The 125,893-nt window shown below is 40.0% G+C and overlaps 2 protein-coding genes and 3 pseudogenes across 2 annotated transcripts; 4 read left to right on the top strand and 1 right to left on the bottom strand.

Annotated features, from left to right (window-relative positions):
* Positions 1-23,849: 23,849 nt before the first annotated feature.
* On the top strand, positions 23,850-28,949 carry LOC131217125 (receptor-like protein kinase). Its single transcript, XM_058211896.1, has 2 exons — positions 23,850-26,935; positions 28,386-28,949. Exons 1-2 carry the CDS (start codon positions 23,983-23,985, stop codon positions 28,733-28,735), a joined length of 3,303 nt encoding a protein of 1,100 aa, XP_058067879.1. The 5' UTR covers positions 23,850-23,982; the 3' UTR covers positions 28,736-28,949.
* A 1,393-nt stretch (positions 28,950-30,342) lies between these two features.
* Positions 30,343-39,816, bottom strand: LOC131217637 (glutamate receptor 2.8-like; annotated as a pseudogene).
* Positions 39,817-57,620: 17,804 nt separating this feature from the next.
* On the top strand, positions 57,621-103,817 carry LOC131217636 (glutamate receptor 2.7-like). The gene is made up of 5 exons (XM_058212575.1): positions 57,621-57,899; positions 98,580-99,919; positions 100,949-101,261; positions 101,614-102,020; positions 103,167-103,817. The coding sequence occupies exons 1-5, from the start codon at positions 57,641-57,643 to the stop codon at positions 103,815-103,817; spliced, it is 2,970 nt and encodes a 989-aa protein (XP_058068558.1). The 5' UTR covers positions 57,621-57,640.
* A 3,823-nt stretch (positions 103,818-107,640) lies between these two features.
* Positions 107,641-116,073, top strand: LOC131217635 (glutamate receptor 2.8-like; annotated as a pseudogene).
* An 8,369-nt stretch (positions 116,074-124,442) lies between these two features.
* The window catches only part of LOC131217634 (glutamate receptor 2.8-like), an 8,492-nt pseudogene continuing 7,041 nt past the window's right edge, over positions 124,443-125,893 (top strand).

Genomic DNA, 125,893 nt, shown 5'->3' with positions numbered 1-125,893 from the left:
TTCAGCTAGGGCCCCATTGTCACATTTTGAGGCGCAGATGTGGCTGTGCAGGTAGCATTCCTCATCCATCCATCCATCCATACATTCCATCTTTTGAGCACAGAATTGATTATGATGTTTAACCTCCAGGCTCGTCATGAATATAAAGCAGAAACGTTGGAAATTTTGCTGCTGTGCTTTTTCGTATGTAGAACTTGTCTTACAGGTGAGGAATCGGGATGTTCGGCGAATGGATCTTGAAGAGGCCAGGCCCCACTGCTTTAAATTTCAGTCACTTCCATTTAATTTATCCGACAGGTGGGGAGGATGAAAGGGATTTTACTAAAATCTTCAACTAAGCTCTCTTTTCTCCAGTCCAACTAATGTGTAAATAGATTTTGCCTCCTTCCCATCTGTCAAAAAATGCATAAGGATTTGCAATTTCATTTTCTTCCTGTCACCAAAATCGAGTGTGATCAGGCAACTTTGGCACAGCGTTCTAACGTACCATTCTGTGCAATATGCCTGACTGGAAACCATGTTTTTGTTTTGTTTTGTTTTTTTTTCCTCCCTCTGATTTTTTTTAAAAAAAATGTATTGCTGATGTGTAGCAGTAGATTGGGGTGAGCATGGATGATACATTGTATGTGTCATCATCTCAAAGATGCTGATTCATTCACCTCCAATTTCAAGATATCAATCTGATACATGAGCTAGTAGAATTTTAGTTTTTCATTTCATTTTATTATTTATTTTTTAGAAAACTAATTTCTGTAGTCAATTCGTATGAATTATTCTTCTTAGTGGTAGAGGATAAGTGTTCATGTGATCCGGTATGTGAATTCTTCACACCTTTTTAGGTACAAATTCCTATGTGGGGCCCAAATGGGCCCACCTATGATCAATAAGGGCTGTTGGGTAGGAGGGTCCCACTAAATTGCACGACCTGAAGGCAACCATGATTAGGTAAATAACAGCCGCACGGTTAAGTGTGTTCAAGATGGAGGGCAAGATTAAAAGTGGCCTCACTGTTTATTTTGTGGGTTCCCAATTGAATGGCGGTGATCATCATATGAGGGTCATGTTCAAATCATATCATGCTGAATCTTGGCTTTTGATTAGGATGTAAGCTGACAACTTATACAGTTATTTATAGTTATTTCACTATATATATATATATATATATATATATATATATATATATATGGGGAAAAGGTAATATGCGCTCGACCTCACGAGTCCGTCCCATGAGGTAGAGCTGTGTGGGCCCCACTGTGATGCGTTTTGAACATCTACCCCATCAGTCAGATGCACCATTCCATCGTGGGCCTAGGTCTCAAAAATCAAGTCAATCTGTGACTTGTGTGAGCCACACCACATACAGAAGTGGAGAGGGGCCGTGCACCATTAAAACATTCATAATCATTTTTTGGGCCCACTGAGATGTGGTTTGCAAATCCAGCCCATCCATTATGTGTGTCCCACTTGGATGAGGGTTCAGACCAAGTTTCAGATGCATGCAAATTTCAGGTCGGCCCCACCAAGTTCTTTTATAGGTTTTAACGGTGTCTTCACATGATTTTAGATGGTATGGCCCACCTGAGTTCCGTATACGGCTGATTTTTGGGATATCCCGTAATTTAAAGGGGACCCATCAAATGCACGGTGTTGATGGTCGACATGCATCACGGTGGGGCCCACACAGCTTGACCTTATGGCAGGTTATCGTGAGGTCGAGTGCATAGTACCTTTTCTCTCATACACACACACACACACATACATAAGAGGATTGCCACTTGAACATGGGAATTTTCTTGGTAGGCTTCAATTTTGATGTTGAGGCACTTGGGCTCCTGATGGGGCCCATCATGCTGTATGGATTCTTAATTAAGTGGGCCAGCTGATGTGGCGTTTTGGGGGCTAACATTTCTTTCTAGTGGCATACGATTTGAACATAGGTTTCAGTATTTTCTTGCTGGGTTCTGTTTTTGATGTGTGGCGCATCGGCTCCTGATGAGCTCCACGGTTTGTAACGGTTCTTCAGTAAGTGGGCCAGCTGATGTGGCATCTTGGAACTAACATGCTGCCTAAAGATTGCAAAGTTATAGTGGTTTTCACCATCAAGTGGCAGATTTACAACGTTTAATCGTTGATTTTTTGAACGGGGCCCAATAGGTTATTGATCCTTGACATGTTCCTGCATGACCACTGCTGATGAATGTGGACCGGTTTTCAGTTTCAGCTGCTAATTGCAGGACATTGGTTTGATCTAAGGATCACTGGTTTGGACCGCTCTCACATGGAACGGTTTTCAGTTTCGGATGGTTAAGGTCATGTTGTTGAGTCGGATTATAAATGGTTTGGATTGCTTTCACACGGGAGCACTTGGCAAGGCACTGATTCAAGCTGAGGCCTTTTATTTTTAGCCCTTCTCACCATATACAAAATAATTGGACGGTCAAACGTATCTGACGAGTCCTCCACATCGAGTCTACATGTCTGGACTATTAGTGGATAAGCTGTATTTTAGCTCAGGGTATCTACATCGTCAGAGGCCACATGATGAATGGCTGGGATCTTCCACACTCGTTACGTATACGTAAAGTGCATGCCCCACATTCATGGGGACATGGGCCTCAAATCAGACAGTCATAACGGACAGACTGATCAGGTTATTTTTGAGGTAAGGATCCGCCACGTGGACCCCGCCCGGTAAAGATTTTTATTTCTATTTTTTTTTTCTTGGGAAGCACAACCAGTGAAGAATGCAATTTTCATCACCAGCGAGAGAAAAATAGGGTGTGGATCCTTGACTGTGGGGTCCACAGTGATGTATATGATTTACATCCATGCCGTCCATACGTTTTTACAGTTCATTTTAGAGTATGATCCAAAAAAATGAAGCAGATCCAAATCTCAGGTGGACCACACCACAGGAAACAGTGGCGATTGACCATTAAAAACTTTTTGTGAGCCACAAGAGTTTTGGATTAAGCTGGTATTCGTGTAGTCCATTTATCCAGGTCTTTGTGACCTTACCAACAGGTTGGACGTAAAATAAACATTCGGGTGGGCCCCCAAGATGATTTTAATGGTGCATATTCAATCACCACTGTTTCCTGTAGTGTGATCCACTTAAGATTTGTATCTGCTTCATTTTTGTTACCATGTCCTTAAAATGAGTTGTAAAAACGGATGGACAGCGTGGATTTAAGAAACATACTACGGTGGGCTCCACATGAAAGTGATGGTACTCTGGCAGACTGATGACGAGTATTCATTCCGTACATGTGCGGTGCACGTAACACAATCCAACTGTCCCAGCCGTTGTTTCAACGTATAGACCCGCCATCAGTTGGAATGGACAATCTAACTGTCTTAAACTGTCCCATAGGTTATGATGCTTCCGGTTGAGGTGCATATATGCCACGTGTACAGAGGCTATTTGCAAGAGCATTGACTGTCTGACTCTATCAGGGACGCGGATTTCCTGCCAAAGCCTTCCCCATAAAGTAAGTCCCTGCCCAAGGATGCGGGGTGGGGTCCACTGAGATGTTTGTTGAGAAATACACCTGTCAACCCGTTTTTCAAACTCATCTTAAGACATGAAACTAAAAATGTTTTGTACCAGTTATATATATATATATATATTGTTTTCACTGCATCCTAGTAGGATTGGCCTTATAAACAATTTGGATGACATATAAACCTTGAGGTGGAGCTCAGGAAGGTTTCAACGGTAGGAATTTCTTTTCCCAAATATCCCTCTCGTGTAACTCACTTGAGTTATGGACTATTTTTTTTTTTTTTTTTGGTTAAATATTTTAAAATAAGCTCTAAAAATGGATGAACATGGTAGATTTCTTAGGCCTCACCCAGCATACTTGTGCAGGAACTCACTGCCAAAGGCTTCCTCAGGAAATCAGCGTCCTTTTGAATCTACATGCCGGCATCGTATTTTAAAAGATTTTCATTAACATACCAAATTAATTAGGCATTTTTCATTATAGAACTTTCTGTTAGATTTTCTTAATGCAGGCTACATAGCTTTGTTCATGTAAATAATAAAAATGCCTTCTTGAATTGACTAATCAGTAGAAGCTCTATGGGGTCACTGTGGATGTATGTGTCTTATAGATGCTGTCTATCCATTTTTTCACCTCATTTTAGGGCATGAGGTCAAAATTGAAGCATATCCAAATCTCAAGTGGACCACACCACAGGAAACATAGGAGATAATGGCATCCACAGTTGAAACCTTACTAGGATCCGCTTTGATGTCTATTTTTCATCCAACCGGTTCATAATGTATAAATACATGAATGAAAGGGAAAACACAAATATCAGCTTGATACAAAACTCCTGTGGCCCTCGGAAGTTTTCAACGATGTGTTCAATTCACATTGTTTCCTGAGGTGTAGCCCACTTGAGCTTTGGATATGCTTCAAATTTTGAATCATCCCCTAAAGTGATATGTTAAAATGGATGGACAGCTTGGATAAGACACATACAATACATGGTCCCCACAGAGTTTACTGAGTACGCAATCCACTTCCATATATGAGAAGCTCTTTTGTCTAAAAGGGAACATGGGAATTGTTCTCTTCCGTGGGATGAAAGTGGGGCGCTACTGAACATGTGATCTGAGCCATTCATTAGGAAACGTCTAATATGAGCATGCCTTAAGATAAAATGTTAAGAGGGGCCATTCGTCAAGCAATTCAAGCTGCTTTTTTTATTATAGATATTTGGACTGGTCTAATGGTCCGTTCGGCACTAACTCGTACACATTTTCAATTGAAAGGACCATATATTATTTGCTAGGATCTTTCTATCTTGGAGATTTTTCGGGACCCTAGTGACGGATTGCATCGTAACAAGGGGCTGGGATAGCTCAATGTTGGGTCCACTTGTGCTAGCAGAAAATCAAATATATTATCTATCTTGGGCGCATGTGCAAAGGTGGGTCCTCTACAAGCCACCAAATGTGCCGAGTGCTTCTTGGGTAACAAATCCAAACCGTCCATCAGCGGTTCCATTTTACAAATTTTGATGTCAGAAACTGAATGTTGGGCCAGTCCTCTCATTTAGTGGGCTATAGGGTTGGAAGCAATGGACAACTTGATCTTGGCTTGGTAGTCTACGTGGTGTTGGTCTGAAATTTAGTCATGTGGTACATGTGTGAGATTTGCAGAAGTGATAGAACCGATTTATGGTCCGATTCAAATTGAACATTACTGACCCTGGTGTCAAGATAGAACGGTGCTTGGTCGAACGGTAGGAAGACCAACCGTCTATTTTGCCAATTATTGAGTGTGCTAATAAGACGATTTATGAAAGTTGGTGCTCTTCCTCCAATGAGTTTTTTTTTTTTTGTTCGAAGGTGCAACAATTGTATAGTCAAATGGAAATCGAAGATGGAGGTGGAAAAGTGAAACTCACCACTACAACAGGATCATTGACAAGGCTGAGAGCAGCGGGGTGTTCAATTGAACAATGTATTGATGAGTAAGGTGTGGGTAATATCAAAGTTATAGGTTGCTGTTGTCCTAGCATATGAGCGTAGGTGGACGGTTCCTAAGACTACAATATTTCTTTAGATGTGGCACGCAAGTGCAAATGGAAGAGAATTACAACTACAGGTTACGACTAAGTTGATCCGATTTAGAGCGGGGACGGATTGAGCTAATCCTAGTAATTAAGGATTCCATGTTGGTGAGCATGGAAGATGATAAGTAACCTAGAGGATTGGATAAGCAACGTTGCGTTAGATTGATTGATTGTTTTGATATGCTGTTGGGTTTTGCATTAATGCTGGGATCCTTTGCTTCAAACTCTCATTTGCTATTTATAATCTCTTGAATGATGTTGTGAGAATAACCAATGCTTACGGGACAACTCTGCATATTGTTTGCTAGCTGTAAAGTGGCGGTTGCCATTACTTTATCATGCCTTGTTGTTGTCAAACGCATCCTCATCACAATGATAAGCCATCAAATGTGCTTGGATGTTGACGTAGCTCTAACGGTTACTGTTTCTTATCCAGAGAATACCCAAGCGCTACGACTCCTTGAGGATTTGCCCATTAATGAATTGTCTTCTGTATATTTGGCATACGTTGTGAAAATATTGCACTTGATACGTGGTTGCTTTTACGTAGTTAATTTGATGTTGTTGGATGGTGGAACCCAATTGCTGAAAAACTTGGATCTTTCCCTATGTACCGCTTAGTGAACAACTTTGATCACTGCAAATTATGGGGCCCATAGGTACAAAGAATCTGGGGATACTCGAATATAAATAGGTTGAGGAAATCGATTGGTATTGGGACACAAATGTCAAAATAATAAGGTTCTTTAAAAAAAAAAAAAAAACTCCCATTTTAAGACAGAGAACATTTTAGGGTTTAGGGTTTAGGGTTTGGGGACCCATGTTTAGAAGAGAAAAAGCTTCGATATTATATTGGAGTATCCTGAATGATACATGGGCACATGTAAATTGCCTCAGTGGCACAAAGCTAGGTTGAAATAAACTATATAGATTATATTTCTCATTTTAGATGTGTTGCGAGCAAAATATTACACTCATTTGATTATATCACTATTGAATTAGGGGTCAGTTGTTGGACGGTAAGAAAATAAAAATGATTCAATAGGCCTCTTTGAACAAACAAGTATTTATGAACCAAAGGTTAGGATTGTTCCACCAAATATTTGATTTTGAGACTGCGACTCAACGACTGGCATCGTGGGTTCCACAACTTAGTTTGTTTATCTTGAGTTAACATGTGCCACATGTGCAAGTCCTAAGTTCCTACGTATCAAGTGTCTTACACAACCTGAGTACCAGACTACTTAATTTAGAATGTTTTCATAGGGTTCCACTATGTTATGCATAAGGTCTAGTGACTTAGATGATGCCATGTGGTAGCGAAATCTCAATAAGAGATGGACAAAAGATTTATTTGGCTGCCCTGACAGTCAAAGAAAATCAAAATCCTTAAAGTCATGAGTAACAAAAAAAGGGCAAGCCTAATTGGCTACAACAATAATACATATGTCCCGTATCTCACTCACGTGGTAAAGCCAGCTAATCAGCATAATGGCCCCATGACCCAAGTTGGGTTTTGACCAAAACACAATTGCAGCAAATGACGCATTCGGTCAATGTCCTTTGGCATTGCGTAGATGTATTATGGCGAAAAATGCTTGAGGAGCAAAGTAACAATTACGTCAAGTTGATCAAGTTTCATGGTATATTGTTTACGTTCGCATGGCGAAATGAATAGCTATCACCAACATATGACATCTCGAGAGAGTCTCTAGTCCATATAACAGAAGAAAGACGTGCGTGCAACCAATGGTTGACCTATGACAAATGATTAGCAAACATAGCATTGTTTGATAGGCCACGACTATTATAAGGCCTAGATACTGATTTTCATACATGAGGAATGGCTACGAAGATCTCCCTCCTGCAACCACCTCAAAGCTTTATAAATAGGAGGAAGATCAAAGAGCTCTGGGCCTAGCCAACTTAACACAAATCAAATGAAATCTACAACTCATTGTTGCTTTTCTTTTTATTTTACCTTAACATAACTTATCTTAAACTGGGCAACTCGTATATGCTGCTATGCTGGACCGATTTTAGCATATGAGTAGTGTAATCTTATTTGTCTATATTGTTATACTGAACAGACATATATTAGTAGTAGCGTAATTCTCTTCCATCTACGTAAGTGTTGAATTGCAAGGAAGACTTTTTTCTTTTTCTTCTTAGTATTGTAATTTGCTTCATCTATGTCCAAGTCATTGTTTGATGAAGGCTTAGATTTAATGCCTCGTCATCTACCAAATAGATGTTGAATCACCGAATGATAACATTGAATGTATTTAGTTTTATTCAATTTAATACAATTGGGTTCTTTTTGCTCTCACATTGCATAAATTGAGTTATTTCTGCTATCATGGTGAGAAAATATCATTTTGGTTGAAAGGTAAAACGAACTAATTAGAAAGGCGAACTCTAACTTTCACAAATCACCTGATTTCATTTACAGGTGGCTGAATAGACAACCAAACTGCCTCGATTCTTGGTCAAAGACGAATACTCACAGTCTCTCTATTTATCTCTGTGCTAAGGGTCATAAGCATTCAGCTCAGATTGAATTCTAAAAGGCTCTAATATGCCTGACACTATACATATGTACTAGCAACTGAATTTTGAACCAAACGACCACACAAATATAAATTGTGGACACACACAACTCCATACATGTGTGATCATTTCTCGAGGATCTAAACTATTTATATCATGGGCCTAACCATGGACGGGAAATTCAAAAAAAAATAAAAAATCTTGCAATTAGGTGTATTTTAGCCCACAAGAAGATTTCAATGGTGGGCGTTCACCATCCTCATTTCCTTTCCTGTAGTGTGGTCCAACTGAGGATTTTATTTGCCTTTTTTTGGGCTCATGCCCTAAAATGATTTGGCAAATTGGATAGATGGTGTGGATTAAACACATAAATCATAGTGGGGCTCATGGTTCACCATATGTAATACATGACTAGGATAAAGGCTCCACATTTTTGTCATTTTAAGAAAAATCATGCTTTAAACTGTGGACAATAAAACTAACAAAATGAACCTGCTTGACAATAACTCAACTGAAACAAGTACTAAAACGTAAATACCAAATTAATAAGGTACTATTCTATAAAATTCTCTTATTATTATTTTGACCGGCTTGGTACGGTGAAAAACTCTTCTCTAACCGTGATAACTGGATCGGAGTTGTCTACCACACATGTTTTCCGATGACAAACTCTAGCTCTATTTGGCCAACCATGATGTTGTCAGAAGACCGATGTCTTCAATATTCTGCACTGCTCGACCGGACGAAGGACTTGCTCGACCAGTCGAGGGTCCACTCGACCGGTCGAGGCCATCTCGACTTGAAGTCCAACGAGCACAGGTTTTCGGTGTCCGAGCTGCTTGACCTGTTGAGGGTCAGGCTCGACCAGTCGAGGGTGCCATTCGACCAGTTGAGGCCTCGGCTCGATTAGTCGAGGTTATGTAGATCCTGCATGGACTGCGTAAATTTAAGGCGGTTTCCGGACTTTTCCGGACTAGGTGCGTAAGTGGAGTTTTCTAAACTATAAATAGAAGTCCCTAAGGCTATTCTAAAGTATTCTAAGGCTTCCTAAAAGTATTCTAAAGGGTTCTACGGTTATCAAAGGGTGTAGCAAGGATGAGATTCGAGGTTGTTCGAATCGGGTAAGTCTTCTCTTTGTAATTGATGCTTTCATAGTGGAATTCTGTTGCTTTGTGCCGTGATTTTTTTCCCGCAAGGGTTTTCCACGTTAAATCTGTGTGTTCTCTTGTGTGCTTGGTGCCATTGGATTGCTATCTTAGATCTAGATCTTTGTGATTCCGCAGGCCAAAATCCCAACACATGATTTATATTTACATCCACTCCGTCCATCAGTTGCAAACCATTATTTGAACCGTGCATACAAATAATTATTCCAATAAAACACTCTGATAGGCCACACTAATGGGAACAAGGTAAATTTTCCCCTAAAACCTCTTAAATTCACAAGGTGTGGCCCACTTGATTCATGCTGATTTTTATATTTTCACTTCATCTTGATTTAAGGGCTTGATGAAAGATACGTGCCAGGGTAGCCCCATGCGTAAACCTATGGTTGGCATCACATCCACATTGTTATCTGTGGTGTGGCCCACCTGAATTGTAGATCTTGCTGACTGTTCCCCCCCGGTCCTATAATAAAGGACAAAACCTGATGAACAGAGTGGATTTTACACATTACAACATGGTGGGCTCTACAAGCTTGGGTGCTTTGAAACAAGTGTTATGGAGGATTCAGATCCATGATCGCTAACTAGGCGTTTGAAGTTCGAAAAGGTCGCTTTCTGTGGTCGTGTGCATACCAGTTTTGTAGTCTCTCATGCTCATCTCTTTTTTAATGCTTGCATACCAAATCCACTGAGAAGAAACGATAAAAAAAAGACAACAAAGAGGATTGTACCATGCTTTGCTTGAGTAACGCATAATGTATGCACACATGCACAAAGTCATCAACATGGAAAGTATGGGTGCAACTTTGGGCAAGGTCTTTTAAAGATTGAACCTAAGCCCAACCGTTGAGGGTCAAATATTGCATATCAGACCCCAGTTATTACTTGGATTTACCATCATGATACGGTTTAACGGCCTGAAATAATCGTGTTTGTGATGCATGGTGTATTTACAAGCTTGGATCGAAATAGGGTGTTAAAAGATGAGATTTAACACTCAGAATTCACCAAAGCATGGGATGGACTCCAGGGGACCAAGATCGATGCCAGAAATCCGAGAAAATTGAGGAACCGAAGCTCACATGACCCGAAAATCAGCCAGAATGCAAGATCACAGGGTTTCCACCATCCGTTCAGCTCGAAACTTTACACAAGGCCTAAGGACCATAAATTAACCGTACACATTAAATTTCAGTCGTTGAAACCCTGTGAAAATGGCCCAACGGACAGATCAGCCCATAAACCATTGATTTTGGGCCCATCTGTTACTTGGATAGCTTCAAAATTGGTATTGACGGTTTAAATGATATGAAAGAATGGATGGACGGAGAGGATTTCACTAAAACATCAAAATGGACCCTATGATGTAGTGCGTGTACACCATGTACACGAGGACTCACCGTGCACCGAACGGATGAAATAGTCAGCAGGCGCTGACCGACTTCCTCTTCAAAATTTCCAAAAATGCAAACAGCGTTCGAGAGGCATTCACCAGTTGACCATAGTGGGTCCTAATCTTCGTCCAAATGTCAGATCTGAATCGTCCATTGGTCTCCCATCGATCCTCTTATCACTGCCTAGGTGGTAGAATTGCAGAATATCGCGAGGATCTAAATCCAATCGTTCGAACACAATTCGGACGACATTCTAAAAAAACTCAGTGGGCCACATTTAAATCAGTCAAGAACCATTCAAGTCCGAGTTATTTTTCGTCCTTCATCTAATGGATGGCATGGATTTCCCATTAGAATTCTATCATGGGCCCACAGACACTACCGACTCAAATAGCATCCGCGTCCTCTGTTTCTGTCTGCGAAACAGAGGCTGCGGATGATCTCAGTGGGCCATCATCATGGACCAAATGATCAATCCGAGTCGTCCATAATGCAGAGGGGCGCGATCTGGTCAAACCCATGTTGATTTTGTGTACTCATGCATGCACACATACTGGTTTCAACGGTCACAAACGGATAGCCCTGCACCGATTGCAGCGTGATTACTACCTTTGGCCGCGTCAATAACATTCCAAAACCAGCCATCTCCGGTCGAAATGTCAAGGAGAAGCTGGTGAACGGAGTGGATCTCCTGTCTGAACTCAAGAATGGGCCCCACTGGGAAATCTGCGTAAGAAATCTATTTCTGCTGTGCAAGAAAAGGTGCGAAAGCAGAGTCGGTTCGTCCGACTCTAGCCGACCTAAGGAAGACCTATATAACTGAGAGAGAGAGGAAGAAAAGAGGCATCTAGGCATCTTGGGCTGGACGTGAAGAACAGAACGAGGAAGAGGGAGTAGAATTGTTTTTCTTTTTAATTTTTTTTTTATTTTATTTTTGTTTAAGAGATAAACCTAATCATATCTATGTTAGGCTAAGCCTCTTAGCTAGGGCTAAGAGGTGAAGCTTGTAGCGTGATGGGGAGACTTTTAGCTTATGCCTTTTGTTTATACTGAACTCATGTTGATTTTGGTTTAATTAAGGGAATGTTTTTAGTTTTTAATGGTCTGTTGTGACTAAAATTACAATGGGTCTGCGATAGCTTTGAGCATGTTCCTTTCCTTTTTATGTTTATGACGTCAGGAATCCCTGTTGTTCACCATCGTCTCCTGGGCATGGTTAGATGATGGTACCCTTCCTAACCTTCATATCATGTTGTTTGGTTGCTAATTAGTTTAATTCTGTTGTTTACTTTGTCTCCTAGGCATGGTTTGGTGATGGAATCCATTCTAATTCATATACCTTTCATCTCTTGAAAACTATATCAAAGTAAGTTCAGTTTGATTTTCATGGTTACACCCTTCAACTGGATGAAGATGGACTCTAAGTCCAGTTGAGTTCTAGAAGTAGGCATAAGATCTCTCTGATCTCTATAAGTGGATCCTCTGAATCCCTAGTTTCCTTCCTCTGAATTCCTTAAGTTTTAAATTAATATTTCACAATTATTCCTCAATTATATACGATTTAGATTTCATCTTAATCTATTTCTAGTTCTACTTAATTTCAAACTAAATACAGGTTTTAGTCCCTTGGGATTCGACTTCAGTCTCGCCAAGTTTATTACTACATCACAACCCTATACTTGGGAAGTGAACACCAAGCTAATATCAAACTTTGTCAACTTGCCAGACTTGTTTGACACTTTTTTCCTTTAGGAGTTTGGTCATGTGTGGTGTATGAAGGTGTGCCAAATTATGTGGCTCGATTCCAACCGAACAATTTGACCCCAAGTGCCAATATAGGCAAATACGTCGACTTTGTCCGTATATGATTGACATTTGAGGAGATAAGTCGTCTATTTAGCTACTCGCAAATTGTAACAAAGTGATAAGGTGATTATTGAAGGTTGGGGTTCTTCCTCTGAAGGTTGGTTGCAACTTACCTTTCACATGAAATGACTTCTTTACTACTCGGCAATGATTAATCAAAAGGAAAATACTTACAGCCATGAGACACAACTGCAAGAAACATGTCTGAACGAAGAAACGCTTTGTATGGAGAACAGATATAGTCCAACGTAGAAGTGTATACTTGGATTAGAACCAATCAATTACAACTACTCCTAAGATAAAGATAAAGCTATGATAGGAAAAGCTAAATTAAAAGATAATTCGATTGATTTGTTGGATTGGTATGAGACATCTTGCTCTGTTAATTTCCTTTGTTATTTATAGACTCTCTTAGGAAAATAAGAATCATCTCGATAATCCATTTTTTGGCTATTACGGTGACTTTTCAGCATCCCCCTTTAATTACCCGAATGTTTCTTCTTAAACTGACTTCGACTCTTGGATTTCTTGGTGCCCTGTCATCTACTAATGTGCCTTGCCAAATTAGCACTAGTTCATCTTCCGTAAAAATTGCTTCAAATATCTTCGTAGATCCTTCGCATACTATTTCTTTTCTTTGCAATGACATGTATCCTCTTATTATTGGCCATTCTCGGAATGGTTGGAAATAGGGTAAACAAGACCCAACTCTAACCAAACCCGAATTATCAAATCCTCAAACTTAACTCATCTTCGGTTGTATAAATAGGCTATTTTTTTAACTACTTGCATACCATCCATCACTCTCTACCAGAGTATCAAAGCTTTTCTCATAAACTCGGATTATTAAAAATTAAATTAATTATACATGTAATATATAGTATTTAAAAAAAATGTAATATATGGTTTGATCCGATGACTTTCTGCATGTGTGCATACATTATGTCGTAGGATTATTACCATTAAGATAAATTGTAGGAACAAATATCATCTTGATACAAAACTTTTGTCACCCTAGGCGTCCAATCCTATCGTTTCGTGTGGTATGGTCCACATGGGTTCTTGATCTCCATGATTGGTAGAATCCCATCCTACTGTGATCTTCCAATACAGATAGACAAGATGGGTTTGTTATGGACATCTCTATGACCCCGCACAACCCCAGGCACATGCATATCTCTGTGCCATTGTGACAAGTTTTGTATATATGTGATTAGTAGAATCCCGTCCTATTTTGGTCTTTTAAAACAGATGGACGGAATGACTTTGTTACAGACATCTTTGTGGGACCCACATAGTCCCGGGTATAAGTATATCTCTGCGCCTCGTGTTCATAAGGGCACAAAGATATACTTGTGCCTGTGGCTGTGTGTGGCCCATAGAGATCTATGACCCCAATCACAAGGATATACCTGGGCCGTGTAGGGCCCATAGAGGTGTTCGTGACAAATTGATTTCGTTCATATGTTTTGAAAGACCACAATAGGATATGATTCTACATATCAGGTAGATCTAAAACTCGTGTAGGCCATACCACATAAAAAAGTGGGATTGAATGTCGGGATGACAAGTTTTGTATCAGGGTGATATTTGTTCCTTCAGTTTATGGTAATTGTTATTAGATGTCTTAAATTTGTCTATAACTGGGTTTATCGATGACATCAACAGACCACTCGATCCCATTGAGACAGACCACTCGATCTCATCGAGAAAATTTCGATTTATTCGTTTTGCTCGCTGGACTGTTTTTGGGTCCAAATCGATATGATCGAAGGTGGTTTCGATCCCATCGAAGAGCCTTCGATGGCTGTTGATCTTATCGACAGAAGCATGTGGTTTTGCGAAACTGCGGGAATTGTTTCCTATTCTAAAGGCGACACTATATATGGGTGTAATTGTATGATTGGAATTAATTTAAAGGCTTCCTAAGCTTTTCTAAAAAGAGAAAAACATTTTTGGGGCTTGAGGAAGGTGAAAATGAGGGCTTTCGGATTATTGTAAGTGATTACATCACTTGTACTTTTGCTTTCATAGTGATTCGCTATCACTTTGTGTTGTGGTTTTTTTTTTTCATAAGAGTTTTTTCACGTAAAATCGTGTATGCTTTGTTATTTTTTTAATTTATGTTTGCTTAATGGCGTGAGATTCAAATTCGGGGTTTGCTTCTCCGAATTCCTAAAATTAATAACTATACGGTCGTAAGTCAAAGTTGTCATTCAGTAAACTAGTCTCAATTCCGAGACCTCAATGTTACTAGCTTCTTTGTCTGCCGAACATTGATAGCCTTGTATCCAGATCATGGGGCAACCAATCACATATTGTCAATAGGTAATAACAAAAAAATCACATCATTTTGGATGATGAAATACATATACTTATGGACATTTTTTGCATTTAAACCTTTATATTTCCTATTGACAGTCTATTCAATCCGTTTAATCTCACCATAAATATCACCTTAATCCAAAACTTTTACAGCCCTCAAGAAGTTTTTAACATTGGGCGTTCAATCCCGACCATGTGATCCACCTGAGCTTTGCATTTGCCTCAATTTAGACTCATACTATATCATAAAATGATATGGAAAATAAATAAATGGACAACATGGATAAACCAATACATGATAGTGGTCCTCACGGAAACCAAACACAACCAGAACATTGACCACTTACAAGTGCATGGCCCCATCAATTGTATGGGTGTGCAATTCCATTATTATTCCATGGTCCCACAAAGTATGGTATGATTCCTCGAAATACAAAAATAGAAGTTGGGCAGTTTCCATCATCACTCGTGCTTACACGCGACTTTGTAGTCCTCGTTCTCACTGCAGACTTACCAAAACCTTACTTTACTATTTAAATCTCTTAGTCTGCGTTTGGCTTCATGATAAAAATGAATTGCAATATTCAATTCAATGAACAAAAAGCTATCTAGGCGTGATTAGCTCTGGAATTAGAACAGTGGTTGCTATTATCACTTTGTACGATTTAAAAATGGTGGTGATTAATCCTCCTTACATGTGGGACTGAGGTACATCTATCTATACCATCCATATTGTGGGGCACGTTCTGGATGGATCATATATCTAAAATCAAACTGATCAAGCAATCCTAACCGTCTAATTAATATGTAACAAATGAAAGGTTGGAGGTAGCATATAAAGTGGTCCAAACTTGAATAGAAAAATCATACGATAATAATTTCTTCTCTGTGAATATTTTTGGGTATGCTCCATCTACAGTAGGTCTGTGATTTGGACGGTTTGGATTGCGCAACACAGCTTTGATATGTGTATAATTGAAAAGTCACCACCATTTTACAATCAGCATAGATTAGCACTTCGTAGTTAGTGTGAATTCGAACGGTGTTGTCCTCCTAGACAATTTGAATGGATTGCAATTGAGTACAATAGATAGTCCAAACGTACCTTATAATAAAATCTGCTGATGATTGAAATAGTGGACAGGCGTCATCCACCATGTGGGTCCCACCACTACTAAATATCTGTCCTCATCGATTTGCAATCCCCTGCAATAAAAGCATTTAGATACCTGTCTCTCTCACTATTTAAAAGCTAGCATTCACGGATTCACCCATCCCTGAAGTCGAAAGCAGCTGGCCACTTATTCGGTGGGGTCCACCGTAACATGTTCTGGATAAAAATAAAGAAGGCCCATTGAACAGGTGGGGTCGGTACACATGTACCTCGAATATGGACCATTGGATCCGGTGGTTTTCACATGATGAACGGTTCAGATCTTGCACATGTGAATGACCTCTTCCATCTTTCCTCTTGATAGTCGAGGCGAGTATGTTGAATCATACATATCCCATCCACTGTATACATGGCTTGCACCCTGGTCAATCCAAACCGTCCAAATCATGGAGCCCATGTGGGCAGACCGAATAATCCTCACTCTCCGATTTTCCATTTGAATTTGGACGGTTGACCATTTTTCTTTTAAACCGTCCAATGGCTCCTTGTAACGAATCATGAGTGTTGATTTGCATATGTGAAGCACCATATGCTACACGAAATCTGATGGCACGTGTATGGTGATCGAGATGGATTGATGGGTGGTCCCCACCGTGGATGGTCCCTGGGCCAGAAATCGTTCCTTTCCAGCCATTAAAAAAATGGATAGTCGAAAGCAAAAATGTCAACGGTTCACGTTCAATAGGCAGGCATTTGATTCAACGGTTATGATCCGGACACCGCAATTTGGTTATGGCCCTCGGTGAATCCACCTCCTGATTGGTTTACATAACCATAGAAAAGTGGCCCAAAATCGTGTGGTTTACAATTTCCGGTGCTCCCGAGTTTTACTGTCTTTTTTTCTGGAATAAAATATGGAAGCGGATTGCCTGTTACCCCGGGCACATATATATACCTTTGCCTGGCGCTGTGTGGGGCCCACAAAAAAGTCTATGACAAATCCTCACCGTCCATCTTGTTTTGAAAGACTATATGGGAGCGTTTGGCACATGGTATTAAATGAGATTAGGTGGGATGGAATTGCATTTGGTCTCGTGCCAATTTCACCCAACATGTGAAAATTTTGAAAAGCCCGGTTGATGTTAGCAAGTTGTGTAGGTCCCATCATGATGTGTGGGCTATATCCACATAGTCTACCCATCCTTTGGGATCATTTTAGAGCATGGACGAAAAAAATTAGATGGATCCAAAGCTCAAGTAGACCCTACCATAAACACCTTAATCCATAGCTTAAGTGGTAGACTAAGGCCTCGTTTGTTAAATCTGAAGTCTAAAGCCTGAATCTAAAATCTAAACCCTGGATCTGAAATCTGAAGCTTAGATCTGAAATCTGAAGTAAAAAAACTTGTTTAGTAACTATGGCTGAAGTTTGAAAATTAAGTACTGAATTCAAAACAATCTGTTTGTTAAAAAACATCTGAAATGTCTGAAATATGTTAATTTGACACATTTGCCCCTATCTATCTCCTGTTTGGAAATGCTTTACGTTATAAAGAAATTATTTTTTATTAAATGAAAATAAAATTATTCTATTTAATTCAAATAAACTATAAAGTATTTAATAGAAAATTAAAATATCATTATTCATAAAAACAGATAAAAAATTAATGAATTGCATGTATAAGTGTGGCGGCAATTTCTTCTCGTATATTGGACATAATAGTTTGTTCGAAGTTTCCAAATACTCTTTCCACTTCAGGCATATCATTCTCTGATTCGATATTCATCTCTGAAAGAGCATTTTCATCATTGTATTGTTGGAAGAGTGGATCGCAGAAAGATTCTTTTTTAATGTAGTTAGCATGATTTTTATTAAGAGTGATGAAATGATTTTTATTAAGAGAATGAGATCAGTGAGGCAACTTAACATAAGCATCACACTACAAGTTTTCTTCCGTGGGATTGTGAAGTGAGGCCCATTGCTTTGAATTCGAGTGAGATTTTATAACAAATGCACCCTTTGTCTTGCTTAGTTCAAAACCACATTTTCAATGTTCCTTTGTTGGTTGGATTTCAGCTGTATGTCTAGTGGGCCTCATCATGGTTTACCCAACATTCACTGGGAGCCCGGCATGTATCTTGAAAGTAGACTGGTAGCTCTTAAGAAAAAAAAAAAAAACTATTCCCTTGTAAATATGTGGCCTACCAACTCAGGGGACTCGCCTGATGTTTGGGCCAAGTTATTAAGATAGTGGGGCCCACCTGATGCATGGATCAGATGTCCCCGAGGGCATGCCAGGTTGGTATGTAATTGAGCTGCATGTGGACGTACTTCTTTAAACTACATATATTGGTTTGTTTTTAATTATTAAAATCCAAAAATCCAAAGGAGAATGATCACTTGAGTTTGAAGGTATGGTAATTACCATAGGTGGGAGTTGTATGGATCCATCGTTATGATTGAGTGCCGTCCAACCGTTCATTAGATACTCCCCATGTTAGGCCTAGATCCCAAAATCAAACCTGATCCACACAGCTCAAGTGGACCACACCAAAGGAAACCATGGGGGACACTGGGGAGAGGGACATCCACCATAGAATACATCCATATGGAATGCGGGGTCCACCATGTTGTGTATATGCCATCCAACTTATCAGTACAAATGTGTGTTGAGCCACATCAAGTGAATATATTGGTTTTAGCCATGATTGTACATTTTCCCCTGCAGGTGCCCCACCCGAGTTTCGGATCGGGATGATTCGATGTATGATCAATATGAGGGTTTTTAGCAGATGTACAGCTTGGATTCCACATAAACATTACGGGTGGGCCCCACATAGCTGGAATGTTTGTGATCATTACCAAAATCAAATTTTCATGGCTCAAAAAACCTAATTTAGAGATCACAGTCCCCAAAACCTGATTCAAAATGTGTCGTTTGGGTGTGCAATCCACCCCAAAAATTCTATATAGCACAGTTTCACAACATCCCAACATCCAATTTGTTTGGATATGATGGCCATGTATTTGATTATTCCACGTTTTCACTAAATGGGCCATTAATTCTCCTTAAACAATGAACCCATCAAAAAAATAAATAAAATAAAAGTGATCCACAAAAGCAAATTGATCTTGATAGAGGAGTTTTTAAATGAAAAAAAAAAATAATTTCATTGGCACACGGTGCGCACTGAGAGTTAATGCTGGCATTCTCAAAACTTCACTGGCCCCACGAATATTTTAACTGTGGACATTTAATTATAACTTTTTTAGCCCACTTGAGCATTGGATACGGTTCGTCTTTGGCCTCATGTCTTAAAATGAACTCACAAAACGGATGGACGGTGAGGATTTCTCACAAACATCCCAGTGGACCCATCTGCGTTCCCAGCGCAGGAACTCCCGCGAAAGGCTTTCGCAGGAAACCAGCGTCCTGGACGGAAACGGATTGGCTACTCCCCCAGCTACTAGCGCTGGTGGTCGGTGCTCTGTTAGCCCTTCCATGATGTATGTATTTCATCCATTCTGTTCATCCATTTTTACAGATCATTTTAGTGCTTCGCCCCAAAAATTAGAGGGATACAAATCTCAGGTGGACCACAATATAGGAAAACAATAATAATTGGATATGCACCATTAAAATCCTCCTAAGGCCCACTGTACTGTTTATTTTCCATCTAATCTATTCATAAGGTCAAAAATATCTGGATGAAGAAAAAATAAATTTCATATTGATCTGAAACTTCTGTGACCCCAAAAGGGTTTCAATGGTAGACGTTCAATCCCCCGCTGCTTTTTGCAATGTGGTCCACTTTTTTTTTAGATCTGTCTTATTTTTCAGTTCAAGCCTTACGTCGAGCTCGAAAAATGGATGGACGGTTTGGATATAACAAATACCTCGTGATGGGACCCACATAAATGACTTTAATGCACCAGCCAATCTGTCCCAGGCTCCCAGGGACGCGGATTGCATGCGTACTGAGTAACCCAACACGCTAAGCGTACTGAATAAACTCTGTGGGGTCCATCATGATTTACATATTTTATCCACTCCATCCATACATTTTAAAAGATAATTTTAGGGCTCTGTACCAAAAAAAAAGTATATCCAAGTCTCAAGTAGGCCTCACCAAGGGAAACAGTGTGAATTGAAATTATACAGTTGAAAATTTCTTAGGGGTACAAAAGTTTTGGATCAATCTGTTGTTTGTGTTTTCCTTTCATTCATATCTGTGTAATCTTATGAACAGGTTGGATGACAAATAAACTTCACTGTGGGGCCCACAGAGCACTGACCACCAGCTATTTGCTGGTGGCAGGGGAGTAGCCAATCCATTTCCCTTCGAACGCGGATTGCATCCTACCCTGCCCAGACGGTCTGGGCAGAGATCTGTAGGGTCCACCGTCATGTAAGTATTTTATCTAAGCCGTTCATTGTTTTTCTTATATTATTTTAATATATGATATAAAAGATGAAGAAGGTCTACAGCTTTAGTGAGCCACACCAAAGGATACCGCAGTGATAATGACAGCCATTGTTGAAACCTTTCTAAGGGCCACTGTCATGTTTTTCTACCATCCAACCTATTCATTAGGTCATGTAGACGTGGATGAAGTGAAAACACAAATATCAGCTTGATCTGAAACTTCTCCAGCTCTGGAGAAGTTTTTAACGGTGGACGTTCAATCCTCACCTTGTGGTCCAATTAATCATTGGACATGTTTCTTTTATTGGATCACACCTTAAATTATCTGAAAAAATTGATGGACAGTGTGGATCAAACACATAAATCATGGCGGGGCATAAAAAAGTTTCATAGGTTAAAAGTTGATTTTGTATTGTGCAGACAGCTTAAAAGAAAAAATTACCATAGTAATTTGAAAAGGGGTACTTTTGGAAGCAAAAACTTTTTGTTTAATAAAAAATCACGGAGCGCATTCCGTGTTCACCATTAAGCGAGACTCCTATCACGGAAATAATTCAGTGAAAAACCACTTAGCGCTTTCCGTCTTCCATGTTAACAACGTATTAACAAACACCACTAAACATGGAAAATTTTTCCAATTCCGCGTTAAGTGCAAAAATTCGGTGTTAACAAACACGGCCTAAGTGAAAGATACCTCGTCTCAACACGGAGGTCTTGGTATCGATTCCCTGGCAGGGGTGGCCAACATTGTAGCGTGAACTTACGGTGGGTGTACTGACAAGCTAGAAAAAAAAAAAAATGGCCCCACTAGAAAAAGCAGCGGGCATTGAATGCCTACCATAGAAAACTTCTTTGGAGCCACATAAGTTTTGGGTCAAGCTTATATTTGTATTTTCCTTTCATAAGTCTTTTGTGACCTTATGGATAGATTGGATGACAAATAAGCATCACGGTGGTCTCTAGGAAGATTTTAATGATGGGCATCATTATTCCTACTCATTTCTATGTTGTGGTCTACATAAGCTCTAGATCGGTCTCATTTTTAGGCCTATGCTATAAAATGAGGTTACAAAACAGATGAACAGTGTAGATGTGATACATATTTGTTATTCTCAATGATTTCAAATGATAGTTTACATATCTATTCAATGTATAATAAACAAGAGAGTGAATGCCACTATGATACAAACATTACATGGAGTTAAACTTATCTCATGGTAATAGGAGACCTATCATATGTAATAATTATATTTTTTGAATCCCATCTCACCTAATACTTTCTAATATCATGTGCCAAACACCCCCTAATAGGATATGATTATAAAAATAAGGAAGATTTAAAACTTAAATGTGCCACACAAACGAAACAGTGGGAACGGAAATGTCTACCTTGGAACCTTTCCGGAACTGACATGATATTATATGCCATCTAAACCGTTCATAGGTTATTACCATTCAGATAAACTGCAGGCACTTCTGTTACCCACGGACGTGCAATCCCCAGTGTTTCGTGCAGTATTGCCAACGTGAGTTTATTTTCAATAATCATTCCAAATAAGCCTTTATGATATTATAATTTATATATTTGATGTTCTCAGCTGTACTTATACTTTGATGATGGGATGTTACAACAATAACTCCATGCAATTATTATGTGATCACCTCATATAAAAGATCTAACAGCTGAAACTAAAATTCCAAAATTTTAAATTAAATCTTACAAATTCAGGATTTGAATCCCATGCTTCCAAACGAAATCTAAAGCGGCGGTGGATCAACTCTCCACAGAGAGCAACACTACCAGCAGGAATACATCACTCCTCGCATGCACACGTGCCGATCTTGACGTGTCTCGATTTTTATCAGTTGTGAAAATGTTGAATGTGGACACGTAGTTTCTTTCAAAAGTCCACTTTTCATACACGTGTGGCCCGTAGACAGTAGTGGGTCCCACCAGCTAGCTGGCTAGTGTTGGGTCACCTGCCAAACCGCGTCGGAACGGCGTATTCCGTGATATCAGAAACAGGAAAATAACAAAACACGCCACTAGCTGCTTTTCCAATGCGTCCAGACTCCAGACGGGTCAATCAGTCAAACAAAGTCTCTCCGTCCTCCACGGACTCATCTGTTAGTTTTGTACACTTTAAGAAATGGTGATGACTCTTCAAACATTCACACTGGATAGTTTTAAGGACATCTAGACGGTCCAAATATCCTATCAAACTGTGGATTGACTTCAAATAAAATTACATTGAGAAGTAACAATAACCATCTGATTTTTAGTTCTATTTTAGATTAATTATATTTTTACGATATCCAGTAAAGGGATGGTTAATTTACGGATGTACGACATTCATGATACGATTAAAAAATTGGAAGGTCTGGATAGCTTTACATCGGTGCAAAAACATGTGAGGAGATGAGCCACTGCCATTAAAAAAAAAAAGTATAAAACCAACAACGGAATCTACGCCATCCGGCAGTACATAGTTCAGCCGCCACGTCGTATGAACGCATCTCTACAGTCAAAACAGCAGCTATAGCCGGACGCGAATTGTCTGCGTCAGCCTGCCGTGATGTTCCTGCCACTGGAAGCTATGTGGGGCCATCGGTGATGTTTGTGACAAATCCATCCTGTCCACCCGTTTTTACAGATCATGTTAAGATATGGGACCGAAAATTAGGAAGATCCAAAACTCAAATGGTCCGCACGTCGGGAAACCGTGAGGATTGAATGTCCACCGTTGAAATATTCGTAGGCCACGGGAGTTTTATATCAGGCTTTTTTTTTTTTTTTTTTTTTGTTTTTTTTTTCAGTTCATCCCATTAGCAATGATCTTAGGAACATCATGGATGGCATATAAAAATCAGGGTGGACCCAGATAGGTTTCAACGGTAGATGTTTTCCTAGCCATTATTTCCTGTCATCCGGACCAAAAACTGTCTCATTTTTGGGGGAATGATTTAACATGATCCCGAAAAACAGATGGACGGGATGGATTTGTCACAAACGTCACGGTGGGCCCACCTAGCTTCCCAATCTGTGTCCGCGAGAACCCAGCCTGACTGGGTAGATGATACGGTACGGTACAACCCCCAACAAAAGGAATTACGTATAACCCTCTATCCGCAGTACACGTGCAGGGTGATGCAAATCGGAACCGTCCGTTTAGATACCAATACTATCATGCATGATCCATGTTTGAAAATTCATATATATTGAATGAACTCTTGAGCATTCATTGATCCTAGGGATAGGATCATCCAACGGATTCTATATTGAATCGAAGTCAGTGAAAAGCATTTTAAACTAAATGGACGGTCCCGATCGACGCTTGTTTCTCCCACGTGTGCAATGCCGAGATAGATCTACCATATTCCGATTCTACCGAATCTACCATATCCATATCATCTCCCGCCTCTATAAATTTCAACATTCCTCCGTTTCTCGTTTTTCGGTTATAGCTTCTGGTGGTCTGGTCTCCTCATTCCCATCCATCGCCGACGTACTGTAGACTATCTGCTTCTCGTTTCCATTATCCTAGAAAAGATGAGAATTCCATTTCTACACTTCTTCATCTCTCTCCTATACGTCCGTCTCGCCGCATCTCTAACATCCGACGGCAGAGCTCTCTCATCTCTGTCACACAACCTCAAACTCCCTCCGTCCATCGCGTCGTCCTGGAACACATCCCAAACCACTCCCTGTAGCTGGCAAGGCATCCGCTGCAACAGAAACCACAATGTCATCTCAATCATCCTACCAGAATCCAACGTCTCAGGTCGAATCGGGCCCGAGATCGGACGGTTGAGATTCATCAAAGAGATCGATCTCGGCCTCAACGGTCTCTCCGGCTCGCTCCCGCCAGAATTAGGTAATTGCACTCTTCTGGAGTACATCGACCTTTCATCAAACAGATTAAGTGGCGAATTACCAAAAACCCTTGGAAATTTACAGAAATTACTGTTTCTGTCCCTTTTCGACAATGCGTTTGAAGGGGCAATTCCGGAATCTCTGTTCCGGATTCCGTCCTTGGACGAGGTTTATCTCAACGAGAACGGGCTTTCGGGTCCGATCCCGTCGAATGTCGGGAATGCGAGCAGGATCCAATCTCTATGGCTCAACGGCAATGGGTTGTCGGGAAATGTGCCGGATTCCGTCGGCAATTGCAGCCGATTGAAAGAGCTCTATCTTATGCAAAATCGGCTTGTTGGGTCTCTGCCGGAGAGCCTGACCGGCATCAAGACGCTCGGGTTCTTGGATGTTAGTGGGAATTCTCTATCGGGTAGGATTCTGTTTGGGGCAGGTCGCTGCAAGAGTTTGGAACAGCTGGTTCTGTCTTCCAATCGTTTCAATGGCGAAATCCCACCGGGTTTGGGGAATTGTAGCCGTTTGACGGCTTTTGCGGCCAGGAACAATACCCTGACGGGTCCGCTTCCGTCTTCGCTCGGCCTGCTATCTGAGCTCTCAGTTCTATATCTTGATGGTAACTACTTGTCTGGCCCAATCCCGCCAGAGATCGGAAAATGCCGGTCGTTGGTGGAATTGCAGCTGCAAGAGAACCAGATTCAAGGAATGATTCCTGGTGAATTGGCTTCGCTGAGAAATTTGAAGAATCTTATGTTGTTTACGAATCATTTAGAGGGTGAGATTCCGGGTGGGATTTGGAAGATCCAGACACTTGAGAATCTTCTCCTCTATAACAACAATCTCTCAGGGGAGCTGCCGACTGAGATCACAGAGCTCCGGCGGTTGAAAAACATCACTCTCTTCAATAACCGATTTTCGGGAATCATACCACAGGATTTTGGGTTCAATAGTAGTTTAGAAAGAGTGGATTTTACTAACAATGAATTTGTGGGTGAGATCCCGCCAAACATCTGTTTTCGAAAACGGCTGCAGGTTTTGAATTTGGGTTCTAATCTATTCCACGGCAGCATTCCTTCGGATGTTGGAAGCTGTTCGAGTTTGGTAAGGTTGATACTAAGCCATAACAACCTTACCGGGCCGCTCCCTGATTTCTCAGAAAAACCAAATCTCTTGTACTTGGATATCAGTTGGAACAACATCATCGGCCCCATTCCGTCGACCTTGGGGAACTGCAGGAATCTCACTTCGATTAACTTGTCGATGAACAAGCTTACCGGCCTTATACCTCGACAGATAGGAAACCTCACGAATCTACAGGTCTTGAACATGTCCTACAACCGTTTGGAAGGTCCATTGCCAGTGGAGCTTTCACAGTGCAGTAGGCTGTTTTTGCTTGATTTGGGTTTCAATTTCTTGAATGGTTCGATCCCATTGAGTCTAAAATACTTAACAGAACTAGCTCACTTGGTATTACAAGAGAATCGGTTCACCATAGGAATACCGGACTTCTTATCAGGATTCAGTAAGCTGTTGGAACTGCGGCTGGGCCGGAATTTGCTGGGTGGTAGCATCCCTCCATCATTGGGTGAGTTACAGAATCTGGCCATTGCTTTGGATCTCAGTGACAATGGACTGATAGCAGAAGTCCCGCCTGAATTAGGAAAGCTGAATGTGCTACAGAGTTTGGATTTATCGCTTAACAATCTGACAGGACCTCTAACACCATTGGACAGTCTAAATTCGTTGGTCGAAGTGAATGTTTCATATAATCAGTTCACAGGTCCGATACCGGGCCATTTGATGAGGTTTCTTAAATCTTCTCCAAGCTCCTTTTTGGGAAATCCTGGCCTTTGTATCCCATGTTCACTGAGCAACTCAACTTGTACAGGAAAGGGCAGTCTCAGTCCATGCCATCGGAGATCAACTGATCGGGTGGGCCTCGGTACGATTCAGATTGGGATGCTGACTCTTGGATCGTCGTTGTTCTGTACTCTGGTGCTTCTTGCAGTTGGGTACACATTCTTCAAGCGCAGAACAGCAGCAAGGAGTGAGACCTCTTTACATGAAGGATCGTCTTTCCTTCTTAATAAGGTGATGGAAGCCACTGAAAATTTGAATGATAGATATGTGATAGGCAGAGGAGCCCATGGAACCGTTTACAGGGCTTCGTTGAGTCATGAAAAAGTCTATGCCATAAAGAAGCTTGTTTTCATGGGGCACAAGGGAGCAAATGCAAGCATGGTAAGAGAAATCCAGACTGTTGGAGAGATCCGGCACCGGAATCTGGTGAAATTGGAGGAATTCTGGTTGAGAAAGGATTATGGGTTGATTCTGTACAATTACATGGAGAATGGGAGCCTTCACGATGTTCTACACGAGATCAAGCCACCACCGGTTTTGGCGTGGGTTGTGCGGTATAAGATAGCTCTTGGAACCGCACAAGGATTAGCCTATCTTCACTATGATTGTAATCCTGCTATCGTGCACAGAGATATCAAGCCAAAGAACATACTCTTGGACTCGGAGATGGAGCCTCATATCTCGGATTTCGGCATCGCCAAGCTTTTGGATCAGTTTTCTACTTCTTCTCAATCCAATTATGTCATGGGCACTGTTGGGTACATGTCACCAGGTATGAGATTGATGTTTATAGAAGTTTGTATTGTTGCTTATGATGCATTTGGTTGCACCAAATATCATGAAATTTCATGATTAATCAGTCTAATTTGGTGCAAATATCATAAATTTCATGATATTTGGTGCAACCAAATGCACCCTTAGCCACTTCAAATACCTCATCATCATCGTCTCCACATCCATATTTGATCGCATTTTTGTATGATTACCACTGCCTTCTGCTTATTGCGGTTGTATGATGATGATAGTGATTATGATGTGTCTGGGTTTGTTGAGTCAAGTGTTAAGACAGGATCTCAGCATATGTAGAAGCTGGATCTGTACATGTGGGGCCCGGGGTTTGCTGATCCAGACTTTTGATCTGATGACTTCGCGATTGATGGGGCGTGGGTGCCCCAAAATTTTCACAGATTCAAAGTTCCTAAATCTTCGATCTTGGCCTAGTTTCTGTTTATTTGGAACCATCATTTTATAAAGAACTGACCAATGGATTAGGATCTTCCAATCTGGGAGATGTCCATCATGAGGTCCATCTCAACAATGTTCTGGTTCAATAAATCACGGGCTTCATTTGTACATCATCGTGTGCCTCCTTCTGCATGCAGTGTTCTCCAATGGGAATTCCAAGGAACTCTTCGTAACTCAACGCTCACTGGCAAAATGCAGTTGCAAATCTTGGGCTGTGTTTGGATGCTCGATTGAATTGAAGTCGTATTCAATTGATAAGTAGAAATGATGAAACTGTGCCTTTTTCTATTCCATTCATAACGTGGGGCTGACCCCTAAATTTTCTTTAAGATCATTTCAGATCCAACTTGAAATGCATGGAATTGAAATTAGGTGTTTGATCATTATGATGAAATAGAACCATCACTACTTTGGACATTTCTTCTATACCGTATTGGATAATTGCAATTTAGTTTAACCGAGCATCCGAATGCGTTATACAATAATAAGTAAAATCTTTTCTGATTGGGGCAAGCCCCAATGGTACCCGGCAGATGTGGGGCCCAGTGATGTGTTCACGGAATACAACCTGTCCATAAGGTGCACCACCTCTGAAAGCCCCCAAAGCCCCAAAATCAGTCTGATCCAAAATTCAGATGGGCCACAGAACAGGGAACATGCTGGGAGAGAACGTCAACCGTTGATCAGCATGGGGGGTCCACTTTGTTGTGTATATATAATCAAGGCCGTTTGGACCCTTTGACTTAGGTTGGCTATTGTGAAATTCAAGGGTGGGCTTTCCCTTCCAGCTCATTCCCTTTGATGTGGCGCATCTTAGTTTTGGATCATAGGGTTTTCCTGAGGTGTAGCATCTAGTAGATGAGTTGGATTCCTTGAACACGTCAGCTGGCCCCATATCTGTCCAGAACCACTGGAGCACGCCCCTTTCTGATTTGAACTCCTTTTCAACTTCAAAATGTCATGGCTTGCTGCAACAGAGACTGCATTTTCAACCAGGAAGAGCAAGGAATCAGACATCTACAGCTATGGTGTAGTCCTACTTGAACTGCTTACCAGAAAGAAGGCCTTGGATCCTTCCTTTCCAGAGGCAACAGACATAGTTAGCTGGGCCAAATCCACCTGGAACGACGCTGAGGATATCAAAACAATCGTGGACACGGGCCTCAGGTGTCAATTCATTGATTCCGTGGTCATGGAACAAGTAAGCGTTGTTCTTCTATTGGCCTTGAAATGCACTGCAAAGGAGGCGAGTGACAGACCCACAATGCGAGATGTGGTTAAGCAGCTGATAGATGTCAAGGCCTGTGCTGAGCTAATGGAGGGTTAAGAAAGTGAGTTTTTTTTTTTTTTTCGGAAATGCCAATCTGACCATGTTGGCTGATCTCAAATAACTTGGAGATTGCTGTGAAGAAATCTGACCGTCGATGTAAAGAAAAGATCCGTTTGGTGGTATACGCTACTCACAGGTTTATTTCACTCACTGTGGGTGGTGTAATTTTGATATTTCAGTAATACTTATAATACAAATGTGTACTTGTAACGCTTGTTTTAGCATCTATTAATGTGGGGGATCGTGTTTGGAAAAATGGAACAATTGAATTCTGATGAAACAGGATGCAATTACTGTCTTGATACATGTTTCTGTACAGATGGGGCTGACGATTCAGTGATCCAGACCATTGTTCAATCGGGCTTACCATGAATGAGGAATGCCCCAAAAGTCTTCCATTTGATGATCCTAATCCTTGGACCAGTGCTTACAAACAGACGCCTAAGAAAACTTCAGCAATTTCATGGGAAGAAAGGCAAAAGATTGGATAGTTAGGATCTTGTAATGTGGAAGATTTTCAGCCCATTCTGCATTGGCTGTGGGATCCATCAGATCACTCAACCATGGTACATGCTTGCATGGAATGTGTGGACATGAGTAACGGTCTGATGTATCAGGATTTGGGTAGTTCCTCGTGAAAAGGTACCTATCTAATTTCCATGAGTAACAGAGATGTCATGTGAATTGTCCAATAGCTGGTGGGGAGCTGAATTTTTCTCTGTGCAATGTCAAGGCATGCAGAGGTAAGTTGTTGTTAGATTTTACAAGTATTGAAGAAACTCCATGGATTGGATGGGCATACGATCATATTACAACACAACAACCTGAAAAATACACAAGAACCAAGCACTTGCACAGCTAAAACAAGTCCACTTACCATTGTGTGACTGCATCCTTCTATCTTGAAATTCAAGTAGAGGAATGTACATTCACATTACTTTCTGAAAAGAAGTTAAAAGACAAAACACTCGATCCATTTGTAGTTCATGTGAAAGGTGATTGAAGATGGGATGCCTGGCACATGTGCCCACATGCCACACATGTTGGGTCCAGGATATTCATCAGCAGGAGACACCATGATCATGCCCTGGCCCAAAAATCAGGCCAGTCAACTTATAGGTGGGTTACGTAGAAAAAAATTGGATGGTTTGGTAACAAGTGTGGCCATGGGTCTATATTCAACATAAACATGTGGCCCACCTGATTAGTGGACCTTCGTTTTCCAGGCAGTGCATGTTCATGATGGTTCCCACCTGATGAGTGGGTGAGATGCCAAACGTGTGTCCCATGTTGGACGTGTGCTGAAAATCACCTCTTCGATCTCTCACATGAATCGCCTCAGCATCTCTCTTATTTCTGAGGGGGTGGTGCATCTGGATTTAAATTGCTGAGCTCTATAGTTACATCTGTAGAACGTTGCACATCTGGATTTATTAAACTGCTATGCTTTGTATCTAACTCGGCAGATGGTGGTGGGATGCTTGGATTTAAATCGGTAAGCTCTGTAGAGATAACTCTGTCTTCTTCTCTAAGTTCTCATCCATGTAGTTAGACATGCTCAGTGTAGGCTGTGAAGCATTAACATGAGGAGGAGCCTCAAGATCTCAATTGCCTCTCATTGGCTCTTCGCTGGGTGCCGTTTGCCTGAAGGTATGAGCGGACAAGTCCCTCAGGTCAAAGAGTCTAATCAAGGCAAGGAATATTTGCCACAAGGTGTCTCCATAATTGGTGTCTGTCAAGACATGACCACGATCATGTAGGAAGCAAACTGAGAATATCGTAATGGCAATGACTGAAACAGCTCCAATGATGGCAAAGAGGGGCCAAATGCTATCGAGGGAAAGACTGTTGGAAGTGATCTGTGTCTTGTTCTTGCAAAGTGGTTCGACTCCCAAACCATTCTTGCTCCATCAAGGCCATTTTCTCTCCCTCTGTGATGTTTAAGATTGCCTTTGAAATGTTGGAGACTAGAGTGGAACCTTGTGGGAAGGCCTGTAAAAGTGAGAGGAATAAGAAGCAAAGCAGTCAATATTTCCAAAGCTGTGGGAGGGTTAGATCTTGAGGCAACACTCTTGCGAAATGCCTGAGGTAGTCATATGTTTCTTATGAGGAATTATAGGATACATGACCCAAGGCTTTTCATAGTATAGGCAGGTTTTCAATTTTGAAAAGTTGGGCTTATGCTTCAGAAATCCTGACAATTGTTCTATTGCGTCACAATGTAGTGGGCCTTTCCCCAATATCTGCCGGAGCAGAAGTACTAGCCACCAATCTTTGGATTTTCTTCAGTTGAATGGGATTGTTGCTGTTATCTCTTCCAAAACCTATTTGTAGGACACAAATTCAAAAGGTCAGGATTGTCTAATTGAGGAGATTTCTGGGCATGGTCCTCTACAGTTGGATACAGTCGAACACTGTTTGGATAACTGAAGCATGGACCCCACTTGTCAGAATTGGCATAAATTCGATGAAGCCTCAGATCACGTATCCTATAATTCCTCTGTTTCTCATACACTTCAAATAATTTGTCCCATATGTGTTTTTTCTTTGATAACTCTCGGGAGTGGGAAATGAAAATAGAAATCTTCTTCTTCTTCTCACTCTCTCTCTTAATTCTTTTTACTTTTCTGGCACTTGGAAAACTTCAGCTAATGATATAGGGATGAGTAAAACATGTTACAAGAGTTTATTCACCCATTGGAGATAGTTCTTATGATTATTATAATAATAATAATAATAATTATTTTTTTTGTCTCTTTCTTCATGTGATGGATGAACGAACCTCTTTATAGTTTTATTTGTACTTCTATCTGTTTACTGTTTGGAAATCGAGAGCTTAACTTTTATCTGTTTAGTGCATGTGTGCTAATTACTTTCAATTCATAATGTCCTTTTCTGAAATCATATTGCCTTCCTGATTTTTTCAACAATGTATATGTACCGCTACATTGTATTCCTAATTACATATATTAGGTCATTGTATGAAATGTTAATGCATATTTGTGGATTGTACTCGAATTATTATGTGCATTTTTTTCCACTCTTTTACATTTTCCCTCATATATCTTATCCTTCTTTTAGTTCTCTTATTTTCAGATTGTTCAATTAAAGTAAGAAAATAAATATCAGGGGTGTTCCTTGAGTCTTTATGTTACGCATGTTGTTATTTAGGGCTCTATGGATGTGTGGATGCCTTGCCTCATGTCTGCGCCCTTTAACTGGTATACCTCGCCTGTGTCTTCACCTTTCCTAAACATCTGTATCGTACATGCATGATATGCATGAAAATCCTCACATTACAAAGTTTCCAACATTTGATGTTTCTGCTTAGAAATGCGCGTGCGTGTTTGTTTTCCTTCATCTTTTTGTTTGTATTGTTCCTTTTTTTTTTATTTTTCGCTTCTGTTTTTACAGAAGAGGTGGACTTTGGTTCATCAAGGTGTGCCAGTCTTGATTCATTGTCCCTCACTGCCATAGACATGCTAGCATGGTTGCCAAACTCAAATCAGTTGTGTTACCTGAACATGTGCTATGGGTGCCTAGTCTTCAAGTATCCTAAAGTGTTTGGCTTGGCAAACTCCAAAAACCTAGCCCTGCTGGACATAAATAAATAATATTTTTATAAAGCAAATAAAATAGAACAATGAAAACATAAAAAAGAAACCAAAAAAAATATTCACATAATTCCAATAAAATTTAGATACTAGTTATCTTAGCTTACAAGTAATCGATTAACAAAACATAAAAAAATCACGCATAATCATCTCAAGAAACAGTAGTTTGTTGAAAATCACTGGCTCTCTTTAAAAAAAAAAATTGAGAACCTAACAAAAGAACCAAAAAAAAAAAAAGAACAACGAAGATTGTGCCTTATTATTGTTATTTTTTTTAAAGGGAAAAAAGGGCTATGGTACCTGTAATAAAAAAAGAACCATAATCTACAGAGTAAGAAGAAGTCCTGTTGAGTAGTTTCATCAACAACAAGAGAACTCAATTTTGACGACTAGGTGAGAGATCAATGGCTTGACAAAAGAAATTCACATAAAAAAATTGAGTAGGATGAAAGAAAAGCTTTGAAGAGAATTTGTTTGGACACCTCACTTAAAGAGTCCAACATGGCACTTGCTGATGACATTACTAGGATGCTTGGTCTGTGCAGATTCGAAGTGTTGTTGTATCCAGTATTGTCCAAGTGTTCCCAAGTGGCATGTAAAAATCCCGAAAACTACTGAGTGAGGTAATTCTGCAAATCAACCATCTGGTAGTCTCGGCATGTAGTATAAAAACCTAAGTAATCCAACAAAACCTAGTTATGAAAATGGTGAATGTTCCACTCTAGTGAGGGAAAGTGCATTAAATAGAAGGGTAGGATTGTCCAACTAGCATGTCATTTTTTGTATGATTGACCACCCATGGCCGGGCCCCTAGATGAGATGAAAGAGAGGGAGAAACTCACAAAGCCAAATCCACCAGTTTTGTTTGTGGGTCCAACCATGGTGTAGCTGCCATATGTTGCTAGGAAGAGCTTAAGGAAGGGGATCTCATCAAAAATGGCGGAGACACCGCCATTTTCACTCCCTTTTGATAGGGCCTCAGCATACTCCTCAGGACTTCCATAGGCAATGAGCTTGCACTCATCGAATAACTCCCTCAAGAACCCCACAACAAAGGATCCATTTTGGTAGTCCACATAATGCCCGTTCCTTCTGAGCTCATTGATGTCTGTGATAGTCGGTGCAAGGCGTTGGACTGTTAACATTGTTGTCAAGCTCGTTGTATAACTTGATTGTATTATCAACACTACAAACACCCATATGATCACCACAAACCCAGATAAGTTACTAATAATATTCTCTCCTGCAACCAAAAAAAGATCCATTTTTAGAGCATAAGGTGGATATTATTGTGACTAGAAGCTTAGAAGTTTGCTTGTGTTTTTGCTTATGATATTGGATTTATAACGAGTTCCATTTTGGGAATTGGAATACTGTAGAAATGTAATAACCAATTCCCAAAATGGAAAACATGTGTAGGGAAGTAGGAAGTGATGGGTGTAATAGGGGCCATGCTTCTATAACTTGTTGACTCGACTCGAAATTTGGCCGAGTCAACTCGACTCGGCGGGATTTTGAGCCAAGTCATTGAGAAACTCACTTGTGGTACTAAATCAATCCCAACTTAGCGAGTTTTCTAGTTCTTGCTGACTTGGCTGTCATTTTAGTTAAAAAAGTGTTATTGGGGGGTTTTGAACTGAAAGAGCATGAAACTTAACCTGTGCACCACACATTAGTGCTTTGTTTTCAAATGCTATCCTATATTGTAAAAATAGGTTCAAACATTTTTTTGGCAACACTATTGTAACATAATCATTAAATCCTGAGTTGAGTCATCTAAAGACTCACTTGAATCTTCGTGTTGACCTGACCCCATTGGACTTAAACTCAAGTCGAGATTTTGGGTTTTTGAACTATGATAGGGGCTACCATATGCTGTTGTCTTGCACTTGTTAGTTGTAGGAAGAAAATTTATAGAGGTAGAAGGAAAATATTGTGGAGAGGTAGAAAGAAAATACTGAACTGTGTGCATAGACAAGTGTGGAGAAGGAGAACCAGAAGATCATGCCAACTTCTTGTGCACGTGGGCCCCTAAAATCCCTGTTTATCCTGTGCTCAAGAAGCCAAACAACAGATCCGATAAGGATGAAGGACAACACGCTTGTCAACCATAGATCCTTACTCAAAGGCTTTATGAAAATCCGAGCATTCTTCCTTCTGCCTTTGATGGGCACTACCATCGACACTCCCAATTCTGTATATGGCACTGTGAAATCCACGTGTAAAGATCGGTTGTATATGATCGTGATATCTCCAATGACTGCATCATATTTCTGTTTTTCCTCCAAAAATGATGAGAAAAAAATCAGTGAGAAAGACCAAAATACTTATTTTCATTAGCAATATGACAGAGTAGGAACACCACTGTGGCCTATCTGCAGAGAGAGCATCCAAATCCTTTTGGATTCCAACATTTTCTGATGACATGGGGTCTGCGACTCCACATCAACTGAGGGCTCCATGTCATCATATCTTGTTGAATTCAAAAGGAGTTTGGATTGCAAGTACATGAGCAGACCCTTTGGGTATAGTATGTGGATGATACGATTATATTCTACGATGTGGATGCAAAAAAAGGTGGATAGTTTTAGGAAGATTGTTGCATGTTTCAAGGTAGTATTTGGTCTAAGGGTGAATATAAGTAATTGTGAATTGTTGGAGGTTCATGTATCAAAGGAAGAAGTGTGAATATGCAAAATCTTTGGTTTTCAGTCGAGCTCATTTTCTGCGACCTATTTAGGCCTTTCATTATGCATAGGGAAACTGGCTAAACACTTGTGGGATAAGGTGGTGGAAAGGTTTGAAAGGAAACTATTGAGCTGGAAAAGAAGGCATTTGTCCTTAGGGGGAAGGTTGATATTGATAAAGGTGGCTATGTCTAATATTCTGATTTATTTTGTCTTTATATAGATGCCAAAGTCGGTTTTATTACATTTGGATAAAATTAGGAGATAATTTCTATGTCAAGGAGCTGAAGAGAAGCATAAATTTCATTTAATGAAGTGGTAGGAGTCAGATGAATTTTGCACTTTTGGGGAAATGGCTTGGGCGTTCGGTGTTGAGGAAGGGAATCCAACAGCTCATAATGAAGGAAGTATGGTTTAGAGGAAGGGGAGGAGATGGATTAGAGTGATTTCTTTATACAAAGCATCGGGAGTTTGGAAAGCAATAGTGGGATCTAGAGGAAAGTTCAAGATGGGTGTAGGTTTTTCATTGGAGGATGGAGTATTTGTTTTTAGGAAGGTGTTTGGATGGGAGATAAACCACTTGAAGAACTTTTACCTAGATTGGCCAGAATATTGTTGGATCTGAATATCGTGGCTGCTCATTGTTACTCTTTGATAGTGAATGAGATGAGTTAACCCCTTTATGCAGAAGGAATCTGTTGGAAGATGAAGAAGAAGTGATGCTCAATTTCTTGGAATTGCTTCAAAAGATAATGCCATCAGTGGGAGAACGGGACTCTATGGCGTGGATTGGAGAAAAATCTTGCAAATTCTCGGTAAAATCATTTTATAACTTCATTTCTAGGTCCTCATTTGATAGGAAAATTAGCCATACATCTTTTGTGGCGTTCTAGGGCTCCTCCTAAAGTGCCAGCTCTGTCATGGCTAGTGGAAAGAAGTAAGGTTCTCATGGTTGATAATCTTTGCAAGAGAAGGATGGTGATACCGAACATATATTTAATGGGCATGCAAAACGAGGAGACGGTTTATCATAATTTTCTTATTAACCATTTGCTAAACACTCATCGGATAGGTTTTCAAAGTATTTGGAATATCTTGGGTCATGCAAGGATCCACAGGAAGTTTTTCCCGGGCATGGCCTGTGGGAGGTTTAGGGAATGAAGGGAAGGCAAATTGGAATATCGTTGTTGGCTGGAATCTGGACTTTGTGGGAGGAGGGGAACAGTAGGTGTTTTTAGTATCAAAGTAGCCAGGTAATAGATGTATTCAATAGGGTTAAATTGAATGTAATGGAATAGGCAAATGCTTTTAAAGTTGTAGGTTAGTTTCTATCATTTTCATCTTTTCGATGTATATTGGATTCTTTTAGGCTTTTGCCTCTTATCTAATAAAATCATTGCCTATGACAAAAAAAAAAAGAAAAAAAGAAAAAAACCTTTGGATACTAGTAGGAATCTAAGGTTGCCTGATGTTTGATTTGCCGAACAAGATCATCGTAAGACCCAACACTCTATCCATTAGCATCTTCAAAACGAATGAATTCATGAGGGAGGGCATATGGTAATGCCTCTAACACAGATGTGAACACATCAATGCAGAACCCCTTGACCTTTGTTCTGTTGGTTTCAAGATCTCGTTCTGAATCCATATTTATGGGAACACCGATTCTCAACTTCTTACCACTTGTTGGGATCACCCAACCCTTTGACAGAACCATCAATTCTCCAGGCCAGAAGACAGTCCGAAGATCGGATGTGGAATTTGAGTACATTTTATTAGTATTTGCCAAATTTCATGAAATTCCATACATTGGCGACCAAAACCCGATCCTCCTCTCTCCTTTCCCGATGACATTAACTATTTGAAAGGCTGATGATTGTAATTGCCCATTGACGAGATTGAATTCTCCACTCAGGCCTTTGAATTTGGTCTTCAGGATTGCATTGAGAAGTTCCGGACCCATTTGGGAGATTCCTAGAGTTGCCAATTCAGTCAAGTTTTTGCTTGTTTCTGACGCAGGGGAGGGCATGAGGTCGAGCACCGTCTTCCTCAAGAGGATAACTATTCCGAATCCACGGAACTTCTCTGGACTCCTCACAGAGACTTCTCAAATCCAGGAGGAAAGAAAGCAAGAAATAGAAATAAATTCGAAATTGATTAATGAATGAATAAAAACGAGTTCACAACCCTTTAAATAGGGGTACCAAGCAATGGGAAAGAAATCAGAATCAAACTACAACTAAAACTCCTAGAATTCGCGACTTACTATAAATAGTAAACTTACTAGTTATAGACGGTCGTGATGTCTACTAGTGCGCAAGGTTTTCTTCTCCTAATTATTCTAAGCTCTTTTCACGTTGGGCACAACTCCTAAAGCTGCGTAGCGGGGTTGGTTGGCTAAAGTAGCTTGTTCTACCCCAAAATCATATATTTTACGCCTGATAACTCATTCCGGTTTGTGAGATACGCCCGATCTAAGGTCCGACGGTCCGGATCACTTCTGTCGTCGACCGGGCCTTTTCTGATCCATCTTGGCCATGAAACTGTCCGCGACCCGCTCTACATCAGTTTCTCTGTGATAGAAACTTGCATTCGTGGTCCCAACTTTCTCCGCTAGCGCCCAAACAGTATATTAAGTCCATAGGCCAAACACGCTTAGCTCAGCTCTTTCAATTTGCAGATTCTCCCTACGGAATTTATTTTTCCATTTTTCCGTAAAATCCTCAAGCTCCTTAGTTTTTGGCACGTAAGGTTTAACACCCAAGACGCCCTGCATAGAATAGATGATGGAAGTATTCATGGAGTCTAACAGATCTGTTAGCCCATCGGTAATAATCCAAACATATCCTTCCCTCATCATTCCCGCCTCTTTCACCTTCAAAAAGAACCGAGGGGCAATGGAAGAGGACATGTGCACGACAAATACCCTAGTTTGCATGGACATCAGCTTATAGAGCTCTTCAAGGATATGATCATCCTCTGCCGAAAGAGCAATTACACTTCTATACAGAATCCGGGTCTCGATCTCTTGTAAGGCATCGGTTAGATAAGGTATTACTCCATTTCCAGAATCAGTATCTTCGTATATGAGGATGACTTCCCTCCATTTGAAACTTTGAATGATGGCAGCAATTGCTTTCACCTGAGAGGAGTCATTTTGTAATGTTCTGATGAAATATGGAGTTTTGGTGGAGGAAAGAGAGGGGCTAGTTGCAGAGAAGAAACAACGGGCACTTGAGTTTTCATTCCTGGTTGGGCCACAAACTCAGCCTCTGCTGATTTTTGTGGCCCTATGATTGCTTGCACTTTCACAATTTTCAACAAGTCTAGAGCTGCATGTGTGAAAATGAAGTAGGGATGAACATGATGAGGTCGATCACCCTCTTCCTCACAGATACTTCTCGAATCCACGAGGAAAAAGTAAGAAAAATTGATTGATAAACGAGTCTACAACCCTTTAAATAGGGATACCAAGACTTGGAAGAAGTTTAGGAATTAAATTAGAACTAAAACTCTCTAAAATTCGTAACGTACAATAAATAATAAAATTTTTATTTATAGTAAGTGTCCTATATGGAATTAACTACCTTATTCTGCTAATTTTTTCTAAACACTTTTCAGGACACAACTCCTAAAGCCCAATGGATGAATAGTTACAATCAAACCAAAACTTACTAAAAATAGTAAAAACGGAAATAAACATAAAATTTGACCGGCAATATGATGGAATCTCGCAAATTCAGCATGGGCAACACGGCAGTGCCGGGTTGGTTGGCTAAAGTAGCTCATCCTACCCAAAATCATATATGTGGTATGTCGAGTAACTCATTCCGGTTTGCGAGATATGCCTGTTTTAAGGTTCCGACGGTCTTGATGGCTTCTGCCTCTGATCGAGCCTTCTCTGATCCATCTTGGACATCCGCGACCCGCTCTACATCAGAAAAGAAGAAAATAAGATGCAGATTGTTAGATAAGTAATAAGAATCTTCCGACGAACGAGTACAAATTAGGCACTGAAATTCAGTACGTAAGCCTTGTCTACTGTCCGATCATTGCATATGGCCCATTGATTCAGACCATAGGTAAGCCTTGTCTACTGTCTGCGTATCAACCGTCATAAGCTGCCAGAATATCAAATAACTTCGCCTTTGCCACAGAACTTTCCTGGTTCCTCAAGAGGGAAAGTAACTGAAACCTTCTCGTTTTAGACTTCAGTCAGCAGGTATAGGTGTGCATGCATCTGTTAGGTGGCCCACGCAAGATCCAGGTCATTCAGCAGGTGGGCCCCACCTTTTATGACTGTTGGCTCAAAACTGGTATTGTCAAGTAATATATTTTAGCATTGGTACAATTTCTTTCCCACATCCCATGGTTCAACCGGCTCGATCCACTTCTGAGACGGGTTTGGGCAATGCTAAATGGGTAATGGGCCTACTTCCAGTCAGAAAATGTGTCCTGAATCAATGGATCAGGATCCAGTTGAACCCTAACCTGACCTGACTGGCCTATATAATTATTAATGGTTCGGGTCAAACGACCCACCCCGACCCGACCCACCAGCCCGACCGGACCCAAAACCTGAAACCAATTAATAGACATTTAGTAATTAGATACATGCACATGATGTAGTGTTCGTATGTATCCGCCTATTTAATAAGGATGATGTACCTTTAGCCTGGTATTCCGTTCTTAAACCCAATTGTGCTCGTGCCAGTGTATCGGGTCTTTCAGGGTTTTTGGTTTGGGCTGAATTCGACCTGGCCCCAACCCAAGCCATTGCCACCCCTAGCCTTGGGTCTAAACTTAAGGCCCTAATTACTAAATGGGCCAGGACTCCGCTGGATTTATAATCCTTATGAGTGGTTAGTTGTCAAAATCACGCGTTTTTCTGATTTCACATGCATGTGCATCCGATGCCAACATGTGTGCCAAGATGGCAAATGTGGTGCACAACCTATCCATCCATCAAGTGGGCCAGCCCAAAATCGGGCCGGGCCGGTTCACTTGGAAGTTGGGAGTCTTCGGACACAATATATATGGTAGAGGCTGCATTTGGTTGCACCAAATTTCATGATATTTCATGAAATTTGCATTAGATTGACTAATCATGAAATATCATGAAATTTGGTGCAACCAAACACACCCAAAGTCATCCCTACCCACCATGTTGGAGTGTATTCTGAAAATCACACTATCCTATAACTAAAATGGTCAGTGATCCAGGTTTATTGAGTGAAATCAGATTTGCTAAAATTATTTGAATTTGATCAATGTGAATAGTGGCCTTACACCATCTTCAAAAGGTTCCACAAAAGTTCAATTTAATTAGAGGCTAACATACATTATAATTTCTCACTATCATCACTTTAAAACCCGTTGCCCATTTCACATGTATAGTTTGAAAGCTATCGATGAGTTCTACACGCTGGCCAATTGGCTATAGGCATCTGACCAATTTTCAAAAGAAAAAGAAAGTTGTTTTAAGAGTTAATTTTGAGTTTATAGTCAAAATATATTTAATAAAATACACTTTTTGCTATTTTTAGGGTAGCTCAAGATTTAGAGAGTCATAGAATAGCTTAAATTTCCTTTCCAGTAATGAGAAAAAGTTTGACTTAGTTTAGAAACCACTTACTATTTTTAATAAATTTACTGAAAACTTTACTATTTTAAGAAAGTTATAAATTTAGCGTTTAAGTCTTATATAAGTTATATTAAAAAGCTTTATAAATAGAATTTATTAAAAATTTTCTCCAATAACATTATTTTCTATATTCTTGTTTTTAGAAAATTTTTTCATTGTAGATTCAATAGCTATTTTTGGAAAAAGAAGATATCTCCTCTTTCCTTCACATAGCTGTTACATTATTTGGCATCAGAGCCGCTACACTAGTTTGTATTAGATTGAGGTTTATCTTTAAGTCAATGCCTTCTATTAACATGGATGGCAACATTTCTACGAGCAATGCTCTTGGAATTACTTATGCGACTGAGGTGAAGTTTGAGGAATGTTATCCGGAATCAGACAGTCAATGCACTATGTACAAGAAAGAATTTCTTAGGTGATTTAGGCCATAGATCACAAATACAATTGTGGCAATGAATTACCCGTGACCATGAAAGGAGTTTGTTCGATGTCCAACAAATAGAACACTTACGCCTAACTGTAGGCCTTTAACAATGTAGAGGCAAGCCTAATTTAGAGACTGGATTCTCTTTGGCTAATCAAATGTTGATTTACGCAGACCAAGAAATGCATATTGAGGAATCCATTGATGAAGAAGAATAATGAAGCTATGCAAATAAAGGAGTGCATCTTGATGAATCCACCGTTGAATTATTTGTTGAATTATTTAATGAATCCATGGGTGGATTAACTGATGGATTCATATGGTTGGCCTAGAAAAAGTTTCCATTGAGTGAAAACTATAGTTGACAGATGAATCAGTTCAAAGATACAATATAGAGATCAATATTCATGATCATCCCATCAAGCTTTAAGTGGATCATCCCCGTTTTACGTTTGCCATTTCTTCATCTTTTGCTACACTGTTCTTTCATGTCAAGGTTTGTTATTGCTTTGGGGTGGCTTCGATATTGCAAAAAAATTATTTGTTTAAATTTTTTTATTGATTTTTTTTCATGAGCGCATAATTGTATGCAATGTTTTAATTGTTAACAGTAATATTGATAATATCGTAATATTATTGTTATTATAACATGGGTGATATTGAGACAGTAATTTTTTATTTTCTTTCCAGTTGTTAATGATTTCTCGACGAAATATCATATTTTGTTAATATTCTGAAATATTGATAAATGTTTGGATGGTTTGATGAAATTTTGAATAGATATATATATATGAGATTAATAAGATAATTGTACTAGTTATTATTATTATTATTATTATTATGACAGTACATGCTTTTAGATCCACATTAACTTGAAGCTTATTATGTATGTATTCTTTAAAAAAAAATAAAAAAAAAATTCTAATTTTATTAAAAAATTTCATAATTTTTTTTTTTTTCATATTTTCTTGATATTTCTATACATTCCTGATTTCAGCAATATAAATATTATTTTTATACAAATACTTTAAATACTATGTACCATCACACATTTGTCAATGTAGGACAAATCCAATCCCTTCGATAGAGCAATACCAGTCCTAGAATAATTTTGGTGTAACCAATGGGTGGGCTACAATTTAGAAAATAGAATATACAATAGAAAAATCTAAGTTGAAGTTTGTTTATTCATCCAACTGCTTCTAAAATCGTAGCCACATTATATGATGAATAAACTATATTTATTTTCATGCAAGAACATCCACACAGTCAAATCGACCTTAACAGACGGCTGGGATATTGCACCACCGGATGGCGAATGCATGAGTTGTCATGTAGGGTTAGGTCCAAAGCTTTTATAGCACGTCAAAAGATTTTTAATGGTCAATAATCACTGTTTCGTGTGGTGTGGTCCACCAGTTCATTTTTGGGATCATGCCGTAAGATAAACTTCAAAAATAGATAGACGGCGTGGATATACAATAAGTACATCGAGGTGGGCCCTATAGTCAGGTCTCACCCACATCGTTGATTCCGGGTGGCAGCTAAGCGGCGCTCACGAGTACGGCTACGCATCTGTTTATCGGGAATTTCTCGGGAGATTTTCAAATTTTAAGGTTTTTCTTGAATATTATCTGAAAATCTCACTAAAATTCAAAAAAATAATATTATAAATTAATAAATAAAATTTAAAATTTGAATATATCTATTAATGGATGAGTTAGAATTTTGAATAAATTTCACCTAAATATCTTGATATTTCCACGATAAAATAGCAAATATTGTAAATGCCAATATTTTGAAAATCTCGCAATATTGTCACGAAACGACATTGTCATGATAAGATCGTGAAATTTAAAAAATATCGGCAACAATGATACCTGTCCACGATCCAAACGGTCCAGTCAGGAACTTGTGGCCTGGATTTCAGGGATTTACAGTTCATACGTAGTTGGCATTTCCCTCGTGTGAACTCCCCTTCGTTGATTTGGTGTAGTCAAATAACTTCCGTTTCTTTGACTTTTATGTGGGTCTTCATGATTATATTAACGATCCTCGTCATTTGCGTGTGGTCCAATCCCGTCCGTTGCTTTGAGTTAAGGTTTCGGATTTTGATATAAGAACTAGTGTGGGGCCCACAACATGCAGTTGGAACTGGGGTTATGGGAGCCAGGCTGGACTGAAGCTTATAGATGAGCTGTGGACACGAGATCATGCCCTAACATCATCTGATGTTGGACGGCTTTGGTGTATCCACGGATTCACCGAGGTGGGTGAATCGCTGACTATGGGGCCTACATTGATGTATCTGACTTAAATCCACGCCGTCCATCCGTTTAGAAAGTTTATTTTAGGCAATAATACCATAACTGAAGCAGATCCAACTCACAGGTCGACCACACCATAGGAAACAGCTGTGATTGAATAACCACCATTAAAAACATCTTGGGGTCCAGCAGAATGTTTTTTTTTTTTCTCCATCCAACCTGTTGACAAGGTAAAAAATAACTGGATGAAGGGACCATATAAATATCGGCTTGATCCACAAATTTTGTGGCCATAAGAAGTTTTTAATGGTCAATCATCACTATTTCCTGTGGTATGGTCCACCTCAGATTTAGATCTATTTCATTTTTGGTATCATGCCCTAAAATGAGTTTTCAAAACGTATGGACGGCATGGATATTTAAGGCAGATAAATCAATATGGGCCCCACAGTTAGGGATCCACCCACCTAGGTGGATTCCGGGATCCACCGAAGCCGGGCCCTTGATTTTTAGGACTATGGGTCAGGCCTAGCCCCAATCTGTACCTGATTGCTAAATCCATGCAATGGGCTGGTTTGTGGTATAGGTCAGGCCAGAGAAAGAAATTGAAAAATCCCTATTTCCAACTTGATTGCTCCTAATCTAGCTGTTGATCAGGTGGGCCACACATTCACAAACACTGAAGAGGAATGAAATGCAGTCACAGATGTTCAGGACCATCTGATTGCTATGGATGGATGGAATATAAACAAACACGGTGGGCACCACACATAATCTTGAAAGTTTTTATCGTGGAATTCCCCATTCCAATTGTTCCTGGTGGCGTGACCCACCTTTGTTTTTTATCGTCCTGATTGTTAGTATAGTGGGTGGAATTGACGGGTTGTACCTTATGGACGGAGTGGGTGTGTGCCCTACATCATAATGGGCCCCAAACACGTAGTCGTAGGGGAACTGCCCTCAACCAGGCGTGGCTGATAAAGTAAAAGACAAGCTTCCATTGGCTGACCTATAAACTAAATTGACAGCTGTGATTCTCCAGTTTTTGAGCCGTTTGATACTTGAAGGTGGAAGAGGGGTTATTTGATACTCTGACAGAATACTATCGTTCATACGCATGCCCTTTTAAATCATACACATGTCATATGTGTAACCCGAATCAAACTATCTGAATTATATAGTACCCACCGTAAAAAGCTCACAACCCTATAACAGATTGATCAAACGATCATAAGTGTATGATTACCGTTCATTTAATATTGCTTGGACTATTGAGGATCATACTCCACGGAGTACCAGACGTTTTTCTCGATCATTCAAGGCCTTTGATTCTAGGAATCTAAAGTCAACAAAATGCCCCGTCGTATTAAATATATATACAGTCACAACCTTCCCTGAGAAATGCCATCCGAATCGTATAGTACACGTGTTAGAGATGAGAGCCATCTGGGCCCACCTTGAAAATGCCCTAGCTTAATCAGGCTGGTCCACTCAAAAGGTGGGCCACAGGTATACGAGTAAAATGGACGTTTGGTAAAAGAATAAGGGACTGACCGTCCATAGTCAACATACACACGTGGCATGCTGATGTATTGAAAAGTGTGATTCGTGGACCATGCACATTCTTGGTGGGACCCATCTGATGTTCTGTCACCACGATAGGATGCGAAGAATCACTTCAACCTATTCTCGCGCGAATTGTCTTCAACATATTTTCCTCGGCACGCTACCCTGCCGCTTGTTGTTTATCAAAGCATGTTAAACTGTGGTGACCCATTCAGATGCATGTTATACATTTACTTGAATCCAGACCGCCCAAACTGCCGAATCTCTTATGGATGGAGCATTTGCTGGAAATCAGGCTGTTTGCATGAACTTAACCCTTGATTTCGCCCGTTTCATTTGGACCATTGATTATTCATATTTGATGGCTTAGCATTGTTGTGTTTACACTTAGCATGACCAATTTAAATTAGTGAATGAGTAGCCGCCACATGTATATAAATAACGGTAACATACCTATGTGGCAAGGACATGTATCCTATCACACCTTGTTCCATAGGTCAAGTGGTAGACCGAGTGAAAGATACCTAGTTCTAACACTGAGGTCTTGGTATGATTCGCCAGTTGGGGTGGCTAACAGTGAAGTGTGGATTGCCAATGGAGTGTGCTAACAAGCTAAAAAATAAAATAAAATAAAATGGAGTGTACTAATCAAAAAATAAAAACTAACAGTATGATGTACTGACAAGCTAACAAAAAAAAAAAAATAAGAGGTGTGCTAACCAAAAAAAAAAAAAAGAAGAAGAGAAAAATAAAGAAGAAAATTACATGTATCCTATCTGGACGGCTAGGCATCCAAATATATAAATATGGCCAGAACCCTAAGTAGAGACATTGCTGCTTTTGGTAGTGTAATGCTTGAAGGACTTCAAAATTAAATAGAACACGTCACCAAAAAACCTACTAACTATTAAGAAAATTATTTGCGAAAGCTACAAAATCTCATGCATAGCTACCACCTTTGTAAACTTATAAAAACAAAACATAAAGAATAACTTGAGGATCCACACCAATATAATTACATACAAATCTTTTATCTCAACATTGCTTATCTTATCTTTCTCTCATAAGCATTTATTCTAATTAGTTTTAGTTTCAATTCCTTTACTTATGTCTAATATAATGTTACATCAAGCTTAGAGTTTTCAACATAGTTGCTGCTTCTGCGCAATGCATCACTGCAGTAAGCTAATTAATTAGTATAAATATCTCTGACTCTGATGTTAGATCTCCTAAATTACCAAGTTTTTAATAATTTTCTGATAATGACCTGCTGAGCATATATCATGACTATCCCACGACCATTCACTTCAGAAGTATTGTTAAATCTTCTCCTTTCTTTTGTTGATTGTACGTACACATTTATATTCAGACTAATAAAATTGACATCAAATTCTTTTTTAAAAGTTTTTGTATATTTATTGTTTTTACTAAGAAACACACTTAAGTTATCACTATCCTAAAAAAAATCCATGCTTTTAAGATAAAAAGTTTCTATGGGACTAGCCCTCTCTTTTATGAACCGTTTGATATTTGCCTGATCACTTTAACAATCGGTGATTAAGTAATTAGGCTAATATTCATAGATATAATTCTAATGGGCTATTTAGGTGCGTGAGGTCATAAGTCATTTAATTTAATTTGAGTCAAATATGAATATACCATATTCATCGTTTAACATATTCACACACGTCTAATTGAAATTAGATCATTTGTTTCACATGTGGCCATGCGATTGGAATGAACAACACCAATTTGATCAGTTGTCTTTTGGGATATTTTCTATCTACAATTGGGCCAATGATTTCTACGATCCTGATTAACTTACCAATACACAAATTTCTTTGGTGAGTCATCACCACTTAAAATGGTAGGAATAGGATGAACACATGCTAGTGCATGCCGAAAGAGATTTACAATTCACTTATGTGGACGAGAATGTTGAATAGTAGTTCATCTACGGTGGTACACAGCAGATATATGGCCTAGAATACTGATCTTGGGGCCCACTGTCAGAACCAGAAACGTGTATGATGTTCAGTGGTGAGGAGGAGTACCGGGTAATTTCTGACTCAAGTTCCAAAGTCAAACGTCGGCATATCTTGATGCCAACTGATCGTTTTGGCTTTGGCTGAAGAGTCCGGATCCCGACTCTTGGCTGAAAACACGAACATGTGGCGTAGGGCGCGGATTTGGTACTACCCCCTCCTATCTCGAACTCGGCCCATGCAGGGGCTCTGAAGGACCAATAATATGTATGAGTTTTATCCACACCGTCTATCCATTTTATCATATCATTATAGCATATAGCAAAAAAAAGACATATCCAAGTTCCAAACGGACCACACAATTGGAATTAAAATTTTACCATTGAAAACTTCTTGGGAGCCACGAAAGTTTTGGATGAAGCTGATATTTATATTTTCCTTATTCCAGGTCTATGTGACCTTATAAACAGATTGGATGGAAATTAAAAATCACGGTGGGCCCTAGGAAGGTTTCAACGGTGGTCGTCACTATCACCACTGCTTCCTGTAGTGTGGTCCACTTGATCCTTCGATCTACCTCAATTTTTAATATGTCCGTAAAAAAATAAAATAAAAATAGATGAACGGTGTGGATAAAACTTTTATACATCACGATGGGACCCACAGAGTCTCTGCCTGTGCGCTCGGGACATGCGGGGGCAGTACCCAATCCGCACCCCGCGGGGTATCAGTATCTCGCGGCTGAAATATAATAAAATGGAGAAATTTATGACTGTGGACCCCACCTTTTATCCAGCGGTTTTTATGAAGCACTTCAAACTTAGAATACACACTTGGACCTCCTTGTACGGAGTCAGAATTTCAGGACGAAAATACCCCTCCTTTCACGGCTGTGGCTTTTCCCTCCCATTTCCACTGCTCGCTTTTCCTCTCCCTTTCCACCATTGCTTTCACCCCCTTTCCTCATTGCGTTTCCTATAGCAAGACCCCAAAAAACTCTTTTTGTGGGCCCTCCTCAATCACATTTTGTCTTCTTTTGAAAATGGTCGGTAGAGTGAAGAAAGCACCCAGCACAGGTATATTTTAAACTCAATTGGGCCCACATTTAATATATGTAGTTCCATTTTTATTTTTGTACTAGAGGAAAAGGTTCTATACGGTCGAGCTCATGGGAACTCCCCATGAGGTCGAGCTGTGTGGGCCCCACCATGATGTATGTCGAACATCAACACCGTGAACTTGATGGGTCCCCTTTAAATTATGGGATAGCAGAAAAATCAGCCATATACGGAACTCAGGTGGGCCATACCATCTAAAATCATATGAAGACATGCCTAAAACATATAAAATTATTTGGTGGGGCCCACTTGAAATTTGGATGTGTCCGAAACTTGGTCTGACCCCTCATCCAAGTGGGACACACATTATGGATGGGCTGGATTTGTGAAACACATCTCGATGGGCCCAAAAAATAAATATGAATGTTTTAATGGAAGGTAACCCCTCTCAAGTTTTGTACGTGGTGTGGCCTACAAAAGTCACGAATTAACTTGATTTTTAAGCTCTAGGCCCACCATGTAATGGTGCATCTGACTGATGGGGTGGATGTTTGACATACTTCATGATAGGGCCCACACTGCTCGACCTCATGGGTAGTTCACATGAGCTCGACCATATAAAACCTTTTCCCACACACACGTAAATATACACACGACACATGTGCATGCATGCCCCCGCGCGAGCGCGTGTGTATGTGTGTGTGTGTGTGTGTATATATATATATATATATATATATATATATATATATATATATATATATATATATATATATATATATATATATAAGGCGTTGAGCCCCAAATTGAAGCATATCAAAAGATCAAGTGGACCATACCACGGGAAACAGTGGTCATAATGATTTTCCAGTTTGCCCCACTGAATTTCTAGTTTGCCCCGCTCAATTTCATGCTTGCCCCGCTAATTTTCTAGCTTGCCCCGCTGACTTTCTAACTTGCCCAGTTAATTTTATGTTTGCCCCGCTGATTGTCTAGTTTGTCCCGCTGATTGTGTAGTTTTCCCCACTAAATTGTCTAGTTTGCCCCACTGAATTTCATGTTTGCCCCGCTGATTTTTTAGTTTGCCCCGCTGATTTTTCAGTACGCTCCCATTGTACTAAGTAAACTCAGTTGGGCCCACATTGAATGTATGTAGTATATCCACGCTGTCCATCCGTTTTTCCATCTAATTTTAGCGGTTTAGCCCTAAATTAAAGCATATCAAAAGATCAAGTGGATCATACCATGGGAAGTAGCGGGGTATAATCATTTCCACCGTTGAAACCATAGTAGGCCCAACAGTGATGTTTGTTTATTATCAAACCTATTCATAAGATCATACAGATATGGATCAATAGAAAAAACAATTATAAGCTTGATTCAAAACTTCTGTGGCACCTAAGAAATGATCAACATTAGAAGTTCAATTCAAATTTTCATTTGGTGTGGTCTATTTGACCATTGGATACGTTTATATTTATCGACTCAAGCCATGAAATTATCTGTTAAGTTTGCCCCGCTGAATTTCATGTTTACCCTGCTCATTTTCATGTTTGCCCCGCTGATTTTCTAGTTTCCCCCGCTGATTTTCTAGTTTGTCCCGCTGATTTTCCAGTTTGCCTCGTTGATTTTCTAGTTTGCCCTCCTCAATTTGTAATGGGCCCATGTCTTAGCAGCCTTAGAAAAGGGATGAAGAGGGCAACTCTCTTCCATTGAAACACAGAAACAGGTTGATGAAGAAATTGTGACCATTTCATGAAGAAAATGTGAAAATTTTGCTTACATTTTCATAACATCTGTAAAAAATGTTTGCTGGTAGAATCAACCAACATGGAATCTTTTCCAGCCCATAGGGCCAAAAATCCATTTTTCTCAGATAGTTCTCTCTCTCTCTCTCTCTGAGTATATTGAGAGAGTTCACAATCCAGATGAAATTTACTGGTCTTATTTGTTTGTTGATACCATTTTTTTTAGATGGGCCCACGTCTTAGCAGCCTTAGAAAAGGGATGAAGAGTAAATCCAATATTTAAATCCACAGATTTTAGGATCCATGTCATGACCTTAGAATTGTTAATGCTCTGTTTAATTGGTCCCTTTTTATCAGAAGGTTTAACCAATGAACCATCTAGAAACCCAACCCCTTAGCCTTAATAAAGTGACGAAAACAAAAGGCCCATTGAATAGAATTTTTTGTCATAGAATTTAATAGAAATTCTTTCTAATCACTAGCAGCTATTAAAAGAAAAAATTCCAAATGTTGGAGCAGAGAAAAGAAGATTTTCACCTGTTGGGAGGAAGATAATTTAAGAGATTCAACTTCTTCAAGAAAAATGTAATACAGATCTGAGTTCAACACAAACTAAATCAGTATCCAGTAAAAAAGGAGACTCTATCCATGAGCTAATAAGATCTAGATCTATATCAAGAAAAAATTGTGCAGATCACACTATCCACGAGCTAACTGAAATGTGGATTGATATACAATAAAAAGGGAGGACAAATAATGGTACTTAATTAGAGTTCGTGTTCGATAAAATACTTCGAATTTTTCTTTATTTCTTATGGATTCAAGAGCCATTGCACGTTGCAGATTCAAGGTCCATACCTTTAGAGGAGACATTGTTCTTCGTCTTCACTTTCCCACACCCTTCCCTACGTTATACTTGAAGAGAATTCACCACACATTACCCATTTGCAAGGCATTTACGACGACTTAGAAAATCAAACAGGGCCTTAGATATTCCTAAAGCATATTTTGTCACTTTTCAAATGCACTTAACTATCCAACTCCCCTTTAGTTCTCCTGTTAATTTATTTATTTTTGAATAACACTATTTTTTCGATATCTATTAATTTTATTCCATTTCTTCCATCTCTTAACGTAAATATCCATGACCATTGACCTATGTTGTGTGGTGAATTCTCTTCAAGTATAACGCAGGGAAGGGCGTGGGAAAGTGAAGAGGAAGAACAATGTCTCCTCTAAAGGTATGGACCTTGAATCTGCAACGTGCAATGGCTCTTGAATCCATAAGAAATAAAGAAAAATTCGAAGTATTTTATTAAACACGAACTCTAATTAAGAATCTCTTTAGCATTCCTAATAGTCTACCACCCAAGCGTAGCAAACAAGAAAATGAGCGGGGCAAACTAGAAAAACAGCAGGGCAAAATGAAATATGAGTGGGGCAAACTAGAAAAAGAGTGAAGCAAACTGAAATATGAGTGGGGTAAATAAGAAAAACAGCGGGGCAAACTAGAAAAACAGCGGGGCAAACTAGAAAAACAACGGGGCAAACTGAAATATGAGCGGGGCAAACTAGAAAAACAGCGGGACAGACTAGAAAAACAGCGGGGTAAACTGAAATATGAGCAAGACAAACAAGAAAAACATCAGGGCAAATTGAAATATGAGCGGGGCAAACTATCTGATTTTACTGATGAATTTAGAACTTTGAACATCTTTTCTTTGAGAGTAATGATATCCTACAACCAGTTGTTGGATAGCTCACAATATAGTCCATCTAACCTATAAACCTATTATTTGCCTAGGACATGAGGGCCATGCTAAAGGAGGGACTCACCTTGAAGAATCATTTGGTGAAAAAACCAAGCCATTGTGCATGAAAAAATATCTACATACAATTGATGCAAACAAAAAAATTACAAAAGAAAAATAAGAGATAAGAAGCATAAAAATCTACATGGTTCAATAATATTCCAATATCAGCTATATTGTAAGATAAAACTTACTCTCAACATAACAAGAGTAATTAAGAGTGCAAGACTTGCACCATTCTCACGGTCTTACACTGTAGAAGAATATCATATCAAAGAAGACACGCCTCTCTATGGATAATATTCTCCCTCCTACCGTTAACATATATAGATGGAAATCAATTACTCAAGGCCGATAAAGTTAGACTCCATAGGTATTAAATAAGATAACTGAAAAGAAGTTTCCTAACATGGAAACACCTTACACAGTCTCCACCCGAACACAACCACCACTCTAACAAAAAACAAAAATAAAAATCATTGCCATTGAAACAAGTATTTGCGGGTAAAAAAAAACTGTCCAAAAGCTAATTGCATTGTGTATAGATAGCGCTTGGCTAGAGATCCCCTTTAGTATACTCTCAATTTGCACGAGTTGGTCTAATCAAAATCTTTGATGTACTGGGCCCACTTTTGATTTTGGACTTCTACTATTTTCCATCTTAATTGGCTATCGTACATGCTACAAATAGATGGCTACAACTTTCTCATATGGATCATACCACGGGGTATTACATTACATATTGCGATGAAAACAAAGAGGTATTACATAATCCGATGAACATGATGTATTACAAATAAAACACATTATGGGGCGTAGCAAGCGTAATCGGATTGCGTACTGAGTTAGTCAGTACGCTCCCATTGTACTAAGTAAACTCAGTTGGGCCCACATTGAATGTATGTAGTATATCCACGCCGTCCATCCGTTTTTCCATTTATTTTAAGGGGTTTAGCCCCCAAATTGAAGCATATCAAAAGATCAATTGGATCATACCACGTGAAACAGTGGGAATAATGATTTCCACCGCCGAAACCATAGTCGGCCCAAAGTGATGTTTTTTTGTTATCAAACCTGTTCATAAGATCATACAGATATGGATTAATAGAAAACACAATTATAAGCTTGATCCAAAACTTCTATGGCCCCTAAGAAATGATCAACATTAGAAGTTCAATTCAAAATTTCATGTGGTGTGGTCATTTGAACATTAGATATATTTAGATTTTTCAGCACAAGCCACGAAATTATTTGTTAAGTTTGCCCCACTAATTTTTCAGTTTCCTCCATTGATTTTCTAGTTTCCCCCGCTGATTTTTCAGTTTGCCCCGCTGATTTTCTAGTTTGCCCTATTGATTTTCCAGTTTGCCCCGCTGAATTTCCAGTTTGCCCCGTTGATTTCCTAGTTTGCCCCGCTGATCTTCTAGTTTCCCCCGCTGATTTTTCAGTTTGCCTAGTCTTTAGATAGTATAAGGCTAGGGTACTCCTTAATCTCTATGAGTTTTCATCCATCTCAGCTATGGTGTCATTCCTTCATGATAGACGAATACCTGACTGCAATAGTCAATTGTGAAAACCTTATCTGAGAGCTGGCCAACCAAGAAACTCAATCCTTTGACCACCGTACCATAATTGAATGGTTATCCAACACTACTCTACTCTATCTTTGGATATACTTCATTCTTACCAAGCCACTTAGCAATCCTGTTTAAAAAAGAGAGTATATAATCTTTGCTATCCCCCTCATCTATAGATCCTTGTGATTCTATCCATTTTAGCCCTCATGCCCTCCTCGTCCCCCGAGCGGTTAGAAAGTGGAACTATAAAAGAGCATGAGATGGCGGATTAAAGGAAATAGTTGTGGCTATGGTACGTTGAATCAGAGTGACTTCTCTATGAATTAACTGATGTGCCCGTCACTTCCTGATATGACTGGTGGATATAACTTTTCACTATACCCAGCCACACCCCGCGTACAACCCAACTTCATATTCACCCGCCGCCCGAGCAGAGAGTCGACTATGCTGGGATGATTATTGGACCTACGTGCTTATCAACCAACTATGCTGGGATGAAACACCTCTCGATTGAATGATATAGGTTTTTACCAGCGGAACTAGAACGATTGTTGTAGTGGCCCATGCTACCTATGCACTTTTTTCATTTTTTTATTTTTTTTATTTTTATTTTTATTTTTTACATTGAGAACGTTTTCCCCCTTACATTTTTCTATAATATATAATTATGTAAATATGTACATATAAGTATATAAAATTATTTTTCTATCTTTTAATTCATTTCTTTGTCTATTTATCTAACAAGCATATCTCCTAAACTAAAATGATTTACTTAACTTACCACATATGATTTTTGGGGTAGGAGAAGCTAATTTAGCCAACCAACCTAGTTATTTTCCAAGATTCCATCGGTTCGATGGTCGAAAATCCATTTAATTCAGTTCATGGTTAATTTCAAGCACTTCGCGGTCAAACTAAAAATTCGATGGGACAAACTAGAAATTCAGTGGGGCAAACATGAAATTGAGCAGGGCAAACATGAAATTAGGGCTGGAAGTCGGGCGGGTTGGTTCGGGTTGGTGCTCAAGCCTAACCCAACCCAAGTTTTATCAGGTTGGTGTTTGTATAGCCCAAGCTAGAGATCGGGCCTGATATATCCTGCCCGAGCCCAACCCAATGTCGGGTTGGTCGGGTTGAACCCGCTCAACTTTCAGCCGTACATGAAATTGAGCAGGACAAATTAGAAATTCAGCGGGGCAAATATGAAAATGAGTTAGGCAACCATGAAAACAGCGGGGCGAACTGAAATATGAGCGGGGCAAACTAGAAAAACAGCGGGGCAAACTGAAATACGAGCGGGGCAAACTAGAAAAACAGCGGGTCAAACTGAAATATGAGCGGGGTAAACTAGAAAAATAGCGGGGCAAACTAGAAAAACAACGGGGCAAACTAGAAAAACAGCGGGGTAAATTGAAATATGAGCGGGGCAAACTAGAAAAACAGCGGGGCAAACTGAAATATGATCGGGGCAAACTAGAAAAACAGCGGGGCAAACTAAAATATGAGCGAGGCAAACTGAATTATGAGCGGGGCAAGCTAGAAAAACAGCGGGGCAAACTGAAATATGAGCGAGGCAAACTGAATTATGAGTGGGGCAAGCTAAAAAAATAGTGGGGCAAACTGAAATATGAGTGGGGCAAATTAGAAAAACAGCGGGGCAAATTAAAATATGAGTGGGGCAAACTAGAAAAACAACGGGGCAAATTGAAATATGAGCGAGGCAAACTAGAAAAACAGCGGGACAAATTGAAATATGAGCGGGGCAAACTAGAAAAAAAGCATGGCAAACTGAAATATAAGCGGGGCAAACTAGAAAAACAGCGGGGCAAATTGAAATATGAGCGGGGCAAACTGAAATATGAGCGGGGCAAACTAGAAAAATAGCGGGACAAACTGAAATATGAGCGGGGCAAACTAGAAATACAGCGGGGCAAACTAAAACATGAGCGGGGCAAACAAGAAAAACAGCGGGGCAAACTGAAATATGAGCGGGGCAAACTAGAAAAACAGCGGGGCAAATTGAAATATGAGCGGGGTAAACTAGAAAAACAGCGGAGCAAATTGAAATATGAGCGAGGTAAACTAGAAAAATAGTGGGGCAAACAAGAAAAACAGCGGGACAAACTAGAAAAACAGCAAGACAAATTGAAATATGAGCGGGACAAACAAGAAAAACAACGGGGCAAATGTCGGGTCTCATTTGTCCACGTCATTTCCAAGGACTCAAGCTAACAAGATATACCGGATTTCTCTCTCCCAAATAGACTGCGTGCTATGCTACATGACTTTTTAAAGGAGTAGTCCTATATTTTAGCTTAGTTTTTTAAAGAAAAAAATGAAATTCTTTATGATGAATAATCACGTATATAATTAATAAAATCATAGATAACAAAAATAAGTCCTATATTGAAATATAATAAACTAATGTAATAATAAAAATATTAGCACGTAATGGATTAGCACGTAATTGAAATAACAAACTAATGTAATAACAAAAATATTAGCACGTAATTGAAATATAATAAACTAATGTAATAAGTACTATATTGAAATATAATAAAAATGAAGTTTTTTCTAGTTTTCCCCACTCAATTTCATGTTTGCCTTGCTCAATTTCATGTTTGCCCCGGTGAATTTCTAGTTTGACCACGAAGTGATTCAAATTGACCATGAACTGAATGAAATGGATTTTCAACCAATGACCCGATGGAATCTTAGAAAATAACTAGGTTGATTGGCTAAATTAGCTTCTCCTACCCCAAAATCATATGTAGTAAGTTAAGTAAATCATTCTAGTTTAGGAGATATGCTTGTTAAATAAATAGACAAAGAAATGAATTAAAAGATAGAAAAATATTTTTATATACTTATATATACATATTTACATAATTATGTGTTATAGAAAAATGTAAGGGGGAAAACGTTCTCAATGTAAAAAATAAAAATAAAAATAAAAAAAATAAAAAAATGAAAAAAGTGCATAACACTACAGTTTTAGCTACGGTTATAATCCGTAGCAATAGACCCCAACTCGCTGGTTCCTTTTTTTTTTTTTTTTTCCTTTCTTTCTTTCTTTTTCCCTATTGTTATCCCCACCGATTTTTGTGGGTCCCATTATGAGGTATGTGTTATATCCAAACCGTCCATCTATTTGGTGAACTCAAATTAAGGCTTGAGGTGAAAAATAAGACAGATCTAGCAATCAACTGGACCACACTGGAAAAGGCAGTGGGGAATTGAACGTCTACCATTGCAACCCTTTTAGGGGTTACACAAGTTTTGGATCATTATGAAATTTGTTTTTCCTATTCATTCAGGTCTTTGTGACCTTATGAATGAACTTAGACGGGGTGGATTTCTCACAAACATCACAGTGGGCTCCACCTGAGTTTCTAATGGTTGACGCTCATTCAAAATTGTTTCCTGTAATGTGGTATAATTGAGATTTGGATATACCTAATTTTGGTCTTATACCATAAAATGATTTGAAAAAATATATGGACGGCATGGATGAAAAGTATACAATATGGTGGGGTCCACAGACCAGCGACCGTCCGCATTAGCTGGTGGCAGGGGGAGTACCCAATCCGTTTCCGTCAAAAGGAGGGGTATTTTCGTCCCGAAATTCCGACTCCGTACGAGGAGGTCCAAGTGCGTATTCTAAGTTTGTATTGCTTCGTAAAAACCGCTGGACAAAAGATGGGGTCCACAGTCGTAAATTTCTCTAATAAAATGTTGTTTTTTTCTAAAATGATTCGATAACTGTCAACGTGAGGTATACTGGTAATACTTCCATTGTAATCTCGATCACATGTGTGCTATCGGAGACGCTCATCATGTGGATCCCACCATCTAGATTCCATATCTTGAAAATTAGACCACAAATAAGATGGTAAGGATGATAGAACGTGTGAACCGTTAAGAAGACTGACCAACGGTTTGAATTCGATGCACATGTGTAGTACACCCAATGATCCGAAAGGCCTGATTTTTTAGGCATGGCATCTAGAGAGTAGGAATCGCTTGATGGATGGATCCAATGTTACACATATATTTCTAATTTCCACGTGTGAGGCGAGTGAGCTTACGTAGTGTTGTCCAGCGAGTGCACCTACCATTTCAAGAAGGATAACGTACGACACCGCAGCCTAGAACGACATCGCAAGTTGGGACGTTGCTTCAAATCCTGTGCTTTGAATTCTCTTGGGTAAGGTGATAGTTCACTACCATTTTAGAAATCATGTTGACTTGTCCAGCATGCAGGCGGCGAACTTGTACAACAATCCGGACCGTCCAAATCATAGGCCTCGTTTTGAAATGGGATTTATCCCTATCCAGAAAGTTCCCCACTTGGACAGTCCAGATAAACAGACACCTATGCCACCTGTGTGGTGGATGAATCACCACCATCTTAAAAAATTGTCAACTGACTTTTTTTTTTTCTAATCATTGAGAACTTATATATGTAGGTCCTTCGGGCATTTAGGCCTTCGACATTGGATGGTTCTTGAGTTTCAAACGATGAAGGCAGTTCAACTCTCGTTTTTGTTATTCGTTTGTGTCTGGCTCAGCCCATTATGTGAATTGGGCATGGCCCAAAATTCGACGGCTGTGATCGATGTGGGTGTAGTCCTTGATTTGGAGACGTGGGTTGGGAAGATGAGCCAGGCCTGTATTTCCATGGCGCTCTCAGATTTCTACGCCGCTCGTAATCACAACACGACACTCGTTCTCCACATGAGGGATTCGAAGAAAGATATCGTCGGTGCTGCCGCTGAGGGTATTTTTCACCTCTTTCTCCTATGTTTCGTTGTATAGTTGCCAATCTTGAATTTTTCATTGTTGCTGTTGCTGCTATTGTTGGTTTGTTTCTTAATGGTGTGATGAAATATGGTAGACAGCTATCTCATTCAATGTAGTTGGTAGCCATCTTGGCCACGAAACTTTCCGCGACCCGCTCTACATCAACAAATTAATAGTTCATCAACAACATTGATTAAGTAAAAGGTTTTGTTTTTGTTTTTTTTATTTTATTTTTTGAAAAAGCTCCAATTGCATTGATCTGCTGGAAAAACTATACAAGAGGGCCCGAAATTCAGGCGGGCCCAACAACAAAAAGGGAGAGGCCCACCTATCATGAAACATACACAGAGGAGGGGTAAAAGAAAAATAAAAACAGTCAAACAGCCCTTAGTTCCCTACCCCCACCTTGTCGAGAAACAAGAGACCTTTAGTCAATTTAGGCAGGGATGCCGCTGAATGGAAGACGACGTGGGATTGGCCGTTGCTGTTGCTGCCCCTACGGGCCAAATCGTCAGCCTCACCGTTGGCTTCCTGAGGGCAGTGTGCAAAAGACACCTCCAGCTTGGATTGTCTGTTGGAGCAGAAGATACTAGCCACCAATCTTTGGATTTTCTTCAGTTGAATGGGATTGTTGCTGTTATCTCTTCCAAAACCTATTTGTAGGACACAAATTCAAAACGTCAGGATTGTCTAATTGAGGAGATTTCTGGGCATGATCCTCTACGGTTGGATGCAGTCGAACACTGTTTGGATAACCGAAGCATGGACCCCACTTGTCAGAATTGGCATAAATTCGATGAAGCCTCAGATCACGTATCCTATAATTCCTCTGTTTGTTGTACAAAACCATTTGTCCCTCTGTTTCTCGTATACTTCAAATCATTTGTCCCATGTGTGTTTTTTCTTTGACAACTCTCAGGAGTGGGAAATGAAAATAGAAATCTTCTTCTTCTTCTTCTTCTTCCTCTCTCTCTCTCTCTCTCTCAATACTTTTTACTTGTCTGACACTTGGAAAACTTCAGCTAATGATATAGGGATGAGTAAAGCATGTTACAAGAGTTTATTCATCCATTGGAGAGTTTTCTTATGATTATTATAAATTTTTTGTCTCTTTCTTCATGTGATGGATTAAAGTACCTCTTTATAGTTTTATTTGTAGTTCTATTTGTTCACTGTTTGGAAATCGAGAGCTTAACTTTTATCTGTTTAGTGCCTGTGTGCTAATAAATTTCAATTCATAATGTCCTTTTTTGGAATAATAATGCCTTTCTGATTTCTTTCAACAATATATATGTACCACTACATTGTATTCATTATTACATATATTAGGTCATTGTATGAAATGTTAATGCATATTTGTGGATTGTACTCAAATTATTATGTGCACTTTTTTCCACTCTTACATTTTCCGTCATATATCTTATCTTTCTTTTACTTCTCTTATTTTCAGATTTTTCAATTAAAGTAAGAAAATAAATTTCAGGGGTGTTCCTTGAGTCTTTATGTTACGCATATTGTTATCTAGGGCTCTATGGACACTTGGATGCCTTGCCTCATGTCCGCACCCTCTAACTGGTATGTCTCGCCTCGTGTCTTCACCTTTCCTAAACATCGGTATCATACATGCATGATATGCATGAAAATCCTCACATTACAAAGTTTCCAACATTTGTCGTTTTTGCTTAGCAATGTGCGTGCGTGTTTGTTTTCCTTCTTCTTCTTCTTCTTCCTATTTATTTATTTATTCATTTATAGAAGAGGTGGACTTTGGTTCATCAAGGGGTGCCAATCTTGATGCATTTTCCCTCACTATCATAGCCATGGTAGCATGGTTGGCAAACTCAAATCAGTTGTGTTACCCGAACATGTGCTATGGGTGCCTAGTCTTAAAGTATCCTAAAGTGTTTGGCAAGGCAAACTCCAAAAACCTAGCCATGAAGGACATATATAAATAATATTTTTATAAAGCAAATAAAATAGAACAATGAAAACATAAAAAAGAAACAAAAAAAAAAATCACATAATTCTAATAAAATTTAGATACTAGTTATCTTAGCGTACAAGTAATTGATTAACAAAACATAAAAAAATCACACATAATCATCTCAAGAAATAGTAGTTTGTTAAACATCACTGGCTCTCTTTTAAAAAAAAATTGAGAACCCAACAAAACAAAAAAAAAGAAGAAAAAAAGTGTTGTGCAACACGCCAACAACGCAGTGAACCGAGATCCAATTTCCGGTCTCACCTACAAACGATAAACAAAAAGAAATATAATCTAGAAGTAGAATTAAAGAAACAAACCACAAGACAAGATATACGTGGAAAAACCCCAAACAAGGGTAAAAATAACGACGGGTGCAAAACTTCCACTATGAAGAAAACGAGATTATAGACAATATACTACCTTTTCCTTTGGATGTATAGAGAAAACCCTTTCCCCACACTTTAGAATAACTCCCATAACCTTAAAAAAACCCTAGGGACTCCTATTTATAGTTTAGGCAACTTCCCTTTCATACCTCTGTGAAAACTGACTTAAAAATCCGCAGTCCGTGTAAAATTCGGAAATGAATTACGGAACCTTGACTGGTCGAGCAGACTGCTCAACTGGTCGAGCGGACCCTCGACTGGTCGAGCGGGGGCCTCGACTGGTCGAGCACCTCGAACCCAGAAAACCATAGCTCGCTGGACTTTGAGTCGATCCAGCCCTCGATTGGTCGAGTGGGCCACTCGATCGGTCGAGCAGGGCACTCGATTGGTTAAGTGGCCCTGTCCAGTTGTAACTCCACATCTCAACAATCTCCCATTTGGAGACACATTACTATAAACCTTCGTCTTATACATCCGAAGTACACCATCTCCCCGTCTTCAAGCCTGAAGACCAATCAAAGCTGAACAGATTTCAGCTTCTCCCGTGTGATCGCCTTGGTCAGCATATCCATAGGATTCTCACTTATATGAATCTTCTCCAGAGCAATCGATCCATCTTCTAATAATGAACGTATGAAGTGATATTTGATAGTAATTACTATGGTGATACCAATGCTTGATTTGACGCTAACTTTTTTAGTGCTGAAATTGAGGACAATGTCAAATATATGTGGGCCCTACCAAGATATTTGTGCCTTATTCACACCATCCATCCGTTATCTTAGCTGAAACTAGGGCATGACAAAAAAGATAAGGCAAATCCAAAGCTCAAGTGGACCACACCACATGATTTAGGGTATCAAACACATACCTTTAAAAACGTCTTGGGGCCACTGTTTCCTTCGGTGTGGGCTACTTGAGTGTTGGATTTGCCTCATGCATCAAAATATTAATTATGCTAAATTGGATGGACAAAGCAGATACATCATTCATATATATATATATATATATATATATATATATATATATATATATATATCACCACAAATTTAAACCAGTTCTTTTGAACTGGTTTTCCAAGCAAAAATACAAGTGAATTTTCAAACGGCGTGGGAGAGTAATAATTACTCATTTACAGGTCATTTACATTGGATTCGGAAAATCGAATAGGCTAAAAAATTTCTTTTCGAGTGATGAGGAAGAGTTTGAGTAAGTTTAGAAACTACTCACTATTTTTAATGAATTTACCGAAAAGTTTACTATTTTAAGAAAGTCATTAATTTAGGATTTAAAGCTTACATAAGTTATATTAAAAAGATTTATAAATAGAATTTATTAAAAATATTCATCAATAACATTATTTCTATATTCTTGTTTTTAAAAATTTCTTTAATTGTGGATTCAATAGCTATTTTTGAAAAACAAAAGATATCTCCTCTTTCCTTCACGTAGCTGTTACATCATTTGGCATCAAAGCCCCTACACTAGTTTGTATTAGATTGCGGTTTATCTTTAAATCAATGCCTTCTATTATCATAAATCGCAACATTTCAACGAACAATGCTCTTGGAAGTACTTATGTGACTAACGTGAAGTTTGAGGAATGTTATCGGGAATCAGACATTCAATGCACTAGGTAGAAGCAAGAATTTCTTAGGTGATTTAGGCCATATATTACAAATACAATTGTGGCAATGAATGACCCGTGACCATGAAAGGAGTTTGTGAGAAGTCAATTCCCAACAAGTACAACACTTATGCCCAACTGTAGGCCTTAATAATGTGGAGGCAAGGCTAGTTTAGAGACTTGAATTCTTTTTGGCTAATCAAATGTTGAAGATGAAGGATAGATTTATGCAAACCAAGAAATGCGTCTTGAGAAATCCATCAACGAAGAAGAACAATGAACCTATGCAAATAAAGGAGTGTATCTTGATGAATCTACCATTGAATTATTTAATAAATCCATGGATGGATCAATTGATGGATTCATTATTGGTCTAGAAAAAATATCCATCGAGTCAAAACTTTAGTTGACAAATGAATCAATTGATCAAAGATACGAATGACTTAATAGCTATGGAGATCAATATTCATGATCATCCCATCAAGCTTTAAGCTGATCATCACCATTTTACCTTTGTACTTTTCCTTTTCTACATCTTATGCTACACTATTCTTTCATGTCAAGGTTTGTTATTGTTTGGGGGTGGCATCGATATCGCAAAAACATTTTTAGTTTAAATTTTTTTTAATGAGCGCATAGTTGTACGTGGTGTTCTAATTGTTAATGGTAATTTTAATAATATCATGATATTATTGTTATTATAACATGGGTGATATTGAGACTGTAATCTTTTGTTTCCTTTTCAGTTGTCAACGATTTCTTGACAAAATATTATATTTTGTTAATATTGATAGATGTTTGGATAGTAAGATAAAATGTATGGATATATGAGATTAATAGGATGATTGTACCAGTTATTATTATTATTATTTTTATGACAACACATGCTTTTAGATTTACATTGACTTGAAGCTTATTATGTATGTATTTTTTTTTTTAAAATTTTAATTTCTAATTTTATTAAAAAATTTCACAAATTTTTTTTTTTTTCATGTTTCCTTGATATTTCTATGCATTTTTGATTTTAGCAATATAAATATTATTTTTATATTTTTCACCAACAAAACTTGTAGCGATTCCAATACTATAAATACTATATACCATCACACATTTGGCGATGTAGAACAAATCCAATCCGTTCATTGGAGCAATACTAGTCCCAGAATAATTTTGGGTGTAACCAATAGCTGGGCTACAATTTAGGAAATAAAATATACAACGGAAAAATCTAAGTTGAAGTTTGTTTATTTATCTGACTGCTTCTAAAATCGTAGCCACATTATGAATGGATCATATTTATTTTCATGCAAGAACATCCAGAGAGTCAAATCGACCTTAACAGACGGCTTGGATATTGCACCACCGGGTGGCCGATCCATGAGCTGTCATGTAGGGTTAGCAAAAGTTATATAATAAAAGTGGTCTATGTAACAACATTTTTAGAAAAATGAAAAATTGGTTTAAAAATAGAAATTTTTAAAAACAAAAAAAACATCCTACTCGGAACCACATATATGGGTGGGACCCTAACCGTAGGGCCCACCTCGATGAATGCACTATATATCCAGGCTGTCCATCTTTAATTTTTTTCTTCTAGTTTATTTCAGGATATGGTAAAAAAATGAAGTAGATACAAATTTCAGGTGGACCGCACCACATCAAACGATGGATGTTGAATGCCCACCATTAAAAACTTAATAGGGCCCACCGTAATGTATGTTTGTTGACCATACAACTTGTCGATAAGGTCACAAAGGCCTGATGAAAGGAAAAAAATAAAAATAAATATCAGCTTGATCCAAAGCTTTTGTAGCACGTCAAAAGATTTTCAATGGTCAATAATCACTGTTTCCTGTGGTGTGGTCCACCTGTTCATTTTCGGGATCATGCTATAAGATAAACTCCAAAAATAGATAGACCACGTGGATATACAATGTGTACATTGAGGTGGACCTTATAGTCAGGTCTCATCAACATCACTGGTTCCGGGTGGCAGCTAAGCGGCGCTCACGAGTAGAGTTGGGCATGTCGGACCTGATCCAGTGGATCTGACCCGATCCGACTAGATCCAACCCGATTCGCACCGATTCGACGGCCTGGATCGGTCAGGTTTGAGCCAAATCAGGCAGATCCGATCGTTAATCGGATTGGGTTTGGGTCAATATCAATTCAGACCGGACCGATCCGTAAGGATTCGATTCGATCCAATTCAGGTCGGACTGGATGTATTATAATTAATAATTTACTATTTTACCCCTCACCTATATATATATATATATATATATATATATATATATATATGAAAAAAGTACTATACGCTTGACCGTATTATACCTTCCATAAGGTTGAGTGTTAGCGGCATTGTATAGGGAAACTGAAGAAGCAACCTGTTATTAAAATACCCCTCCACCTCTATCTCTCTCACGTTTATTTTATGCAAAAAGCCTTGTGCTAGAAACTTAGGTCGGGCCTATTGTGATTTTTTTTATTATTTAAATCCACCCCGTCCATCTATTTTTTCATATCATTTTAGGACAAGAGGCCAAAAATGAGCCAGATCAAAGATTCAAATGGGCCGAAAATATGAAGATTGAACGTCCGTAGTTGAAATATTCATAGGGCAATAGAAGTTTTAAATTAGGATAATATTTGTGTTTTAAGTTCATCTCAGTAGAAATATTGCTATGAACGGTATGGATGCAATTGAAACATCATTTTTGACCCAGAGAGGTTTCAACGATAAGAATTTCCCTACCTACCGTTTCCTTTAGTGCAGCCCACTTAAGCCTTGGATCCGGCTCATTTTTGGCCCTATGTCCTAAAATGATCTCTAAAAACTAATGGACGGAGTAGATTTCTCACAAACACTAAGGTTGGCCCTTACCAAACACTATGCCACCTCTGGAATTTCTTAACGATGGAAGGTCGATTCACATTGTTTCCATGATTCCAACCACTTCGTGCGCGAATTAGATACCTACAGGTTGAGTAGCGAGACTGGCTACTGAAGTTACGTCACCAAGTTTCGTGGGCCCCACCATGATGTATGTTTTATATCCACACCTTCCAGGCATTTGGAGATATCATTTTAGGGCAATATGTAAAGAATGAGTTTAACTCCAAAGATCCAGTGGGCCAAACACAGAAAACAGTGAGGATAGTGACACCCACCATTAAAAACTTCTAAAGGCCACAAAAGTTTTAGATCAAGTTGATATTTGTATTTTCTCTTATTTTATGTCTTTTTTAACTTTTGAACAAGTTGGATTTCAAATAAACATTAAAGTGGGCGATGGGATAGTTTCAACGGTGGCAATCACTCTCCCCACTGTTTTCTGTAGTGGGGTCCACTACAGATTTTTATCTGCCTCATTCTTTGACTCATGCCCTAAAATAATATCTCAAAATGGATGAACGGTGTTGATACAACACATACATTATAGTGGGCCCACAGAACTTGGTGACGCAACTTCAGTAGCCGACTCGCTACTCAACCTGTCAGGATTAGCGTACATCCACTTGAACGCGGATTGCATCCTACCCCGCCAACGCAATGTAAGTATTTTATCCACACCATTCATTGATTTTCTCAGATCATTTTAATATGTGAACAAAAAAATGAGGCAGGTCCAAGGCTTAAGTGGACCATAAGGTGGGGATTGAACGTCTACCATTAAAAACTTCTTGCAAACTGGAGAAGTTTTGGATCAAGTTAATATTTGTGTTTTCACTTCACTCACATCTACATGACCTTATGAATATGTTGGATGGTAAAGAAACATAACACTGGCACTTAGAAAGGTTTCAACGATGAGTGTCATTATCAGTGCAGCCTCCTTTGTGGTGGTCCACTAGAGCTGTGGACTTGCCTCAGTTTTAGGATAATAACTTAAAATGATCTAAGAAAATCTTTTAACAGTGTTGATAAAACAATTACATCACGGTGGGCCCCACAAAGCCTTGCCCAGATAGATTACTGTCTGTGCGGGGGTAGGAAACAAAACGCGTACTATTAAAATTTGTAATGGACTCGCTAGACGTGGATTCTATGGACAGGTTACGTCACCAAGTTATCTGGGACCCACCATAAATGTATGTGTTATATCCATACTGTCCGTTCAGTTGGAGATATCAATTTAAGGTATGAGACAAAGAATGAGCTAAATCCAAAGCTGGAATGTACTTATCATAGAAAACAGTGGATAGACTGACGCCCACCATTAAAAATTTATAAGGGCTACCAAAGTTTTCGATCAAGTTGAAATTTGTGTTTTTCCTTCTTTCATGTATGTCTTAACTTATGAACAAGTTGGATCTCATATAAACATCATAGTGGGCCTTAGTAAGGTTTCAACAGCGAGTGCAAGACTTTTGCAGAAAATATGCGAGAGATAAAAATTTTACCATCCGAAGAATAACGTACCACCAGCACTCGACCTCATGGAAGGTACAATATGGTCGAACGGATAGTACATTTTTCATATATATATATATATATATAAAACTTTACCATTTATAAAGTTTTTATCCTACCCGTCCCTCTCTTTAAAGTTTTTTATCTTACCCGTCCCTCTCTACCCGCACGGCCGCACCTGAACACGCCGAACCCTAAATTCCCCAAAATCCTCTCGTCTCTACCCGAACGCTGACAACTCTCGATCCTGATTCGACCATTCAGACTCATTTATCAGGTAGGAGGACCCACTCGTTTTATTATTATTATTATTATTATTATTATTTTAGGAGAGTGTCTCGTCGGTCAGCCATGGCCGTTGCCCGCTGGTGGTCCGGCCACCCTGGATCGTCGGCCAGCCATGGCCGCTGCCCAATCGAGCTCGGGTAATCGGGTTTGTGAATCCAATGTGCAGGACAGATCGGGGCTGGTTTGCTTAGCAGGTGGGCCACATGTTTCTTTATTACTTTTTTTTTCCCATACATGTTGGTCCATCCAATGAGTTGATTGGCATGATATCTGGATGAGGGCATGTTCCATCCAACGAATCATGAACGGTCAGGATCTGGCACACGTATGCTGTTTTTCATTGTTGTTTGGGGATGGAGCTAAATATAGCACGCCTGGGAAAATGCTCTGGGCCCAACCCATTCTAGGTCCAAGTTCTGATTTAATGGCCAAGTCCATGGCTTAAGAGAATAGGAATTGAAACTCTTGCTAATTTCATGTTCCAAGGCAAGCAATGGCATTCGTGCCAATGATTTAGACCTGATGCTGTTTTTCATTTTTGAACCCTATGCCTAAAATGGGGCTACCTACCTGAAGATTGGAGTCGATTTTGGAAACATATCACAGTGGGGCCCATCAGAAGAGCAGTCCATGGTCCCTGTGTGACAACTACATAGGCGTGATACCTGGCTTACAATATCAATGGGGAACAGTAGGGATAGGGATGCTTGTGAGTTGTACACATGCAACACACGAATCCAGACCATCATCTCTGATGAGAGATTCTGAATACTGACTAATCCGATGGTCCTGATCGCCTGATCAAGTGGACCTTTTATGGACTGTTGCTTGTAGTTGTAGCTGTACTCCTCTTCACTATCCTAATTCCTAAAGCATGATCTCGGTGTAATTGGTAGTTTGTGGCCCATTTTTTTAGTTATGTGGGAATGTTTACGTATGGATGATGAAGATTGTTCCACGCTGTGCTCTGTAATGATCCTAACCATTGAATTGTATCTAACAAATGGATGGTCAAGACTAAAATGGTCAGCTACCTAAATTCATCAAGATGATTAAATTACTGATCAGTTGAGTTTCAGTCAATGATCCATCCACAATGGGGGCTCATGATTTGGATGGTTGGGATTGCCCGCATGTATGCCCATGTGGATGCACGCACTGTAGATGATACATATCATAACTGACTGATCCAAACCTCGCCCAATCTGATTCGACTCGGTTTTCCTGACTGAGCCGGATTCAGATTGGTTCAGGCCAGCATGGATTAGGATCGGCTCGAGTTAGATGACCCGAACTCAGTCCCGGATCGGATTGAGTTCGGGTCCAGCTATGCAGAACTCGGACCGAGTCAAGTTGGACTCAATCCGATCCGACTCGGTCCGATGCCCAACTCTACTCATGAGTATGTCTATACGTATGTTTATCGGAAATTTCTTGAGAGATTTTTAAATTTTGAGGTTTTTCTTGAATATTATCTGGAAATCTCGTTAAAATTAAAAAAATAATATTATAAATTGATAAATAAAATTTAAAATTTGAATATATTTATTAATAGATGAGTTAGAATTTTGAATAATTTCGACCTAAATATCTGGATATTTCCACGATAAAATAGCAAATATAGAAAATGCCAATATTTTGAAAATCTCGCAATATTGTCACGAAACGACATTACACAATAATGTCGCGATATTAAAAAAATATCGGCAACAATGACACCTGTCCACGATCCAAACGGTCCAGTCACGAACTTGTAGCCTGAAATTCAGGGATTTACAGTCTAGACGTAGTTGGCATTTATCTCGTGTGAACTCCCCTTCGTTGATTTGGTGTAGTCAAATAACTTCCGTTTCTTTGGCTTTGATGTGGGTCTTCATGATTATGATCGATCATTTGCGTGTGGTCCAATCCCGTCCGTTGCTTAGAGTTAAGGTTTCGGATTTTGATATAAGAACTAGTGTGGGGCCCACGACATGCAGTTGGAACTGGGGTTAGGGGAGCCAGGCTAGATCGAAGCCTATCGATGAGATGTGGACACGAGATCAAGTCCAACATCATCTGATATTGGACGGCTTCGGTGTATCCAGGATCCATCGAGGTGGGTGAATCCCTGACTATGGGGCCTACATTGATGTATCTGACTTAAATCCACGCCGTCCATCCGTTTTAAAAGTTTATTTTAGTGAATGATACCATAACTGAAGCAGATCCAAATCACATGTGGACCACACCACAGGAAACAGTGGTGATTGAATACCAACCATTAAAAGCATCTTGGTGGCCACCAGAATGTTTGTTTTCCATCCAACCTGTTGACAAGGTAAAAAATAACTGGACGAAGGGACCACATAATTATCAGCTTGATCCGCAACTTTTTGTAGCCCATAAGAAGTTTTTAATGATCAATCATAACTATTTCCTGTGGTACGGTCCACCTGAGATTTAGATCTGCTTCATTTTTGGTATCATGATTTAAAATGAGCTGTTAAAACGGATGGACGACATGGATTAAGGCAGATAAAATCAAGATGGGCCACCCGGGCAGGGATCCACCCACCTAGGCGGATTCGCGGATCCACCGAAGCCGGGCCCTTGATAATTTTTAGGACTATGGGTCAGGCCCAGCGCCAATCTGTACCTGATTGCTAAATCCATGCAATGGGTTGTTTTTTGGTCTGGGCCAGGCCGGAGAAAGAAATTGAAAAATCCCTATTTCCAACTTGATTGCTCCTAATCTATCTGTTGATCAGGTGGGCCGTAGGACTGAAATTCCAGTCACATATGTTTAGGACCATCTGATTGCTATGATTTCGTGGAAGAAGAGTGGACTGGACCTAATGGACGGGCCAGATAGGTCCAAATGTAACTATTTGCACGGGAAGGTTTCCATCCTTTTGGCCCATTAAATCATCTTAATCTAAATAGTCACCTAAGAACTTTGAGGTCGCTTCTTCTACAACGGTTGTAAAATAAACTAGGTGTATAGGATCACCATTATGTTTGTATGACATCCAATCCGTCCATCATGTGAGAAACCTTGTGTTCTCCTTGGAGCCCAAAAATTAGGCTGATCCAAAAATAAAATGCGCCACACCATATAAAATCATGGCCTAATTGATGAAATGAGATGTTGTACCCACGTGAGGTTTGGAATGACTTGATCTTTGGTGTGTCCGCTCATCCTGGTCGAGATCATCTTATGCATGGATGGATGGAATATAAACAAACACGGTGGGCCCCACACATAATCTTGAAAGTTTTTATCGTGGAATTCCCCATCCCAATTGTTCCCAGTGGCGTGACCCACCTTTGTTTTTTATCGTCCTGATTGTTAGTGTAGTGGGTGGAATTGAAGGGTTGCACCTTATGGACGGAGTGGATGTGTGCCCTACATCATAGTGGGCCCCAAACACGTAGTCGTAGGGGAACTGCCCTCGACCAGGTGTAGCTGATAAAGTAAAAGACAAGCTTCCAAAGGCTGACCTATGAACTAAATTGACAGCTATGATTCTCCAGTTTTCGAGCCGTTTGATACTTGAAGGTGGAAGAGGGGTTATTTGATACTCTGACAGAATACTATCGTTCATACGCATGCCCTTTTAAACCACACATGTGTCATATGTGTAACTCGAATCAAACTATCTGGATTATAGTACCCACCGTAAAAAGCTCTCAACCCTATAACAGATTGATCAAACGATCATAAGTGTATGATTACTGTTCATTTAATATTGCTTAGACCATTGAGGATCATACTCCACGGAGTACCGGACGTTTTTCTCAATCAATCAAGGCCTTTGATTCTAGGAATCTAAAGTCAACAAAATGCCGCCTAGTATTAAATATATATACAGTCACAACCTTCCCTGAGAAATGCCATCCGAATCGTCTAGTACACGTGTGAGAGATGAGAGCCATCTGGGCCCACCTTGAAAATGCCCTAGCTTAATCAGGCCGGTCCACTCAAAAGGTGGGCCACAGGTATACGAGTAAAATGGACGTTTGGTAAAAGAATAAGAGACTGACCGTCCATAGTCAACATACACACCTGGCATGCTGATGTATTGAAAAGTGTGATTCGTGGACCATGCACATTCTTGGTGGGACCCATCTGATGTTCTGTCGCCATGATGGGATGGGAAGAATCACTTCAACCTATCCTGGCGCGAATTGTCTTCAACATATTTTCCTCGGCACGCTACCCTGCCGCTTGTTGTTTATCAAAGCATGTTAAACTGTGGTGACCCATTCAGATGCATGTTATACATTTACTTGAATCCAGACCGCCCAAACTGCCGAATCTCTTATGGATGGAGCATGGGCTGAAAATCAGGCTGTTTGCATGAACTTAACCACTTGATTTCGCCCGTTGCATTTGGACCATTGATTATTCATATTTTGATGGCTTAGCATTGTTGTGTTTACACTGAGCATGACCAATTTAAATTAGTGAATGAGTAGCCGCCACATGTATATAAATAAAAGAGCAAACATACTTATAGGTAGAAAAACGGTAAGATACCTATGTGGCAAGGATATGTATCCTATCACACCCTGTTCCATAGATTAAGTGGTAGATTGAGTGAAAGATACCTAGTTCTAACACCGAGGTCTTGGTATGATTCCCTAGTTGGGGTGGCTAACAGTGAAGTGTGAATTGTCAATGGGGTGTACTAACAAGCTAAAAAATAAAATAAAATGGGGTGTACTAACTAAAAAATAAAAACTGACAGTAGAATGTACTAACAAGCTAACAAAAAAAAAAGGGGTATGCTAACCAAAAATAAAAAAAAAGAACAGAAAAAAAAGATGAAAATTACATGTATCCTATCAGGACAGTCAGGCACCCAAATATATAAATATGACCAGAAACTCTCGTAGAGACATTGCTGCTTTTGGTAGTGTAATGCTTGAAGGACTCCAAAATTAAATAGAACACGTCACAAAAAATTCTTCTAACTAATAAGAAAATTATTTGCAAAAGCTACAAAATCTCATGCATAGCTACCACCTTTGTAAACTTATAAAAACAAAACATAAAGAATAACTCGAGGATCCACACCAATATAATTACATACAAATCTTTTATCTCAACATTGCTTATCTTATCTTTCTCTCATAAGCATTTATTCTAATTAGTTTTAGTTTCAATTCCTTCACTTATGTCTAACACAATGTTACATCAAGCTTAGAGTTTTCAACATAGTTGCTGCTTCTGCACAATGCATCACGGTAGTAAGCTGATTAATTAGTATAAATATCTCTGACTCTGATGTTAGATCTCCCAAATTACCAAGTTTTTAATAATTTTTTGATAATGACCTGCTGAGCATATATCATGACTATCCCACGACCATTCACTTCCGAAGTATTGTTAAATCTTCTCGTTTCTTTTGTTGATTGTACTTACACATTTATATTCAGACTAATAAAACTGGTATCAAATTCTTTTTTAAAAGTTTTTGTATATTTATTGTTTTTACTAAGAAACACACTTAAGTTATCACTATTCTAAGAAAAATCCATGCTTTTAAGATAAAAAGTTTCTATGGGACTAGCCCTCTCTTTTATGAATCGTTTGATAATTGCTTGATTACTTTAACAATCGGTGATTAAGTAGTTAGGCTAATATTCATAGATATAATTTTAATGGGCTATTTAGGTGCGTGAGGTCATAAGTCATTCAATTTAATTTGAGTCAAATATGAAAATACTATGTTCATCATTTAACATATTCACACATGTTTAATTGAAATTAGATCATTTGTTTCACATGTGGCCATGTGATTGGAATGAACAACACCAATTTGATCAGTTGTCTTTTGGGATATTTTCTATCTACAATTGGGCCAATGATTTCTACGATCCTGATTAACTTACCAATACACAAATTTCTTTGGTGAGTCACACTACAGGAAAGTAGGCCTTTAGCCTCAATTTTTTAGCCTCGGTTCAAAAAAGGAGGCTAAATATGGTTTTTAGCCTCGGTTGTAATGGAACCGAGGTTAAAAATTCACTTTTTGCCTCGGTTGATGAGAAACTGAGGCTAAAAGTCTGTCATTTTGTCTCGGTTGGTGAGAAACTGAGGCCAAAAGGCTGCCCTTTTGCTTCGGTTAGTGAGCAACTGAGGCTAAAAGTCTTCCCTTTTTCCTCGGTTGTTGAAAAATGAGGCCAAAAGTTTGCCCTTTTGCCTCGGTTGATGAGAAATTAAGGCCAAAAGTCTGCCCTTTTGCCTCGGTTGGTGAGCAACCAAGGCTAAAAGTCTGCCCTTTTGCCTCGGTTGTTGAACAACTAGGCTAAAAGTCTACCCTTTGTCTCGGTTGGTGAGCAATCGAGGCCAAAAGTCTACCCTTTTGCCTCGGTTATTGAAAAATCGAGGCCAAAAGTCTCCCATGTTAGACATAGGAGGTTGGGCACGTGCTCCTACAGGCTCCTTCCCATTGGGTTGTGCAGTTCCCTGGGCCGGACCTGCCACAAGGATCCTTGCAGTAAGATAGGTCCGTATATTAGGACGTTCAAGTTGCGCTTTTGCCCAAGTAGCCAACTTGATCGCGTCATTCATTATCCAGACGGATTGCATCTGGACCCGATCCTGGATAGCATACGCAATCCACCGTTGAATCGGGCTACTTGCTGCCATTCAGTCTCGACCAAATCGTTACGACCGCCATGCGATAAAATTCTTCTACGTATTCTCTCATCGACCGACTACCCTGTCAACAATTTTGGAATTGTTAGAATAATACTTGATCGTAATCACTAGGGAGGAATCGGGCACGTAGTAGCTGCTTCATCCGCTACCAGGTGTGGATTGGTGCTTTCATCTGCATGGTTCGCGTGAGTTGCAGTTGTTCCCACCAAGCTGAAGTTCCTTCTTTCAACTTGTAGGCCACAAGCTTGACCTTCTTTGTTTCAGGGATGTCCATATAGTCGAAAAATCGCTCAACTTCAGAAAGCTAATCGAGAAAATTCTCAATGTGTAGTTGGCCATTCAAGCTAGGAATATCAACTCGCATCTTGAATTCTTGATTCGTTCGATCTACTCGATTGCCGCCATGTCTGGGGTGTTGGAAGATGATGTTGTCGATTTCCTCCTCACTGGAGCCCTCTTCCTTAGGAATGACCCTTGGATGCACTGCCGGTACTATCCTGCGATCAGGGCGATTACGAGTTTCAGCAATTGACGGTGGAGGATTACCATTAGGAATACGAAGTTGCCTTAGGTTTTGCGCCAAGAGATCCGCTATGCGGTCGATGGAAGCCTGCAGCCCTTGCATGGCTTGCTGATTCTCTTGTTGTGCTACTTCGAAAGCTGCCACCGTTAAAGGTAAATTCCCTAGAGCACCGCCCATGGGATTGTTGCCCGACCCGTCATTAGAAGCCATCAATCCGAGGAGAAATCTTGTTTTAAAACCAAACTGACGTAGGGGAGGACGTGAGGTCGAGCACCGTCTTCCTCAAGAGGATAACTATTCCGAATCCACGAAACTTCTCTAGACTCCTCACAGAAACTTCTCGAATCCACGAGGAAAGAAAGTAGGAAGTAGAAAGAAATTCTAATAAATTCAAATTTGATTAATGAATGCATAAAAATGAGTTCACAACCCTTTAAATAGGGGTACCAAGCAATGGGAAAGAAATGAGAATCAAACTACAACTAAAACTCCTAGAATCCGCAACTTACTATAAATAGTAAACTTACTAATTTATAGACGGTCGTGATGTCTACTAGTGTGCAAGGTTTTCGGCCAAAAATAGTAAGTGTCCTATTTGGCTTCACCAAACCGTTCTCCTAATTATTCTAAGCTCTTTTCACATTGGGCGCAACTCCTAAAGCTCGACGGATGAAGAGTTATAATCAAACTAAAACTTACTATTTATAGTAAAAACGAAATTAAAACAGGAAAACGACCGTTGATCCAGGGGTTTTTTACAATTCCGGGCTGCATAACCCAGCGAAGCAGGGTTGGTTGGCTAAAGTAGCTCGTTCTACCCCAAAATCATATATTTTACGTCAGGTAACTCATTCCGGATTGCGAGATACGCTCGATCTAAGGTCCGACGGTCCGGATCACTTCTGTCGTCGATCGGGCCTTTTCTGATCCATCTTGGCCATGAAACTTTCCGTGACCCACTCTACATCAACAAATTAACAGTTCATCAACAACATTGATTAAGTGAAAGGTTTTTTTTTTTTTTGAAAAAGCCCCGATTGCATTGATCTGCTGGAAAAACTATACAAGAGGGCGTGAAATTTGGGTGGGCCCAACAACAGAAAGGGAGAGGCCCACCTATCGTGAAACATACACAGAGGAGGGGTAAAAGAAAAATAAAAACAGTCAAACAGCCCTTAGTTCCCTACCCCCACGTTGTCGAGAAACAAGAGACCTTTAGTCAATTTAGGCAGGGATGCCGCTGAATGGAAGACGACGTGGGATTGGCCGTTGCTGTTGCTGCCCCTACGGGCCAAATCGTCAGCCTCACCGTTGGCTTCCTGAGGGCAGTGTGCAAAAGACACCTCCAGCTTGGATTGTCTGTTGGAGCAGAAGATACTAGCCACCAATCTTTGGATTTTCTTCAGTTGAATGGGATTGTTGCTGTTATCTCTTCCAAAACCTATTTGTAGGACACAAATTCAAAACGTCAGGATTGTCTAATTGAGGAGATTTCTGGGCATGATCCTCTACGGTTGGATGCAGTCGAACACTGTTTGGATAACCGAAGCATGGACCCCACTTGTCAGAATTGGCATAAATTCGATGAAGCCTCAGATCACGTATCCTATAATTCCTCTGTTTGTTGTACAAAACCATTTGTCCCTCTGTTTCTCGTATACTTCAAATCATTTGTCCCATGTGTGTTTTTTCTTTGACAACTCTCAGGAGTGGGAAATGAAAATAGAAATCTTCTTCTTCTTCTTCTTCTCTCTCTCTCTCTCTCTCTCAATACTTTTTACTTGTCCGACACTTGGAAAACTTCAGCTAATGATATAGGGATGAGTAAAGCATGTTACAAGAGTTTATTCATCCATTGGAGAGTTTTCTTATGATTATTATAAATTTTTTGTCTCTTTCTTCATGTGATGGATTAAAGTACCTCTTTATAGTTTTATTTGTAGTTCTATTTGTTCACTGTTTGGAAATCGAGAGCTTAACTTTTATCTGTTTAGTGCCTGTGTGCTAATAAATTTCAATTCATAATGTCCTTTTCTGGAATAATAATGCCTTTCTGATTTCTTTCAACAATATATATGTACCACTACATTGTATTCATTATTACATATATTAGGTCATTGTATGAAATGTTAATGCATATTTGTGGATTGTACTCAAATTATTATGTGCACTTTTTTCCACTCTTACATTTTCCGTCATATATCTTATCTTTCTTTTACTTCTCTTATTTTCAGATTTTTCAATTAAAGTAAGAAAATAAATTTCAGGGGTGTTCCTTGAGTCTTTATGTTACGCATATTGTTATCTAGGGCTCTATGGACACTTGGATGCCTTGCCTCATGTCCGCACCCTCTAACTGGTATGTCTCGCCTCGTGTCTTCACCTTTCCTAAACATCTGTATCATACATGCATGATATGCATGAAAATCCTCACATTACAAAGTTTCCAACATTTGTCGTTTCTGCTTAGAAATGTTTGTGCGTGTTTGTTTTCCTTCTTCTTCTTCTTCTTCTTATTTATTTATTTATTCATTTACAGAAGAGGTGGACTTTGGTTCATCAAGGTGTGCCAATCTTGATGCATTTTCCCTCACTATCATAGACATGGTAGCATGGTTGGCAAACTCAAATCAGTTGTGTTACCCGAACATGTGCTATGGGTGCCTAGTCTTAAAGTATCCTAAAGTGTTTGGCATGGCAAACTCCAAAAACCTAGCCATGATGGACATATATAAACAATATTTTTATAAAGCAAATAAAATAGAACAATGAAAACATAAAAAAGAAACCAAAAAAAAAAATCACATAATTCCAATAAAATTTAGATACTAGTTATCTTAGCTTACAAGTAATTGATTAACAAAACATAAAAAATCACACATAATCATCTTAAGAAATAGTAGTTTGTTAAACATCACTGGCTCTCTTTTAAAAAAAAATTGAGAACCCAACAAAACAAAAAAAAAGAAGAAAAAAAGTGTTGTGCAACACGCCAACAACGCAGTGAACCGAGATCCAATTTCCGGTCTCACCTACAAACGATAAACAAAAAGAAATATAATCTAGAAGTAGAATTAAAGAAACAAACCACAAGACAAGATATATGTGGAAAAACCCCAAACAAGGGTAAAAATAACGACGGGTGCAAAACTTCTACTATGAAGAAAACGAGATTATAGACAATATACTACCTTTTCCTTTGGATGTATAGAGAAAACCCTTTCCCCACACTTTAGAATAACTCCCATAACCTTAGAAAAACCCTAGGGACCCCTATTTATAGTTTAGGCAACTTCCCTTTCATACCTCTGTGAAAACTGACTTAAAAATCCGCAGTCCGTGTAAAATTCGGAGATGAATTGCGTAAACTTGACTGGTCGAGCAGACTGCTCAATTGGTCGGGCAAACCTTCGACTGGTCGAGCGGGGTCCTCGACCGGTCGAGCACCTCGAACCCAGAAAACCATAGCTCGCTGGACTTTGAGTCGATCCAGCCCTCGACTGGTCGAGTGGGCCACTCGATCGGTCGAGCAGGGCACTCAACTGGTCAAGTGGCCCTGTCCAGATGTAACTCCACATCTCAACAATCTCCCATTTGGAGACACATCACCATTAACCTTCGTCTTATACATCCGAAGTACACCATCTCCCCATCTTCAAGCCTGAAGACCAATCAAAGCTGAACAGATTTCAGCTTCTCCCGTATGACTGCCTTGGTCAGCATATCCACAGGATTCTCACTTGTATGAATCTTCTCCAGAGCAATCGATCCATCTTCCAGTAACGAACGTATGAAGTGATATCTGATGGTAATTACTATGGTGATACCAATGCTTGATTTGAAGTTAACTTTTTTAGTGCTGAAATTGAGGACAATGTCAAATATATGTGGGGCCTACCAAGATATTTGTGCCTTATTCACACCGTCCATCCGTTATCTTAGCTGAAACCAGGGCATGACCAAAAAGATAAGGCAAATCCAAAGCTCAAGTGGACCACACCACATGATTTAGGGTATCAAACACATACCTTTAAAAACGTCTTGGGGCCACTGTTTCCTTTGGTGTGGGCTACTTGAGTGTTGGATCTGCCTCATGCCTCAAAATATTAATTATGCTAAAATGGATGGACAAAGCAGATACATCATATATATATATATATATATATATATATATATATATATATATATATATATATCACCACAAATTTAAACCAGTTCTTTTGAACTGGTTTTCCAAGCAAAAATACAAGTGAATTTTCAAACGGCGTGGGAGAGTAATAATTACTCATTTACAGGTCATTTACATTGGATTCGGAAAATCGAATAGGCTAAAAAATTTCTTTTCGAGTGATGAGGAAGAGTTTGAGTAAGTTTAGAAACTACTCACTATTTTTAATGAATTTACCGAAAAGTTTACTATTTTAAGAAAGTCATTAATTTAGGATTTAAAGCTTACATAAGTTATATTAAAAAGATTTATAAATAGAATTTATTAAAAATATTCATCAATAACATTATTTCTATATTCTTGTTTTTAAAAATTTCTTTAATTGTGGATTCAATAGCTATTTTTGAAAAACAAAAGATATCTCCTCTTTCCTTCACGTAGCTGTTACATCATTTGGCATCAAAGCCCCTACACTAGTTTGTATTAGATTGCGGTTTATCTTTAAATCAATGCCTTCTATTATCATAAATGGCAACATTTCAACGAACGATGCTCTTGGAAGTACTTATGTGACTAACGTGAAGTTTGAGGAATGTTATCGGGAATCAGACATTCAATGCACTAGGTAGAAGCAAGAATTTCTTAGGTGATTTAGGCCATATATTACAAATACAATTGTGGCAATGAATGACCCGTGACCATGAAAGGAGTTTGTGAGAAGTCAATTCCCAACAAGTACAACACTTATGCCCAACTGTAGGCCTTAATAATGTGGAGGCAAGGCTAGTTTAGAGACTTGAATTCTTTTTGGCCAATCAAATGTTGAAGATGAAGGATAGATTTATGCAAACCAAGAAATGCATCTTGAGAAATCCATCGACGAAGAAGAACAATGAACCTATGCAAATAAAGGAGTGCATCTTGATGAATCTACCATTGAATTATTTAATAAATCCATGGATGGATCAATTGATGGATTCATTATTGGTCTAGAAAAAATATCCATCGAGTCAAAACTTTAGTTGACAAATGAATCAATTGATCAAAGATACGAATGACTTAATAGCTATGGAGATCAATATTCATGATCATCCCATCAAGCTTTAAGCTGATCATCACCATTTTACCTTTGTACTTTTCCTTTTCTACATCTTATGCTACACTATTCTTTCATGTCAAGGTTTGTTATTGTTTGGGGGTGGCATCGATATCGCAAAAACATTTTTAGTTTAAATTTTTTTTAATGAGCGCATAGTTGTACGTGGTGTTCTAATTGTTAATGGTAATTTTAATAATATCATGATATTATTGTTATTATAACATGGGTGATATTGAGACTGTAATCTTTTGTTTCCTTTTCAGTTGTCAACGATTTCTTGACAAAATATTATATTTTGTTAATATTGATAGATGTTTGGATAGTAAGATAAAATGTATGGATATATGAGATTAATAGGATGATTGTACCAGTTATTATTATTATTATTTTTATGACAACACATGCTTTTAGATTTACATTGACTTGAAGCTTATTATGTATGTATTTTTTTTTTTTTAATTTTAATTTCTAATTTTGTTAAAAAATTTCACAATTTTTATTTTTTTTTCATGTTTCCTTGATATTTCTATGCATTTTTGATTTTAGCAATATAAATATTATTTTTATATTTTTGACCAACAAAACTTGTAGCGATTCCAATACTATAAATACTATATACCATCACACATTTGGCGATGTAGAACAAATCCAATCCGTTCATTGGAGCAATACTAGTCCTAGAATAATTTTGGGTGTAACCAATAGCTGGGCTACAATTTAGGAAATAAAATATACAATGGAAAAATCTAAGTTGAAGTTTGTTTATTTATCTGACTGCTTCTAAAATCGTAGCCACATAATGAATGGACCATATTTATTTTCATGCTAGAACATCCAGAGAGTCAAATCGACCTTAACAGATGGCTTGGATATTGCACCACCGGGTGGCCGATCCATGAGCTGTCATGTAGGGTTAGCAAAAGTTATATAATAAAAGTGGTCTATGTAACATCATTTTTAGAAAAATGAAAAATTGGTTTAAAAATAGAAATTTTTAAAAACAAAAAAAACATCCTACCCGGAACCACATATATGGGTGGGACCCTAACCGTAGGGCCCACCTCGATGAATGCACTATATATCCAGGCTGTCCATCTTTAAATTTTTTTTTTCTAGTTTATTTCAGGATGTGGTAAAAAAATGAAGTAGATACAAATTTCAGGTGGACCGCACCACATCAAACGATGGATGTTGAATGCCCACCATTAAAAACTTAATAGGGCCCACCGTAATGTATGTTTGTTGACCATACAACTTGTTGATAAGGTCACAAAGGCCTGATGAAAGGAAAAAAATAAAAATAAATATCAGCTTGATCCAAAGCTTTTGTAGCACGTCAAAAGATTTTCAATGGTCAATAATCACTGTTTCTTGTGGTGTGGTCTACCTGTTCATTTTTGGGATCATGCTGTAAGATAAACTCCAAAAATAGATAGACCACGTGGATATACAATGCATACATTGTGGTGGGCCTTATAGTCAGGTCTCATCAATATCATTGGTTCCGGGTGGCAGCTAAGCGGCGCTCACGAGTAGAGCTGGGCATGTCGGACTTGATCCAGTGGATCCGACCCGATCCGACTAGATCCGACCCGATTCGCATCGATTCGACAGCCTGGATCGGTTAGGTTCGAGCCGGATTAGGCAGATCCGACCGTTAATCGGATTGGGTTTGGGTCAATATCAATTCAGACCGGACCGATCCGTAAGGATTCGATCCGATCCAATCCGATTTAGATCGGACCGGATGTATTAGAACTAATAATTTATTATTTTACCCCTCACCTATATATATATATATATATATATATATATATATATATATATGAAAAAGGTACTATACGCTTGACCGTATTATACCTTCCATAAGGTTGAGTGTTAGCGGCATTGTATAGGGAAACTGAAGAAGCAACCTGTTATTAAAATACCCCTCCACCTCTATCTCTCTCACGTTTATTTTATGCAAAAAGCCTTGTGCTAGAAACTTAGGTCGGGCCTATTGTGATTTTTTTTATTATTTAAATCCACCCCGTCCATCTATTTTTTCATATCATTTTAGGACAAGAGGCCAAAAATGAGCCAGATCAAAGATTCAAATGGGCCGAAAATATGAAGATTGAACGTCCGTAGTTGAAATATTCATAGGGCAATAGAAGTTTTAAATTAGGATAATATTTGTGTTTTAAGTTCATCTCAGTAGAAATATTGCTATGAACGGTATGGATGCAATTGAAACATCATTTTCGACCTAGATAGGTTTCAACGATAAGAATTTCCCTACCTACCGTTTCCTTTAGTGCAGCCCACTTAAGCCTTGGATCCGGCTCATTTTTGGCCCTATATCCTAAAATGATCTCTAAAAACTAATGGACGGAGTAGATTTCTCACAAACACTAAGGTTGGCCCTTACCAAACACTATGCCACCTCTGGAATTTCTTAACGATGGAAGGTCGATTCACATTGTTTCCATGATTCCAACCACTTCGTGCGCGAATTAGATACCTACAGGTTGAGTAGCGAGACTGGCTACTGAAGTTACGTCACCAAGTTTCGTGGGCCCCACCATGATGTATGTTTTATATCCACACCTTCCAGGCATTTGGAGATATCATTTTAGGGCAATATGTAAAGAATGAGTTTAACTCCAAAGATCCAGTGGGCCAAACACAGAAAACAGTGAGGATAGTGACACCCACCATTAAAAACTTCTAAAGGCCACAAAAGTTTTAGATCAAGTTGATATTTGTATTTTCTCTTATTTTATGTCTTTTTTAACTTTTGAACAGGTTGGATTTCAAATAAACATTAAAGTGGGCGATGGGATAGTTTCAACGGTGGCAATCACTCTCCCCACTGTTTTCTGTAGTGGGGTCCACTACAGATTTTTATCTGCCTCATTCTTTGACTCATGCCCTAAAATAATATCTAAAAATGGATGGATGGTGTGGATATAACACATGCATCATAGTGGGGCCCACAGAACTTGGTGACGAAACTTCAGTAGCCAACTCACTACTCAACCCGTCAGTATCTAATCCGCCGCGTACATCCACTTAAACACGGATTACGTCCTACCCTAACGTGATGTAAGTGTCCACACCGTTCAATGATTTTCTCGGATCATTTTAATATATGAACCAAAAAATGAGGCAGGTCCAATGCTTAAGTGAACCATAAGGTGGGGATTAATTGAACGTCTACCATCAAAAACTTCTTGAGAGCTAGAGAAGTTTTGAATCAAGTTGATATTTGTGTTTTCACTTCACTCACATCTACATGACCTTATGAATATGTTGGATGGTAAAGAAACATAACGTTGGCACTTAGAAAGGTTTCAACGATGAGTGTCATTATCAGTGCAGCCTCCTTTCTGGTGGTCCACTAGAGCTGTGGACTTGCCTCAGTTTTAGGATAATAACTTAAAATGATCTAAGAAAATCTTTTAATAGCATTGATAAAACAATTACATCACGGTGGGCCCCACAAAGCCCTGCCTGGATAGATTACTGTTTGTGCAGGGGTAGGATACAAAACGCGTACTATTAAAATTTGTAATGGACTTGCTAGACGTGGATTCTATTGACAGGTTACGTCACCAAGTTATCTGGGACCCACCATAAATGTATGTGTTATATCCATACTGTCCATTTAGTTGGAGATATCAATTTAAGGTATGAGACAAAGAATGAGCTAAATCAAAAGCTGGAATGTACTTACCATAGAAAACAGTGGATAGAGTGATGCCCACCATTAAAAATTTATAAGGGCCACAAAAGTTTTCGATCAAGTTGAAATTTGTGTTTTCCCTTCTTTCATGTATGTCTTAACTTATGAACAAGTTGGATCTCATATAAACATCATAGTGGGCCTTAGTAAGGTTTCAACAGCGAGTGCAAGACTTTTGCAGAAAATATGCGAGAGATAAAAATTTTACCATCCGAAGAATAACGTACCACCAGCACTCGACCTCATGGAAGGTATAATATGGTCAAGCGTATGGTACATTTTTCATATATATATATATATAAAACTTTACCATTTATAAAGTTTTTATCCTACCCGTCCCTTTATTTAAAGTTTTTTATCTTACTCGTCCCTCTCTACCTGCACGGCCGCACCCGAACACGTCGAACACTAAATTCCCCAAAATCCTCTCGTCTCTACCCGAACGCCGCCAACTCTCGATCCTGATCCGACCATTCAGACTCATTTATCAGGTAGGAGGACCCACTCGTTTATTATTATTATTATTATTATTATTATTTTAGGAGAGTGTCTCGTCAGTTAGCCATGGCAGTTGCCCGCTGGTGGTCCGGCCACCCTGGATCATTGGCCAGCCATGGCCGCTGGCCAATCGAGCTCAGGTAATCAGGTTTGTGAATCCAATGTGCAGGACAGATTGGGCTGGTTTGCTTAGCAGGTGGGCCACATGTTTCTTTATTACTTTTTTTTTCCCATACATGTTGGTCCATCCAATGAGTTGATTGGCATGATATCTGGATGAGGGCATGTTCCATCCAACGAATCATGAACGGTCAGGATCTGGCACACGTATGCTGTTTTTCATTGTTGTTTGGGGATGGAGCTAAATATAGCACGCCTGGGAAAATGCTCTGGGCCCAACCCATTCTAGGTCCGAGTTCTGATTTAATAGCCAAGTCCATGGCTTAAGAGAATAGGAATTGAAACTCTTGCTAATTTCATGTTCCAAGGCGAGCAATGGCATTCGTGCCAATGATTTAGACCTGATGCTGTTTTTCATTTTTAAACCCTATGCCTAAAATGGGGCTACCTACCTGAAGATTGGAGTCGATTTTGGAAACATATCACAGTGGGGCCCATCAGAAGAGCAGTCCATGGTCCCTGTGTGACAACTACATAGGCGTGATACCTGGCTTACAATATCAATGGGGAACAGTAGGGATAGGGATGCTTGTGAGTTGTACACATGCAACACACGAATCCAGACCATCATCTCTGATGAGAGATTCTGAATACTGACTAATCCGATGGTCCTGATCGCCTGATCAAGTGGACCTTTTATGGACTGTTGCTTATAGTTGTAGCTGTACTCCTCTTCACTATCCTAATTCCTAAAGCATGATCTCGGTGTAATTGGTAGTTTGTGGCCCATTTTTTTAGTTATGTGGGAATGTTTACGTATGGATGATGAAGATTGTTCCACGCTGTGCTCTGTAATGATCCTAACCATTGAATTGTATCTAACAAATGGAGGGTCAAGACTAAAATGGTCAGCTACCTAAATTCATCAAGATGATTAAATTACTGATCAGTTGAGTTTCAGTCAATGATCCATCCACAGTGGGGGCTCATGATTTGGATGGTTGGGATTGCCCGCATGTATGCCCATGTGGATGCACGCACTGTAGATGATACATATCACAACTGACTGATCCAAACCTGGCCCAATCTGATTCGACTCGGTTTTCCTGACTGATCCGGACTCAGATTGGTTCAGGCCAGCATAGATTAGGATCGGCTCGAGTTAGATGACCTGAGTTCCGGATCGGACTGAGTTCGGGTCAGGCCATGCAGAACTCAGACCGAGTCGAGTTGGACTCAATCCGATGCCCAACTCTACTCGCGAGTATGGCGATACGTATGTTTATTGGAAATTTCCCAAGAGATTTTTAAATTTTGAGGTTTTTCTTGAATATTATCTAGAAATCTCGTTAAAATTAAAAAATAATATTATAAATTGATAAATAAAAATTAAAATTTGAATACATTTATTAATGGATGAGTTAGAATTTTGAATAATTTTGACCTAAATATCTGGATATTTCCACGATAAAATAGCAAATAAAGAAAATGCCAATATTTTGAAAATCTCGCAATATTGTCACGAAAAGACATTACACGATAATGTCGTGAGATTAAAAAAATATCGGCAACAATGATACCTGTCCACGATCCAAACGGTCCAGTCACGGACTTGTAGCCTGGAATTCAGGGATTTACAGTCTAGACGTAGTTGGCATTTATCTCGTGTGAACTCCCCTTCGTTGATTTGGTGTAGTCAAATAACTTCCGTTTCTTTGGCTTTGATGTGGGTCTTCATGATTATGATCGATCATTTGCGTGTGGTCCAATCCCGTCCGTTGCTTAGAGTTAAGGTTTCGGATTTTGATATAAGAACTAGTGTGGGGCCCACGACATGCAGTTGGAACTGGGGTTAGGGGAGCCAGGCTAGATCGAAGCCTATCGATGAGATGTGGACACGAGATCAAGTCCAACATCATCTGATATTGGACGGCTTCGGTGTATCCAGGATCCATCGAGGTGGGTGAATCCCTGACTATGGGGCCTACATTGATGTATCTGACTTAAATCCACGCCGTCCATCCGTTTTAAAAGTTTATTTTAGTGAATGATACCATAACTGAAGCAGATCCAAATCACAGGTGGACCACACCACAGGAAACAGTGGTGATTGAATACCAACCATTAAAAGCATCTTGGTGGCCACCAGAATGTTTGTTTTCCATCCAACCTGTTGACAAGGTAAAAAATAACTGGACGAAGGGACCACATAATTATCAGCTTGATCCGCAACTTTTTGTAGCCCATAAGAAGTTTTTAATGATCAATCATAACTATTTCCTGTGGTACGGTCCACCTGAGATTTAGATCTGCTTCATTTTTGGTATCATGATTTAAAATGAGCTGTTAAAACGGATGGACGGCATGGATTAAGACAGATAAAATCAAGATGGGCCACGCAGTCAGGGATCCACCCACCTAGGCGGATTCGCGGATCCACCGAAGCCGGGCCCTTGATAATTTTTAGGACTATGGGTCAGGCCCAGCCCCAATCTTTACCTGATTGCTAAATCCATGCAATGGGCTGGTTTTTGGTCTGGGCCAGGCCGGACAAAGAAATTGAAAAATCCCTATTTCCAACTTGATTGCTCCTAATCTATCTGTTGATCAGGTGGGCCACAGGACTGAAATTCCAGTCACAGATGTTTAGGACCATCTGATTGCTATGATTTCGTGGAAGAAGAGTGGACTGGACCTAATGGACGGGCCAGATAGGTCCAAATGTAACTATTTGCACGGGAAGGTTTCCATCCTTTTGGCCCATTAAATCATCTTAATCTAAATAGTCACCTAAGAACTTTGAGGTCGCTTCTTCTACAACGGTTGTAAAATAAACTAGGTGTATGGGATCACCATTATGTTTGTATGACATCCAATCCGTCCATCATGTGAGAAACCTTGTGTTCTCCTTGGAGATCAAAAATTAGGCTGATCCAAAAATAAGATGCGCCACACCATATAAAATCATGGCCTAATCGATGAAATGAGATGTTGTACCCACCTGAGGTTTGGAATGACTTGATCTTTGGTGTGTCCGCTCATCCTGGTCGAGATCATCTTATGCATGGATGGATGGAATATAAACAAACACGGTGGGCCCCACACATAATCTTGAAAGTTTTTATCGTGGAATTCCCCATCCCAATTGTTCCCAGTGGCGTGACCCACCTTTGTTTTTTATCGTCCTGATTGTTAGTGTAGTGGGTGGAAATGAAGGGTTGCACCTTATGGACGGAGTGGATGTGTGCCCTACATCATAGTGGGCCCCAAACACTTAGTCGTAGGGGTACTGCCCTCGACCAGGTGTAGCTGATAAAGTAAAAGACAAGCTTCTAAAGGCTGACCTATGAACTAAATTGACAGCTATGATTCTCCAGTTTGCGAGCCGTTTGATACTTGAAGGTGGAAGAGGGGTTATTTGATACTCTGACAGAATACTATCGTTCATACGCATGCCCTTTTAAACCACACACGTGTCATATGTGTAACTCGAATCAAACTATCTGGATTATAGTACCCACCGTAAAAAGCTCACAACCCTATAACAGATTGATCAAACGATCATAAGTGTATGATTACCGTTCATTTAATATTGCTTGGACCATTGAGGATCATACACCATGGAGTACCGGACATTTTTCTCGTCCAATCAAGGCCTTTGATTCTAGGAATCTAAAGTCAACAAAATGCCGCCTAGTATTAAATATATATACAGTCACAACCTTCCCTGAGAAATGCCATCCGAATCGTCTAGTACACGTGTGAGAGATGAGAGCCATCTGGGCCCACCTTGAAAATGCCCTAGCTTAATCAGGCCGGTCCACTCAAAAGGTGGGCCACAGGTATACGAGTAAAATGGACGTTTGGTAAAAGAATAAGAGACTGACCGTCCATAGTCAACATACACACGTGGCATGCTGATGTATTGAAAAATGTGATTCATGGACCATGCACATTCTTGGTGGGACCCATCTGATGTTCTGTCGCCACGATGGGATGGGAAGAATCACTTCAACCTATCCTCGTGCGAATTGTCTTCTACATATTTTCCTCGGCACGCAACCCAGCCGCTTGTTGTTTATCAAAGCATGTTAAACTCTGGTGACCCATTCAGATGCATGTTATACATTTACTTGAATCCAGACCGTCCAAACTGCCGAATCTCTCATGGATGGAGCATAGGCTGAAAATCAGATTGTTTGCATGAACTTAACCACTTGATTTCGCCCGTTGCATTTGGACCATTGATTATTCATATTTTGATGGCTTAGCATTGTTATATTTACACTTAGCACGACCCAATTTAAATTAGAGAATGAGCAGTCGTCACATGTATATAAATAAAATAGCAAACATACTTATAGGTAGAAAAACGGAAGATACCTATGTGGCAAGGACATGTATCCTATCACACCCTGATCTAGAGATCAAGTGGTAGATTGAGTGAAAGATACCTAGCTCCAACACTGAGGTCTTCGTATGATTCCCTGGTTGGGGTGGCTAACAGTGTAGTGTGAATTGTCAATAGAGGTGTACTAGCAAGCTAAAAAATAAAATAAAATGGGGTGTACTAACCAAAAAATAAAAACTGACAGTAGGATGTACTAACAAGCTAACAAAAAAAAAGGGGTATGCTAACCAAAAAAAAAAAAAGAAGAGAAAAAAAAGAAGAAAATTACATGTATCCTATTAGGACAATCAGGCACCCAAATATATAAATATGGAGACATTGCTGCTTTTGGTAGTGTAATGCTTGAAGGACTCCAAAATTAAATAGAACACATCACCAAAAAAACTTCTAACTAATAAGAAAATTATTTGCAGAAGCTACAAAATCTCATGCATAGTTACCACCTTTCTAAACTTATAAAAAGAGAACATAAAAAATAATTCCGGGATCCACACCAATATGATTACATACAAATCTAGCTCTACATTGCTTATCTTATCTTTCTCTCATAAGCATTTATTCTAATTAGTTTTAGTTTCAATTCCTTCACTTATGTCTAACACAATGTTACATCAAGCTTAGAGTTTTCAACATAGTTGCTGCTTCTGCGCAGTGCATCACTGTAGTAAGCTGATTAATTAGTATAAATATCTATGACTCTGATGTTAGATCTCCCAAATTACCAAGTTTTTAATAATTTTCTGATAATGACCTGCTGAGCATATATCATGACTATCCCATGACCATTCACTTCCAAAGTATTGTTAAATCTTCTGATTACGTTTCTTTTGTTGATTGTACTTAACACATTTATAGTCAAACTAATAAAACTAGCATCAAATTCTTTTTTAAAAGTTTTTGTATATTTATTGTTTTTACTAAGAAACACACTTAAGTTATCACTATTCTAAGAAAAATCCATGCTTTTAAGATAAAAAGTTTCTATGGGACTAGCCCTCTCTTTTATGAATCGTTTGATAATTGCCTGATTACTTTAACAATCGGTGATTAAGTAGTTAGGCTAATATTCATAGATATAATTCTAATGGGCTATTTAGGTGCGTGAGGTCATAAGTCATTCAATTTAATTTGAGTCAAATATGAATATACCAAGTTCATCATTTAACATATTCACACACGCTTAATTGAAATTAGATCATTTCTTTCACATGTGGCCATGTGATTGGAATGAACAACACCAATTTAATCAGTTGTCTTTTGGGATATTTTCTATTTACAATTGGGCCAATGATTTCTACGATCCTGATTAACTTACCAATACACAAATTTCTTTGGTGAGTCACACTACAAGAAAGTAGGCCTTTAGCCTCAATTTTTTAGCCTCGGTTCAAAAAAAGGAGGCTAAATATGGTTTTTAGCCTCGGTTGTAAAGGAACTGAGGTTAAAAATTCACTTTTTGCCTCGGTTGATGAGAAACTGAGGCCAAAACTCTTCCCTATTGTCTCGGTTGGTGAGAAACTGAGGCTAAAAGTCAACCCTTTTGCCTCGGTTGGTGAGCAACTAAGGCCAAAAGTCTGCCCCTTTGCCTCGGTTGTTGAGAACTGAGGCCAAAAGTCTGCCCTTTTGCCTCGGTTGACGAGCAACTGAGGCCAAAAGTCTGCCCTTTTGCCTCCGTTGGTGAGCAACTGAGGCTGAAAGTCTGTCTTTTTGCCTCGGTTATTGAAAACTGAGGCTAAAAGTCTACCCTTTTGTCTCGGTTGGTGAGCAACTGAGGCCAAAAGTCTACCCTTTTGCCTCGGTTATTGAAAACTGAGGCCAAAAGTCTCCCATGTTGCCTCGGTTGGTGAGAAACTGAGGCCAAAAGTTTGCCCTTTTGCCTCAGTTGGTGAGCAACCAAGGCTAAAAGTTTGCCCTTTTGCCTCAATTTATGAACAACTGAGGCCAAATGTCTACCCTTTTATCTCGGTTGGTGAGTAACTGAAGTCAAAAGTCTGTCATTTTGCCTCGGTTGGTTGGTAACCGAGGCTAAAAATCTGTCCATCATTTTTGGAAACTCATTTATGGAAGTGGGCCGAAAAATAATTTCTTGAAGACGTCTATCAGTGAAGCTTTATTGAGGCTACCGAACTCATCACAGTGGGCCACGATAAGATTTCAAAGGTAAATGGTCCCATTATCACTGATCCATACATTATGGATCATTGGAGTGTTGAATGAGCCTACTATTTTGGTCCCATTCTAAAATAATTTGTAATAAGAGATGGATGGAGCGAATGCCGTGTCATGGTGGGCCCTGCAGAGTTCTCTCGTTCAATGCCCTTTTTGCCTCGGTTATGGAAAACTGAGGCCAATATTGCCCCGGGCACGTCCAATGTACTGAGAAAGGAGTCGGTATTTCCCGTAAAGCTCAGCTACAAAAGCAAGCCACCATTCCTCTCACTCAGAGGCATTTCGGGCAAAAGGTCTCTCAGCGAATCACAAGTCTCCCAAAACCCTCATTTCTCTCGATTTTTGCTTGGAAATCGCCATTTCTTTCTTCAGTTCCAACCATTTCGTTGATTGATGGCGAAAGGAGCTTCGGAATTCTCGTTTCTTGGACGTGCAGGTCGGTTTTGCTCTTATTCCCGCATTTTCTCGTTAAATCTCGTCGAAGATCGGATGTTCTAGCTCTCAATTTTGTTTTTCTTGATTTGTTTGGAATTTCTTTGTTGTTTTTCTATTTTTTCTCGATCGAGAACCCTAGATCGTCTGGTTTAGAGAGGAATTTGGTTCCGTATCCTGTAAATCTGTAACCGGATAAGGATTTTAGGTGAAATAGGTTCAGATCTTAGTACTGGAACAAGATCTATTGTTTTTTTTCCCCAAAATTTTGAGTCTCCCTGTTATCTAGATCTGTAGATAAACGGATTAGTGCTTTCCTAAAAAATCTCACATTGTAAAGAGCTCGAAGGATTGAAAAATCTGCTCCAGCGCCATCATATCTTTAACTTGGATTGTTGTCAGTCTAAGCTTTTAGATCAGATCTGTAAAAATTAAAATAAAAGGGAAAGGCATTGAGTCTCCCTGTTATCAGATTTTTTTTTTTTTGGAATTCTGTCGGATTCCCATAAAGAAGACCTTTGCGATTTCCTTGTTTGCAGATTTTGATTCTTTTAGCATGTTTTCGAGTTTTTTCTAGTTGAAACCCTGGAAACAGAGATTTCACATGGAAATTTCGTCGATTTTTAAAAATGTTAGGGAAATTTTGCTTACTCTTGCTCTTGATTTCTCATTTTCTTTTTTCTTTTAATGATTTTTTTTTTTTTTTTTGCTATTTTGAGTTTCCGTTGATTCATGACTTTAGAAGTGGAAATTTTGCGAATTTCTTTGGAAATACTTCTCATTGTTCTTATTTTTCATTTTCTTCATTTTGATGATCTTTTCTCTATCCTTTGTATACATTTTTTTCATATATGAGACCCTAAATTTTCGGACTTGGAGAGAAGAATTTGGTTTCTGATGGCAGTTAGGTTCAGATCTTAGTACTGGAACAAGATCTATTGTTTTTTTCTCCAAAATTTTGAGTCTCCCTGTTATCTAGATCTGTAGATAAACGGATTAGTGCTTTTCTAAAAAATCTCACATTGTAAAGAGCTCGAAGGATTGAAAAATTTGCTCCAGCGCCATCATATCTTTAACTTGGATTATTATCATTCTAAGCTTTTAGATTAGATTTGTAAAAATTAAAATAAAAAAATTAAAAATTAAAAAAAAATAATTTGTTGCTTGCTATGAATGGCTCTGCATGCCAACCTGGCACAAATCTAATTATAAGCACAATGTTTTAAGTTACTTGCTATGAATGGCTTTACTAATTATAAGCACAATGTTTTACCTTTCGTTTTATTTGAAGTTATTATAATTTTTGTTGTAGGCTAATGATAATAATGTTGATGATGATTTATATTGCTATGAATGCTAGGTCAACCAAGGTGGACTCGATAGACTAATCAAACTTTCATCTATATTTTCTGAAGACCTATCTGTGCTACAAGAGGTACATTGAGAGATGAGTTGTGCTAGACTTAAAGTTATAGTGCTACTAGTGATCCAGACCAATTCTTATATTAAGTTAGTGGCACTGAATATTTTCCCTATTACATTTCTTTCCTTGACCTGTAGTTGTAAAACAATCTGCTTGTGCTGTGTAGTTTGTTGAATATGGGAATGAGGGAAGCATTGTACTACTCCAAGCCTGCTTAGATCAAGTGAAATTTCAGAGCGAAGATTTTCAGTCAAAGCCAGATCTTCTATCAGCTATCTTTAGATGCTTTTTGGGTAGACCAAATTTCGCCACAGTTTTCTGTGAAGCACTGAGAAGTAAAGTGATGAGTGAAGAATTTCTAGAAGGTCTCTCCAAGCAATTGCATTTGTCTACACCCGAGAAAATTGCTGTCGGTCTTGCTCTGTCAGATTCAAGAAAAACGGATTTCAGAATTAGAGGTAAGTTGAGTTGCTTGGAGGAATGTATCACATGCTCCATGAATGACATGGTGTATTTGTATGAGGTATGCCATATCAAATGTATATGCTTCCATAGGTCATTTAATTTCCTGTGGCATGCTGCCTATCTGTCTCTTTCTAGATAAGCTCTGATGTGGTTGTACAATAACATTCTGCAGTTTATCAGCTCAGGAGGACATACATTCTGAAAGCTTTCTCTGAGTTTGGGAGTGGAGATAAAAAAGAAGCCACCTTTGTTATTCCTAGGAAGTTGTCAGCTGATGGCAAAGCTGGCAATCTCACCATCTTACTTTTTCTTCAAGGGAAGCGGCAAGTACTTCCAGTGAAAGTGATCTACTCAAAGACCAATTCGATCTGGCATCTTTTACATGTAATTTTTATTTCTATTTTCTTTCCTTTTTTTCTGATGAACTGACTTGTTATGTGGGTTGGTAGACTTATACTTTATGCATGCAATGCAGAGAACTACATTGTTATCATTGTTCATAGGCTTCTTTTCCATGTACCATATTCGTTAGACGCAGAACTAATCTGGAATGTTGGTTGGTTATAATATGTCATATGGGGGATGCAAAGAACCACATGTTTTACCTGCATTTTACATTGTTGTCATGGTTCATGCTCTGGAGTGATTAGAAAAAAAATAATCTAAAAAGTTGGCAAAAATCTCGCTACAGTTCAATAACTGTTTTGATACATTGCTACAATTGGATTATCCATATAACATGCTTTTGTGCATATGCGTCATGGGTGCCTGCTTGTATATGTTTCTGGTTGAGTGCTATAATATGCCTGCTTGCATACCTTTCTGTTTCCGGTGCATTGCATTCTTTATTTTTACCAATGAGATTAATCGCCCTCAATCCTTTAAAAAAAATAAAATTAAAAACATGTTCCGTTTGGAACTCTTTATTTTAAAAAATGCTTAGTTCTGTTACCAAACACCTATATAGGAATTAATCTCACTCTAGATAGCAGTAATTATATATTAGATATTTTGATCTCCAATGCATAAAATCAATCATTACATTGAACCATTAGATCAACTCACTTTTTTGGGTGACTACCAAACAGGGCCTTGAGTATAAAATAAACATGCAAGTCTAATTGTTATGAATCACTCCTCTGACATGGTGGTGTATTGGTTTCTCTGTTGCAGGTGATGTAACATCGATGGACGCCTACTTGATAAAGTTCTTCCCAGTCGTCTATCGAAAGACCAAAGATCCTAGTTTGGACAGCCATTACTGCAAATACGACAACCACGGCCTTCAGCTATTGATCACATCATCGTTGTATCTGGCTGGCTTGATTTCGTCCTTCTTCGCATCCTACACCACAAGAAACCTCGGTCGGAGGCTGACCATGCTCATTGCAGGGTTTTCTTCATCATTGGCGCGGTGCTAAATGCAGCTGCCCAGAACCTTGCCCTGCTCATTATAGGAAGGATCTTCCTGGGGTGTGGAGTCGGCTTCGCTAATCAGGTCTTTTTCTAGTTTCACTTTCGATTCCTCAGGCACGACCATTTTTATCCCCTTTTGTAACCATGACATATGTAGATTCCCATTAAAATGGCATTCACCTTATTTTGCTAGCAGTGTCATTACTACGATCAAGATTCACGGATTTTTGGTGCAACATAATATCTATAAGTCTAATAATTCATTGTTGAATACATGCCGATATGTCATTGGCAGTTTCAAGTTATTTTTTAAAAATCTTTTTCTTTTCTTTTGTTTTTGTTGATTGGCAGGTAAGCAAGGTTCAAATCTGAGACCTCAATGTTGAAATGCACCCTGTCTACCATTGATCTACTGACTCAAATTCTTGCAGTTTTGCTACCATCTATTTTTTATTTTCCTTTTTTATTTTCTTGCTGGTAAGATCTTTTTTCTGATTGTTGTGGATGCTTATATTCCTTCTTGTGGCAGGTTCAGCTGCACAGTATCGTTCCTTGGTAGTTAGCTAATTTGAATCTGCAACAACAAGTTGCTGGAAATAGCAGCTATGTTGATGTTGAATTCATCGATCTTGTGATTATGGCCGTTGGCAGAGGAAAGCTTCCACTGCTGATGACGCACTAGATTTCTTCCAACTACAGCTCCATCATGTTGGCTGATTTCTCTGAGATGGACCAGAGGCTTCAGTTGTTGCAGTCAAGATCTAGCAATCTGAAGTAGAATCCAGTGATGACGGTTGATCAAAGCTTCAGTTGTTGAATTCTTTTATTTTTTTTCCCAGATTTCTATTCCAAATAGAAACTAAAATTTCAATTTGAAAAGTCGGTGTGATTCTCATGTTTTTCTCCATGAGTTGTTACCTTATGAGAACAAAAATGCAAGCCATTTGATCAATGGCCACTGAATATGCATAGGTTTATGAATGGGTTAAAATAAATGATTTAGGCTCGATTATTGATAAATGATGTTAGAAATTGATTTTAGCCTCAATTGATGTCAACAAAGGCTAAATCTATCTTTAGTCTCAGTTTTGCCTTAGTTACCTAAACTGAGACTACAACTCCCGTGGCTAAAGGCTTTAGCCTCGGTTGTTGAGAACCGAGGTTAAAAATAGATTTAGCTTCGGTTGGAGGCAATTGAGGTTAAAATTTGGATTTAGTCTCAGTTGAAAATAATGGAGACTAAAATTTTGATTTGGCCTCATTTCGAGAAAATTGAAGCTAAAAAGGTTTTTAGCCTCACTTGAAGAATTGAGGCTATAAAAGTCAATTTAGCCTCGGCTGCTAAAATTGAGGCTAAAGCCTTTAGCCACCGGGGTTTCAACCCCGGTTTGGATAACCGAGGTAAAATTGAGGCTAAAGGCTTTAGCCTCAGTTTTTAACCTATTCAGTCATAGTTTTGAACTGAGGCTAAAGCCCCTTTTTCTTGTAGTGTCATCACCATTTAAAATGGTATGAATAGGATGAACGCATGCTAGTGCATGCCGAAAGAGATTTACAATTCACTTATGTGGACGAGAATGTTGAATAGTAGTTCATCTACGGTGGTACACAACAGATAAATGGCCTAGATTACTGATCTTGGGGCCCACTGTCAGAACCAGAAACACGTGTATGATGTTCAGTGGTGAGGAGGAGTACCGGGTAATTTCTGACTCCAAACTCCAAAGTCAAACGTCGGCATATCTTGATACCAACTGATCGTTTTGGCTTTGGATGAAAACACGAACATGTGGCGTAGGACGCGGATTTGGTACTACCCCCTCCCATCCCGAACTCGGCCCATGCAGGGGCTCTGAAGGACCAATATTATGTATGAGTTTTATCCACACCGTCTATCCATTTTATCATATCATTATAGCATACAATTAAAAAAAGACATATCCAAGTTCCAAACGGACCACACAATTGGAATTAAAATTTTACTGTTGAAAACTTCTTGGGGGCCACGAAAGTTTTGGATGAAGCTGATATTTATTTTTTCCCTTATTCCAGGTCTATGTGACCTCATAAACAGATTGGATGGAAATTAAAAATCACGGTGGGCCCTAGGAACGGTGGTTGTTACTATCACTACTGCTTCCTGTAGTGTGGTCCACTTAATCCTTCGATATACCTCAATTTTTAATATATATGTAAAAAAAAATAAAAATGGACGAATGGCATGGATAAAACTTTTATACATCACGATGGGACCCTCAGAGTCTCTTCCTGTACGAGCTCGGGACAAGCGGGGGTAGTACCCAATCCGCGTCCCGCGGGGCATCAGTATCTTGCGGCTGAAATATAATAAAATGATGATTTTTTCTAAAATGATTCGATAACTGTCAACGTGATGTATGCCGGTAATACTTCCATTGTAATCTCGATCACATGTGTTCTATCGGAGACGCTCATCATGTGGATCCCACCATCTAGATTCCATATCTTGAAAATTACACCACACATAAGATGGTAAGGATGATAGAACGTGTGAACCGTTAAGAAGACTGACCAACGGTTTGAATTCGATGTACATGTATAGTACACCCAATGATCCGAAAGGCCTGATTTTTTAGGCATGGCATCTGGAGAGTAGGAATTGCTTGATGGATGGATCCAATATCACACATATATTTCTAGTTTTCACGTGTTAGGCGAGTGAGCTCACGTAGCGTTGTCAAGCGAGTGCACCTACCATTTCAGCAAGGATAACGTACGACACCGCAGCCTAGAACGACATCACAAGTTGGAACGTTGCTTCAAATCCTGTGCTTTGAATTTTCTTGGGTAAGGTGATAGTTCACCACCATTTTAGAAATCATGTTGACTTGTCCAGCATGCAGGCGGCGAACTTGTACAACAATCCGGACCGTCCAAATCATAGGCCTCATTGTGGATAGTGCATAAATTTTAATGATAAGACTTTGAACTGCTGTTTTTTTGTCATTTGATCACTTTGATTTTTGTCCACAAATATTTGGACGGTTGGGATCAATGTAAATGTGTGACACCAGTTCATTTCACCTTCCACTTTGATCTCTTTGATTTTAAGGATTCATCTCCATCCAGAAAGTTCCCCACTTGGACAGTCCAGATAAACAGACACCTGTGCCACCTGTGTGGTGGATGAATCACCACCATCATCAAAAATGGCAACTGACCTTGTTTTTTCTAATCATTGAGAACCTATATATGAGGGTCCTTCGGGCATTTAGGCCTTTGACATTGGATGGTTCTTGAGTTTCAAACGATGAAGGCGGTTCAACTCTCGTTTTTGTTATTCGTTTGTGTCTGGCTCAGCCCATTATGTGAATTGGGCATGGCCCAAAATTCGACGGCTGTGATCGATGTGGGTGTAGTCCTTGATTTGGAGACGTGGGTTGGGAAGATGAGCCAGGCCTGTATTTCCATGGCGCTCTCTGATTTCTACGCCGCTAGTAATCACAACATGACACTCGTTCTCCACATGAGGGATTCGAAGAAAGATATCGTCGGTGCTGCCGCTGAGGGTATTTTTCACCTCTTTCTCCTATGTTTCGTTGTATAGTTGCCAATCTTGAATTTTTCATTGTTGCTATTGCTGCTATTGTTGGTTTGTTTCTTAATGGTGTGATGAAATATGGTAAACAGCTATCTCATTCAATGTAGTTGGTAGGCACTGACTCTCAGTGCAATCCTGTTAAAAATGGAATTTTCAGAATTCCATTTTGAAATGGGATTTTCAGAATTCCATTTTGAAGCATGTTGGGATACCCGCTTAACATTTTGGATGGTGGAGATAGCTCGATAGGCGCTAACAGAATCTCAGTGCTCGTAGCGTGAACTCAACGATAATCCTCTTTCACATTTTGAAATGGGATTTTCAGAATTCCATTTTGAAGCATGTTGGGATACCCGCTTAACATTTTGGATGGTGGAGATAGCTCGATATGGGCTAACAGGATTTCAGTGCACGTAGCGTGAAGTACTCAATGATAACCCTCTTTCATAAGGAAATGCATTCTAACCAAACATAAAAAAAAAAAATGTGGCCGACTCAACTGCAGTTTGTACAGGCCTTAGGTCGTTCCTTTACAGGGCACCGGAGATTAAGCTTATTTAATAAGCACTTTACATGGGGCCTGCTATGGTGCGTGTTTGATATCCAAACCGTCCCTCGAGGTCTTCCCAGCATGGTAAGGGCCGCACCGTATTGGCTGAGTCCAGTGGTTGAGGTATTTCATTTTACCACTGCATGTGGTATCGATTCTTTCAGTCAGATATAGAAAAAAAACAAAAAACCTAAAAAGTCTTGTAACGCATGTGATCATGCTGACTTTGATTTTGTTTTTTAGTTCTTAACTTACCTTCTGCTACTTGGACTAGCAAGGGCCCAATGACTGACACCTGGCAATGATAAGTTGGATCCAGACCGTCCATCTTGTATCCCTTGACATAAATGTTTGAAGATAAAAGTCAAACCGAATGGTTGGTAGCAACAATATGAACATTGGTGTTGAAATGTACGGTGAAGATGAAAGTGGATTTCACAGGAGATGCTTGATGGCTCAGATCTTCCGTTCTTTGTGATTTACTATCAAGAGCTATATATGGATAGGACAAGTGTGGATATTGCATCTGATTGGGTCAGATAACAACAGCCATCCGATTGAACAAACAGTCGAAGGCAAAAGGTCAACGCTCCACATTCAATGTGGAAAATCTGACAGCTAAAATTGATCCAAGATAACATAAACCGTTTATTCTCTTCTGCAAATGATTATCAGCTGATTCACTACCTCTGAATTCAATCTTCTCCTTTTGTGCATGATAGTGTTGGACCTGTTGAAGAACGTCGGAGTCAAAGCAATCATAGGGCCCACAACCTCATCCCAAGCCGAGTTTGTGGTGGATCTTGGGGACAAAGCTCAAGTGCCCGTCTTGTCTTTCTCAGCTACAAGCCCATCTCTCAATTCAATCAGAACTCCCTACTTCGTCCGGATTGCACAAAACGATTCGTCTCAGGTCAAAGCAATCGCAGCCATTGTTAAGGCCTTTGGATGGAGAGAAGTGGTCCCCATCTACGAAGACACTGATTATGGCAATGGGGTCATACCATTTCTAACTGACGCCTTCCAAGAGATCGATGCCAAAGTCCCATACAGGAGTGTAATCCCTCCTTCAGCAACAGATGATCAGATTCTTGAAGAGCTCTACAAGTTGATGACTATGCAAACTAGGGTTTTCGTCGTTCACATGTCTTCTTCTCTCGCGTCTCGCTTTTTCTTGAAGGCGAACGATGTTGGAATGATGAGTGATGGGTATGTTTGGATCATAACGGACGGATTAACGGAACTCTTGGATTCAATGGATTCTTCAGTCATCGACTCCATGCAGGGCGTCTTGGGTGTGAAACCTTACATCCCAAAATCTATAGAGCTTGACAATTTTACAGTCAGATGGAAAAGGAAAATCCTCTTAGAGAACCCAAACATCACAAAACCTGAGCTAAGCATTTTTGGGTTATGGGCGTATGATAGCGTCCACGCCCTAGCAATGGCGGTAGAGCAAGTTGGGGCGATGAAATCCAGCTTCCTAAAGCCTGAAACCAGTCAAAATTCGACTGATTTAGCAAATTTGGGAGTGTCCAAAACAGGCCCAAAACTTCTAGACGCCATCTTAAACACCACATTCAAAGGCCTTAGCGGGGAATTCAGTCTCTTCAATGGGCAAATGCAATCGTCGTCCTTTCAGATAATCAATGTGGTTGGAAAAGGAGGAAGGGGAATTGGGTTTTGGACGCCGATATCTGGACTTTCACGGGTGCTAAACAAGAATACTACTAACAAAATTTACTCAACTACCATGGACGATCTTAAGTTAGTCATATGGCCAGGAGAGTCGAAGGATTTACCGAGGGGTTGGGTGATACCGACAAGTGGGAAGAAGTTGAGAATTGGGGTTCCAGTGAAAGATGGATTTAGTGAATTTGTGAAGGTGGAAGGGAATCCTAATAACAGCTTGATAACCGTCACCGGGTTCTGCATAGATGTGTTTGATGCTGTAAGAGAACAATTACCGTATGCCCTTCCTTACGAATTCGTCCCATTCGAAAATGCAAATGGGCAAAGCGCCGGCACTTACAATGATCTTATTTATCAGGTCTTTCTTCAGGTGAGGTTTTTTTTTTTTTTTTTGATGCATTTTCAGTTTATGGAGTTAGTGCCTGTTTCGGTGCAACTTAAAAATGAATTTATCTCATTTTAGTTACTAATCATGGTTTAAAAAGCACGAAAACTCGATGAGTCGAGTCCACTCAAAAACCTGGGTGAGTTTCTCAAAAACCAGTACGAGTTTTTGGGTTTTATATATTAAATATTTAAAATATAAATAATATTAATTTGTGCCAAGCCGAATTGAGTTTTACCAATTTTTTCGAGTCGAGTCAGGGTTTTCTCAAGTTTTGAGAAAGTCATGACCATTGAGTTCTTCCCGAGTCTTGGCGAAATCTGGTCGGGTTGAATCGAGTCGAATTGGGTTTTTAAACTATGATTGTAAATATGTATTAGAGATGATATTTCTTGTTGGTAAGGGTTAAAAATAATCTCAACAACAATCACGATCTCTAATACATACAAAGGATCCGTCCAGTATTACTACTCGTTAACTAAAATGAGACGAACACTTTGTAAGTGGCACCCAAACAGGCCATTAGACTTGTCCATGTAGTGAGTTAGGATCGGCAGCATGGACCCGTATGCTGAACTGGTCGATGATCCGAACTGTCCATTTTCTTAACTGTAAAAAAGCTTTGGTCCTATAGTCTCACTTCAGTGATTATCCTGACCATTGATCGTTGTTATTGAACGTGCCATTGGAAAATTTATGTTTTCAATGTTCTAATTTGATCTGATGATATTGATGGCCAGAATCATATGTTCAGCATAATTTTCTCATGGAGTTCATATCAAATCTAGAACTCGGGTGTTCTGATTGTCTAACCATCTCAGCCTGTGGGCCCATCAGGGCCCACATGCGGAGATCCTAAGTCCCTACAAAACCAAGTGCAAGTTCTCGCCTGACTTGGCCGAGTTGACTCGTTCTGGTCAAGCAGGTGCGATATTACCATTACACATTGGATTGCATTTTAGTTATATTATTTCAAATGGGTCTCATTTCTTTTGTTTGACATTGGATCATCAGAGATTAGATGCAGTGGTGGGGGACATGACGATCGTAGCCAACCGATCTAAGTACGTCGATTTTACTTTACCCTACACTGACTCAGGCGTGTCCATGGTAGTGCCGATCAGGGATGATGAAAGGAAGAATACATGGATTTTCTTGAAGCCTCTGAGTAGGAATCTATGGCTGACAAGCGGGGCTGGCTTTGTCTTGACGGGCTTTGTCGTGTGGCTCCTTGAACACCGGATCAACAAAGAGTTTAGGGGCCCACCTTCCCATCAGATCGGCATGATGTTCTGGTTTTCCTTTTCAACGCTCGTCTTTGCACACAGTTGAGTAATCATCTTTCCTCTATTTAAATTTCTCAACATTTAATCCATACTCTTGTGGGATCGGATCCAGTATTTTCCTAGTAATCACACTAATTGGATGTTTCTAACCATCCCATCAATGGCTTCCATTTGGATGGTAAGGAAAGCTTATGGGAAATGGCCCACACAAGTGTATTGATTGAATTAAAAAAAAAGTGTATTGATTGAATAGGTTAGCATTCTTCGCATCAGATGGGATTTTTGGTGCATTTGGGAGCACTAGATCACAGAAGTGGGGCCCAAATTTCAAATTTCAACGGTTAAAGAAAATATAAATGATTTTCTATTTCTGATTAATTTTAATGGTTGCAGAGGAGAGGGTGATAAGCAACTTGTCAAGGTTCGTTGTGATCATATGGGTGTTCGTGGTCCTCATATTGACTTCTAGTTACACTGCAAGTTTGACTTCAATGCTGACCGTCCAACAGCTCCAGCCCACCGTAACGGACGTCAAGGATCTCATCAAGAACGGGGATTACGTGGGGTATCAGGAGGGGTCTTTTGTGCTGGGCCTCTTGAAGAGGTTGAACTTTGATGAGTCCAAGCTCAGGGTCTACTACTCCCCTGATGACTATGCTGAGGCCTTGTCAAAAGGAAGTGGGAATGGTGGGGTTGCTGCCATCTTTGATGAGATCCCCTACATCCAGCTGTTCCTCGGAAGGTACTGTGGTCTCTACACTATGGTGGGGCCCACGTACAAGACGGATGGATTTGGATTTGTGAGTCTCTCTTTTCTCTCTCTGACTGTCCTAACTGGCTGACTAGTAGAAGTTTAAGGACTGTTAACATAGAGATAGTTGACGGTCTGGATCTAACAAACAGATGTATATATATTAATCAGAGGTCACGATAACATGATTTTCAGGTTATGTCTAGGGTTGTCAACGGCCGAACTATAACCTGGCAGAGGTCTTTGATCCATGAAGGGTCCAAACAAACAGGCTCGAGCCCAGCCCATGATGATTATGCAACACCCCTGCCTGAGCTCGAGCCCAATTTCGTGCAGCATATGGGCTGTTCATTAAGTGTGCCCCATCATACATGAAACTAATCTGCCCCTTTAAATCCTAAATGGGATGGACCATGAAGATGGGCTCGTAAAAAATCACGAGCCTAGCCCAGTTCTTAAACGGGCTTAAGTTTTAGGCCCTGGGTCCGGCCCTCAGGTCTATAGCGTTCAGCTCAAGCCGGGCTTGAAATCCCGATATGCCAGCCCGACCCATTGACAGCCCTAATTGTGGCCTATCTCTGGTGGGTCCCACGATTTTTAGTAGATATTGGTGGTGACCTGACATGGCAGATTTTTATTGGGGCACGCTCTGCTGTCAGAGGTGAAGTTGAGCACCTAATCAGACTAAACAACTTTGAAACATGTTTTGCATGGCACAATCTCTAACAACGGAACATAATCCAATCAAATCCTGCCACATCTAATCACCATGGATGTATGTAGTTGGCTGGGTCACCATGTAATTTGCAGCTGTTCATCATTAGGAAATGATGCGTGGTAGGTGTTTCAGTGAATATTATCTATCTACAGCCCGCTTGTCATGAATCTCCTACCGATGAAGATCAAACCAAACAGATAATCTTATCCGTATGAATGGTGCCCTTCAAATGGTAGGCTGAGATGAAAACAGATTCAACTAGTGGAACTGATGTATAGGATCATCTATTGATGTGCTGTTTTCCTAAGTAATACAAAGGCAATCTAAGTAGAGTTAAACAACTCTATCCCGACCGTCAGTCCTTTTGGCCCTATATGCATGATCAAGCACGGGCCCAGCCATTGGGCCTATTGTTTCCAAAATTCAGTACGTTGATGCAACGTTGGTTTCCTCATTTCTTTCTTCTTCAATTTACAGGCCTTCCCCAGAGGGTCCCCTCTCGTACCTGATTTTTCGAGGGCTATCTTGAATGTTACGGAGGGAGATACAATGTCGGAGATTGAGCAAAAATGGTTCGGACAACAAACGGCTTGTTTAGACCGATCAGCATCACAGGCTTCTGTCACTTCCAACGGTCTAACCCTTGATAGCTTCTGGGGTCTCTTCCTCATCGCTGGTACCGCTTCAGCTCTGGCCTTCATCATATTTCTAGTCCGCTTTCTCTACCAAAATTGGCATATTTCACCCACACCAGATGAGCCTATTACCTTTCGACGGTGGATCTACCATCTTGCCGAACGCTTTGATGAGATAGACCCCTCTTCTCATACTGCAAAGAAGGCCGCGAAACTCTCCGCCAAGACCGCTGTACCCACCACGGAGACCACCGCCAAACCCATGGAAGGTCAGGTGACCGTTGTTGAGGGCATTGATCGAACTTCACCGAATCATACTAATGCTCAACAGAGTCCTACAACCATGTCGGATGTTTCAGATTTCAATCCACGAGAAGGAGGGACCCCATCTTCGGAGATTGGGAATCAAGGTGCAAGTACCTCTGTAGATATGCATAACAGAAATGCAACTGGAGAGATAACGGAAATAACTGAAAATAAGTACTTAAGATAGATTTGTTTATTCTTGCTTTCCTAACTGTTTCACATATTTAAACTTGCATATTTATTTGTACAAAAATAATGGGCCTTTTGGGCATGTGGCAAATTCTTTTTAGAACCAAACATGTGTGCAAGTAAACGTTTCTTTTAAGCATTAAAATGGTTTTAATTGCACTTCATAATGATTCAATGGTTTGGATTTGGTGTGGCCTACCACTTAATTTATATGGATACCGGGTCAATAGGTTAGTGAAAGGATTAGTCAATTTGAGTGCACTGGATGAGGTAAAATCATTGATTTCTATTGTGTTGGGGGCATACAGGAGATTATAAGATGGTGGAGTGTGCTTTCTTGAAATCTTAACTTTTCTTATATAAGATCTTATTCCAGAGATCATCGGATCGCAAGATAAGAGTTCTAGGGTTATGAGCCTTAGATGTGTCAATCCCTTGGCTTCGCCTAGAGAGAGAAAGAGAGAGATTCTCATCTCTCATTCCACTATATATCACACATTCTACATGTGTGTGGTGCACTTGTGTGGATGGCTCTAACATTCTCCTTAGTCCTATTATAAGCGTTGACGTATGGGTTTCATCGTCTCCTTCATCTGGGATAGATCAAAGAGACAGATCTTCTAGTTGAAGGAACAATACTGACAAATGATGTAGGGGAGGACATGAGGTCGAGCACCGCCTTCCTCAAGAGGATAACTATTCTGAATCCACGGAACTTCTCTGGACTCCTCACAGAGACTTCTCGAATCCATGAGGAAAGAAAGCAGGAAATAGAAAGAAATTCTAATAAATTCGAATTTGATTAATGAATGCATAAAAACGAGTTCACAACCCTTTAAATAAGGGTACCAAGCAATGGGAAAGAAATCAGAATCAAACTACAACTAAAATTCCTAGAATCCGCGACTTACTATAAATAGTAAACTAACTATTTATAGACGGTCGTGATGTCTACTAGTGCGCAAGGTTTTCGGCCAAAAATAGTAAGTGTCCTATTTGGCTTCACCAAACCGTTCTCCTAATTATTCTATGCTCTTTTCATGTTGGGCGCAACTCCTAAAGCCCGGCGGATGAAGAGTTATAATCAAAATAAAACTTACTATTTATAGTAAAAACGAAATTAAAACAGGGAAACGACCGTCGATCTAGAGGTTTTTTACAATTCTGGGCTGCGTAACCCAGCGTAGCAGGGTTGGTTGGCTAAAGTAGCTCGTTCTACCCCAAAATCATATATTTTACGTCAGGTAACTCATTCCGGATTGCGAGATACGCTCAATCTAAGGTCCGACGGTCCAGATCACTTCTGTCGTCGACCGGGCCTTTTCTGATCCATCTTGGCTATGAAACTGTCCGCGACCTGCTTTACATCAGTCCCCTCCACTTCAAAAGAACTCGTCCTCGAGTTCTCATCTTGCGCTGGTTCATGATACTCGGTCAGGTCCGCGACGTTGAAAGTCCGTGAGATCGCCATGTCATCTAGAAGATCAACAACATAAGTGTCATCCTTGATCTTTCGGATGATTGACACCGGTCCAATCTTTTTATTCTTCAACTTATTGTACGTTCTGGTCGAAAATCGTTCTTTGCGCAGATGGACCATTACTTGGTCGCCCACCTCGAATATTTTTTTGTCGCCGATGCTTGTCCGCTTGCTCCTTATACTTTTCGTTCGAGGCATGTAACTTGATTTGTACCTCCGCATGAATGCTTATGATCTTGTCAGCCATATGTTCTGCTGCAATGCTTATGCCTGAGAGCTTGGGCAGAGAGACCAAGTCTAGTGTATGGCGAGGTACTCGTCCATAAATAACCTGGAACGAGAATTTTCTTATCGAGTAGTTCACCATGTTGTTGAATGCAAACTCCGCTTGAGACAAAACCAAATCCCATTGTTTCGGTTTTTCTCCTGAAATACATCGAAGGAGGTTTCTTAACATGCGATTCACAACCTCAGTTTGACTATCAGTTTGTGGGTGGTAGGCGTTGCTGAACTGAAGTTGTGTATCGAATCGAGTCCACAAAGTCCGCCAAAAGTGGCTTATAAACTTCGTGTCACGGTCAGAAGTAATAGTCTTGGGAACCCCGCGTAGCCGCACAATTTCTCTGAAGAATAGATTCGCCACGTGTATTGTATCGAGAGTTTTCTTGCATGGAATAAAGTGCGCCATCTTGGAGAAACGATCTACTACCACGAACACCGAATCCATGCCGCGTTGTGTTCGTGTGAGACTAAGCACGAAGTCCATAGATAAATCTTCTCAAGGGCCGTCAGGTACGGGTAACGGGGTGTAGAGGCCCGTATTATGAGATTGCCCCTTGGAGGTCTGACAAATATAACAATGTTGGACTGCCTTTCTCACATCACATACCAATTGCGGCCAGTAATACCATTTTTCTACAAGAGCTCGCGTCTTGTCTCACCCAAGGTGTCCACTGAGGTCACCTCCATGTAGCTCTTGGATTATCTATTTCCTTAGCGAACTGTTTGGGATGCATAGTCGATTTTCCTTGAAAAGGAACCCATCTTGCATATGTAAATCACCGGGGTGACCTTCTTGGCACCTACCCCATGCGTCCTTGAAGTTGTTGTCATCGGTATATATGTCTTTCAGGCGCTCGAACCCGACAACCTCATTGCTCATAATAACTAACAAAGTTGCACGGCGACTCAGTGCATCAGCCACTTTGTTCTGTTGCCTTGACTTGTGTTTTAGTACGAACGTGAATTCCTACAAAAATGAAATCCATCTAGCATGCACACGGTTAATGTTAGCTTGACTAATAATGAATTTAAGAGCTTGATGGTCCGTGTAAAGTATGAATTCCCTCTGAATCAAATAATGTCGCCAGTGATCCGAAAGGCCTGATTTTTTAGGCATGGCATCTAGAGACTAGGAATCGCTTGATGGATGGATCCAATGTCACACATATATTTCTAGTTTTCACGTGTGAGGTGAGTGAGCTCACGTAGTGTTGTCAGGCGAGTGCACCTTCATCATGTGGATCCCACCATCTAGATTCCATATCTTGAAAATTAGACCACAAATAAGATGGTAAGGATGATAGAACTTGTGAACCGTTAAGAAGACTGACCAACGGTTTGCATTCAATGGACGTGTGTAGTACACCCAATTATCCGAAAGGCCTGATTTTTTAGGCATGGCATCTAGAGAGTAGGAATCGCTTGATGGATGGATCCAATGTCACACATGTATTTCTAGTTTCCACGTGTGAGGCGAGTGAGCTTACGTAGTGTTGTCAAGCGCGTGCACCTACCATTTCAACGAGGATAACGTACGACACCGCAACCTAGAACGACATCACAAGTTGGAACGTTGCTTCAAATCCTGGGCTTTGAATTTTCTTGGGTAAGGTAATAGCTCACCACCATTTTAGAAATCATGTTGACTTGTCTAGCATGCAGGCGGTGAACTTGAACAACAATCCGGACCGTCCAAATCATAGGCCTCATTGTGGATAGTGCATAAATTTTGATGATCAGACTTTGAACAGCTGTTTTTATTTTAAACCTGTCATTTGATCACTTCGATTTTTGTCCACAAATATTTAGACGGTTGGGATCAATGTAAATGTGTGACACTAGTTCATTTCACCTTCCACTTTGATCTCTTTGATTTTAAGGATTCATCTCCATCCAGAAAGTTCCCCACTTGGACGGTCCAGATAAACGGACACCTGTGCCACCTGTGTGGTGGATGAATCACCACCATCTTTAAAAATGTTCAACTGACTTTTTTTTTTCTAATCCTTGAGAACCTATATATGAGGGTCCTTCGGCATTTAGGCCTTTGACATTCAAACGACGAAGGCAGTTCAACTCTCGTTTTTGTTATTCGTTTGTGTCTGGCTCAGCCCATTATGTGAATTGGGCATGGCCCAAAATTCGACGGCTATGATCGATGTGGGTGTAGTCCTTGATTTGGAGACGTGGGTTGGGAAGATGAGCCAGGCCTGTATTTCCATGGCGCTCTCAAATTTCTACGCCGCTCGTAATCACAACACGACACTCGTTCTCCACATGAGGGATTCGAAGAAAGATATCGTCGGTGCTGCCGCTGAGGGTATTTTTCACCTCTTTCTCCTATGTTTCGTTGTATAGTTGCCAATCTTGAATTTTTCATTGTTGCTATTGCTGCTATTGTTGGTTTGTTTCTTAATGGTGTGATGAAATATGGTAAACAGCTATCTCATTCAATGTAGTTGGTAGGCACTGACTCTCAGTGCAATCCTGTTAAAAATGGAATTTTCAGAATTCCATTTTGAAATGGGATTTTTAGAATTCCATTTTGAAGCATGTTGGGATACCCGCTTAACATTTTGGATGGTGGAGATAGCTCGATAGGCGCTAACAGAATCTCAGTGCTCGTAGCGTGAACTCAACGATAATCCTCTTTCACATTTTGAAATGGGATTTTCAGAATTCCATTTTGAAGCATGTTGGGATACCCGCTTATCATTTTGGATGGTGGAGATAGCTCGATAGGGGCTAACAGGATTTCAGTGCACGTAGCGTGAAGTACTTAATGATAACCCTCTTTCATAAGGAAATGCATTCTAACCAAACATAAAATAAAAAAATGTGGCCGACTCAACTACAGTTTGTACAGGCCTCAGGTCGTTCCTTTACAGGGCACTGGAGATTAAGCTTATTTAATAAGCACTTTACATGGGGCCTGCTATGATGCGTGTATGATATCCAAATTGTCCAACGAGGTCTTCCCACCATGAGAGTTGGATACTTTAGATATCAGTCCAATTCAACTATCATGTGAGCCACCACTTGAATTTGAAGGTTTTTGAATGGGTGTCTATTATTTTCTGTGGTGGGACCTATCATGTTGTGTATATGTCTTCCAATCGCATGCATTTCGGAGAGCCTCAACAGGATGATGGGACTCCCCAGAAATAAGACAGGTATAATGTGGGTCACACTGTCTAAAAATTGGAAGTCTCCGTTGGACCTAGCAACGTCTGACCAGGTCTGTGGGGGCCACTGCAATGTATCTGTTTATTTACTTTCCGTTATCCATCACTTTTCTCATATTATGTTTATGGGCTTAAAAATGAGGAAAAATAATAAGCTTGAGTTGCATTAAATGAACAAACCATTAAATGCAAGATTCATCTCTTGTACAGCTGACTAGAGTACTGGATTTACCTCATTTTTGGGCCCGATCCTTTAACATAATCTGAGAAAACGGAAGAACAGCATGGGTAAACAGATAAATCACGATTGCCCATGCAGATTTAGTTATGCGTTGCCCGGTGTGCCCATGCAGATTTAGTTATGCGTTGCCCGTTGTAACTGGGGTTAAACACAATCTGCTTCCCTAAAGACATCGTGACGTGTGGATGACATCCTATGTCCCTTGGAGGCGAAAATTCAAGCTAATCCAGAACCCAAGTGGGCCACGCAATGTAAAATGTCTAAAACCACTGAAATCCAATGGCGTGGCCCACCTGAGTATTGAAATGGCCTAAGGTTGGTGCCCATCTTATCATCGCCACGGCCCAAATCTTTCCTGTGTTTTGGATCGGTCTGATTTTCTTGAGAGGCCGCTGGACAAGTTGGATGTCATGCACAGGACTCGTGGGGCCCACGAGATATGACATACGGAGGAACCGGCCCTCAATTGGTATTTTGGCAATGGTATGGTTAGAAGTTTGGTAGAATACACCCCAATGCATTATAATAAGATACTTGGGGCCTTGGCCTTGGACCCACTACCATATTTAAATGATCCAAACCGTTCGTATGATGCTTCTCACTTTGTATGGTGTATACATCAAATAAAAGCTCTCAATTGATAACTTTATTCTTTTGCTTTGAATATGGACAGTCACCATTGCCTCTGTATACTAAAAGGGTTGGAAGTATTCAATCTAACGGTTATTTCGGGCATTCCTAATCAAGAGGCCTTAACACATTAACGGTTTGAGTAATTTGAGAAAAAAACACAAATCCAGCTGCTACAGTCCCGACGTATGGTATCGAAATAGGTAGGCATGTGTTCTAGCAAGCGTAACGAAGGGCATTCTGATTGGTTACTTATAGCTGACATCATCATCCACGACGTGGACGCGGATTGCGTCCTACCGCAGCTGTCTCTAGCCACGAACGGTTAGTTCTGTGGGTGGGCTAACCGTAATGTATCTTCTTATCCATGCCGTCCATACCTTCTATCAGACCATTTTAAGGTATGCGAACAAAAGTGATGCAGATCTAACGCTCAAGTTGGCCACACCAAATAATAAGCTTGGGTTGCATAAAATGCACGGAGCATTAAAAGCAAGAGTCATCTGTGGTGTGGTCCACTTTAGCGTTGGATATGTCTCATTTTTTATGAACACATCTTAAAATGATCCGAGAGAAAAGATGAACAGCGTGGATAAACAGATACATCACGGGGCCCACCGAACTGCTTGATCGTAGCTAAGACGGTGGGGGTAGTCCATCTTATCATCGCCACGGCCCAAATCTTTCCTGTGTTTTGGATCGGTCTGATTTTCTTGAAGCTGGGTAAACTTGAAGGCGTTTACCCTATAGACAATTTGGACGTGGGCCCTACATCATTGTGGGCCCCATGCACGTACTTGCAGAGGAGTCACCGGCCTCAAGGAATTTTATGATAGGTAGTTGACATCTTTATGCCCCATGTTCTTCTCATCTAGAATCGTTGGTACCTTGACTATTGAATCCGACGTTGTGAGTAGAGAATTTCCTGAGAGATGATCTGGCACAGTTGGGTGGAGGCTAACTTGTCGTCCAACCGACCGCCACTGTTTCCTATAGTATGGTCCACCTGATAATCGGATCTGCTTCATTATTGGGATATGGAAAAACGGATGAACGGTGTGGATACAGAATACATACATCAAGGTGGGCCCCATGGTAAGGGCCGCACCGTATTGGGTGAGTCCAGTGTTTGAGGTATTTCAATTTAGCACTGCTTGTGTGGTATCGATTCTTTCAGTCAGGTATAGAAAAAAAAAAAAAAAACCCTAAAAAGTCTTGTAACGCATGTGAATGCTGACTTTGATTTTGTTTTTTAATTCTTAACTTACCTTCTGCTACTTGGACCAACAAGGGCCCAATGACTGACACCTGGCACATGATGAGTTGGATCCAGACCGTCCATCTTGTATCCCTTGACATGAATGTTTGAAGATAAAAGTCAAACCGAATGGTTGGTAGCAACGATATGAACATTGGTGTTGAAATGTACGGTGAAGATTTGATTTACTATCAAGAGCTATATATGGATAGGACAAGTGTGGATATTGCATCTGATTGGGTCAGATAATAACAGCCATCCAATTGGTTGACTTTGAACACACAGTGGAAGGCAAAAGGTCAACGCTCCACATTCAATGTGGAAAATCTGACGGCTAAAATTGATCCAAGATAACATAAACCGTTTATTCTCTTCTGCAACTGATTATCAGCTGATTCACTACCTCTGAATTCAATCTTCTCCTTTTGTGCATGATAGTGTTGGACCTGTTGAAGAACGTCGGAGTCAAAGCAATCATAGGGCCCACAACCTCATCCCAAGCCGAGTTTGTGGTGGATCTTGGGGACAAAGCTCAAGTGCCCGTCTTGTCTTTCTCAGCTACAAGCCCATCTCTCAATTCAATCAGAACTCCCTACTTCGTCCGGACTGCACAAAACGATTCGTCTCAGGTCAAAGCAATCGCAGCCATTGTTAAGGCCTTTGGATGGAGAGAAGTGGTCCCCATCTACGAAGACACTGATTATGGCAATGGACTTGTTCCATATCTTGTGGATGCCTTCGAAGAGATTGACACACGCTCGCGTCTCGCTTTTTCTCGAAGGTGAACGATGTTGGAATGATGAGTGATGGGTATGTTTGGATCATAACGGACGGATTAACGGAACTCTTGGATTCCAATTTTACAGTCAGATGGAAAAGGAAAATTCTCTTAGAGAACCCAAACATCACAAAACCTGAGCTAAGCATTTTTGGGTTATGGGCGTATGATGCCGTCCACGCCCTGGCAATGGCGGTAGAGCAAGTTGGGCCTTAGTGGGGAATTCAGTCTCTTCAATGGGCAAATGCAATCGTCGTCCTTTCAGATAATCAATGTGGTTGGAAAAGGAGGAAGGGGAATTGGGTTTTGGACGCCGATATCCGGACTTTCACGGGTGCTAAACAAGAATACTACTAACAAAATTTACTCAACTACCATGGACGATCTTAAGTTAGTCATATGGCCAGGAGGGTCGAAGGATTTACCGAGGGGTTGGTTGATACCGACAAGTGGGAAGAAGTTGAGAATTGGGGTTCCAGTGAAAGATGGATTTAGTGAATTTGTGAAGGTGGAAGGGAATCCTAATAACAGCTTGATAACTGTCACCGATATGCTGAACTGGTCGATGATCCGAACTGTCCATGTTCTTAACTGTAAAAAAGCTTTGATCCTATAGTCTCACTTAGTGATTATCCTGACCATTGATCATTGTTATTGAACGTGCCATTGGAAAATTTATGTTTTCAATGTTCTAATTTGATCTGATGATATCGATGGCCAGAATCATATGTTCAGCATAATTTTCTCATGGAGTTCATATCTATATATTAAATATTTAAAATATAAATAATATTAATTTGTGCCAAGCCGAATTGAGTTTTACCGATTTTTTCGAGTCGAGTCAGGGTTTTCTCAAGTTTTGAGAAAGTCATGACCATTGAGTTCTTCCCGAGTCTTGGCGAAATCTGGTCGGGTTGAATCGAGTCGAATTGGGTTTTCAAACTATGATTGTAAATATGTATTAGAGATGATATTTCTTGTTGGTAAGGGTTAAAAATACTCTTAACAACAATCATGATCTCTAATACATACAAAGGATCAGTCCAGTATTACTACTCATTAACTAAAATGAGATGAACACTTTGCAAGTGGCACCCAAACAGGCCATTAGACTTGTCCATGTAGTGAGTTAGGATCGGCAGGATGGACCCATATGCTGAACTGGTCGATGATCCGAACTGTCCATGTTCTTAACTGTAAAAAAGCTTTGATCCTATAGTCTCACTTAGTGATTATCCTGACCATTGATCATTGTTATTGAACGTGCCATTGGAAAATTTATGTTTTCAATGTTCTAATTTGATCTGATGATATTGATGGCCAGAATCATATGTTCAGCATAATTTTCTCATGGAGTTCATATCAAATCTAGAACTTGGGTGTTCTGATTGTCTGGGCCCACATGCGGAGATCCTAAGTCCCTACAAAACCAAGGGCAAGTTTTCACCTGACTTGGCCGAGTTGACTCGTTCTGGTCAAGCAGGTGCGATATTACCATTACACATTGGATTGCATTTCAGTTATATTATTTCAAATGGGTCTCATTTCTTTTGTTTGACATTGGATCATCAGAGATTAGATGCAGTGGTGGGGGACATGACGATCGTAGCCAACCGCATGGTAGTGCCGATCAGGGATGATGAAAGGAAGAATACATGGATTTTCTTGAAGCCTCTGAGTAGGAATCTATGGCTGACAAGCGGGGCTGGCTTTGTCTTGACGGGCTTTGTCGTGTGGCTCCTTGAACACCGGATCAACAAAGAGTTTAGGGGCCCACCTTCCCATCAGATCGGCATGATGTTCTGGTTTTCCTTTTCAACGCTCGTCTTTGCACACAGTTGAGTAATCATCTTTCCTCTATTTAAATTTCTCAACATTTAATCCATACTTTTGTGGGATCGGATCCAGTATTTTCGTAGTAATCACACTAATTGGATATTTCTAACCATCCTATCAATGGCTTCCATTTGGATGGTAAGGAAAGCTTATGGGAAATGGCCCACACAAGTGTATTGATTGAATTAAAAAAAAAGTGTATTGATTGAATAGGTTAGCATTCTTCGCATCAGATGGGATTTTTGGTGCATTTGGGAGCACTAGATCACAGAAGTGGGGCCCAAATTTCAAATTTTAACGGTTAAAGAAAATGTAAATGATTTTCTATTTCTGATTAATTTTAATGGTTGCAGAGGAGAGGGTGATAAGCAACTTGTCGAGGTTCGTTGTGATCATATGGGTGTTCGTGGTCCTCATATTGACTTCTAGTTACACTGCAAGTTTGACTTCAATGCTGACCGTCCAACAGCTCCAGCCCACCATTACGGACGTCAAGGATCTCATCAAGAACGGGGATTACGTGGGGTATCAGGAGGGGTCTTTTGTGCTGGGCCTCTTGAAGAGGTTGAACTTTGATGAGTCCAAGCTCAGGGTCTACTACTCCCCTGATGACTATGCTGAGGCCTTGTCAAAAGGAAGTGGGAATGGTGGGGTTGCTGCCATCTTTGATGAGATCCCCTACATCCAGCTGTTCCTCGGAAGGTACTGTGATCTCTACACTATGGTGGGGCCCACGTACAAGACGGATGGATTTGGATTTGTGAGTTTCTCTTTTCTCTCTCTGACTGTCCTAACTGGCTGAATAGTAGAAGTTTAAGGACTGTTATCATAGAGATAGTTGACGGTCTGGATCTAACAAACAGATGTATATATATTAATCAGAGGCCACGATAACATGATTTTCAGGTTATGTCTAGGGTTGTCAACGGCCGAACTATAACCTGGCAGAGGTCTTTGATCCATGACGGGTCCAAACAAACAGGCTTGAGCCCAGCCCATGATGATTATGCAACACCCCTGCCTGAGCTCGAGCCCGATTTCGTGCAGCATATGGGCTGTTCATTAAGTGTGCCCCATCATACATGAAACTAATCTGCCCCTTTAAATCCTAAATGGGATGAACCATGAAGATGGGCTCTTAAAAAATCACGAGCCTAGCCCAGTTCTTAAACGGGCTTAAGTTTTAGGCCTTGGGTCCGGCCCTCAGGTCTACAGCGTTCATCTCAAGCTGGGCTTGAAATCCCGATATGCCAGCCCGACCCATTGACAGCCCTAATTGTGGCCTATCTCAGGTGGGTCCCACGATTTTTAGTAGATATTGGTGGTGACCTGACATGGCAGATTTTTATTGGGGCATGCTCTGCCGTCAGAGGTGAAGTTGAGCACCTACTCAGACTAAACAACTTTCAAACATGTTTTGCATGGCACAATCTCTAACAACGGAACATAATCCAATCAAATCCTGCCACATCTAATCACCATGGATGTATGTATTTGGCTGGGTCACCATGTAATTTGCAGCTGTTCATCATTAGGAAATGATGCGTGGTAGGTGTTTCAGTGAATATTATCTATCTACAGCCCGCTTGTCATGAATCTCCTACCGATGAAGATCAAACCAAACAGATAATCTTATCCGTATGGATGGTGCCCTTCAAATGGAAGGCTGAGATGAAAACAGATTCAACTAGTGGAACTGATGTATAGGATCATCTATTGATGTGCTGTTTTCCTAAGTAATACAAAGGCAATCTAAGTAGAGTTAAACAACTCTATCCCGACCGTCAGTCCTTTTGGCCCTATATGCATGATCAAGCACGGGCCCAGCCATTGGGCCTATTGTTTCCAAAATTCAGTACGTTGCATGAAAATGCCATGTTGGTTTCCTCATTTCTTTCATCTTCAATTTACAGGCCTTCCCCAGAGGGTCCCCTCTCGTACCTGATTTTTCGAGGGCTATCTTGAATGTTACGGAGGGAGATACAATGTCGGAGATTGAGCAAAAATGGTTCGGACAACAAACGGCTTGTTTAGACCGATCAGCATCACAGGCTTCTGTCACTTCCAACGGTCTAACCCTTGATAGCTTCTGGGGTCTCTTCCTCATCGCTGGTACCGCTTCAGCTCTGGCCTTCATCATATTTCTAGTCCGCTTTCTCTACCAAAATTGGCATATTTCACCCACACCAGATGAGCCTATTACCTTTCGACGGTGGATCTACCATCTTGCCGAATGCTTTGATGAGATAGACCCCTCTTCTCATACTGCAAAGAAGGCTGCGAAACTCGCCGCCAAGACCGCCGTACCCACCACCGAGACCACCGCCAAACCCATGGAAGGTCAGGTGACCGTTGTTGAGGGCATTGATCGAACTTCACTGAATCATACTAATGCTCAACAGAGTCCTACAACCATGTCGGATGTTTCAGATTTCAATCCACGAGAAGGAGGGACCCCATCTTCGGAGATTGGGAATCAAGGTGCAAGTACCTCTGTAGATATGCATAACAGAGATGCAACTGGAGAGATAACGGAAATAATTGAAAATAAGGACTTAAGATAGATTTGTTTATTCTTGCTTTCCTAACTGTTTCACATATTTAAACTTGCATATTTATTTGTACAAAAATAATGGGCCTTTTGGGCATGTGGCAAATTTTTTTTAGAACCAAACATGTGCAAGTAAACGTTTCTTGTAAGCATTAAAATGGTTTTAATTGCACTTCATAATGATTCAATGGTTTAGATATGGTGTGGCCTACCACTTGATTTATATTAATAGTGGGTCAATAGGTTAGTGAAAGGATTAGTCAATTTGAGTGCACTGGATAAGGTAAAATCATTGATTTCTATTGTGTTGGGGGCATACAGAAGATTATAAGATGGTGGAGTGTGCTTTCTTGAAATCTTGACTTTTCTTATATAAGATCCTATTCCAGAGATCATCGGATGGCAAGATAAGAGTTCTAGGGTTATGAGCCTTGGATATGTCAATCCCTTGGCTTCGCCTAGAGAGAGAAAGAGAGAGATTCTCATCTCTCATTCCTCTATATATCACATATTCTACATGTGTGTGGTGCACTTGCGTGGATGGCTCTAACATTCTCCTTAGTCCTATTATAAGCGTTGACGTATGTGTTTCATCGTCTCCTTCATCTGGGATAGATCAAAGAGACAGATCTTCTAGTTGAAGGAACAATACTGACAAATGACGCAGGGGAGGACGTGAGGTCGAGCACCGTTTTCCTCAAGAGGATAACTATTCCGAATCAACAGAACTTCTCTGGACTCCTCATAGAGACTTCTCGAATCCACGAGGAAAGAAAGCAGGAAATAGAAAGAAATTTTAATAAATTCGAATTTAATTAATGAATGCATAAAAACGAGTTCACAACCCTTTAAATAGGGGTACCAAGCAATGACAAAGAAATCAGAATCAAACTACAACTAAAACTCCTAGAATCTGCGACTTACTATAAATAGTAAACTTACTATTTATAGACGGTCGTGATGTCTACTAGTGCGCAAGGTTTTCGGCCAAAAATAGTAAGTGTCCTATTTGGCTTCACCAAACCATTCTCTTAATTATTCTAAGCTCTTTTCACGTTGGGCGCAACTCCTAAAGCCCGACGGATGAAGAGTTATAATCAAACTAAAACTTACTATTTATAGCAAAAATGAAATTAAAACAGGGAAACGACCGTCGATCCAGAGGTTTTTCGCAATTCTGGGCTGTGCAACCCAGCGTAACAGGGTTGGTTGGCTAAAGTAGCTCGTTCTACCCCAAAATCATATATTTTACGTCAGGTAACTCATTCCAGATTGCGAGATACGCTCGATCTAAGGTTTGACGGTCTGGATCACTTCTGTCGTCAACCGGGCCTTTTCTGATCCATCTGGCCATGAAACTGTCCGCGACCCGCTCTACATCAGTCCCCTCCACTTCAAAAGAACTCGTCCTCGAGTTCTCATCCTGCACTGGTTCATGATACTCGGTCAGGTCCGCGATGTTGAAAGTCTGTGAGATCACCATGTCATCTGGAAGATCAACAACATAAGTGTTATCATTGATCTTTTGGATGATTGGTATCGGTCTAATCTTTTTATTCTTCAACTTGTTGTACGTTTCGGTCGGAAATTGTTCTTTGCATAGATGGACCATTACTTGGTCGCCCACCTCGAATACTTTTTGTCACTGATGCTTGTCCGCTTGCTCCTTGTACTTTTCGTTCGAGGCATGTATCTTGGTTTGTACCTTTTCATGAATGCCCATGATCTTGTCAGCCATATGTTCTGCTGTAATGCTCATGCATGGGAGCTTGGGTAGAGGGACCAAGTCTAGTGTGTGGCGAGGTACTCGTCCGTAAATAACCTAGAATGAGGATTTTCCTGTCGAGCGGTTCACCATGTTGTTGAATGCAAACTCCGCTTGAGACAAAGCCAAATCCTGCTGTTTCAGTTTTTTTTCCTGAAATACATCGAAGGAGGTTTCCCAACGTGCGATTCACAACCTCAGTTTGATCGTCAGTCTGTGGGTGGTAGGCGCTACTGAACTGAAGTTGTGTATCAAATCGAGTCCACAAAGTTCGCCAAAAGTGGCTTATGAACTTCGTGTCACGGTCAGAAGTAATAGTCTTGGGAACCCCGTGTAGCCGCACAATTTTTCTGAAGAATAGATTTGCCATGTGTGTTGCATCAAGAGTTTTCTTGCATGGAATAAAGTGCGCCATCTTGGAGAAATGATCTACTACCACGAACACCGAATTGATGCCGCGTTGTGTTCGTGGGGGATCAAGCACGAAGTCCATAGATAAATCTTTCCAAGGGCCGTCAGGTACGGGTAACGGGGTGTAGAGGCCCGTATTATGAGATTGCCCATTGGAGGTCCGACAAATATAATAACGTTGGACTGCCTTTCCCACATCACGTACCAATTGCGGCCAGTAATACCGTTCTTCCACAAGAACTCGCGTCTTGTCTCGCCCAAGGTGTCCACTGAGGCCACCTCCATGTAGCTCTTGGATTATCTGTTCCCTTAGTGAACTGTTCGAGATGCACAGTCGATTTTCCTTAAAAAGGAACCCGTCTTGCATATGTAAGTCGCCGGGGTGACCTTCTTGGCACCTAATTCATGCGTCCTTGAAGTCGTCGTCATCGGCATATATGTCTTTGAGACGCTCGAACCTGACAACCTCATTGCTCATAGTGACTAACAAAGTTGCACAGCGACTCAGTGCATTAGCTACTTTGTTCTGTTGCCTTGACTTGTGTTTTAGTACGAACGTAAATTCTTGTAAAAATGAGATCCATCTAACATCCACACGGTTAATGTTAGCTTGACTATTAATGAATTTGAGAGCTTGATGGTCCGTGTAAAGTATGAATTCTCTCTGAATCAAATAATGTCGCTAGTGTCGCAGTACCTAGACCACCGCGTATAACTCGATCTCATATGTAGACCACTTCTTGTGTGCATCGCTAAGTTTCTCACTGTAGAAAGCTACCAGCCTACCTTCTTGAGACAAAACTCCCCCAATTCGACATATGTGGCATCACATTCGACTTCAAACAGCTTGTCGAAGTAGAAGAACCGAGGTCGTGGATAATCTGTGCTTGATTTTGGCAAAGCTCTTGTTCATGCAACTTGTGATTGGTGATACAATGGTACTGAATTTTTTCACGAACCGACGATAGAATGTCGCCAGTCCATGAAAACTTCGCACTTCGTGAATATTTGTGGGAACCGGCCATTCTCTGATTGCCTTCACCTTTTCCTCATCCACCCGAATGCCCGTGGATGTTGCGATAAAACCCAGGAACAATAGGCTATCAGTCATGAAGCTACACTTTTTTCAAATTGAGATACAGTTTATTTTTAGTGAGCACTTGAAGGACCTTCTTGAGGTGTTCCGTATGGGTGGTTTCGTTTTGACTGTATATCAAAATATCATCGAAATAAACCACAACGAACCGCCCAATGAAAGGTTTCAGAACTTGGTTCATCAATATCATAAATGTACTAGGCGCATTCGAAAGACCGAAGGGCATGACCATCCATTCGTATAATCCTTCTTTGGTCTTAAAGGCCGTTTTCCACTCATCACCCGGCCGTATTCGAATCTGATGGTAGCCGCTCCTTAGGTCCATTTTAGAGAATATTTTTGTACCCTCTAACATGTCCAGCATATCGTCCAACCGTGGTATAGGAAACCTGTATTTTATGGTGATTTTGTTGATGACTCGGCTGTCGACACACATGCGCCAACTCTCATATTTCTTTGGCGTTAATAGAGCTGGTACAACACATGGACTCATGCTTTCTCGAATAACACCCTTAAGGATTAACTCCTCTACTTGTCCCTGTAGAATCTCGCACTCATTCGGACTCATTCGATAATGAGGCCGATTAGGTAAACTGGACCTAGGGACAAAGTCGATATGATGTTGGATATCCTGCATGGGGGGTAACCCATCAGGAAGATCATCGGGCCAGATTTCTTTGAATTCATGTAGCAGGGGCCTTAGTCTTTCAGGGATGATGGTAGGCTCGAGTTCTTCCCCTTTTACAATTAATGCATAGGTCTGTCTTGTTTTTTTGGATTCTTTCATGAAGTCCCGTATGGTTAAGAGAAAATGACCATTCACTTTAGAAGTTTCAGGTGCTCCCTCTGGATCCATAAGGGCCAATATGGTCTTCCGGCCGTCCTTGACGAAGATATATATGTTATCTCGCCCTTTATGAGTGGCGTCACGGTCAGATTGCCAGGGCTGACCGAGTAGTATGTGACATTCTTCCATGTCAACCACATCGCATACTACTTCATCCTTATAATGTTTGCCAATTGAAAAGGATATGGTGCACCGTTCAGTTACCTTTGTTTTGCTGACCTTCTTGATCCAACTAATTGTATATGGAGAGGGATGATGCTCCATTTTCAATTGCAATTTTTCCACCATGACCTTAGAGACGATGTTCTCGCTACTCCCACTGTCAATGATCACGTCACAAACCTTTCGATTTACCGTACACCTAGTGCGGAAGATGTTATGCCGCTGTGGATGCACTTCTTTTCTTGACGCATATAATAGTCGCTTCACGACGAGTGACTTACTGTGATCTTGTTGAACCCAACCTGAATTATCTGCCTCGTCCTCGGTGGTATGCTCCTGTTCTTTAATATCTGGATCTTCATAAACACTATCTTGTTGAACCTAACCTGAATTATTTGCCTCGTCCTCGGTGGTATGCTCCTGTTCTTCAATATCTGGATCTTCATAAACGTTAGTAGCACTCCATCATTGATGGTGAAGTTTGCCACTTTTCACTAGGGATAAGTATTTGATAGGTATCCTGGTTGGCCATAACGATAACAGTTATCGGGCCTTAGCCGAGCATAGGGGTTCGGGATTCTACTTGAACCAGCAGCAGTCGATACGCCCCTTTGGGGTATAGCTTGCCCGCTTCCCTAATCTCGGTTCTTAGACATAGGAGGTTGAGCACGTGCTCCTACGGGCTCCTTCCCCTTGGGTTGTGCAGTTCCCTGGGCCGGACCTGCCACAAGGATCCTTGCAGTAAGATAGGTCCGTATGTTAGGACGTTCAAGTTGCGCTTTTGCCCAAGTAGCCAACTTGATCGCGTCATTCATCGTCCAGAAGGATTGCATCTGGACCCGATCCTGGATAGCATACGCAATCCACCGTTGAATCCGGTGACTTGCTGCGATTCAGTCTCGACCAAATCGTTACGACCGCCATGCGGTAAAATTCTTTTACATATTCTCTCATCGACCGACTACCCTGTCAACAATTTTGGTATTGTTGGAATAATACCTGATCGTAATTGCTAGGGAGGAATCGGGCACGTAGTAGCTGCTTCATCCGCTGCCAGGTGCGGATTGGTGCTTTCATCTGCATGGTTCGCGTGAGTTGCAGTTGTTCCCACCAAGCTGAAGTTCTTTTTTTCAACTTGTAGGCCACAAGCTTGACCTTCTTTGTTTCAGGGATGTCCATATAGTCGAAAAATCGCTCAACTTCAGAAAGCTAATTGAGAAAATTCTCAATGTGTAGTTGGCCATTCAAGCTAGGAATATCAACCCGCATCTTGAATTCTTGATTCGTTCGATCTACTCGATCGCCACCATGTTTGGGGTGTTGGAAGATGAAGTCGTCGATTTTCTCATCACTGGAGCCCCCTTCCTCAGGAATGACCCTTGGATGTACTGCAGGTACTATCCTGCGATCAGGGTGATTACGAGTTTCAGCAATTGACGGTGGAGGATTACCATTAGGAATACGAAGTTCCCTTAGGTCTTGCGCCAAGAGATCCGCTATGTGGTCGATGGAAGCCTGCAGCCCTTGCATGGCTTGCTGATTCTCTTGTTGTGCTACTTCGAAAGCTGCCGCCGTTAAAAGTAGATTCCCTGGAACACCGCCCATGGGATTGTTGCCCGACCCGTCGTTAGAAGCCATCAATCTGAGGAGAAACCTCGCTCTGATACCAAACTGACGCAGGGGATGACGTGTGGTCGAGCATCGTCTTCCTCAAGAGGATAACTATTCTGAATTCATGGAACTTCTCTGGACTCCTCACAGAGACTTCTCGAATCCACAAGGAAAGAAAGCAGGAAATAGAAAGAAATTCTAATAAATTTAAATTTGATTAATGAATGCATAAAAATGAGTTCACAACCCTTTAAATAGGGGTACTAAGCAATGAGAAAGAAATCAGAATCAAACTACAACTAAAACTCCTAGAATCCACGACTTACTATAAATAGTAAACTTACTATTTATAGACGGTCGTGATGTCTACTAGTGCGCAAGGTTTTCTGCCAAAAATAGTAAGTGTCCTATTTGGCTTCACCAAACCGTTCTCCTAATTATTCTAAGCTCTTTTCACGTTGGGTGCAACTCCTAAAGCCCGATGGATGAAGAGTTATGATTAAACTAAAACTTACTATTTGTAGTAAAAACGAAATTAAAATAGGGAAACGTCCGTCGATCCAGGGGTTTTTCGCAATTCCGGGCTGCGCAACCTGGCATAGCGGGGTTGGTTGGCTAAAGTAGCTCGTTTCACCCCAAAATCATATATTTTACGTCAGGTAACTCATTCCGGATTGCGAGATACACTCGATCTAAGGTCCAACGGTACGAATCACTTCTATCGTCGACCGGGCCTTTTTTGATCCATCTTGGCCATGAACTGTCCGCAACCCTTTCTACATCAACAAATTAACAGTTCATCAACAACATTGATTAAGTAAAAGGTTTTGTTTTTGTTTTTTTTATTTTATTTTTTGAAAAAGCTCCAATTGCATTGATCTGCTGGAAAAACTATACAAGAGGGAGCAAAATTCGGGCGGGCCCAACAACAAAAAGGGAGAGGCCCACCTATCGTAAAACATACACAGAGGAGGGGCAAAAGAAAAATAAAAACAGTCAAACAGCCCTTAGGTTTCCCAGCCCCACCTTGTCGAGAAACAACAGGCCTTTAGTCAGTTTAGGCAGGGATGCCGCTGAATGGAAGACAACGTGGGATTGGCCGTTGCTGCCCCTACAGGCCAAATCGTCGGCCACACCGTTGGCTTTCCGAGGGCAGTGCGCAAAAGACACCTCCAGCTTGAATTGTCTGTTGGAGCAGAAGATACTAGCCACCAATCTTTGGATTTTCTTCAGTTGAATGGGATTATTGCTGTTATCTCTTCCAAAACCTATTTGTAGGACACAAATTCAAAACGTCAGGATTGTTTAATTGAGGAGTTTCTGGGCATGATCCTCTACGGTTGGATGCAGTCGAACACTGTTTGGATAACCGAAGCATGGACCCCACTTGTCAGAATTGGCATAAATTCGATGAAGCCTCAGATCACATATCCTATAATTCCTCTGTTTGATGTACACTTAAACCATTTGTCCCTCTGTTTCTCGTATACTTCAAATCATTTGTCCCATGTGTGTTTTTTCTTTTTTTAGGCATGGCATCTAGAGACTAGGAATCGCTTGATGGATGGATCCAATGTCACACATATATTTCTAGTTTTCACGTGTGAGGTGAGTGAGCTCACGTAGTGTTGTCAGGCGAGTGCACCTTCATCATGTGGATCCCACCATCTAGATTCCATATCTTGAAAATTAGACCACAAATAAGATGGTAAGGATGATAGAACGTGTGAACCGTTAAGAAGACTGACCAACGGTTTGCATTCGATGGACGTGTGTAGTACACCCAATGATCTGAAAGGCCTGATTTTTTAAGCATGGCATCTAGAGAGTAGGAATCGCTTGATGGATGGATCCAATGTCACACATATATTTCTACTTTCCACGTGTGAGGCGAGTGAGCTTACTTAGTGTTGTCAAGCGCGTGCACCTACCATTTCAACAACGATAACGTACGACACCGCAACCTAGAACGACATCACAAGTTGGAACGTTGCTTCAAATCCTGGGCTTTGAATTTTCTTGGGTAAGGTGATAGTTCACCACTATTTTAGAAATCATGTTGACTTGTCCAGAATGCAGGCGGCGAACTTGAACAACAATCCGGACCGTCCAAATCATAGGCCTCATTGTGAATAGTGCATAAATTTTGATGATAAGACTTTGAACGGCTGTTTTTATTTAAAACTTGTCATTTGATCACTTTGATTTTTGTCCACAAATATTTGGACGGTTGGGATCAATGTAAATGTGTGACACCAGTTCATTTCACCTTCCACTTTGATCTCTTTGATTTTAAGGATTTATCTCTATCCAGAAAGTTCCCCACTTGGACAGTCCAGATAAACAGACACCTGTGCCACCTGTGTGGTGGATGAGTCACCGCCATCTTTTAAAATGGTAAACTGACTTTTTTTTTTTCTAATCATTGAGAACCTATATATGAGGGTCCTTCGGGCATTTAGGCCTCTGACATTGGATGGTTCTTGAGTTTCAAACGATGAAGGCAGTTCAACTCTCGTTTTTGTTATTCGTTTGTTTCTGGCTCAGCCCATTATGTGAATTGGGCATGGCCCAAAATTCGACGGCTGTGATCGATGTGGGTGTAGTCCTTGATTTGGAGACGTGGGTTGGGAAGATGAGCCAGGCCTGTATTTCCATGGCGCTCTCAGATTTCTACGCCGCTCGGAATCACAACACGACACTCGTTCTCCACATGAGGGATTCGAAAAAAGATATCGTCGGTGCTGCCGCTGAGGGTATTTTTCACCTCTTTCTCCTATGTTTCGTTGTATAGTTGCCAATCTTGAATTATCCGTTGTTGCTGTTGCTGCTATTGTTGGTTTGTTTCTTAATGGTGTGATGAGATATGGTAAACAGCTATCTCATTCAATGTAGTTGGTAGGCACTGACTCTCAGTGCAATCCTGTTAAAAATGGAATTTTCAGAATTCCATTTTGAAATGGGATTTTCAGAATTCCATTTTGAAGCATGTTGGGATACCCGCTTAACATTTTGGATGGTGGAGATAGCTCGATAGGCGCTAACAAAATCTCAGTGCTTGTAGCGTGAACTCAACGATAATCCTCTTTCACATTTTGAAATGGGATTGTCAGAATTCCATTTTGAAGCATGTTGGGATACCCGCTTATCATTTTGGATGGTGGAGATAGCTCGATAGGGGCTAACAGGATTTCAGTGCACGTAGCGTGAAGTACTTGATGATAACCCTCTTTCATAAGGAAATGCATTCTAACCAAACATAAAATAAAATAATGTGGCCGACTCAACTACAGTTTGTACAGGCCTCAGGTCGTTCCTTTACAGGGCAGGAGATTAAGCTTATTTAATAAGCACTTTACATGGGGCCTACTATGGTGCATGTATGATATCCAAACCGTCCAACGAGGTCTTCCCACCATGAGAGTAGGATACTTTAGATATCAGTCCAATTCAACTATCATGTGAGCCACCACTTGAATTTGAAGGTTTTTGAACGGGTGTCTATTATTTTCTGTGGTGGGACCTATCATGTTGTGTATATGTCTTCCAACGCATGCATTCGGAGAGCCTCAAGAGGATGATGGGACTCCCCAGAAATAAGACAGGTATAATGTGGGTCACACTGTCTAAAAATTGGAAGTCCCAGTTGGACCTAGCAACGTCTGACCAGGTCTGTGGGGGCCACTGCAATGTATCTGTTTATGTACTTTCAGCTATCCATCACTTTTCTCATATTATGTCAAGTTATTGGCTTAAAAAAGGAAAAATAATAAGCTTGAGTTGCATTAAATGAACAAACCATTAAATGCAACATTCATCTCTTGTACAGCTGACTAGTAGTACTGGATCTACCTCATTTTTGGGCCCGCTCCTTTAACATAATTTGAGAAAACGGAAGAACAGCATGGATTAACAGATAAATCACGATTGCCCATGCAAAT

This window comes from Magnolia sinica, chromosome 10, assembly GCF_029962835.1.
Source record: "Magnolia sinica isolate HGM2019 chromosome 10, MsV1, whole genome shotgun sequence".
Taxonomy (NCBI): Eukaryota; Viridiplantae; Streptophyta; class Magnoliopsida; order Magnoliales; family Magnoliaceae; genus Magnolia; species Magnolia sinica.
This window is presented reverse-complemented; position numbering and strand designations above follow the sequence as displayed.

Bases quoted from the DNA above. Each gene is read 5' to 3' on its own strand.
- LOC131217125 (XM_058211896.1), top strand. From the start codon at position 23,983: ATGAGAATTCCATTTCTACACTTCTTCATCTCTCTCCTATACGTCCGT. The intron at 26,936-28,385 runs GTATGAGATTGA...TTGCTGCAACAG, and splicing joins TGTTGGGTACATGTCACCAG to AGACTGCATTTTCAACCAGG.
- LOC131217636 (XM_058212575.1), top strand. From the start codon at position 57,641: ATGAAGGCAGTTCAACTCTCGTTTTTGTTATTCGTTTGTGTCTGGCTC. The intron at 57,900-98,579 runs GTATTTTTCACC...TGTGCATGATAG, and splicing joins CGTCGGTGCTGCCGCTGAGG to TGTTGGACCTGTTGAAGAAC. The intron at 102,021-103,166 runs GTGAGTCTCTCT...TTCAATTTACAG, and splicing joins AGACGGATGGATTTGGATTT to GCCTTCCCCAGAGGGTCCCC.